Below are 134,306 nucleotides of genomic sequence, written 5' to 3'. Positions count from 1 at the left end.
TTCCGTTGTATATCTACACCACCTTTTCCTTACCATTCGTGTATCAGTGGACGCTCGGGCTGCTTGCACCGACTGCCTGTTGTAGATGATGCCGCTATACACACAAGCGTGTATGCTTGTGAATTAGTGTTTCCGTATTTTTGGGCAAATACTCAGTAGTACAATTACTGGATCATAGGGTAATTCTGTTTTTCCAGAGTGGCCGCACCAGCTTGCATTCCCACCGACAGTGTAGGAGGGTTCCCCTCTCTCCGCATCCTCGCCAGCATCTGTCGTTTCCCGACTCGTTCATTTCAGCCATTCTGACGGGTGTGAGGTGGCATCTCACTGTGGTTTTGATCTGTATTTCCCTGATGCCGAGGGATGTGGAGGACTTTTTCATGTGTCTGTTGGCCGTTTGTACGTCTTCTTTGGAAAAGTGTCTGTTCATGCCTTTCACCCATTTTTAAATTGGATTATTTGTTTTTTGGGTGTTGAGTTGTATAAGTTCTTTATATATCTTGGTTACTAATCCTTTATTGGCTATGTCATTTGTAAATATTTTCTCCCATTCTGTCAGTTATCTTTTACTTTTGTTGACTGTTTCCTTTGCTGTGCAGAAACTTTTCCTTTTGTTGAAGTCCCAATAGTTCATTTTTGCTTTTGCTTCCTTTGCCTCAGGAGACATATTTGGTGAGAATGTGTAAGCTGATGTCAAAGAGGTTACTGCCTGTGTTCTCCTCTAGGATTTTGATGGTGTCTTATCACACATTTATGTCTTTCATTGAATTGGAATTCATTTTTGTGTGTGGTGTAAGAGAGTGGCCCGGTCTCATTCTTCTGCATACTGCTGTCCAGTTTCCCAGCACCATTTCTGGGAGGGGCTGTCTTTTTCCCTTTGGATATTCTTTCCTGCGTTGTTGAAGATAAATTGACCGTATAACTATGGGCTCACTTCTGGGTTCTCTCTTCTGTTCCCTTGATCTGTGTGTCTGTTTTTGTGCTGGCACCATGCTGTCTTGATCACTGCACCTTTGTAATAGACCTCGAAATCCAGAATCGTGATGCCTCCAGCTTTGCTTTTCTTTCTCAAGATTGCTTTGGCTATTCGGGGTCTTTTGTGGTTCCCTGAACATTTTAGGGTTGTTTATTCCAGCCCCATGAAAAATGTTGTTGGCATTTTGATCGGGATGGCATAGAAAGTGCAGACCGCTCAGGGCGGTGTAGACGTTCCAAGGATGCTGGTTCTTCTGCTCCGTCATGTGCTGCCATCGTCTCGAGCCACTGCACTGGAGGCACAGAGTGACATAAAAGGGGGAGAAAGAGAACCGTCCGCCCGCTGTCCTCGGGCAGCCTCAGGGCTGGACCTCTTCCGTCTCTTTCTCGACATATATACTTTGTTTTTTTCTCCAAAATCTGGGCTGAAGTATACAGACTGGGTTTTTTTCACCTAATAACACACCGTGAGCATTTTTTATATCCTTGACTGCTTTTCTGGAGTGTAGCTTTCAATAGCCTTTTGGTGTCTGTGATGTGGAAATACTATAACGTGTTTACCCAGGTGTCCCTGCAGTGCATTTAGACCAACATCATATATGTGGCAAAGCATTACCAGCATCTGATTAAAACGGTCAGTTATTCCCTAAAACATTAGTAAGGGCTATGGGAAGGGGGAGCTTGTACTGTCACTATTAAGAGAATTTGGTTATATTCTGACAAAACGCAGGAGGAAACCCAGAAAGCGCTGGGACTGTTCCATGCTCCAGGGGGTGAAGGGAAGGTCCCTCCCCCAACAGCGAACAACACAACAAAGTGCCTCTTGGCCTCTTGTGGCAGAGAGCTGGGTTGGACCAGCGTCCGTTCTCACCTCTCCCTTGGGACAGAGCCTTCCACTGAGGGCTGGACACAAGACCACCCCCCCCAAGAGGGGAAGCCCCCTTTCTCAGCTTTCCAGTGGATGCTACGGGCATGTGCCTGGCTTGTGAAGGGGTATGTGACTGTGTGTCAGTGACACCTTGTTTCTCAGTGAGGAGACTGATCCAAAGAGGGTGACGGAGGAGGGTGGGGATCCCTTCGTGTGTTGGTGCAACTGGCTACAGGCACGCAGGTCAGACATTCCTCCTGGGGGTGCGTGGGGGTGGGGGGCTCCCGGGGAGACCGGCATGTGGGTGGGGGGCTCGGTGAAGCAGGTGGCTGTCCCAGGGTGCTGGGCCCCGTCCGGTCCAGGGCCGGATGGAACTAAAGGCGGAGGAAGGACGGATGTGCCCCCTTTCCCTGCCTCATCACTGAGGGGAGATGCTTCCCCTCCCGTCCTGTCCTCAGACCGAGACCCACACCCTGGGCTCCCCCGGTTCTCTGGCCTCGGGACTCAGGCTGCGTCACACCACGGGCTCCCCTGCGCCACGGCTCGGGGACGGCAGACCATGGGACTCTCAGGCCCCGTGGTCACAGAGCCAGGTCCTCATCACACGATCTCATAGAGAATCTCCTTGTCCACGTGCTTCGTGGGGTCCGTGTCTCTGGAGATCCTGGACCGCCACAAGGAACTTGGGAAGGTCCAGCTGGAAGGAGAGCCACCTGGTTGTCCCGGAAGGCCGTCCTGAGTCTTCTCAGCAGAGACACGGGGCCTGCCGCACCATGCCGTCAGCCACGCTCATGGGTGCGCACCGAGTGAAGCTGGAGCTCATCGTCACCACTGGAACCACACTTTGGAGGAGACCAATTATCCTAACCGACGTGTAAGTGTCTCCAAAACGGTCAGGGCCGCAGCCGCGCTGGAATCCACAAGGAGACAAAGCGGGCGGGGCACGCAGGTGGACGGGCTCTCCTCGCGCTGCCCGCAGGACAATCAGATATCAGCCTTCCCCCCACAAAACGCCAGCAGGAGACCCAGACGGACCTCCCCGTGGAGCTCAGCAAAGCCACCTCCAGGCTTGGGGGCTCTCTTAGTGTAGAACCTCTGAAGGACATTCCTGGCTGAGGGCTGGACGTGTCAGAGGTGTCCACGGCCAAACCCACCGTCAGCAGAGTGAGACGGTGAGTGGGGGAAATGTGCCTGTGGTCCCTAGCACGCTAGCCTCCCACGAATGGGTAGGAGCCGTGGAGAGGCTGGGAAAGGTGCCCCCGCCAAGGGTGGGGACCAGCCGGAGTCACGGGCGAGAGACGCTCCTGTCCCTCGCCAGGGTCCCTGCGCTGGTGCTAGTGTGGGGAGTGGGTACCAGCACCCGGGAGGGGCTACATCGGCACCCCCTCCGGGAACCGCCGGAGGCGGGTCAGAAGACCCCGCGTGGGGCAGCACTCCTCAGCGACGCTTGCCAGCGACCCCGAGGTCAACGTCAGCCCAGTAGGGAGTGGGGTACGTCTGCAGACCCAGCCAGCCCGCATCCCGGCGGGGGCCCTCCAGGGTCACAGAGCAGGGCGCAGTCAGGTCACACCGCCGGCCGGCAAACGTGGCAAGCGCGAGGCAGCCGTGGGAAACCGTATGTGTGCAGATGCCTAAAAACGGAATCCGCGGCGCCATCTTCGGCTAACGGACACGTGGGCAGGTGGAACAGGTACTTCCAGGCGATACGTGTAGAGGACGTGTGCGCGGGTTAGAGACGGATCCGACGCGTTGAGAAAGTACCTGCATGCTGGGCATTCACTCGATTCGATTCCTGCTTTTTGCTTGTCTTTAGTTCCTGTTTTCTCTGCAATGCACACGCATGAATTGGGCACTGAACACAGAGGGCAACCGTGCCAGCTCCGACGCCAGAAGCCAGCAGACCAAGCCGACCGCCGGCCGGGCGTTGGGTGCCCTCTGGCTGGGCTCCTCCCAGGCCCGGAGAAAGCAGCCACAGAAAGGGCCCCCACCCCGGCTCCTGCTCCCACAACAAGCAAGAGCGCTTTCTCGCCAGGGTAACACCCAGGATCTAAGGGAACCATGCAAATCTACGAGGCCATTAAAAGGTCCCGGTGCGAAAAGATCAGAAAAGCAGCAGAAGATTCACAAAAGGTGTCGGATGGGGGCGCTGGGGGCTCCGCGGGTTACCGTCTACCTTCGGGTCAGGTCGCGATCCCGGCCGGAGTCCTGGGATCAAGCCCCATGTCAGGTTCCTTGCTCAGCGGGGAGCCTGCTAATATTCCCCCCTCAGTGTCTCTGTGTCAAATAAATAAACAAAATTAAAAAAAAAAAAAGATGTCAGGTAGAGACACCACATTGCTCACCGGCACCAGAATCAAAAATTGCAAGTTAAAAAAGATGCATGTTTCTCCGGCTCTTGTATCCACGTGAGCGTGGACTAAATGTGGACCTCTGGTCACCAGGACACCGTGGCGTCTCACTTTGCTCACGGCAGGTGTCCACCCCACTCCTTAGTGCAGGCAGCCTCTCGGGGGCCGGAGCAAGCAGCCCTCTGCGGGGTGGCTCGGCTGCGGGTGTTGGGCGTCTTCAGGTAGTACGGGGAAGGTCAGCAGGGGGAGGTGGCGCGTGTGACATTTCAGAGAGCAGAATTCAGGGAGAGGAACGTCTGACAGCCGAGGACGTGTCAGCATTGGGGGTGCATAGGGTCCCCAGCAGAATGGACACTCTTGAAGTTGTCCCGCGATGGGGAGATGCTCTGTGCACGTCACGTGGGAAACAGCGGCACGCACGGCCGAGCACACAGCGTGTCCCGGGTTTGGGCACAGGGCACGGAAGAAGGACGCACGCAGGCCTCCTCCTCTGCCCTGGCTGCCCTCGGCCCTGAGAACAAGACCACCTTTGTGTTTAAACCTTAACCCTTTCCTGTGTTTCCCGCAGTGGAAACAGTGTCACCGTTTGCCACTACAGCAGGTAAATGGAGAAGAAAACCGCGAGGCCCTAAAACAGCCGTCTGCAGGGGTGCTCCCGGATAACTCACTGGAGGCCGGAGAGCAGCGGCCGCTGGACCTCGGAACCACCCGCCCAGCTCAGGGCTGCTCAGCGGGTGTGGGGCTGACTTCTGGTTTTCCTTGGGGCTTTCCTTATTTTCCTAATGTTTTACAATTAGCAAAAATGATCTTGGTGATCTGAAGGCAACAGTATTTCTTTCTTTCTTTTTTCTGTGCGTCAGAGAGAGCTCAAGCAGGGGGAGCGGGCAGGCAGAGGGAGAAGCAGGCTTCCCACCGAGCAGGGAGCCGGACGCAGGGCTCGATCCCAGGACCTATCTGACCCAAAGGCAGACACTTAACTGACTGAGCCCCCCAGGAGCCAGCAATGGTGTTTCTTCAGTCGAAGAAGTGAGGGAGGGCGGGATGGCGGTGGGTCCAGGAGGCGGGTCCAGGAGGTGGGTCCAGGAGGAGGTTTGGCACCAGGGCAGAGGTAGGACAGAACAGCACGGTTCTGAGCCAAACAAGGCCTGAGGGACATGCACTTTTCACAGCTTTGTGGGACCCAGGACGCAGGAGGCCTGGGGGGTGCCTATGGGTGGCGTTGCCCTGCTTGGCCTGGGTGGAGGCTGTGGGGTCCAGAGGAAGAGCCTCGGGGAAGAAGCCTGCCCGTGACCCGGTGACACGCGGGGCCGTGGCAGGAGGATGGGGGGACAAGCCAGATCGGAGTGGGAAACAGTCCCCAGGAGAAAGAGGAAATTCAGAAAGGGGGAGATGCGGTGCAGAAGGTCACACACACACATACACGCACACACGTGCACACACGCGCACACGTGCACGTGCACCCGGACACACATGCACACACGCGCACGCACATGCGCACACACACGCACACACACACACACCACGCCAGCGTCTGGATGTGGGACTGTGTGTGGGACGCGGCTGTCTCTCGTAGCACCCGTCTGCAGAGCAGCCCAGAGTGACACGGATGCAGAACTTCTCTTGGAAACTTCCAGACACTACAAACAGGTGGGAGTCACCCTGACAGGTCTGGTCAGTGGAGGACAGCAGGGAACTGATCGGCGGGTGCCCGCCCAGGGTGGAGGGACGGGCGTGAGCTTTGTGGGACCCGCCAGCCCAGAAGACAGCAGGCGTGGCATTACCCTTGTCTGGGGAGCAGATCCTGTCCACCCAGCAGGTAAGTAGTGGGCGTCTTACCCTTTGGGCCAGGAAATCATGTGTTCGTACGTAATTTTAAATCTTGCAGTGGGCTGGGAGTCTGCGAATCCAAGCGTTCTATCGACTAATGTTGCACCGTTGCCCGGCTAATCCAGATGACCCTGGTTCAGGGGCTGTGTCTCCACCCTGACGGCCCCCTCCCCAGGTCCTTCCCTTCTGGGGACGTGTGTTTGGGTCACTGGATTCAGCTGAGGCTTGGAGACATCAGGACACCCTGAGAAACCCGGTTCTTGATCTGAGCTGCAGAGGTGGTGACCGTGCTGGGTCTGGACGTGGGAACGCATGCCCTGGGCCTCATCTCCCGTGGAGGAGGACGGATGGAGCCCCGCCAAGCCTCACGGTGAGGGAGGGGTGTTCTGAGCTGTCTGCAAACAAAACCAGTGTCCGCAGGATACTGGCTGCTCCCCCAAGGGCTCCTACAAAATGAGGACGGAGGGACCGTCACCCCATTATGCAGACAGGAGGGGGGTTTGGAGAACTGGTCCGTGGCGTGTATTGGGTGGAAAGGCGAGGTGATGGGAGCCTTCCGATTGGTCTCTGGGCTGGCGGGGTGGCCCCTAGTGGTCTGGGACCTGGCCCTGGGTTCACCCAGCGCAGAGGGACAGTGTCCTGGACTGCAGGAGTGCCATGACATGGGACAGAAAGGGTCTGTCTAGGGGTTGGTTGGTTTGTTTTTCAAAGGAGAGCCCAGGCCAGCAGTTTGCTGTCGCGACGAATGAGCTGACCCTGGGTCTGCACGGCCACAAGGCCCAGAAACATCATAAAATGCAAAAAAATTAAAGAAACGGCATGACGGATACAGAAAGCCGCGAGGAGGGGGCCGTCTGTGGAGCCTGGCCCTGGAACCCGACTGGCCAGGCTGGTTCCCAGGCCCGGAGGTCAGGAAACCCTCTCTGCTTCCTCTCCTGGGCCGATCAGCTTAGCTTCAAGCCAGTGGCTTTCCAGTCTGACGGCCACGCTGCTTTCTGGGGTCCCCTCTAAGGAACAGTCACATCCTGAGCCCCCCGCCGGGGCCCAGCCTGGCTGTTCATGTGTCCCTGGGATCAGAGAGAGCAGGAGAAAACCCAGGGCCCTTTTCACGGTTGACTGGAGGGCACCACTTGCCCTTCCCTGGCCTGACTTCTGCTCCCTAGTCTGCTCGCATGGGTGCCTTCGTGGGTGCTCGGGGGCGGGCGTCATGCCCTCTGTCTCCCCATGCTTGGCCCCTTGAGCTTATCAGTCCAGCCCATCCTAGGGGCTCAGTGACCATCTTCTGTGTGCCAGCTGCTGGGGGTCCCCCGGGGGGCCTGACAGGTGCCCCAGGGAGGCAGCTGCCCTGTGTTCTCGCTCCCGGATCCATTCTTCGTACCCACACCCACCTTCGGGTGGCTCACTCGCTCTGTGGTCCGTCGGAGCAGAGCCTTCTTGGCCCAGGGGCGCCTGGGTGGCTCAGTCAATAAGCCTCTGCCTTCGGCTCAGGTCATGGTCCCAGGGTCCTGGGATCGAGTCCCCCATCGGACTCTCTGCTCGGCGGGGAGCCTCCTTCTGCCTCTGCCTGCCGCTCCCCTGCTTGTGCTCCCTCTCTGTCTCTCCCTCCCTCTCTCTCTCAAATAAATAAATAAAATCTTAAAAAAACAAAATTTCTTGGCCCTGACGGCACCCCCTTCTCCCCATCACCCAAACCAGCCACACTCTTCAAACCTCTTGCCCTCGTGGGTGCTTCCATCCCCAACCCCTGCCCCCGTGTTCCCTGAAACCCCCCACTCGCATGCGGGGGCCAGGAGGGCCCCGGGGGCCTCTGTACCCTCTCCTCCGGGAGCTTCCCCGTGAGCCCTGCCGGCTCACCGAGTGAGGACAGGATTCAGCGGATCCTGGCTGGATTCCGGCTTTGTCTGCTGTAGGCCACGTGGATTAGGGCTGTCCCCCCTCAGACTCTCAGGGGCTCCACGAAATGCAGGGAACAGGGTCTGCAGCCGCACAGCGTGGCCGCGAGGGCGGAGCGTGGCCGTGTGCGGCGAGGGTGTGCTCCCAAGGAGCGTGACAGATGGGGAGTTCAGAAACCAACCACCGCATCCTGTTCCCCAAACTAAACACCGGGCTTCCGAATAACCCTTGGGTCCACCAAGAAATCGAGAGAGAAATTAGAAAGAATTGAAGATTGAACAAAATGAAAACTGAACACGTGGAAATTTGTGGGATTCGGCTAAAGTAGCGGTTAGCGGCGGATGTCTAGCACTACAAGGCCCGCGTCACAGAGGAAGGAAGCTGTGTCAATGGGCTCGTCTGCCCCCTACAAAACCAGGCAGAGAAAGAACTTAAGCGGAGGGGACGATACAAGAAACGTCAAGAGTAGAAATCGGTGAAATAGAAAACAAAAGCAGTAAAGAGAACCAGGGAACACTGTGGTTCTTGGAGAGGGTCGGCAACACCGGGAAACCTCCCGAGAGCAGAGACAGAAGGCAGAAACGGCCAGTTCCAGAGCCATGGACGCAAGTGTGGCAGGAGGAAGGTCGTGGTGTTGATTGTGGTCGTGGGTGTCAGTGCTCGCCACTCACCAAGTGGCCTCTGGGCCAAAGAAGAAACCAGGAGGGAAACTCATCAAATCACACACATCATTACGTGTGGGTACTCCGTCCCTGCTACAGCTCCATAAAGCTGTAAACAAAACCCAAAAGCATTTTCGGGAGAAATTGAGAAAGACCTAAATAAAAGTCAAGGGGGGAGAAAGGCAAGCAGAGGTACGGGGTCTCACAGAAGGTGGAGGTCCAGCACTGCCCTGCACGGTCCGGGGTCCCCGGGGTCCCCGGTGACTCCTTGGACTTGGGGTCCGGCCCCGAGGAGGCAATGCCTGCAAACAAGAAAACACAGCCCCCTCCCCGAGCCCGAAACAGAGCTGGAACCCTATCAGTGCCTGACTGTATCAAGGAGCGGGTCCTACCCTCTCTGAGTGACAGAATAAAAATGATTTATCTCTGAATTGCAAAGACGTCTCCCTGAGCCTCAAGGTTTTCCAGCAGGGGGTTCCTCATTTATCCCAAAATGATCAGGTGTGCCAGGAAACAGGGTCCCACAAACCAAGAATAAACAGTCAACGTGAACCCATGGGTCACCAGAGAGGAGAATCCCTGCAACGAACCTTAAAATGCTAATACACGCAAGAAAACAAATGGAAAAAAGGGAGAATTTCTTCAGGGAACAGACGTCTGAAGAGAAAGTACCAGACGCACATTGGAGAAGTGACATCAGCAACTAAATAGATTTTTTTAAGGTTTTTTTTTTTTTAAGATTTTATTTATTTATTTGACACACAGAGAGAGATCACAAGTAGGCAGAGAGAGGGGGGGAAGCAGGCTCCCCACTGAGCAGAGAGCCCGATGCAGGGCTCGATCCCAGGACCCTGAGATCATGACCTGAGCCGAAGGCAGAGGCTTTAACCCACTGAGCCACCCAGGTCTCCCCTGAGTAGATGGTTTTAACCACAGGTTCCGGAGAGCAGAAAAGAGGATTTGTGAAGCAGAGCCTGGGTGAGTAGAAAATACCCAGGGGCAGGGCGGGGGTGACGGGGACTACAGATACAGAGCTGCGTGCCAGAGGCATGGTGCTCGCTGCTAATGGGGCCGAGGTGTCGCCCCGACGCAGAGCGGAGGGCTCACAGAAGACGGCGCAGAAGCGATATTTGAATGATATTGGCCAAGAATTTTTTAAAAAGATGAAAGACAAAAACCGTAGATTAAAGACATTCTATGAATTTTAATTGGCATAAGTACAAAGGAAATACACCTAGGAACATGGTAATAAAACTCCTGAAAGTCAAAATTTAAAAGCACCCAGGAAAACTGGTATCTTATCCTCTGGGTGCAACAGAAAGACGTAACACAGAATTTTCCCACGGAAACGACGGGAGCAGGAAGGCAACGGAAGGGTGTCTTGAAAGAGCGGAACGGCAAGGACCACCAGCCTCCAGTTCTGCTGCCGGCCCTGCTCCCCCGGCCGTGGCCCAGCCGCTCCCCTGTGCCTCCCCTGACCCCACACCGCGGGTTCACCCCCTGGGCCCTCTTCCTGTCCCCCCCCCAGGGCTGTGCATGTGGGCCTGTGAGGTCTGCAGCCAGGTCCCAGAGGGTGGGCTCCCCTCCAGATGCCCCCCGCACAGGGCTCCCCGCAGGGGCCTCCCGGGGTGGGGGGAGGGGTCCTCTGTCTGGAGGCCCTCGGCCTCTCTGCAGGCGCAGGACAGGCGGCCGGAGAGAAGAGCCTCCGGGTGCTTCCCGGGCGCCGCGGCTGCCTCTCGGGCTCGGCCCGATGCTCCGTCCCCTCGGCCTGTCTGTCCTTGCGCGGGCATCTCCCTCCCGCCCCCCGCCCGAGTGTGTCCCGTCCACACTGGCAGCAGCCGGGGCCTGGCGGCGGCCCTCCCCTCCCGGGAGCCTGCAGCGCCCGGCGTGGCCGAGTCAGAGAGTGACCGCAGCCGCCCCGCTTGGCTCTCCCGGATCCCTGACCCCGAGAAACGGCGGGAGATGACGGATGTTTGTCGTGTTAGGTCGTCAAGCTTTGGGGTCATTGGTCAGGCAGCCACTCATAAATAACATCAGGGCGTGGAGGGTGTGCGACCTCTGCAGCCCCAGACGCACCCCGGGGTCTTCGTGGGGTTTGCCCACGTGCGGGGGCCCACGAACACGAGGTTCACCCCTGCAACAGCCTCACGTCCTCAGCAGGAGACGCCGTGCAGAATCCGCTCTGCGGTGTGCACCCTCGAGGCCCCGGCGGCCGCGGTGAACAGGTGTCCCTGAGCAAACCCCGCGGCGTCGAGGAGGAAGAGGAGGGCGGCAGCGGGCTCCGCGGCCGGCGCGTGTGCGACTCCAACCCGACAGCAGTGCTTACGAGGGGCACAAAATCCGCTTGGGTGGAGGGGCCGGGGCCGGGGTGCGCTCACGTCTGCGCAGGCAGGGAGGGGACGGGTGTGAGCCCAGCAGCGCCGCGACTGTCCCCGCGCCCCAGTGGGCCGAGCCGGCAGGACTGGCGTGGGCTGCGGGGCGCCCCGCAGCTTTTCCGACTGTTTTCCCATCTTCTGCCTGTTTGGGATCACGAGTGAAACGTTTTCGTGAAGACAAGCCCGTGGCTTCGGGTTTTCTTTTCTTTTTTTTTTATAAAGATTTTATGCCTTTATTTGACAGACATAGGTCACAAGTAGGCACAGAGGCAGGCAGAGAGAGAGAGGAGGAAGCAGGCTCCCCGCTGAGCAGAGAGCCCGATGCGGGGCTCGATCCCAGGACCCCGGGATCATGACCTGAGCCGAAGGCAGAGGCTTAACCCACGGAGCCACCCAGGCGCCCCGGCTTCGGGTTTTCAGGGAAGTTCTTCGGGCTCTGGCCTCTCAGGCGTCTTCGCCTGTGGCCGGGGCTCACCCGCGCCCCGCATGGGCCGCGTGGGCCGCAGCAGGGCGGTGGGCCTGGCGCTGCCCGGTGCGGGGGGCCGGAGCGCCGCGCAGGGCCCGCACCTGCTCCCGCCCGATGCCATCCGGCCGGCGCGGCTGCGCCCCTCGTGCTGGACGCTACGTGGAGTCCGTTCGCGGGACAGGCGGAGGCCGGGGCTCAACGGACCCCCCCACGCTGGGGGCCGCAGAGGCCGCGGCCCTGTCCGGCGGGGCTCGAGGCCGCTCCGCTTCTGCGCGCGCCGGGCCGCCTGCCCCCGCGGGGTCGTGCCGCGGGGGGCTCCGTGCGCGATCGGCCGCGGCTCAGCGCCCGCGGCGGGACGGGGCGCCCCCGCCTCCGGCGCTTGGCCGTTCAGTGTCCCCCGGTCCTGCCCGCGCTCGCGACGGCCCGGTGCGGGGGCTGCGGGAATCCGCGTCCCAGGCCACGTGCAACCCGCGGGCGCTGCGCTGCGGACCGGACCGCGGCTTCCCGCTGCGAGCGGCCGCGTCCCCCGAGACCTCCGCGTCCGAGCAGCGCGGCCCCGCGCGTGTCCGCGGCCGCCCGGGGGCGCCGCCCCTGCAGCGCCGGAGCGCGGGTCGCCAGTCGGGCCCAGGGGAACCCAGTGGCGCCCCTAAGTGCCGGCCGCGGCGGGCCCCTGCGGGGACGCCACAGGGGCCGGGGCGCAGGCGGCCGCGCACCGTCAGGGAAGCCGGGCGAGCCTCCAGGACGGCCGGCGGGCTCCGGGGAAGGGAGCGCGCTCCGCCCGCCGCCCCGGCCCCGCCCACGGCCGCCCGGGCCCGCCCCTTCCTGGCCCCGCCCACCGCTCCGGGTCCGTCCCCGGCGGCCCGCCCCCTTCCTGGCCGCGCCCACCGCTCCGGGTCCGTCCTCGGCGGCCCGCCCCCTTCCTGGCCCCGCCCACCGCCCGGCCCCGCCCACCGCTCCGGGTCCGTCCCCGGCGGCCCGCCCCCTCCCTGGCCCCGCCCACCGCTCCGGGTCCGTCCCCGGCGGCCCGCCCCCTTCCTGGCCCCGCCCACCGCTCCGGGTCCGTCCCCGGCGGGCCCGCCCCCTTCCTGGCCCCGCCCACCGCTCCGGGTCTGTCCCCGGCGGCCCGCCCCCTTCCTGGCCCCGCCCACCGCTCCGGGTCCGTCCCCGGCGGGCCCGCCCCCTTCCTGGCCCCGCCCACCGCTCCGGGTCCGTCCCCGGCGGGCCCGCCCCCTTCCTGGCCCCGCCCACCGCTCCGGGTCCGTCCCCGGCGGCGCGCCCCACCAAGCCCCGCCCACCGCCCGGCCCCGCCCACCGCTGGCGCCTGCGCGGGGCCCGTGAGGCCTGCGGGTCGGTGGGTCTGAGGTCCGGCGGCGGCGCCGGCGTCCGGAGGTGCGGGTGCGAGTCCTCGCGGCCGCGCCGCAGCCCCGGTGCCCGTCCCCGACGCGCGGGCACGACCGTTGCGGGCGGCGCGGCCGCGGCCTGCGCGGCGAATCTGCCGCGGCGAATCGGCGGGCTCGGCGGCGGCGGCGGCGGCCTCGCGAGAGTCGGGCGGGCGGACGCGCGGGCGGGCGGGGGCCGGGGCCGGGGCCGGGGCCGGGGCGGACGGGCCCGCGCGGGCGCCGCCGTCATGACGGGCCGCGTGTGCCGCGGCTGCGGCGGCACCGACATCGAGCTGGACGCGGCGCGCGGCGACGCCGTCTGCACCGGCTGCGGGTCGGTGCTCGAGGACAACATCATCGTGTCGGAGGTGCAGTTCGTGGAGACCAGCGGCGGCGGCTCGTCGGCCGTGGGCCAGTTCGTGTCGCTGGACGGTGGGTCCGCGCGGGCGGGGGCGCGGGGGCGCGGGGGGCGGGGGGCGCGGGGGGGCGCGGGGGGGCGGGGGACACGCGCAAACGGGGCGCGCGGGGGACACCGGGGCCGCCGCGGACCCTGGCGCGCAGGTCACCAGGGGGGCGGCCCTCCCGAAGCCAGGTGGTCCCCCAGAGCCGGGCGGGAGGCCGTCCGCCACCCCAGAGCCGGGCGGGGGCTGACAACGGAACTCCCAGGAGGGACGCCGGTGACGCGGCCGTCCTGTCCCTCCAGACCTCCGCTAGCTCGGGCGCCGCGGGCGGGTGGTGGGACGGCCCGTGCCGGTCGGGAGCCCGTCCAGGGAGCACAAAGAAAAGTTCGGTAGCCCCGAGTCCCGGGAGCTGCGCGAGCCGCCCGTTGGGTCCGCGCTGCCCGGCGCCAGATGTGCTCTGGGTCCCCACCTCTGGGGCGGGCGTCTTCCCCTCGGCCGCTGCGGGTGACTTGGCCCTGGAGGGTGCTGGTGTCCGTGGTGGGTCCTGTCCTGGCTGCGGCGGGACCCTCCGCAGGACGGAGGACGGGCTGTGGAAGGCGCTGGGAGGGGACGGAGCTGCCGCAGGCCCGCGGGGCGCCCTGGGTGCACGCGGTGTCCTTTCTCCAGCCCGCGCCTCTGGGCTGCGCCGTGCACCCGGCCAGCGGGCCCTGGGAAGTCGGCTCTCAGTCGTGCAGGGCGAGTGTGCGGCCGCGGGGTCGGTGTCCGTTGCTGGCCTCTTCCTGGCCGCGTGGCGGACCTTAAGCTGTTAGTCGAGGGGAGCTCGGGCTAGATTTCCCGGGGCTTCTGTTGGGACAGTCCCGTTGCCAATCAGTGAGGCCCGTGTCTCTTTCTCGCCACCCAGCGACCTGCGAGCCTCGCGCCCAGGCTCGGGGGAGGCGCGCACTGCCGCCCCACTGAGTGTTCACGTAGCCCTGGGTTTTCGGCCGGTGAAGGTGAGGAAGTCCCGTTCTGCGCCGGGGTCCCGAGAGTCGTTACCGCGAGCGGCGGTGGAGTGGCTGCTGCGGCCTGTCCCGGGATCGCCGGCCCGTCTCCGCTGTCTTCAGTCGCGGGTGTCCCCCAGCTTCCTGTGCCGCACCTGCCTTTCCTCCCGGGTAAACCCACCAGGTCCGAGAGCGTTGCTGTCGCGCGGGCGGCGGAGTCGCTGTGCCGGCGGTTTGTCGGGGTGCTCCTGTGGATACCGAGGTGATGCCTCTCAGGGGACCAGTGGGACGCGCTCCGGCCCCTCGTGTTGTTTTGGACGAGACCGTAGCATCGGTGTTCTTGCTTCCTTGAGCGTCGGTGCCGTTCTCCAGTGGAGACGTCTGGGCCCAGAGGTTTTCTTTCCCGACGGTTCGCAGCCCCAAGTCCCGGATCTTGGACAGCGTGGGCTGTAGTTTATTCGCGGTCACCCTCTCCCCGGGGGCGGCTTGGCGGTCTGACGGTTTGGTCCATTTGCTCTAAGCCGCGGAGCTGTGGGTGCCCGTCCCTCATCCTTTGAGGTCTGCGGGGTCTCTTGTGGTGCCCCTTTTTCTGGTCCCACGCTTCCTTTCCCGTCTTCTCTTTTCTTCCCTTTGTCCGTCTTGCGGGAAGTTTACCGCTTCAGTTGAGCTGAGCAAAGAGCGGTTTGGGGTCTGCTCGGCTTCTCCCTCCCGCTCTCTGCCCATCATCTCTGACGCTGGGCGCGTGTCTTCACGCTCTTCCGGGATGACTTCCTGGGATGCCGGGGTGAGGGCTGCGCGGCACTGTGTTGTGGGTTTGTCACACGTTGTCAGACTGTCCCTCAAGTCCCTGGAAAGAGTGAGGACAGCAGGAAGGACAGACGGTTGTAGGAGCCGACACCTAGGGTGCCCTGTGCACCTGTCGACTGGCTGCTCTCCCTGCAGCTGGGGACACAGGCTGCAGGGGAGGGGGGGGCACCCCGAGAGAGTCCTGGACGTGAGCAGTGTGCTCCCGCCGGCGTGCAGTGAAGCCGGTCTCACAGCCAGGTGCCCTGGGAAGGCGCGGTCTCACAGGTGTGAAGACGCTTCCCCAGCCCAGCCCGGCTCTGTCCCAGGGCTTGTTCTCCGGGGGGCCCGCAGGGAGGGGCTGCAGATGCTGTGTGGGCTCTTAGCCCCCAGGCTGGCGGAGAGGCCGCTCCTGGGGCCGCGGCTCAGTGCCCCGCCACCCCCCGGCCCCCCGCGCCCGCTCAGGGCCGTGATCTCACAACCCGCTGCCGTGGGTTCCCCAGCTGCCAGACAGACGCGCGCGCCAGCGGGCTCCTCTGGGGTCCGCCTCCGCCCCAGCCTCACCTGGAAGCCGAGCTTGCTTCTCAGCGCTCAAGGCCTAAGGTCCCTCCTGTGGGCCCTCATCGGGGGCCCATGGTCACTGTCTTTCCGAGCATTCTTCCCCGTTCCTTGAGAACTGGGCATGGACAGTTAGCATAGGGGTGTACCTGGGACTCTGTAGATGAGACGCCAGGGCCATGGGGCCAGAAGGCCTGCCTCTGTGGGCTCCCGACGGGGCTCTTTCCGGCAAGCAGCCATTGTGGGCCAGGCCTGGCCTCTGGGGCCCGGGAGCTCTGGTCCCCGAGTCCCTGGAAGATACTCTTGGACCAGCCCAGTGTGAGGCCAGGGTCCAGTGCTGGTGGCGTGAGTGCTACTGGGGACCTGGTGGGCACGGGTGTGAGGAAGGCTGCCAGCCGAGAGGAGGGGTGCGTGTGTGAGGACGGCGCGCCGCTCGGCGTGGCCAGAGTGCCAAGTCAGTGGGCAGAGTCGGCCTGGCTGGGGGCCTTAGTGGGGTCCTGAGGCACGGTCCTGCCGCTCCCCTGGGGAGGGGCTCGGCCTGTGTGTGGCTTCCCAGCTGGGTAGGTGTGAGTGTGCTGTGCCGTGTGTCCACCCTGAGGGAGCCAGCAGCCCCTCCCCCTGGCTGTCCCCTCTGCCACTGGTGGTGCCGGCCCCGCTGTGGACCTCCCCCCGGAGTTGTCTGCACCGCTCCCCGGAGACGCGGCCTGGAGGCGGAGGGAGCTCCGGCACCGGGCCGCCTGTGGTTCCTGCTCCCCTGGGGTCCTTTGCTGTCCCCCCCGGGGAGCTCTTGCCATGGTTTCCATAGTCACAGCTTTTCACGGCTGCAGACCTCGGCTTGTCAATCACGGTGTCTATAAGCGCTGGCGTTGTCACAGACAGGAGTGGTGAAGTACTTTGCACACGTTTGTGTTGATGAACCCCCCCCCCCAGCCGTGAAACAGTGAGGAAGGTTTGCAGTCCCCAGCCCTGGACGGGGAGGGCTCCCAGGAGCGGGGCCGCCCTCGCTCGCTGGGAAAGGTCCCTCTGCCCTGGGGAACGGTGGGACCCGTGCCCGCCTGCCTGGCCGTGCCCTGCTGCCTGTGACTTAGGCCTCTGAGCACAGGGTGGTGTCCTGGCCAAAGTGCCTTTTCTCAGGAGCCGTCGGCTGAACTCGGCTCAAGGCCCAGGCTGGACAGGGCTGCTCTCTCTATGATGTCGCTGGCGGCGTTTCTCATCCGCCGCGCTGCATGCTGTATGGCTTCCAGAATCAGGGTATTAATCCCTTTGGAACAGGGTCTTTGGGCGCTGCGTCGGGTGGAAAGGGGTCTCCGCTTAGCTCCCATGTCACCCTGTGTCCATGTCCAGGCGGCGTCCCGGGACGCAGCACTGCCGTGGCCTGGTCTGGGGTCTTCTGGGAGCCCCCGAGGGGCTCGTGTCCCGGACTGCTGAGCCCACCTCCAGGGCCTCTGGGGAAGGGCTCACGCAGCAGCGACAGAGACCCTCCCTGTAAGTCGGGTTCTTAAAGGCTGTGCTCACCCGTGTTGTTGGAGTGTGTGGGCGAACAGGGGTGGTTCTGGGGTGCTGAGGCCCCGCAGCCCGGCCTTCTCTCCTCGGTGTTGAGGTACTGCTGTTGCTGGCTTTGGTCCCCGTGCTCACAGTGGCCAGGCTTGCGGTGGCCCCTTGGCTCCTGGGTCTGCAGGTGGCGGCGGCACGGGGCGTGGCACGGGGCCTTCTGCCGCCGTCCTCGAGGGGGCGGTCTTGGCCCGGTTGTCCCGTCCTCCAGCCACCCCACCGGTGGGCTTTTGTTGCAGGCACCGTTGGCGAAGATTTCTGGTGTGTTTAGAAGTGGCGGGACTAGACCGAAGGGGTCTGACGGCCGGGCGTACCCCGCCTTGGCCCTGCTGACCGTAGGCAGTCGTGCCGCTTTCCGTTTCAGAGCCCCTTGGCCTCCGGCCTTACCGGGAGACCCGCCAGACACACACTTTTTGTACCACGCGCGCGCGCGTTCCAGATTTGGTCTCCTGTAACCCAGCCCCGGTGGGTGTGGTCTGCTGGGTGCCAGACTCTGCCTCGGGGTGGCCAGCAGGCTTGCCGGGGGCACTGAGTCTGGAGGGGACCGGACCCCAGTGTGTCCTGAGAGCACCTGATGCCCTGAGGCTACGCTGGGGACCTCCGGGAGCACGGGGCAGGGGTGTGTGTGTGCGCGCGCGCCCGTGTGCCCGTGCACCGGCCCCGTGTGCCAACGGGTCAGGAGACCGTGGCGGGACGGAGCCGTGCGGGACACGGTGGCCGGTCCTCCGGGAGAGGCGGGGAAGGACAGCACGGGAACAGCAAGTAGGAGTCTGGGAAGAGCGGGAGGGGGTGGCCTCTGGCGGTTCTGCGGGATCCCGAGGAGGAGGGAGATGGTACGTAATACTCAACCAGAGTGAAGTCCCGCTCTCCTTTGTTTTTAATTTTAAAGATTTGGTTTATTTGAGAGGGAGAGCACGGGGGAGAGGGAAAAGCGGGGATCCCGAGTAGCGTCAGGTAGCATCTCGGTGGGGTCTGCCTGGCCGCCTTCTGCGTCTGAGTGGGGAGTGGGGCGGGGCCGGGGGGCGGGCGAGACAGCCTGGTTCGGGCTCCTGCAGGCGGGGCTTTGCAGGGTTCACGGCATTTCAGTGTCCTTTTCTCCGCTTTTTCTAAAGGCTGTATTTATCTGAGAGAGGAAAGAGGGAGAGAGAGAGTGTGTGAGCACCAGCAGGTGGGGAGGCAGAGGCAGAGGGGGAGCCCAAGGTGGGGCTCGATCCCAGGACCCCGAGACCGTGACCTGAGCCGAAGGCAGAGGCTTAACCCACTGAGCCCCCCAGGTGCCCCTGCTATCCTTCTTCTAACACAGTCGTCCGATTGTTTATTAAAAGTGCGTTTTAATTGCAACAACATGGTGATTTTTCTCTTTTCGTAATTTAAAAGTTGGGGAGGTGCTGGAGACACACAGGCCAAGATGTGGCTGCCGCGGCCAGGTGCTTTGAGTGCGTGGGCCTTCCTCAGTGGTTCCCGTGTGAAAAGATTGCAAATGTAGAGATCCCCAGGTTGGAAGAAGCCACCATCACCGAAACTGGAGGGTAGGAGATGCAGAGCCCTGACCTCAGCCCCGCAGCCCAGGGTCGGGCTCTAGGGGGCTGGCAGGTGGTTTGCCGGTGGTTTGGGAAGCCCCTTGGTGCCTGTCCGGGTGGTTGCATATCCTCTGGGACCTGCAGCTCTCCAGCCCCCAAAAGGCCAGCCTGACCCTCTCCAGGCCCTTGAGGACTCACTGCTGGTCCCTGTCCCTCCCCGTCCTGTGTGACCAGCTTCTTGAGGACAGGACGTCTGCGGCGGTGCTCTGCTGGGGCAGCAGTAGAAACCAGAGCTCTGGGTGGCAGCAAACCCATCCCCAGGTGGTGAGTGACCCCTGTCCTGGGCACCACGCTCTGCCGGACGGGGCCACTGGGAGGGTCCTGAGGCTTTGGTAACTACGGTAACCACGCAGGAGGTGGCTGAGGACGCTGCCCGGCCAGGGTCTCGCCCCCCCAAGGCCCCTCTGCCCTGCCGTGGGGGTGGGAGTGCCGGGCCCCGGGCCGCAGGCTCCTGGCTCTGCTCCAGCCCAGCCCGGCCCAGCCCGTGGCCCGACAAAGCCCACCTGTTGCTCGTTTCCGTGTTCTCTTGTCTTGTCTCTTCTCCTTGCCGACTGGACTCAGAAGTGTCTTGCTGAGAGCGTTAAGGAATCTGTGGGTGCTGCTTTGGGGTTTGGTTGGGGTCCCAGGTGTGCTGGGCATCATGCTTGTTTGGCACTGTCCATGCTGCTGGCTGCCCGTGGGTGACCCGGAGGTCTCTGCTGGCCACAGACATGGGTCATGTGCTTTCCCTGGGGGCCTGTGTTCGGACACAATCTGGGTTCCCAGTCCTCCCAGGTCGGAGTTTCCTTTCATTGTCACATGTGTCCTGGTCCGTCCTGCAGGCCCGACATCCTGCAGCTGAGGCTGTGAGGTGTCCCCTAAGTGCAGAAGCTTCTCATCCTTCCGTGTGCACTTGCTCACACGCGCACTGGCCTGTCGGATGGGCAGCATCCCCGCTCTGCTGCCTCTCCTTGGCCACCCGATGGTGGGGCGTTGAAGTCTGGCAGGCCATCCAGACGGCCACCTGGCTGTTCTCAGAGTGTAATGGCGGAAGTCCCAGCCCCAGGGCCATGCAGAGCGGAGTGCATGGCCCGTCCTGGGGCATCTCGGCATCCAAGGCAGAGTGCCTGGAGGCCTGGCTATGGCCACTCACTGGGACCAGGGCCCCCTAGGCTGCCGTTCTGTGTGGGCCGCGCACGGGTGGGTGGAGGAGCGCCTCCTGTGGGCCGGCTGGCTCATAGGCTCTGGACCACAGAGGCCCACAGTCCTATGCCTGGGGGGACGGGTGCAATGACCGGCGGCCTCGGGCAGGTGTAACTCCTGTGCGAGGGCTGATGCGGGGCACGCGGAGGGCCCTGGGGCGGGGGTGCTGTAGTCTGCGGGTGAGCCGTGCTCTCTCCAGCTGCCGTGGGGCAGCGTGTGCTCTGGAACACGTTAGAGAATGCGGGTGGACGTGGCCCTGTGCCATGGCTCAAGGTCAGGGCCACACGCGTACTGGCATGCCTGAGGGTGGGGAGGTTTGCCAGTTGCTGAGAGTGGCAGGGGAGGCCCCGGTTCTCCGGCCGTGAACGCTGATCCCACAGTGTCCTTGCTTCAGAAGCGCCCCGCGCCGTGAGGGTCGGCTGGCGTGGTTCTTTCTGCCGGGTTCTGACTCATCTGTCTGGTCTGTTTTTCTAGGTGCTGGCAAAACCCCAACGCTGGGCGGCGGCTTCCACGTGAACCTGGGAAAGGAGTCCAGAGCGCAGACCCTGCAGAACGGTATTCCCGTGGCGGGCGTTCGGGAGGAGGGCGGGTTTTGGGGGGAAGGGCAGAGTGGGCGGCCTGCCGTGGCCCTGGCTAGTGCTCTCTGAAGCGCGTCGAGCAGGAGCGTCTTACTCCCGGCTTCTGGGGACGCGTCCAGTCTCGCGCCAGTCAGTAGGACGTTAGCTGTGGTCAGCTCGGGCAGAGACGCGTTCTGCCAGGCCCTCTTGGATGTTTGCGTGAGGACTCTCAGGAACGTGAGGGTACAGCAGAGTGCCTCCTGCTGCCGCGTCCCTGTGTTCTGTGGTCTTCGCGGGCCGACCTCGGAGACCCCGCAGCTTCTGCACAGACCCCGCGGTAAAGCATCGTGGCGCAGAGTCACACGGACTGCGGGGTTCCCGGCGCGTGCGGAAGTTTGCGCCCTGCTGTGGTCTGTTCCACGTGCGGTAGCATCGCGTCTGGGAAGTCAGTGTGCGTGCCTCAGTTAAAAACTCCTCCTTGCTAACCACGCTCACCGCCGTCTGGGCTCCCAGCCCGTCCAGTCTTCTCTGGAGGAGGGTCCGGCCCCCACGGCGCCGGCTGCTGACTGGCGGCGGGGGCTGGAGGCGGGGGTGCCCGCGGCAATTTCCTAAAACAAGACCGGAAGGACGATTTGGCACCGACGGGCTCTTCCTCTCATGAACGATTTCTCTGTGGCAGGCGATGTTGCTGGACAGCATCTGACCCACGGGACAACTTCTTCCAAAACGCGAGTCGGGCCTCCCCAACCCTGCCGCTGCGTTGTGACTCAGTGTGCGGGACAGGCTAGGTCCCCTATTGTCACCTCAGCCACCCTCATGGCCTCTCCCCGGGGAGCGGTCTCCGTGTCAGGAACGCACCTTCTCTGCTCGCCCACAAGAAGCCGCGCCGCCGCCTGTCAAGATCAATTGAGAGACTGTGGCCGTTCAGTCCCGTCCTCCGGCCCCGCTTCTGGCTCTGGTCCTCTCGCTGTTTCCACCACATCTGCAGGGACTCGGACCCTCACCGTCACCCACGAGAGCTGGAATCCACTTCCTCCGAACCCCTGTGGATAGTCTGACTCTTCCCACACGTCATGGATGTTCTTTTTTTTTTTTTTTTTTAAAAGATTTTTATTTATTTATTTGACAGATAGAGATCACAACTAGGCAGAGAGGCAGGCAGAGAGAGAGGAGGAAACAAGGCTCCCTGCTGAGAAGAGCCTGATGCGGGGCTTGATCCCAGGACCCTGGGATCATGACCTGAGCCGAAGGCAGAGGCTTTAACCCACTGAGCCACCCAGGCGCCCCATTATGGATGTTCTTGATGGCATCTGGAACGGAGAATCCTTTTCAGGACGTTTCCATAGACTTGGCCCCGATCCGTCAGAGGAATCACTATTACGGCTGCTACAGCCTTAGGACCGGCATTTCTTGATAATAAGACTTAAAAATCAAAATGGTTTCTTGATCTGTAGGCTGGCTGTCGTGGCAGCAGGCGTGAACACAACATTAATCTCATCGTCCATCTCCGTCCAGGCTCTTGGGCACCCAGGGGCCCTGCCAGTGAACACTAATGTTTGTTGGACTTTTTAAAAAAGATTTTATTTATTTATTTGAGAGAAAAAGCATACGCAGGAGGAGCAGCAGAGGGAGAGGGAGAAGCAGATCCCGCTGAGCCGGGAGCCCGATGTGGGGCTCGATCCCAGAACTGTGGGATCATGACGTGAGCCGAAGGCAGAGGCTTAACGGACGGAGCCACCCAGGCGCCCCCGAGCAGTAGTTTTGGCTGGAGATCTCTTGTTTTCTGAGCAGCAGGTCTCAACAGCGGGCTGGAAATATTCAGTAAACCGTGTCGTCGGGGCTTTGTGGTTCCGCTCACGGAGCGCGGGCAGAGTAGAGGCAGGAGGACTGTAGGGGCCCAGAGGTTCAGGAGGGTCAGTGAGCGCGGCCTCCACTCCAACTCACCAGCTGCGTCGCCGCTACCAGGAGGCCCAGCCCGGCCTGCGAAGCCTCGACGACGGGCACTGGGCTCGCCTCTCCAGCTGCGGAAGTCCTAGATGGGCCCTGGACAGCCCGCTCTTCCGGAGAACGCGCTCGGCCTCCCCATCGGCGCCGCGGGCTCCCCTCGCACGGGTTCCTTACGGAGCGGCCGCTCGCCTTAAGCCTCCCGCGCCCGCGTGGGCCGCCTGCAGTCTCTCCCTGTGCAGGCTCGTCCCCTCTCTGCCTCCAGGGGACCGAAGAGTCTGGGCCTGGCTCCGGACCAGGCTTTGGCGGGAGGGACTGTCGTGGCCGGTTTGATCCCTCCGGACCACTCAGCCTTTCTCCGGCCGGCGCGAAGGCCGTCTCGCTTTCTTACCATCCCTGTGTTCGCCGGAGCGGCACTTTTAATTTCCTTCGAGAACTTTTCCTTTGCATCCACGGCCGGGCTCACTGTCTGGTGTCAGAGGCCAAGCTGTCGGCCCCTCTCGCCGTCCACGTGCCTTCCTCGCCACACTCGCTTCCAGCTTTGATGTAAAGCGAGAGACGGCGGCGCTTCCTTTCCCCGGACACCACTTAGCGACCAGCGCAGGCTTATCTGACTGGCCGAATTCCAACATTGTTGTGTCTCAGGGACCAGGGAGGCCCGAGGAGAGGGGGAGGAGGGGAACGGCTGGTGGGGGGAGCCGTCAGGACACACACGACATTGATGAAGTTCATGGTCTTCCGTGGGCGTGGTTCGCCGCGGCCAGAAGCCATTACAACAGCAACATCGAAGATCCCGGGCCACAGATGACCGTAATGGCTCAAACAATAAGAAAAGGTTTGACATGTTGGGAGAATTACCAGAGTGTGACCCAGAGACATGTGAGCAAGTGTGGTTGGAAAAATGGTGCCCACAGAGGTGCTGGCAGCAGGGGTGCCAGGAGCCTTCCGTGGGTGAGGAGCGCAGTGTCTCTGCAGGACGAGACGTCCGCCTGCTGGGAAGGCGGCTGGGCAAGCTTCATGCTCAGGGACCTCCGCCCCTGTGGGTGCATGTGGGACCCGCTCCGGCCACGGCCCGATTGTGTGGTCAGCACCTTGGACGTGTGCTCCTTCCTTCGCGGCCGTGGTTTGCTCTTAGCGGTGAGGCCGTGTGCAGGATTTCCATCCTTTGAAACGGTGGATGCTTTACAGCCCGGCACGTGGTCACGTCTGGTCCCCAGGACCCGTGAAAGGAGGGTTTTTCTGCACACGTGTGTGCGTGTCCCTCAGGCCAGGCTCCTCGCGATGCTTGCTGAGTTCGGTTTGGCTCGTTCTGTCCCCTGAGGGCACATGAAGACCCCCACAGTGACGGTGGGTCCCCCTGTAGCGTTGTTGGGCTTCTGTCTGACCAGGCGAGCACAGACGGGACTTGTTCCTGGCGGGCAGCCCGACCCTCTGGTGCACAAGGAGCGCTTGCCCTCGACCCCGTGGTGCTGTCCCAGCTCCGCCCACTTCCTTCCCGCTGGTGCGGCCACACCAGGCGCTTCCTCCTCGGCGGACCTGAAGGTCTCCTGTGTGTGCAGGACGTTCCCCGGTGCAGAGCGTCTGCTCCTACAAGCCGGTGCGCCGTGTCCACCGGTCTCGCGCGTGCATCCGAGCCCGCACCGTCCTAAGAGTGGCCTCGGTGCCCCCACACGTGGTGGGAAGACCGCAGAAGCAGTCCGTCCCGTGAGGAGTACTGACCCCTTGGCTCAGTAGTGAAGCTGACTGTGCAGAGTGCTCCGTGGGCATCAGCCGAGCTCCGTGGGGAAGCGCTCTGCTGCCCTGGGAGCCTGCAGCCCTGAGACCCTCGCTGTGGGCCTCTGCAGACCCTTCCACGGGGCTCCTGCTGGGGGATGGCGGCTTGGTGCCTGCAGGACGGCCTGACTGCCCCTCCACCAGCCCGGGTGGGTGTCCCCTCCTGCCACGGTCAGCATCGCATCTTTGCCCCCTGAGTTGGGGCTGCGGGGCTCAGGGAGGCCAGCGGGTCCAGCCCCTGTCCTATTGCTTCCGACCGAGCTGTCCACACAGCGCTGGGGGCCAGCGCAGTCCTTGCCTGGCGGGGAGCCTGCGTGGTGTTGCCCTCCTGTCCCCGGAGATTTCCTTCTCTCTTGGCGCTGGTGGGTTGACAGCGTTTCATCTCCGTCCTGTCACCTGTGGAGCTCTCGGGGCACGTCGCCGCAGGTCCTGCACACACTGTCGAAGGCATACTTGGCGCGTCTCTGATGTGTTGGGGCTCCTCCCGCCTCCTGTGGGCGTTGTGCCTTTCATGCCTGCTGCCGCGTCCGTCCTGCTGGGTGCTGGTGCCCCCTCCTGCCCCGTGGGCACGCGGTGTGCTGACCCGCCGCGGAGAGGCACTCGTGGGAGCCCCGGCCGGGTGCCGCACGCCCTGCCAGCGTGGAAGGTGACTGCCAGGCTGTGTCGTTCTCTCTCTCCATTTTTCCTAACCGGGCCCTTTGCGGTTTCCGTCTGTCTTTGGAGTCGTGACTCGTTGGGTCCTCTTATTGGGAGACACGTCTGTCCTTTCCGTGTGTCTGTCTGCTCTGTAAGTACACGGAGAGTGTGGAGCACCGGATGCACTGGCCATCAGTGCGCTGCCTGCTGAGCGTCCGTGCTGACGTGGGCCTCACCGGTCAGGGAGGTTGTATTCCTGGAGGCCAGGCCGCTGCTCTGCCCTGGGGCCTGTGCTGTGTGGGGGCACCACGCGGCCCGCCCGGTAGGGGCTTCCCTTCCGGCTGCCAGCCACGGCCGCACATGTCGTCCTTCGGTGGCGGCTGTTGGTGGGCGTGTGCCCGCGAGGGGCGTCTGGGGCAGCCGGGGCGTGTGCTCACATGAGCACGGCCGAGCCGTTCGCCCGCCGCCCGCGGCCCTGTGAGCGCAGGGCCGCACGGTCCTTGGCGTCCACTGTGTGTGTGCTTGGGCGGTCGGGAGAGCCCTTTCCTGGGAGGCGCCCGCCCGCTGTGCCTTTGCGTGCGTGTTTTGAGAAGTTGAGCTGCCATTCTGTCCCTGCTTGGTTGATGTTTTCACACGTCCCGGGTCCGAGTCCTTGCTTGAACCCACGCACCGTGGGTCCTTTCCCTAGCTGATGGCTTGGCTTTTCACGCTCCTGTCTCTTAAGGCATAGAAGTGTCCGAATTTCTGTGAAGTCCGAATACGTTGGTTTTTTACGGTTGGGGGGTTTTGTGACTTAAGAAGTCCTGTCTCCTCCAAGATCTGAGGACCTCCCGTGTTTGCGCCCGGAGACGTTGTTTTCTGATGCGCAGTTAGGGCTGGGACCTACCGCGGGTCAGTCTCGTGCAGGTGGCGTGAGGTTGGGGTGAGGTTTCCGTTTCTCGGTGCGGAAGTCCAGGTGTCCCGCCCATCAGCAAGGCCGTCCTTCCCGCAGGATGCTGAACTGGCCCATTTGTCCCCAGTGACCATATGTGGGACAGTCAACCCCAGCCTGTGCTGGGACACCAGAGCCTGTGGTGTCTCTGTAATGGTGCTCTGTGGGTCTGCGTGTGCTGAGGCTGGCGCGCTCACCTAGGCCTCCCACGTGAGGCTCTCCGCTTTGTCCCCCTTCAGCCCGGTCTCAGCTTCTCTGGCTCCCGTGTGTGGCCCAGTGTGGCAGTCGGCTGTGGCTGTCCACAGGGAGACTTGCCCAGAGTTTGGTTGGGATCAGCTGCTGCAGAGTGGCTCCGTTTCCTGACAAATGTGGTCACCCGTAGCTGCCGCCCCGTTGGCAGTCCCGTGGTCTGTGACCACCATTACTCCTGCCCCTTTCCCCGTCTTCACGCTGTCACTCTTGTCCCGGGCTCCGCGTGTGCTCCTGCCGTGTGCGTGTGGCTGCCCTCCCCGGCGCCGTGGGGCAGGGTGGTGACCGCGTGTGTTCTTGGCCGGCTCCTGACCTTGACGTAACAGTGGCCACTGGCGTGTTGTCCGCAAGCATGATGTTAGCATTTCGTCACACGTCCCTGTGGGTCTGTTGAAGTACTGGTATGGGTTTTCTTTTTATCTGGTTGCTGTGGTGAATTGCCCTGATTCTGTGGTTGTTAGGCTCCCCTCGTGCTTCTGGGACAAGCCCCCTGGGGCCACGGGCGCCCTGTCTGCTGTCTGTAAGGGCCCCAGCGTCCTTCTGGACGTGGGGGGACACGAAGCCATCTGGGCCTTCGTCTGGGCCTTCAGTTTTCTTTTTTAAGCCCAAAGGTGGAAGGTGCAGCTTCTCGGGCGGGACGCCTTTTCATCGGGTTTTGGTGGGACCGCTTCGGTTCTCTCATCCCGCTTGTCGGATTTGGTAAGACGTCCTTTTCAGACTCAGACTGGTGTCGGGGTCGCTGGTCGGACCCTGTCCCTGGGCTCCGGGGCCTCCTGACTCGGGAGGACGGCCTTCTCCACTCCCGACCGTGCTGGTCTGTGCCCCCCCGCCCGTCCCCCTCGGGCGGTCTCGCTGGGATCGATCAGGCTGGCGGCTGTGTTCGCCTTGGCGGACCGCCCGCTCGTGGCCCTCTGTCCTGTTTGCGTCCCGCCTCACTGGAGGCCGCTCTCCCTCGTTCCTCCCCCGCGGCGTTTCCGGCCTTGCCGCGGTGCTGTGTGCGAGGGCGGCGTGGATGGCTGCGGGCCCTGCTCAGCCGGGACCCTCAAGCTCAGAGACGGCGCTTTCTCCTTTTCGTTCCGGGGTCTTCCTCACGCTTGGTTTTAAACGACCTCTGGTCTCCCAGCGCAGTTGCCGAGCCGGCCCCTGGAGCGCGCCCTCGACCAGCGTCCCTAGTGCGGGTGTCTCCCAGGCCCGGCTGCCGGGTGGCTGCTTGTCCCGGGGGCTGCGAGCCGCCTCGCCGTCCTCAGCCTCCTCCCGTCCTCGACCGTTTCTCCCTGGGCACATTCGAGCGGTCCTGGCCGTGGATTTGCGGCGATCCCTCGTCTTTGCCCCACGTCAGGGTGTACGGGGCTCCCGTGCCTTGGCACTGGTGACCCAGCCTGGTGTGCTGCCACGTCCCTCCCTTCCCCGCGCCGTGCTCCTTAGAGACCAGTCCCTGAGACGGGCGGGCTGGGGCTGCACCACGACCGGCAGGGCCGTGGGGAGATGGGTCACGCTCCTCCCCAGCGTGTGGCGCTGCTCCCCGCGGCCTCACCGGCCACCTTCCCTCCGCCCCACAGTGCTCGCGCCCGTGTCCCCGCCCTCGGTTCCGTGTGCGAGTCGAGTCCTTGCTCCGTAGGACTGGGGTCCCTCCCTGTGTCCCCCCACTGTCCTTATGCTGTGTCCCTGTTCTTTCTGACAACCTCCTGCAGGAGTCGGCGCCCCGTCTGGAGGGAGAGGCCTCTGAGGCAGCTGCGAGCCTCCCTGTGGACCCCGCCGGCAGCTGCTCCTCCTCCGCCCCGAGCCCAGTGGCAAGGTCTTTATCTGTGTCTGCTAGGCCCTTCGCTCGGTTTTGAGTTTTGTTTTGTTTTGAAGTAGGCCCCACACCCAGCGTGGGGCTTGAACTCCTGATGCTGAGATCGAGACCTGAGCCGAGGTCAAGAGTTGGACACTCCGCTGACTCCGCTGACGGAGCTACCAAGAAGCCCCTAATTTTGAGTTTTATCTTATTTTTTATTTTTTTAGAACAATCTTTTTTTAAAGATTTTATTTATTTATTTGACAGACAGAGATCACAAGTAGGCAGAGAGGCAGGCAGAGAGGTGGGGGGGAAGCAGGCTCCCTGCTGAGCAGAGAGCCCAATGTGGGGCTCGATCCCAGGACCCTGAGATCATGACCTGAGCCAAAGGGAGAGGCTTTAACCCACTGAGCCACCCAGGTGCCCCAGATTTTATTTATTTATTTGACAGACAGAGATCACAAGTAGGCAGAGAGGCAGGCAGAGAGAGAGGAGGAGGCAGGCTCCCCGCTGAGCCGAGAGCCCGATGCGGGACTCGATCCCAGGACCCCGGGATCATGACCTGAGCCGAAGGCAGAGGCTTTAACCCATTGAGCCATCCAGGCGCCCCTAGAACAATTTTTAAAAAACGTTTTTATTTACTTATTTGAGAGAGAGTAAGAGGAAGAGAGACCACAGAGGCAGAGGGAGAAGCAGACAGAGAAGTGGGGACACTGAGCAGGGAGCCCGACGTGGGGCTTGATCCCAGGACCCCGGGACTGTGACCTGAGCCGAACGCAGAGGGTTAACCCACTGAGCCACCCAGGTGCCCCTGATTTTAAGGTTTTAAAAAAGTTTGCTCGTGTTTTTGGTAGTCAGGGGCTGTATCTTCTTAATTATAGCCTTTTGGTACATTTTTTTTAAAGAATTTTATTTATTTATTTGGCAGAGAGAGAGACAACGAGAGAGGGAACCCAAGCAGGGGGAGAGAGAGAGGGAGAAGCAGGCTTCCCACTGAGCAGGGAGCCCAACGTGGGGCTCGATCCCAGGACCCTGGGACTGTGACCTGAGCCGAAGACAGATGCTCAACGCCTGAGCCCCCCAGACGGCCCGCTCTTGATACGTTTCTGTGGAGCGGCATCTTTTCTGATATTCTGGAGGGCGACGTGGGCTTTGAAAGCGTTTTCTGTTACCGTCAGCTGTGAGGCCTGGAGTTTGTCTGCCTTTTGTCGCCTTTTCCCATGAAGTCACTGATTCTCGGTGTCCCCTCTCACGGCTGCAAACAGGCTTCTGTCACAGGTGCCCCTGGAGCCGGTCAGGGGAGTCGCTGTGATGCGTGGCCTTGCCGGGGCACCATGGTGTCTGCTGCACTGGCCTGACTGTGGGGCCCAGCTGGTGTCATAAAGGTCCTCCTGGTCTGGGGTGTCGTGGGGGGTGACCTGTGGACGGAGGGCCCGAGACCCGAGCGGTTCGGCCCGAGACCGGTCTTCTGCGTGTCCCTGGGGCCCTTTCCCGGCCTTGCCCCGCGCTGATTTTGCCGCCCTCGCCGTTGCCGTGGGCCTGGACGATGCTGTGCAGCCACCGGCTCGAGTGCAAACACGGGCCTAGTTTTCACGGAGGGCCAGTGTTGAAGGCAGCTGCGTGCTCGCGCGCTTGCTTTTAGCACTCCCGTGGGGGACGAGGCCTGAGGACAATGGGCTGCGGCCAGCTCGTCAGCCGTCGGTTTTGCAGGAGTTTCTACTCGTTCACATCGTGGCACGCCCGGAGGTGCGCGGCCGCATCCCGGGACCCTTCAGTTTGCCTGCTGGGCTTGCTGACCCCACACACAGCCACCTCTCACCTGGAGGGGGGGCTGGGGCGGCGGGGGGACTGCTGACGGGAACGGGGTCTCTTTCGGGGTGATGTCATAGTCTGAATTGTGGCGAATATGCGAAAACCGCTTTTTTAAAGATTCTATTGTAGAGGTAGAGGGTGCGGGCGCGTGCACGCACAAGCCGGGGGAGCAGCAGGGGGGCGGGGAAGCAGACTCTGCCGAGCAGAGAGCCTGACGCAGGCCTCCACCCCAGGACCCCGGGATCATGACCCGAGCTGAAGGCAGACGCTCAGCCGGCTGAGCCCCCCAGGTGCCCCCTAAGAATACTGAGTTGTGTACCTAAAGTGGGCAGATTTTAACAGTGTGTGGACTATACACAATAAAGATGTTATAAGATAACTTACTGCAGTCATTCCGAGCCCCCAGGCCACCAGGGAGCCCCCCTTTGTTCCAAGAACTCCCAGGCCAGTGGGGAGCCTGTGCTAGGCCCCTTTCTGTCCAGTCAGAGCCGTGGCTCTAGGGACGGTGACCCCCCGCCCGTGTCGGTTCAGCGGACTGGAGGGCTCCAGGCTGGACAGGGGTGCTCTGCCGGGAGGGGTGCTGACCATGCGGTCCCCTGGCTGCCGGTCCCTTGGGGCGCTGGCTCCCCAGGTGCCCACCTGTGGCTGGCGGGCATTGTTCGCTGTGTGTGGGGGGCGGGCAGGCCGGGCCGTGGGAGCTGAGAAAGCCCACAGCCCCCGCCTTCCCCAGCCTGCGGTCCTTGGCAGAGAGCACTAGCCTTCGGTGGGTGACACGAGTCCCTGGCTGCTTTCCCTGGCCCAGCTCAGGGGGGCCTTTGCCCGGAGAGCATAAATCTGGGGAGCAAGAGGGTGCCGGATGGGGTGGGGAGTCTGTATGCCGGGGTCCAGTGTGGTAGCTGGGAGTGGGGTGTGGACGGGTGCTTACAGTGCAGCTCTTGGTGTGCCCTGACATGGGTGTCTGGCTTCCCGGTTCTGTGCTGTTTGGCACGTGGCCTGCGGTGACCCTCCTGTCCACGCACACAGGACGCCTGTGTCCCCTCCTCTCCCAGCTTCTGGGATGCGCTTACCCAGGACCGGGCGTGTGCACATCATGTCCCGGAGTCCACTCATGTCCTAGCAGCCCCTTCCCACCCCGCATCTGCCAGGTGCTGCCCCCGCCCTTGGGGCCCCTGCGGGCTGGAGCTGCAGCTCTTGGGGTGGGGGCCGCCGGCCAGGACGCACGCAGGGCCCTGCTGGGAGGGCTGGGGGCCGCGACCCAGGCTCCCGGGTGCCGGAGCAGGAGGCAGGCACTCGGCCGTGGGGCCGTGGCCATCTGGCCGTGTCGTCTGTCCCTGCCAGGAGGCCACGTCTGTGTGGAGCACGTGGCGATACTCAGCGGTGAGGAGCGGCTCCCGGCTGGCCGAGCGCGGCCCTCTGCCGGCCCCGGAGCCGGGGTGAGGAGAGGAGTGGAGGGCGCGGGCCCCGGCGCCCGCCCACGCTTGGGCCCCATGAGAAGTGGACCTGACGCCGCAGCAGGGGGCGGGCTGGCCTGCGTCTCTGGTGCCGGGAGCCGGTGCTAACGCCTCCGTTGTGTCCTAGGGAGACGCCAGATCCACCACCTGGGGAGCCAGCTGCAGCTCAACCAGCACTGCCTGGACACAGCTTTCAACTTCTTCAAGATGGCCGTGAGCAAGCACTTGACCCGCGGCCGCAAGATGACGCACGTGATCGCGGCCTGCCTCTACCTGGTGTGCCGCACGGAGGGCACCCCGCGTATCCTTTGCCTCGGGCTCCTCGTGCGGGACGGCTCTGTGCGGGTCCCCCCGACGCCGGGCTCAGTCGCCGCCGTGACCCGCTGTCTGTGTTCCCTTCTGGCCCTGGGGACGGGCTGTTGCGACGGATGCCGTGGCCTTTCACCCGCTGGGAGCTGGGCAGCCGGGCACCCGGCCCCCGTGGCCATTGGGGAGGGCGGGGCGCACTCTGCCTGAGGCTGGCCGCTGTCCTGCCGTCCTCCTGCCCCCGCCCCCGTCCGCCAGCCCTTCTTGGAGAGGACGGGGGTCTGTTCCACCGTTGTGGTCGGGCTGCCAGCCCTCTTGCACGGGCCTGGCAGGCCGTCCCGTGCGCCCCCCTGGGAGAGCCTTTGGGGCTTTCTCGCCCTTCGCCCAGGCTCCTGTCCCTCTGCACCTGCTCTGTTTTCTGCCGTCCCCTGGGTTCCGTCCACCTCTCTGACACGGGACCCCTGCTCCGGGCCCCACGTCCTTGTTCTGCGTAGCGCGGCCTGCGGTGGTTTCCTGCCGGTGGTGTCCCTTCCGCCCGCGCTCTCGGGGCTGGGCCGGCGACCCCAGGCCGCGCTGGTTTCCGGGATGTGGCCCGCGGTGCCCACAGTCCTCTGTCGAGCAGCTGGGCGCCCTGACCCTCGGGCCTGCGTCTGTGGTGACCGTGCCGTTCCCCGGAGGCCCTCTCCAAGCTGTGGACCCAGAGTCCCCACCACGGCCTCTCGAGCTGCTCGTGTTTCCTCCCTTGGCGTCACTCTGGCTCACACCGCGGCCCGCCAGCTGCCTTCTCATGTGTACTTTTCCTCGCTCCCACTTCCCTTTCACTGCGGGGGAGTCTGTCTCCCGCCTCGTCTTCATTTCTGCTCCCACACTTGTACCCGGAGGAGCTCTGTGTCCTCTGAACACTGCCTCTTGCTGATGTCCTGTTCTGGGGACACGATGCCCATGCTGCTCTTGGGGCCACAGCCACCCTCTGGGTGCCTCTCGTGGCGTCTGTGTCCCCCTCACAGGCTGTCCTCACTGGCCGTGGCTCCTGTAGGTACGTGTGGGCCCCTGGAAGGGTCCTGGTAGCAGGGTGCGTGGCTAGACGTGTTGGCTGCCCTTCCGGTTGGGCAGTCCTCCATACGAAAATCTTTCATTAAAATGTAAGATTTTGGAAACCTAGGATTCGAGCACAGAGTACCTGACGCAGGTGAATGCTGGAAGTAGGTGTGGCTTCGGGTTCCTGTCACCGCAGTCCGCCAGACGCTGCCGCTCCCAGATGCACCTGCCTTGCCTCTGTTGTGCTCTGTTCCCCCCAAAACCCGTGTGTGGTGCTGATGTCCCTGAGCAGCTGCACGGAGCTCGAGGGTGGGCTGGCGCTGCCCGAGTTCCCAGGAGTGCCGGGGAGCTGGACACGGTGTGCAGGCCAGGCTCTGGAATCTGGCCAGAGAGTGGGGGCTCAGAGCAGATGCTCCCGTGGGAGAAGTAGGTGTAGACAAGCCGCCCAGCTCGCTGGCCACGGGAGGAGCAATGCTGTGCCTTGTGCGCTGCAGCGGGAGGGAGAGGGCATGGCCCCTGTGGGGGACCCTTTATTACTACGGCAGAGTTCCCCCTCGGCCTCCTAAGAAGTGTCCTCAGACACACTGGGCCACGGCACCCACAGCAGCACTGTCACTGTCACCCGAAGGGGCGGCTGGACAGGGGCCAGGCCCAGAAGGGTCTCGCTGTCTAGCCCGCTGTCCCTGGATGGAAGCATCGGGGGGGGGAGCCACACAGCCCTGTTTTTGCCAGGCAGGCCCGAGTGCCCCCACGGGAGGGTCCTCGCTGCCACAGCTGCCACCACTCACTGCCACCCTGTCGAGCTGCCGGTAGGCCTGAGCCTGGAAGATGTGTGTGCAGGGAGGCCACCGTCACCTGCGACTGGTCACCACCCCCAGGGGCCTGAGTGGGAGGGACAGATGCGCCTGGCACACCAGTGCCTGCAGCCTTCCTGCTCCAGGCTGGCACACGTCAGGGGTGGCCGGTGTCACCGGGCCCCAGGAAGTTGCAGGTTCAAAGACCACGCACTGATGTGTTGGCCAACTGGGGGCTTCTCGCCCCTGGGGGCTGCTGGCCAGCATGTCCGTCCTGCCTGACTGGTGTGTGTGGCTGTGTCTGGGGTCGAGGTCTGGGCCAGGTGTCTGTGCGGCGAGTAGCCTCCCTGCCAGCTGCGGCCATCATGGTGGGCCCTTCCTGTGGGCTGAACTCTAACTGAGGGCCACCTTCGCGCCTGGTCTTTACGGCTCATGTGTGCACTTGTTTTTCTGCCCTGGTCGTGGAAACGCTCTTGTGGGGTCCCTTCCAGAAGCTTTTAGTTTACAGCCCCTCGGGATTTGGGGTTTCCGAGGGGTGGGCTTTGCTGCTCTCCCGGGTGCCCCCCCTCGGGTGTCTGCGCCGTCCTCACCCCCTGTTCTTCTCTGGAAGCTTTCGAACTGGATTGTCGATTCCTCTGAGAACCTTGCGGGATGTTGGGATTGGGTTTATGGACCCATTTGTGGGGGGTTGAAAGTGACATTGCTGTGAGCAACGCCGAGTCTTCCCCCCGGTGCCCCCTGCTTGCGGCGACGCTGTGTTACTGCCGATGCGGGGCCTCTGATCAGCCTACTGCTGATGCCGCGCTGGGTTAGCTCGGTTCCCCAGCGTGTGCTCCGCGCAAACGCAGACGGCCTCTCGGTGATGCGCACAAGCGCGGTCCGGTGTCCTACATTGATGTCACGTCCGATACGACGAGAGTCAGTTGTCAGTCCTGCCGTCTGAATGTTGGGATCTCTTGTTTCCTGGGCGATTGCGCGTGCGGCCCGCTGTGGTGCATCCCTTCCCGCCTGTGTGCACGCCCACGCGGCTGCGTGGAGTGTGCCAGAGACGGCGCTGTCCACGCCCGGTGTGCAAGGCCACGGGCTCCAGCAGGTGCCCTTCATCGGCCAGAGCACGTGTCCTCTGTCCTGCTGGCGAGGGCTCTTGTCAGGACGGGCGTGGGCCTCGGCGTCTGGATCGGTTCGGCCGTCACGCGGGCTGAAGTGCTTCGCTGCCGCTGAGGCGAACTGCGCTGACCTTCAGACGCGGAAGCAGCCTTGGCGGGGACGTGTCCCCTCTGCCGGCGCTGCCAGCGTGTGCGCTGGTGTCTCGTGGGGGCTTGTGCGGTCGGCCCGTGCTCCTGTCACATCCTGGTCGAGGCGACACGGCACCTGTGGGCTCGGAGACCGTCGGCGCTGTTTCTTCCTCAGACGGCTGGGCCTCCAGCGTTGTCCTTGCGCGAGTGTCGTGACTGCGGACTCTCCTTCGGCCACGTGGACGGCAGCACGCGGGCCTTGGGGCTGTTGTGTCCGCTCTGCAAGCTTCATCTTGTTCACGCGGCTGCAGACCCTGTGTGTTGACAGAGTCCTCGTCCCTGTGTCCCTCGTCCCTGCTGGCACCCTGCTGGCACGGTGGACACCGCCGGCTTTAGGAGTTCTTTCTGGGCGATGGCTTTATGGAGATGAAGTGCACATTCCGCACAGCGGACCCGGTAGAGCCCACGGCACCGTGCGGCCCTTGCCGTGTCGCCTGGGAAACAGCCGCAGCCCGTGGTCAATCCGGCTCCATGGGTCCGTCTGTCTCCGCGGGTCTGCCCGTCTCCACAATCTGTCCGTCTCCGTGGGTCCGTCCGTCTCTGCGGTCCGTCCGTCTCCGCGGGTCCGTCTGTCTCCGTGGGTCTGTCTGTCTCCACGGATCTGTCCGTCTCCGCGGTCCGTCCGTCTCCATAGGTCATCCGTCTCTATGGTCTGTCCGTCTCTGTGGGTCTGTCCATCTCCGCGCTCCGGTTGTGTCCACAGGTCCGTCCGACTCCACGGTCCGTCCGACTGCACGGTCTGTCCCTGGGCAGGGAGCTGCAGGCTTGCCTTTTGGCTGTTTGTGTGAGGCTCGTGTGTGGACGCAGCCTGCATGTTCGAGGGTACGTCCCTGGGTATGGGGTAGCTGGTCAGAGGCAGGTGTGTGGTCAGTGTGGCAGGAAGCTGTGGCCTCTGTTCCGTGGTGACCCAGCCAGCAGGTGCATGGGTTGGGGTGGCCCCCGCCCCTGGCAGCCTTGGGAGCTGTGGGGGGGCATCTTGTCTGCGTTTCCAGGGTAGCTCATGAAGGCGAGTTGTTCTCACGTGCTTGTGAGCTCCGTGCTTCTCCAAGTGTCTGGTCGAGACTTTCAGCTGTTACTTGGCCTTTATTTTACAATTGTCTGAACAGACTTTGTGTTTTAGAGCAGTTTCAGGTTAGAGGCAAGACTGGCGCGGCCTCCCTCACGTCCCCCGACCCCACGCACACCGCGTCCCGGCCCACACCCACGTCGGCGTGCTGTGCCTGTCCTGTCCCACCCATGCCCGTGACATCATGCGGAGGCCTCACTGCCCCGAGGGTCCCCTGTACTCCCCTCTCCATCCCTGGGCCCCACTCCACCCCGACCCGACCCCCGGTGGCCCCGACACATCCACCGTCCCTGGAGCTCTGCCTCCGGGCTTGCTGCGTCTTGCGCATCCGTCCCGACACCTCGGGATCCCGCTCGCTCCTGTGGGACGGCTCCTGTGACTCCCCGGCTGGCTCTTCTCTCTGCACGTGGTCCCAACACCGCCCCCAACAGCTGGTCTGTACCGGCGCGCTGTCATCTGGTGCTGACCCTACTTCCCGAGGGCACGCCTTCAGAGACAGCGAGAAGCAAGCCTGCCTCTCAGTCCGGGCCCTGGGAGGTGGTGGTGGGGTGTCCGGGACCTCGTGGGGCTGTGGCCTCGGGGGCCTCTTTCTTCCTCTGTGCGTGGGCCCGGGGTCTCCCTCCCGACGCGTGGTCTGGCTCTGATCTCTGTTACCGTCTCAAAGCCGCAGCAGACCCATGAGTGATGGGACATTTCAGCGCACTTGACCGGGTGCCTTCCTCGGCGGCTGGTGTCCTGTGTTGTGTGTGTGTCCACCTGGGTTCCAGGTCACGGAGGACATGAGCTGGTTAGTCTTTAATCATCTGCTGAAGAGTGAGGACAGGTCCCGTGCCAGAGTCCCCACAGCTGTTCCCTCAAAAACAGCAGCACCATGGAGGTGCCGCCGGCCACCAAAGGTGACGAGCTACATGTCTGTCCCCCAGGAGCCACACGTCGTGGCCCCGTGCAGCGCCTGGCAGGCTCTCAGTAGCTACCTGAGGGATGGACTGAGTGTCCTGGGCTCCTGGGCTGTGTCCACGGTGGGGAGGGACGTTCTGCGAAGGGCAACTTCACTGGCCCCGGGGCCTGGTTCCCGTGCTCTGGTCGCCTGCCGCCGGCCCCTCACCCGTCCAGGGAGACCCAGCGCCGAGCTTGGATTCCCAACGAGGTGCTGTGGCGGGGGCTGGGTCTGCGCCTCGGGGAGCGGTTGGGTCCTGGAGCCGGGGGTTCGGGCGCAGACGTTCCTTGACTCCCGCCACAGACATGCTCCTCGACCTCAGCGACCTGCTGCAGGTATCCAGGTTTCCTTCCTGAGCCTCTTTCCCACGGGGGGCTGGGGCTGTGCCCCGCAGCCTGGAGACCGGTCCTCAGAACAGAGGACACGCCGGGGTGGGGGGCAGTAAACACGGGGTCACCGTGCTGTCCTGGGGGCGGGTGGCCTCGGCCTCAGAAGCAGTGGAAAGACCCAGGAGAACGTGGTCTGAGGGAAGGAAGATGCTTTAAAAGAGAAAGCACTCGAACGCGTGTGTCTTCGGCAGTACGAAAGCCCACGTTGTAGTCTGTTTAGGGACCCCGTGTGGGTACCAGGAAAGCATTTTCCGTTGCTTCCCTTGTTTCCAAACTACTGAAGATGGTAGAAGGACCTAGCACGGGGGCCACCTGTGCGGACGGGACACTCACGGGGGTGGGGTCATTGGGGTTCTGCCTGCATCCTGTCCCTGGGGACAGCGCTGGGGCAAGCGGGGGGATCACTCCACAGAGGGCTCAGAGCAGGGGGCACGGAAAACAGACGTGACCACCGTGTGAGGGTGTGTGTGGGACCCACAGAGATCCCATGCCTTTGAGGAAGGCTTGGTCAGGTGGGGGTGCCCCACACGCCGCAGGGCCCTCGTGCTGACAGAGCTTGCTTTCTGCGTAACCAGAGGCTGCCCGTGTGTGTGTATAAACAGCATCTCTTGGGAGTCCCACTGAAGCAGTCTGCGACCTGTCGGAACGGGGGAGCCCAGCACTCCTCACGCCATGTCCTTTCCTGGGCTTCCCAGCAAGGACGGAGGGAGGCTGGTGCGGGGCTCTCAAGGGCTGACGCAGGCTCAGAGCTCAGTTCCCACTGAGCACCCCCTGGGAAGAACTAGGGGGGTCCTGACACCCCACGACCTTGTGGCTGGCACAGGGGCACTCGGCTGTCTTCGTGCAGAGCCATCTGCCCGGTGGACAGGAGTGGGAAGACTGGCCAGCCACAGCCAGCCGTGACCAGCCGCCTCCACGGAGACGAGCCATAAACCCAGGGAGGGGTCCTCAGCGTCCGTGTCACTGTTTCTAATGCCTGCCGATGACCGTCAGCGTCTCCGGCAGCGACCCCGTGCGTTGTCCAAGCACGGCCTTGCAAACATTTGACTTTGCAGAGAGCCCTTCTCTGTCGCATCCAGGTCTCCGTCTGCCTGGGCCAGGGTCAGGGAGGTGGGAGATGTGAAGGGGGCGGTGGGTCAGGGCGGTTCTGCTGCAGTGGGGAGGGGCAGGGGAGTGCCACCCTGGTCCCAACGGGCATGACGCTAGGGGGGTACAGGAGCTCGGGGTGCCGCTAGGAGACGCTTCCGCACGCGCACACACCGACGCGCTCACTGCACGTACACCCTGGTGGGCAGGCCGGGCGGACTCCTTTCGGAAGGCTCTGGGAGCCACCAGCCCTGTGAAGGAGTCTTGGAGAAGGAGGCCTGGGTGTGCAGCGCCCCGCCCCCGCCCCCCCCCCCGTCTCCTCCAGAGGGACCTGGGACGGCCACAGGCACCTGTCTGTGCTGCCTGGGAGCCCCCGACGGTGCTCTTGACTCTTCTTCCTGGTCTCTTCTGGTGGCTTCCTGGGCACGAGGCTAAGGGGCCCTCATTCAGGAACTCACAGGCCAGGCTTGATGGGGCAGAGGAACTCTGGGGAGACCAGCAGCAGGGGGCCAGGGCCAGGACACTGAGGCCTGCAAGTCCCAGGGGCAGGGGCCAAGCCTCTCTCCAGCTTGGGCCGAAGGGGCTAAGCCCAGGCCTTTCCCAACTGTGCACCTCATCCACACGGAACACCTTCTCCCATGCCTGCCCTCAAACACAGCTCAGAAGCCCTGTACCCACAGGCCCCCGCCAGGCCTTCATGTGGCCTGGGACCGTATGAAACCCCAGGTTGGCCATGCTGGTGGTCTGCACCCCAGAATCCTAGACCCCATGTCCACCTGCCAGAGACCTGTCTGGGCGGTGGAGTCCACAGCGGCTTTGGACTTGATGGGAGCAGCTGGGGGCAGGGGCAGCCCCTGAGACCTGCAGAGACCCACAGCCAGGACAGAGCGGGTCCACAGGGACACAGACAAGGATCCCAGTGAGGGGCTGAGGCCACGGCCCGCAGGGAGCATGCAGGGGTGCATAGTGATGTGAGTTACACACTCCGGGCGCGTGCACTGCTCTCAGCGGTTTCTCTTAGCAAACGCAGTCATGGCTGAGACAGTGGTAGGGTCTGAAAACGTTGTCTGGGATCGGGAAGCAGGGTGAGCGTGGGGACGGGGGCGGCAGGAGCACCAGGAGCTCTGACGCGGGACTGAACGGTGAAACGCGTGTTGTGGGAAACCGAGCGAGCCTTTCAGAAGCCCCGATGCCGTCCTCAGTCGTGGCCTCTTCCTCACAGGTGAACGTGTACGTGTTGGGGAAGACCTTCCTGCTCCTGGCCAGAGAGCTGTGCATCAACGCGCCGGCAATAGGTACGGCGGGGCTGGCGGGGGGCCGCGGCCGGGCCGGAGCTCGGAGTGGGAGGGCGTCCTGTGCAGGGACAGGGGCTTCAGCAGGCAGTCGGGGAGGTCTGAGAGGGAGCCGAGAGCCCGACAGTTTGGGGGTTACCTCTGGCTTGAATGCAGCGTGCCCGTGGTCAGTCCCTGGCAGGTATAGAGGAGACCACAGAGGGAAACCGGCCCCATCTGTCCATTGTCTGGGGAACACAGCCAGTGGCACATGCCCCGGGGCGGGCAGGACCTCGGTGGACGAAGCCGGGGCTTCCCTAGCCTGTTCTGCCTCCCCCGGGGCTTTCCCGAGAGGAGTGTCTTCAGTCGCCAGCGGGGGCCTGTGTCCCCGTCATCCTCTGCACGTGTATTTCAAGGAACAGAGTGCAGCTGGGTGGGGGGTGGGCGGGGGGGTGCAGGATGGTCCCCTGGGGCTGGGAAGCCAGGGTCTGGCGGCGTGGGTCAGGAGAGGGGCGCGGCTGCAGAGCTAGGCCAGGCCAGACCCCCTTCCAAGAGGCCACGTCCCTGTGCCGAGTGACACAGTTCCTCCCTCTGGGGGTCAAGCTGAGGTTTGTCAGAAACAGCAACTGTCCACAGCACGTGTGCAGCCTGGGAGGACAGAGGCCAAGGGCCCAGAGAGCCTGTCTTACCCCGAAGCCTGCCTGCACGGGGCCGTCTGGGGCCTGCAGCCCTAGGCCCGCAGAGAGCCCCACCCCGCCCCACCCGCCTCAGAGCTAGGAGTCCTGTAGCAGGGCTTTGCCTGAGAGGCGGGAGGCCTCGGGAAGTGCGATGCAAGCAGCCGCCCGGCCGCTCCTGGGGCACTGCCGGCCCCGCGGTAGAAGCTGACAGACGCGCAGGGACGGGCGCGCTCCCGGGAGGCAGTTTGTTTCGAACCAGGAAGCATGGCTTAGCCGTGGAGGCTTCTTCGTGTGCCGGAAGGGACACGCCGTTCACAGCGCGTGTCTCCGCTTCCCGGTCCCTCACTCGCTTCTTTCTTGGTGATTCTTGTTTCGTGGAAACCTTGTTATGAAAATGCAATTAGATGTGAACTGTTTTAGGTGACTTTTCCCAACTTGGGTTTGAAGGGAAGGTTTCAGGTTAAGCGTGGTACCGCTGCGAACTCCCAGGGGCAGGAGGGATGGCAGAGCCCACAAAGCAGGCGGTGTGGGCCCTGGGGGAGGGGCCTGTTCGAAGCCTGCCTTGTGCCCCCGGGTCCACCCAGCCGCCAGAACTCAGAATCCCCGGCCCTCGGCGTGCGGGAGAGCCTCTGGCTCCCGCTCTGGGCTGCCGCTGACTACGGACAAGAGAGATAGAAAGAAGCGAAGCCTTTAATGATGTCAGTAAGGCAGCCGGGAGGGGGGGACAACGGGGTCGCACCGTCCCCTGCATGTCCCTTCCTGGCGGGGCCGGCCGCAGAGAGAGGTGCCCGACCTGGCACGGCCGCGCCGCCCCTCAGCCCCTCAGGCGTAGAAGATGAGCTCGGGGATCTGCCCACCCTGCACCCCGGTCCCGTTGGTGCTGTCCGAGGAGCACTGGAACTGGAAGGTGACCTTGCCGCACTGCACTTCCGTCATGCCTTCCTGCCCGAAGTAGCTGAGCTCGCTGCCGTCCAGGACGGCGCTGGCCGTATAGAAGGTGTCCTGTTCCACCTGCACGGGGTGCTCGAACCACACCGGGAAGGTGCTGCTGGAGCCGTCCGACACGAACCTGGTCCGCTTCTGTGCCAGCACCAGCCCCAGCCGCTTGAGTTCGATCTTGACGCTGTACTCAGCCTTCCCGGCGCTGGAGCCGTAGAGGCCCAGCCCCGCGACGAACACCCTCCTGTCCGCGGCGAACTGGATGCTGTCGCAGCGCCCGCGGTAGCGCCACTGGTTGCTGCGGTAGGCGGACGACTGGAAGCGGTGGCAGCGCTGCGGGGCCAGGCCCTTCCTCTTGGTCAGGGGGAAGCTGAGCGGGGGCTTGTTGGCCGCCGTGTACCACAGGAAGATGCTGCGGGTCTCCTCCAGGGTCAGGACGTCCGACTGGGCGGCGCCGTTGGCAAACTCCTCCAGGCTCATGGTGGGGATCCGGACCAGGTAGAGGGCGGGCCCCAAAACGTGCCTCTTGTTGCGCGCGGTGACCGGCAAGCCCTGTCTCTTGCACTCTGCCTCGGCCCAGTTGAGCACGGCCTCGAAGACCACCGCCTCCTTGGCGTTGAGGGCCTCCCGCGTCACGATGATTTCCAGCGTCTGCCAGTCGATCTCACAGAAGCCTTCAGACCGCAGAGCCATCTCGGCCTGCGCGTCGATGACCTCCCAGCAGCGCTGGGTCAGCTCCGGCTCCTCAAACAGCCGGCTCTGCGACAGCAGGACGCAGGCGTTTTTGGCTTCCAGGCTCGTCTCCAGGAAGTTGACACAGGCTTTCGCTAGAGCGGGGACGATGTACTTCTTGGCAGCGTAGAGAGTGGCCAGCACCGTGTCGGCTTCCAGGTCAATCTCGTCGCTGTACATGTACCTGGGCGGGGGGCGGGGGCTGCGTCAGGGGCTGCTCCGGGCGCTGGGCCGCTGGGGCCTGGCCCCGGGCAGCGGGAGCACCCCACGGCCGCCCCTCCCTGCGCCCCGTGCGGCGCGCTTACTTGAGCAAGATGAGGAAGGCCGCGGGCTCCACGTCGGGGATGTGGATTTCCGACTTGACTTCGGCCAAGTCGCCGTAGAACATGGCATAGAAGACCGAGCTGCCCACGGCCAGGACGTACTGGGGAGGAGACGGGAGCTGCCCTGAGCCGCGCCCCGCCCCGCCCCCCGCGGAGGCCTGGAGGCCGCGAGCCCCCGCCTCCCCCCCGCTGCGGAGGGCGCCCCGGGAAGGGCAGGCCGCCGCGCCGCCGGGTCGGGCGAGCCCTCACCTTATGGGCGGGCACCCTGCGGGCCGCTCCCGGGGGCCCCACGACGAAGTGCACGTCGGCCATGAGCTCGTTGTTGAACATGAGCGCGTTCCTGCAAAGGGCAGACGCGCGGGGCGCGGGGGTCAGGCCGGGGCCGGGGCGGGGGCGCGGGGGTCGGGGCGGGCCGGGGCGGGCGGGGGTCGGGCCGGGGCACCGGGGGCGGGGGGCGGGGGCGCGGGGGTCGGGCCGGGGCGGGGCGGGGCGGCTCACCGCTCGCGCAGGGTCGGGTGCACCGACTGCCAGCTGGGGCTCTCCAAGTTGTTGTTGTCGGGCGCGGGCGGCGCGGGCGCGGGCGGCGGCGGGGCGGGCGGCGGGGCGCAGGGCGGGCCCTTCCTGCCCGCGGCGGCGGCGGCGGCGGCGGCGTTGCTGTTGGCGATGTCCGTGGCGGTGGCGGCCGCGGCGCCGGCGGCCGGGTACAGCTCCGCGGCCATCTTCGCGGGCAGCGCGGCCTCCGCGCGCGCCGGCGGGGGACCGAGCGCCCGAGCGCCGCGCCGGGGCCGGGGGGGCGGCTCCGCGAGCACCAGGAGCGCCGTGAGGCACTGCGCCACCCGGCCGTGCAGGCAGGCCAGGGGCAGCAGCATGGGGCCGCCCCGCTCGCCCGCCCGCCCGCCGGCGCGCAGCCCGCAGCCCGCAGCCCGCAGCCCGCAGCCCGCAGCCCGCAGCCCGGCCGCAGGGGGCGCCGTCCCGGCCGCCCTCGCCCTGCCGCCCGGCGCCTGCGCGTCACGCCGCGTCCCTCACGCCTCCCCGCCGCGCGGGCGACGTGCGCGCTCGCGGCCCGCGCCGCCCCGCCCCTTCCCTCGCGCGGACGACGTGCGCGCCCCCGCCCCGCCCGGGCTGTCGCCGCCTGCGCCGGCTGCGCGCGGACGCGCGTGCGTCTCGGTGCGGGGCGCTCGGGAGCCCTCTCGGGAGGCGGCGGTGCACGCGTGCCGCCCGTGTGCGCGCGCTGCCGTGGCCTCCGGGACTGCCCTCGTCCCCCAGGGGCCCTGTCGCCCGGCCGGTCGCTCTCGGGGGGCCGCTGGGCGCCCCTGCCGGACCGTCCCTGCGCCCCCGTGGGCTCGCCGCGCTCCGCCTACAGTGCGGTCTCGCGGGTTCACCTTCCCCGCAGGCGGGGGCAGAGGGAGAAGGAGCCCGGCGGGGGCGGGGGGGGGTGACCTGAGCCCAAGTCAGACCCTTAGCGGAGGGAGCGCCCTCCCCGGCACCCCGGTCCTTGCTGGTCCGCTGAACCTTCGAGTCTGCGGCTTCCAGGACAGGTTGTCCTCGAAGGTCGCTGTTGGAGGCGCCGGCCGAGCTCGTCTCTCTGGCCGGTCTGCGCTCGGGGCGCTTGAGGCAGCGCGTCCTGGGAGGGCTCCGTGTCCGCGGTGTCTCCAGGCTCTCCTGGCCGCCGCCCGGCTGCGCGGCTCGCCGATGCCAGCCCCCATGGGGCTTCCAGGGGCCGGAGCTCAGTCCCGAGGCCCCTCGTGGACGCGGGGAGGCTGGGAGAACTGATCGGCCCCCCTGAAGGAGGATGCTTGATGCTGGTGGACAGCAGGGTCCTGCGGTCACCATCTGCCGCACACGCCTACTTTCTGGCTGGCCTGTGGCCCCCTCAGGGAGCTCCCTCCGCAGGCCTCAGCAAGCACTTCCCGACGATCCCGTCCAGAGCAAGTCTGGCCCCTGATGTTCTATGGGCCCCGCAGGATCTGCTCAGCTGAGCGGGGGAGAGTGTGTGCGTGCGTGTGTGCACGGGTCCCTCCTGAGTGCTTCCCCACGAGGAAAAGTACGGTCACTTGAAGAGCTGCCCACGCACCTGCAGACGGCAGGGAGAAGCCGTGGCTTGAGTTTTGCATCGTGAACTCAGCCGGCGAGTCGGGGGCAAGCAGGCTCTATCCCAGTCGCCATCCGTCAGGTGCCAGACACAGCAGCGAGGTGTTGTGTGTGCCCACGAGCACGCGGGTGCCCGTGCAGACTTAGCGCCTGACCCCTGCGGCCGCTGTGGGAGGGACGGGAGCCGCCAGCCCCCACCAAGGGTCGGGGAAGCCGTGCAGTTGGAGCAGCAGGAGGGTCGCCCCAAGGACGGGTATCCGGCTGTGTGGTGTTTGTGCGCCGCCCAGAGCTGGAACACGCACGTTCCGCGGGGCCTGGGGGGAGGGGGATGCACTCTGGGCCGCACTGAGGCGCCCGTGTCTGCGGCAGATCCGTGCCTGTACATCCCGCGCTTTGCTCACCTGCTGGAGTTTGGGGAGAAGAATCACGAGGTGTCCATGACAGCCCTGAGGCTCCTGCAGCGGATGAAGAGGGACTGGATGCATACCGGCCGGCGCCCCTCGGGCCTCTGCGGGGCAGGTAGGACGGACGGGGTCAGGAGGCCCGCGGTCAGGAGGGCCGGGCCCCCTTGGGTCTCTGTTGGAGGGGTAGGATGGCCTGGGGTCAGGAGGCCCAGGGTCAGGAGAACCAGGTCCTCTTGGGTCTCCCTGGAGCGGGTAGGACGGCCTGGGGTCAGCAGGACAGGTCCCCTCGGATCTCCGTGGGGCGGGTAGGATAGCCCAGGGTCAGGAGGCCCGGGGTCAGGAGGGCCAGGCCACCTTGGGTTTCTGCCGGCAGGTAGGACGGCCCAGGGCAGGAAGCCCAGGCACCCTCGGGTCTCTGCGGGGCGGGTGGGATGGCCTGGGGTCAGGAGGCCCAGGGTCAGGAGGGCCAGGCTCTGCTGGTTGTGAGGGTCACTGTCTCCAGAGCTGTCCTGTGCCTCGAGGGCTCCCATGAGGCCAGCCCTGTCCTTAGTGCCAAGTCATTGCTGTTGACGGTACCCCGGCCTTTCGGGCTGGCTCCTCGGCCCCCTGAAGGGTAGCTGTCCGCTCTCCCTCCGCGTTCTCTAGCTCTGTCCCTGGCGCCTTGGGGTCTGACGTAGCTCTTGCGCCTGGAGTGCTCCCCAGCAGGCCTTTTCGCCTGTCTGGTGGCCTTTACTCCAGGACACGCCCCGCCCCTGGCTCCGGTCCTTCCTGGGATGCCGAGAGCCTGCGTTCCGCTGCTCCGGGGCGCGCTGCCCACTCTGGGCCTCTCCCCGTCTGCCTGGCTGTGGCCGCCTCACAGGGCCGCTCCCTCTTCTCCTCAACCGGGGCCGTGTCCCCAAAATCCTTAGCTCTGTTGCCAACCGGTGTGCCTGTTGAGAGTCACTTCAGAGTTCGCTCACCAGCTTTGAGGGGTCACACGAGGTTCTCAGAAGATGCGTTTTCATTCTCTCTGTGTCTGAGACGGAAGTCGCGACGCCACACTTTCTGACCCCCCGCTGTGGCGCAGTTGCACACAAAGCAGCGTGCGGCTCTCGGGTGTGGGACCGTCATGGGCAACGGTCACCCACTGCGAGCCCCCACAGGCCTCCCGGGCAGGACTCGCCACCCTGACCCGTCCCTTGTCCTGCCGCGTTCCTTTCCAGCACTCCTGGTTGCGGCCAGGATGCACGATTTCCGGAGAACCGTGAAGGAGGTCATCAGCGTGGTCAAGGTGTGTGAGTCCACGCTGCGCAAGAGGTAGGTGGTTCTCGGTCGTGGCCTGGGGTTCAGACACCTGCTCTGTGTGCTGACCACACCGACCTGTGCGGTCCTGCCGTCCGCTGGTCTGGCCGGGACCCAGGACAGCCCGGGTCCTCGAGAGGCTGCCCGCCTCCCTCCGGGGTCTGGGTCCGTCTCCCTGGCCCCCCACCAGCTACACCTGCAGTGGCCCTTCTGCCCATACCCCAAGGTAGGTTGGGGTGCGCTGAGAGACCTCCCAGGAAGCCCCCACTTTGGGCTGCGGTGTTTATGGGGTGGCCAGGCTCAGCTACAGCGTCAGTCGCGGGTGGGCTGGACGGGGTTCTCGGACGCCCGATCACCGGCACCTGTTGTCGTGGCTGTTTTCACTGAGAATCTGCCACACGCGATGGTGTTTCTGGTCTGAGATCATAGCCTGCGGCACTTTCTGAAGCAGATAAAGAAGTATTTTGCACATTTGATGTTTAGTTCTCTTTGAAAGTTTTTTGTTGAAAAAAAGTTGTTTATTCTCAGACGTCTCGCAGGTCGTATGAGACGTGGGTAAGCTCTAGGTGGTGACTACCTAGGGCTGCCGGCTCGGCCTCCTCGCGTCTGGGTCTTCTGTGAGTCTCCCCGTGGGAGCGACCCACGCGTGTGGCCTTTCCTTCCTGGGGCCCCGCTGTCGGCCGCGGCGAGGAGGGCTCGTAGCCGAGGGCGCCGGGCGGCTCTCCCCAGGGGCCTTCTTGTCCCAGGCTGACGGAGTTTGAAGACACGCCAACGAGCCAGCTCACCGTGGACGAGTTCATGAAGATCGACCTGGAGGGGGAGTGCGACCCCCCCTCGTATACCGCCGGGCAGCGGAAGCTACGCATGAAGCAGGTGAGTGAGCCCCGCGCTGCCGGGCCGTGCCTTGGCCGTGCGGCGCGCCGGCATCTCGCGGCGTTACTACGTCCCGCGTCCTGTTCTTTGAAATGGGCCAGGTTGGGTCCGTGTCCCCACGGCATGCAGGGAGAGGTGGGCGGACGGGTGGGGTTAGGGGCTGAGCCCTGGGGGCGTGGGACGTGGGGTGCCAGGTCCCTCGATGGCCCCCACATCTTCCCCACAGCCGTCAGGGTCAGCCCCGGCTCTGCCCTGGGTGCTCTCGCTACAGTCCAGTCCCTTCGGCGCGGGAGTCGGCATGTGTCGGGGGGGGGGCCGGGGACTCGAGTGCCGTGAAGCTGCTTCCCCACATGGCCTCCTCGTCTCCACTGTCGTTTCAGCTCGAGCAAGTCCTGTCCAAGAAACTGGACGACGTCGAAGGTAACCCGCCGGCCTCCCCGCGACAGGTGCCTCCAGCCCCTAGAGCAGTGGGTTTGAGCTCAGTGTGCGCCGTCGCCCCCTCCAGGTGAGATCTCCAGCTATCAGGACGCCATCGAGAGCGAGCTGGAGAACAGCCGGCCGAAGGCCAAGGGGGCCCTCGCCAACCTGACCAGAGACGGTGAGTGCAGCTGCGTCCCCCACGGCCGTGAGGGGCCGGCCCTGCACACGTCACCCACGCCAGGCACTCCCTGGTGCTGGCCAGCCTCCGGCCCTGTCTGCCGCCACCCTGTCCCGGCCCGCAGGGCCCCCCTTTACAGGGTCCCAGCCCCAGACGCCACCTGACCCTGACATGCTGTACTGAGTGTCCAGCTGCTCCCAGGACCTCTGTGCCCCCAGGTTCCAGCCTCAGAGGGAAGCTGGTCCTCAGCACCCAGATCTTAATTCCGGGCTGTTCTGCCACCGCCGCCAGAAGCCCCTCCTGCCACCGGCGGCTGCACACCTGTGCCGTCCCAGCTGCTTTGTGGCTTCCTCCTCCCCGTCGTGCCTCCCACATAGCCGGGGGCATCGCAGAGCTGCCGTGTCCGGGCACGGGTCTCCGCGCACACAGGGTCTTTCGCTCCTGGACGCTCCCACGTTGCCTTCCTGCCCAGTTGTCGGGGCCCCGTCGTACGTCTCTCTGGTTCAGCAGGAGCCTGGTGCTTACCACCCCTGCCTCGGACTGTCTGGAGGGCGGGTGCCGCTGCTCCCTGGCCCCTGCCCCAGCCCAGCGCCCTGTGGACCCACTCCCAAGAGTGGACATCTCCCGCCCCGTGGGTGTTCCCGAACTGCTTTCTGGACCCGGCCGCCTGCCTGGTGCTGCTGCCCCGAGCAGTGTCCTTCCCCAATCTAACGCTGCCGCCAGGTTTGGAAGCTCCAGGTGTCCAGGTCAGCTCCTGTGCGCTCGTGGGTCGGGAATTCTGTTTCCGCCCTTGCTGCTGTGCGCTCCGTCACGGGTTTTCCACCTGAGTGACCGTGTCTTCTGCAGAGACCGCTGCTTTGTACTCGCCACCGATGTCCGGCCTGTTGACATCTCCCGACGCCCAGGCCGTGGCCTGGCCCTTTAGCCCCTGCTGAGTGGCAGTGGTGGCCACGGGCATGTGGTCCAGGTGCCGCCCAGGACACAGTGCTGGCTTGGGACTGGGTGCCCCCTTGTCCTGAGAGGGCCGTGCCCATGCACGGTTTTTCCTGGGTGTTGTCTGGGCCATCGGTGAGCATTTCGGCATTTGTGGGGCCCGTGGAGAGCACGTAGAGTTTCCTGGGCTCAGTGCGACCTGCCCCCCCAGGGACGCCCCGGCCGGGTCCCCCCATAGTCTGTGCGTTTGCTCGTGTCCTTGTGGGGGTGTTATCTCTCTCCCTGGCTCTTTCTGGTCTGTAAGTAGTTACTGGTTCCCTGTGAATGCCCCGTCTGCACTGCTCGGTCATCATGTCGCCCCGTCGGCTGAGTGGGTAACTCCGCGCTCTGCTCCCTCAGCCCCGCCCGCTCTCTGGCCCCCGGAGCCGCTGCCCGAGGGGTTTGCTCCGGTGTTCGGGGCGTGCGCAGGGAGCCCGTGGGCCTCGTCAGAGCTCCGCGCTGCCCAGGCTTCGGCTTGCGTTTTCCTTTGAGGCTGAGGCTCCCGACGGGCATGTGGTCTGCAGCTGGGGCAGCGCCATCTGTCTTACGGCCTTGCTTTAAGTGTCCACGCCTGTCCCCACACGTGGGGTGTCACTGGTGCTGTGCCCCTTGTGGTCTTCTGTGGTTGGGGACACCCACGAGCCCCTGCATCCCCCAGGGCATTGCCAGCTCTTCTGGTCCTCACTCTGCCCGGTGACCCCTTGAGGACGGAGGTGGCCAGTGTCTGCTTGCCCGTGTGGTGACTGCCGTGCTCTGACATGGGGGTGTGTGTGCAGCGTGTGACTCTGTGGTGCCCCAGCCGGAAACTTTTCTCTTCTAGCAGTCGGAGCCCGTTCGCGGTGCGCCTATGACTCAGGGGCGCTGTTCTCTGCACGTGGGGAGGCCTGGCTTTGCACCCGTGGTTTTCTTTCTGCCGTTTCCTGCACAGCACCTGTGTGCACTGCCCCAGCTGTGAGGAAGCCGGCCGGCGGTCTGCCACCAGCAGGCCACCCCACCTCCCGCTCCAGGCTCAGCTTCTCACACCTGTTCCGACGGGAACGTCGGGGGTGCTCTCCCTCTTCCCTGCTCCCCACGTCTGCTGACCTGGGCCTTTCCTATGTCATGGGGTGGCAGACGTTTCATTCTCTGTCTGGACTGAGCCCGAAGCTAGGTGGGGTCGTCCAGCGGTGATGGGACCCAGGAGGCCTGCGTGCCGCCCTCCTGCCCAGCTCCCAGGCTCCCTGCCCAGCCACCAGCTACCACGCAGTGCTGAAGGGACTGGCCAGGGCAGGCGACATTACAGGAGAGGCCTGGGGAAGGAAGGGAGCCCTGTAGCGGCGTGGGGGAGGCTGGTGCTTACATGGGGTGCAGTCGGGTTGTGGAGGTCCCGAGCAGGGGCCGAGGGATGACATGGTCTAACTCAGGCTGAAGGGGCCGGGGGCTGGGAGCAAGGAGGCCGGTGGGGAGGCCGGACTCTGCAGGTGCTACCGAGGCCCAGCCTGTGGGACGGGAGTGCGGACGGGTAGGGTGTACGGCCGTTGAGGCCTGGCCCTAGAGTGGGGGCACGGCAGGGTCCCGGGAAGGATCACAGCCCCACACAACTTTCCTGTGTACGAAGAACCAGACGGCTTTTTGCCCGCAGAGAAAGTTCACAAAGACGTGACGTGCCCGCGTGAGTCTCCGTGCTCACCGGGAGCTCTCACGTTGGAAAGCAGGGGGAGGCGTTCTGGGGCGAACGTCCTGAACGTTAATCGTTGTGTTGGGCGACGTTCACAAATTTGGTTCGACAAAGCACAACGCGAAGATGCAGCCCCCTGGTGAGTCTCCGCCCCCGGAGTCAGTCGTGCTTTCTGGAGTTCTGTGTCCACGAGACGGCGCGGCACGTCCTGACTGCCCTCCGGCTGCTCCGTTCTGGCGGACAGCCCGGGTCGGTGTGCGCAGCCCCTGTCCGTGGCGCAGGAGAGGTGGCCGGTCGGGCACGTTCGGGGTGATTCTAGGTTTGGGTCGTTGCACACGTGCACACTGCTTCTACCCTCACCGAGCTGCGGGCTTGCTGGGTCGGCTGCAGGGCACGGGCCCGGGTCTTGGAGAAGCTGCCCCGCCTTCTTCCCGCAGCCGCGCCGCGTGCCCACCGGGGGTGGGAGCTGCTTCCCAGCCAGGCAGGGGGTGATGGCGCCCTGGGGCCTTGCGCGCAGCCTTGGTGGGTCGTGTGTTCTCCTCGCCCGGAGCGCTGAGTGTTCCTGGTGTGCTGCGGACACGCGCTCACGGGACGGCAGAGCTCCCTAGTCTGCCGCGGTCCTGCCGGGGGCGTGTAGGGGGGGCTGTCAGTGTCCCACCCGGAAGTTTTGCCCGATGGGAAGCTGCAAACGTTTTCTGTCGTCGGTTCCTGAAGCGTTGGTGCTCTTAGCCGTCGCGTCTATTTTGAGCGACTTTGTGCAGCGTGAGGTGTGTAGGCCGAGGGCTCCCCAGGGGCACCCGGATGTGGGGCCGCCTCCCGGCGACGTGCGGCTCAGCCTCTTGATGCGGTGGAGCGAGTGCCTCCTGCAGCGGGACGGTCGTGTCTGCGGGCGCAGCGGTGGGGCGGTGCGGCTCCCGCCGGGTTCACGGGGTGTGTGACGCTGCGTCCGCAGGCTCCGTGGAGGACTCCACCTCCAGCTTGTTTGGCGAGGAGGACCCCGAGGACGAGGAGCTGGAGGCCGTCGCCAGCCACCTAAACGAGGACTTCTACCAGGAGCTGCTCAGCGCCGGCGTCTCCTCCAGCTCTGGGGAGGCAGAAGGCCCCGAGGGGGGCAGCCGACCCCCGGCCCTGGAGGCCCTGCTCGGCCCCCTGCCCACGGCGGCCAGCCTGGGCATCTCGGACTCCATCCGAGAGTGCATCTCCTCCCAGAGCCAGGAGCCCAGTGAGTGCCGGGGAGGCCCGGGGAGGGGTGGATGGGGCGACGGTGGGGTGGGGGCTGTGGCCGCGGGCTCTGGGTCCAGGTCACCCCGCCCCATCTGGGCGGGGAGAGGTGCCGCTGGATGTGGCCTCACGGAGGGCGGGCCGGGAGGTTGCTGCCAGTTCCCCCGTGCCAGGCGGAGTGGGCCGTCGTTGACCCCAGGGTGTGAGGACACCCTGCATACCAGCAGGGCTTGCCGCTGCCCCCAGACTCCTCCTGCGCCAGCCCCCTGCCTCAGGGCTGGGCCGGAGCCGTGTGCTTGGTTGGGTGGTGGCTGCAGGGTCCTTGCTGCCTGTCCCTCTGCGTCTGTCTGAGCTGCAGGCAAGCGCTGCCTGTGGGCACAGTCCCGTGCGTGGGCAGCCTCCCCCGCGGGGCTCCGGCGCCGCAGCGGGGGCCTGAGCAGGAGGAAGGCCGGTTTGCTTCTGCCGCGTTCTGCTGCTCACAGCAGGTTGTGGCCCTGTGCCGGGATCGGCTCCCCCAGGTACTCCCGGCTGCAGACAGGCCCTGCCTTGCCCCTGGGCACCCAAGGCTTGGCCCCTGTGTGCCGGGGCCCCCCCAAGGGTGCTCTGTACAGACGTGTATCACACACCTGCCCTGACAGTGGGATGGACCGTTGTACAGGACCTGTGCAAAGGCCCTGGGGCCGGGAGAGACCATTCTGCAGGAGCTGAGGGAGTCAGGCAGGGCATGGAGGGTAGGAGCAGTGTGGGAATACTGGGGGGGGCCCCTGCCTAGGGCCTGAGTGCAGAGCTGCAGCATGGGGGGTGCTGGGCTGCTCGGTGTGGGCGGGCCGCCTGGTGGTCAGAGGCTGTGTCAACTGCTGGGCTTTGCGGCTTGTGCTTTTGACGCGGGGATGGGGGGTTGGCCAGCAGGGTTTGGGGATGTCCCGAGTACATCACTGAGGACTGGCTGAGGGCCCGTCTCTTGGACCGGTGAGCAGAGAGGCAGACGAGCCACGCTCCCGCGCCGAAGGTGCCTGTGTCGTAGGGAGCCTCCAGGTCTGCTGGGGCTAGTGTAGTAGTGTCCTTTCTGCACACAGCCCTGGGCTGTGAGCCACGCACTGGCACACAGAGGGGTCTGGGCTTGCCAGCGACAAGGGGGCTGCCGTCAGCCCTTGGCCAGAGCTGAGGTCCCAGAGGAGGCGGCTCCTATCCTGGAAGGGGTCCTGAGACCGCCCCGGGGACGTCTGCACCTGCTCAGCAGAACCTGATGCAAACGCTGTGGCGCTGTGCTTCCCTGTAGCGGGTGCACGTGGGGACGGCGAACTGGACCTCAGCGGCATCGACGACTTGGAGATTGACAGGGTGAGCTCCACTGAACTCTGCACGGTCAGGGCCCCACGCCGCCGTCCCACAGGCCCTCCTGTGAGTGGGGCATCCCCCTCGCGGCCACATGGCCCCTGGAACCCATGTCCGCCCACTCTGGCCGGCCCCACTCTTGTGCCCGCGGGCCTGTGTGTGGACCCGGCCCCCGCTCTCAGCCTCGGCAGGGGTTGGGGAGGACAGGCGTCGCTGACTGGCTCCCAGTAAGGAGCCTGTGGCCCGCGGGTCAGAGGCCCGCCCTTGACCGGCTCGTCCGCGGGTAAGCGTGTTGGCAGCCGAGACCTGAGTGTGGCGCTCTGCTCTGCCCAGTACATCCTGAACGAGGCGGAAGCCCGTGTGAAGGCGGAGCTGTGGATGCGGGAGAACGCCGAGTACCTGCGGGAGCAGAGGGGTAAGCGCCTGCCCACCCGCCCGGGGGCCGGGGCCGTGGGGCCCCTGCTCATCCTGCCGTGGGGGCTTTTCAGAGAAGGAGGCGAGAATCGCGAAGGAGAAGGAGCTGGGGATCTACAAGGAGCACAAGGTGAGGCTCGTTCGGCTCGGGGAGACCCGCCTTGTCCCTCCCCAAGTCACAGAAGGACTCCCAGGGCGGCGGCTCCGGCCACCCGGTCCTGCACGGTCTGGCCTCCCCTCGGACAGATGCACCCTCAGCTTTGGGGAGGTCCTTAGGCTGAGTCGGGGCATCGGGACCCCCACTGAAGGCCCTGCTTCAGCTCTGGGATCCCCCCTCTGGGCCCTGGGAAAGCCTGCTTGTCGCGTGTGTCCTGCGGGTGGTCACAGAGACGTGGCTTGCTGCTTCTGTGTGGCCGGTCAGGGACTCTGGCCACAAGCGAGTGGTTGAGCCCCCGAGCAAGAAAGGCAGGAGCTAGGCATGCGCCCAGCGTGGCTCACTGGTCTGCTTGAGAACCTTTCCAGGGGGTGGCCCTGCAGCTTGGGGTCTGGGCTCGAGGCCCCTAGTAGCGTGGTCGGCAGGCTGGTGGGCCGGGAGGAGCCGGCAGGAGGCACAGCTGAGGCTCCTGTAGGTGGCACACACCCAGAACGAGGTCTCTCCATGCTGGGTGGTCTGTCCAGAGCACGCACCTTCCTCTGCCTTGGGCAGGTGGCGACAGTGTCCAGCACAGCCTGTGGGCTGTGGGCAGCTCACAGTGCTTGCTGCGGGGGGCCCCTCCCAAGAGGCCTCACACCCTGAGCCCTGCCATCAGCTCCGCAGCTGAGGGATGGGGCTGGCCTCCCTCTTCTGAGAGGAGGAGGTCGGAGCCGTCCTTGGGGGGCCTGGGCCAGCACCCTGTACACCTGGGCTCCTGGGGGCGGGGCTCCCTTCAGATGCTGGCTGCCCTGCCCCTCCCCCTCGGGGCCCAGCTGGCAGGGCCCCCACCTCGCCCGAGGCACCTAGCAGGTCCCCAGGGGGCGGTAACTTCCCCATTTCCGTTGAGCCCAAGAAGTCTTGTAAGCGACGGGAGCCCATCCAGGCCAGCACAGCTGGGGAGGCCATCGAAAAGATGTTGGAGCAGAAGAAGATCTCCAGCAAGATCAACTACAGCGTGCTCCAGGACCTCAACAGCAAGGGCGGGGGCAGCCTGCGGGGGGGCGACGCGCAGCCCCAGGAGCGGGCTGGCGCCCGGAAGCTGTCTCGGAGGAAGACGCCCGCTGGCAGGAGCGGGGCTGACCCCGTGAGCAGCGTGGGGAAGAGGTACTGTGCTGGGCGCGGGCAGGAGGCCTGGGGGGGTGCATTCCCCACCTGGATGCTGGGAGCAGACGTCTGGGTCCCACGCTGCACCTGCGGCCCTGGCCGGCCCGTGTCTGTGTGGGGGGCGGGCGGCTGAGGAGGGCGTCCTACCCTGCAGGCTGGGTTGTCTCTGGGAGGGGCGAGCCAGCCTCTTTTCCTGGGAGGGTGTGGAGTGGGGAGAGTAGAGCCTCCCCGTTGGCCTCTCCTCCCGCTGTAGGGAGGACCCGGGCCGAGGACGGCCCAGGGGAGGCATCTCCCGCTGCGGCCACTCCCTGCCGTCCCCACACGCCGCTGCTGAAGCAGACCTCCCAGAACCCAGCAGCCTGGAGAGCCCCGGGGCAGTATGGTTCTAGGTCACTTTTTTTTTTTTTTTTCTAAAGATTTTATTTATTTATTTCATAGAGATCACAAGTAGGCAGAGAGGCAGGCAGAGAGAGAGGAGGAAGCAGGCTCCCCGCTGAGCAGAGAGCCCGATGCGGGGCTGGATCCCAGGACCCTGGGATCATGATCCGAGCGGAAGGCAGAGGCTTTAACCCACTGAGCCACCCAGACGCTCTTAGGTCACTTTTTAAAAAATCGTATCTTAGGGAGGCAGGGAGAGAGAGAGCACAGAAGTATGAGTGGGGGGAGAACAGAGGGGAAGGAGACAGGAGGGGCCTCAGGCCTAGCAGAGCACAGGGCTAATCCCTCAGCCCTGGGATCCCGACCTGAGCCAAAACCAAGAGTCGGACGCTCTACACATGGAGCCCCTGGTGCCCCCGATTTTAGGTCCTTACTCGTCAAATGACGAACGAGTATCACATCTGCCCCGGGCTGTCTGCCATCGACCCGGCATAGCATTTGAGCTAGAATTTGGCTTTGTTACCAACATTAAAAAGGAAGTTTTCACAGAAAAACCCTGATTTCCAGCTTCCGGCAACCGCCCCCGTCCCACCCCCACTCCCAGCGCTGTGCCGTGGCCCCTCGGGGGGGTGGTACTCAAGCTTATTATCACTTGGCCCATGGGGGTGGCGACGTGGGGCCCATTGTCCTGTCAGGAGGGGACAGGTGCGGTCACTCAACACACTTCTGTGTGGCACGTACATGGGGCGTGTGTGCACATAGGATACGCCCTAGCAGAGGGGGCACGGGGTGGGCGTGAGCCCCAGCAGAGGGGGCAGAACGCCGACTGGGCCGGGCCAGATGAGGAGCGTGAGGCCGGGGGGCTTCGCTGGGAGGAATGACATCAGGGTGAGTGCTGGGGAGGGGGTCCGGGTTCTGGGTGTGGGGTCTGGGGGAGCAGAGTTGGAGAGGGGCTGCCTCATCCTCAGTGGCACTCAGTGGCCAGTGCACTGCCAGAGACTCCGCCCCTCAGCAGGCCCCCTGGTGTCCCCCGACCCGTGGCTACAGCCTGGACTGAGGCCGCGCTGTGCTCTCTTTCAGGTTGAGGCCGATGGTATCCACCGCGCCGGCCAAGAGGGCAGCCGTGGGGGAGGTACGTTGTGCGGCCACGGCCCGGGACAGGGGCCTGGGGACTGTGTCTGTGAGCCACTGAGCATCAGCCCATGGCAGGGAGGGAGCGTGGGCTCTCCTGGCCCGTGCACAGCATTCCTGAGGCCCACGGGCGGCAGGGGTAGGGCCCTGGGAGTGGGCGGCAGGGAGTGGGCCTGAGCCCCAGCCACATGCTGTGGGGCTGGAACGCATCCTCTGGGCAAGGCCCGTCGCCTTGAAACGGAAGCCTCGTGGGTGCTCGTTCGCGTGGATGGGCTGGACGGAGGGGCCGCCTGGGAGCTGTGGGGGCTCCGAAGGCTGGGAAGCATCCAGGAGGCGGGATGGGCCAGCGGGCCCTGGGAGCCCAGGCTGGCGCTGTGATGCCCGTGCCCGGGGCAGGCGGCGTCCCAGAGCCTGAGCCCTGGTTGCAGACCCTGCTCCTGAGTTCGCCCACCCTGGGAGCCGAGCCCGTCAGGCCCGCAGCGGTGGTGGAGAGCGGGCCTGTGTCCTACCCCCCTGAGGAGGACCCCGACGAGGAGGACCCCGACGAGGAGGACGGGGAGCCCTGCGTCAGCGCCCTGCAGATGATGGGCAGCAACGGTGAGGGGACCCTGCAGGCTGGTTGGGGGCCGGCAGGCCCTGGGTGGGGGTGGGGGTGGGGGTTACTTCCTAGAAAAAGGCACGAATCCTCTGCTCCTGACTAGCCCTAAATTCAGATCTCTCAGCTTTGAACGAGACCTTCTCTCACTCTGGACAGAGGTTGGGACCAAGACGCAGATCGGTGCGTCCATGTGGGGAGCCCGAGTGCTGTGAAGGCCATGGGCTCCAGGCTGCAGGGGGGCTGCCTGGCCAGTGGGAGCCAGGCCCCAGGGCCTTGGGGAGGTGAAGACAGCACGGGAAGAGGGGGCCTGAGTCCCTCCAGGAGGGGCCGCCCAGGTGGGCCCCGCCCCAGGGTGTCCACGGCTGTCCTCTGTGCCCCACAGATTATGGCTGTGACGGCGAGGAAGACGATGGCTACTGAGCCGCAGCCCCGCAGCCCTCACCGCAGCTGCTCCGCACCTCCGTGGCACTTGCTGCCGGGACCCCGTCTGGAGCGCCGTGAGGGGCGTTTACCCGGCAAGGGGACTGGGCCGGTGTCTGCGCGTCTGGTCCGACGTGGGTCTTATGGCCCAGGAACCTTGGCAGGCGGCACCCTCCTGCCCCACAGGAGGACACTGAGGCATTTGGAGGCCCACTCTGGGAAGTGAGTGCGGGTCGGGGGGCTGTCCCTGCGGAGCTAGGTGCCTCGGCCCCCACCCGTCCCCGGGCTGAGAAGTGCTTCACCCAGCCCTACCGCCGCCGTGTCTCCAGCCGGACCTGGCCTCTCCTGCGCCGGGTGTGGCTCAGCCGCCGGTGACCTGAGTCAGCAGTGCTCTCCGCAGATGAGGGACCGTCGGGTGCCCAGCGGCCCTGGGGGTGTGCGGCCTGTGCGGCTGGCCTGACCCTGCCCCAAGCCGGAGTCAGGAGAGCGGAGTCTTGTTCGAGCTGGGGCCTGGCTCAGGGTCTGTAGAGGGATGGCAGACCGAGGGTCCTGGCCGCACCACTGCCCTCCCTCCAGCTAGGGGCCCAGCCCCGCCACTTGAAGGCCCAGGGACCACTCTGAGGGCTTCAGTGTGGACAACCCTGCTCTGGACATGGACAGGGAGGGAGGGCAGGAGCTCTTGTCCCTTGAGGCCCCGGCCTCGGCCCCCCTGACGGCAGCCAAGCCAGGCCATATCACCTCCCCAGGGCTCAGCCGTCTGTCCAGGCCGGAGTGTGGCCGAGTCTGCAGGCAGGGAATCTTGAGGTCCTTGGCTGCACCCGTCCTGGCCCTAGAGAGCTGGCGAGAGCTGTGCGTTGGTGGGACAGGAAGACCTGCCCGAGCGGACGCCCGCTGAGGCTGTGGCCTGTGCTTCCCTGCCGGGCTCCGTGGCCGGCCCTGGAGGAGGGAGGCCACAGCAGGGCGCCCAGCCCATGGGGGTGGGAGAGGCATATAGCAGGCCCCTGGCCCCGTTGTCAGAAGCACGGTGAGGACGTGGCTCGGGCCTCATCCGCACCCCCCTCACATCCACCCCCGTGAGAAGTGCCTGAGCCTGTGCGTGGCGTGGGCTGTCCCGGCCGGGGCCCCTCGTGGGAGGGAGGGCTGGGCCGCAGCGGCTCTTCAGGGAGTCCCGGGCACTGGCCGTCTGGCTCTGGGGTGTTCGCTGTGCCATGCAGGGACCGAGGGTGGTGGGCCCACAGGACCCCCGTGTGGAGGGGTAGCTGTGGCTTTGGAGGTGACCAGGTCGCCTTCTGGGACCCAGGGCCGCCGGTGCAGCACGGTGTACGTGGCAGGCTTCGAGACGGGGCTCAGTGCAGGGGAGCGCCTCCGCTGGGAGGCGGGGCCAGAGCAGGTTTCCGGGCAGAGGCTAGTGGGCAGAGGCTAGTGGGAGAGGCGGACCTGCAAAGCAGGGGAGGGAGGGGATCCCACGGGGCGTTGGCAGAGGGGAAGGGGATTTGAGAGAAGAGGCAGGCGCTCAGGGTGGCCGGCGGGGCCAAGGCCCGGAGGCGAGGGAACTTAATGGGGAGGAGGCCCGGGGAGGCTGGATGGGCAGGTGGGGCTCTTGGCACGTGAGGTCTGGGGGCAGATGGCAGCGAGCAGGAGTCTGGCTGAAGCAGGAAGGGTCTGGCTCCTGCATGGAGACGGCCAGGGAAGAAGGGCTGGTGGGAGGGACTGTCCCCGAGACGGTGCGGTGTGGAGGGTCATGTGGGTGGGAGGGCATGTGGGGTGTTCATGCTTGGGTGGCGGTCAAGGTGCTGGTCAGGGGTGAGGCCCAGGCTAGCAGCCGGTAGGGCCCCTCTGGGCTGTGGCCCGTACCCTGTGTGCCGGCCACCACGGCCACATGTGTGGGCTTGAGGGGGACCCGCAGGCCTGTCTGCGCCTGTCCCACATCTGCGGTTACGGGCTGCAGCGGCTGGGACAGGGCCTCAAGCCCCCACTTCACCCACTGACCTGTGTCCTTGCGGGGTGGGCGGCAGGAATGGGCACCCTAGAGGCTTGGAGAGCCTGGGCGCCCGGGCCAGGGAGAGGGCCAGGGCCTTTGGGAGCCCTCGGTCCAGGGTCCAAGGGTCAGCATCCCCGAGATGCTCCGAGGGCCAGGGGCCTGACTCAGGCCGGGTGCAGCCCCGAGGAGGAGCATCCGGCAGCGGCCGGAGCATGCATCACCCCCGCTGCGCGCCATTGCCTGCAGGTGAGGCCGCTTCCAGCCTGGGCCTGGGCCTTCCCTGCGGGCGGGGTGCGTGTGGACTGCCTGCCTGGCTTGGACGGCACCACGGGAGGCCGAAGGACACGGGCGCTGCATGGAGGGGACCTCCCTGGGCCGCATCGTGACAGCCACCCCCCTCCTGGGTGCTGGGGCCTGGCCGGCGACCACAGGCTCATCCTGGCAAGGGCACACGGCTTTCCACTACCTCACGGCAGAGCCAGGGGAGGTGGTGAGGAGGGTCTCAGAGCCCTGGACACTTGTCTGCGCTGACCATCTGAGGAGCCCATGTCCACCCACTAGCACGCACGGGCCCATCCCTGAGCCTGTGGAGCTGGAACCCGAGGCCAGCACACGAGCAAGGCTGGGGTCCCTGCGTGGGGGCCCCAGGCAGCGAGCAGGCACGTCCGGCCCCGTTGGCCAGCGGGTCCCCTCCCCAGTGTCGTGTAGGGAGGACTTGAGTGACGGTTGAACAGGATGGACGAACCAGCGCCAGCCTGGGCGGAGGGCAGCGCGCAAGGACACACCTGTCCCCGCGCAGCCGTGTGTGTTCCCACGTGTGCCACCCTCGTGCTTGTGTGTGCAGCTCCCTGCATGCACATGCATGTGTTCACACACATCTGTCTGCAGCCACCGGACCCCTCCTTACCGGTGCCAGGCCCCGGCAAGCAGGTGGGCTGCAGTGGGGGCTGTGGCCAGATGGGGCCTGCTCCCCAGAGAGGAGGGTCACCCAAGACCCAGGCTCGTGTCTGTGTGTAGCACCTGCTGGTCGCGCATCCTGCCCCGGGCGGTGGGGCCTATACCCTCCCATCCCCCGAGCCGTGGGGTTGGAACCACAGTTACCCTCTGACAGGGCTGCAGCGGGCGGGTGGGCCATGGCTCCTCCGAGGATGGGGCCAGGTCTGCAACTGCACCCGGCCCACCAGGGCACTGGCTAGTGCCTCCTCGGCCGTTCCGGGGTGTCCCAGGTAGGCAGTGGGGCCCGGAGGGCAGGGAGAGGTGAGCAGGAGGGAGATTGGGAGGAGTGCTCTCTGTGTCCGCCTCTCCAGAGCTGTCCCTGGTGAGTGACATCTGTCCAGTGGCTCCTAGAGGCCACTCTCCCACACCTGCCCGGCCTGCCGGCCACTGTCACCAGTAACCATGGGCACACCAGCCTGCTCATCCCCCAGCCTTGTGTGTACTGAGCCCACACAACCTGCCCCCCCAACAGGTGCCCTCTTCTGGCCCCATGGTGGCTTCCGGCTGGGTCAGGGCCCCGAGCAAGAGGCGGGACTGACGGCCGTCCATGGGTACCAGTGTCGCCCGAGAGCAGTGGGCTCTGGGGAGGAGGGGCAGGGGTTGGGCGTCCCCCAGGGACTGAGGTCCCAGGGCAGTGTCCGCTCTGTCTGGGGCTGCCTCCGATGCGTCCAGCTCAGGGAACCCAGCGGGAGCCCCATGGGGTCTGCTGGGGTGAGCACCTCCCCTTGGCAGTCCTGGAACTGGGCAGCAACACCTCTGTCTGCCGCCTGCTCCTCCCAGGGTCACAGTGTCCCCCTCCGTCCACCTCTGGGTGGCTGCAGCCCTGACAGACTGCGTGGTGGGGAGGCGCTGGCAGGTCCGAGGCGGGCGGTGTGGGGTTGCCGTTGCGGGTGCGGGTGCCTAGTCCTTTGTTGATGCAGCTGGGGCCTGGGAAGAGTGTCGGGCACCCAAGGCTGCGGACAGTCCTGCCGGGCTCTCAGGGACTTGAACTGCAGACCACACATGTAACCGCTAGGGGGACGGGGTGCCCAGCCATCTGTCCTGGCCCTGGGCACTTTCCTCAGCTTCCCTGCCCCCTGGCGGCCACTGGGCACCGTCGGGCGCCACCCTTGGGAACGCTGTATTCCCTGAATAATAAAGACTAGGAGCCTCAAAGTGGGTGTGCAGTCCTTGTCCACAACGTGTCAAGGCCACCAACACGTTGTGGGAGGGCCTGCCTGGCTGGGCTCCCACCACACACAGGCATCAAAGGCTCACCATCTCTCATACACTGGCCCTGTCCCCTTCCTGGGTCTGAGGACCCCCTTGCCCAGCAAGGCAGCAAAGACTGGCCCGGAGAAAAGGTGATCCGAGCCCCTAGCCCTGGGGCTTCACCGGGAGCCTAGGAATCTGCTGGGCCTCTTGGACCCTCCTCGCAGCCCCAGGCCTGCTGCCTCCCGGACCCTGACCGCCCCTGCATGTGCAACTGTGCCTAGTGCACAGTGTGCACCGTGTGCACTCAGCCTGCAGCCCACTGGACGCTGCACCCCAGCTGCCTGTGGCCCTAGACAGCCCCGGGTTGTGGACCCCTTCTTTCTGCCCCCATCCTGCAGTGGGGTGCCCCAGGACCAGCCAGGCTGGGGGGGTTGGGACACTGTGCTTGTCCTCCGTCCTGCAGGAGGACCGCTGGCCCTTCCTGCGGCCCCCCGCCCAGCTCCAGCACCAAGGGCCTGCCAACGCCCAGGCCCGATGCTGTCTTCAGCAGGACACACGCACACCCCACCTCCACCCGCAGCCTGGCCCCAGGGGGACGCCAGAGGGGCTGGTCCGCTCCTGGGGGGAGGGACTCTTGAGTTGCGGCTTCCAAGCTTTGCGTGTGGCTGGCCGATCAGTGCCTCTCTGCCTACGTGTCGAGAGGGTTGGCTGCTCCCTGGGGAGCCTTGGGCCCCAGCCAGGCTGGCAAGGGGTAGGGGCCAAGGGACAGGCTCCAGAGCTGCAGGCCCTTCAAAGGGTCGTGGGCGGTGGCAGCGGCGTGGGGCTCTATGGCTTTCCTGCCCGCAGAGGAACCGGGCTCAGAAAGCCATTGTCCCCATACAATGGACCCGGCTGGGACCTGTGAGGGCAGGGGCTTCAGATTGGTGGAACCTGACCTTGACCCTGATCTACCACAGATAGTCCTCAGTCCTCAGCGCTCTCTCATGGCCACTGCGGCCAGCCCTGGCCAGGAAAGTGGACAGCTGCTCCCATCCGAGGGCTAGGGCACCAGGGAAGGGGTGATGGGTGGTGAGCACCCGTGGAGCAACCCGGCGGGGGCGGGGGGGTGCTGTGCAGGAGGCACCCATCGGCCCTGGTCAGCTCATGGGTGGGCAGGGAGGGACAAGTCCCCTTCCACCGCAGGGAATAAACTGCTGAGGCCATGGGGACTCAGCCACTGCCCAGGAGGCCGAAGCTGGACGGAGAGCATGCCTGCTCTGCTGGGTCGTGTGGGGGTTGCCCTTTCCTGGGCTGGGGGGGGCGGGATTCACACCAGCCTGAGTCATTGGCTGCCCCCTGCCCCCAGCTTCAGAGGTCACAGTGAGTAAGGACATTGTCTGCCAGGTAGCAGCCTGGTGGGGCCTGGGAAAACAGCTGCCTGGCCCGTCACGGGGGGCTGGCCTGCTGGCCCCGGCACTGCCTTCAGCAGGGACCCGGAGCTGAGCAGGCTGCTGGCGTACTGTGGCTTGGCCAGGAGGCCGTGGGGCATGAGGCTGGTGTCCCAGTGGGGCCTGATGGCAGGTGGTCGCGGGTCCTGGCAGACGGCGCTGCGCCCAGAGCTGGGGCCGGGATCAGCACTTGTGCACGTGGGCACCACGCTCAGGTGCGCACAGAGACAGGTGTGTGTCGTGTCAGTGAGGGGAAACTGTCTCTGAGCCCCCCCCCGCCCCCCCAGCCTGCACTGATCTCCCCGAGCCCTGGCCACCTCTGGGCTCCCTTCCCCCACAGAAGCTTCTCACCGGGAGAGTGTTTGCTCCAGCCACACCCAGCCCTGGAGAACACAGACCTCCCGCCATCGGGTCACAGATGAGTTCGTTCAGCCACTGTTGGCCAAAGCCTCGCAGCCAAGCTTTTATTGGCGTTGGCCGTGGGGACCTGGCAGGGAGGGACCGGCCTCTGTGCCGTCGGGAAATCCAGGGGCGGGGGGGGGCTGCTGCTGAGAACAGGTGTGCGGCCAACTGGAGCACTGGATGGATGGGGAGCCCGGGCGGGGTCTGAGCAGGTGGGCCTGGGGGGGGGGTGGGGGGAGCAGGTTTGGGGATCCAGAGAGTGTGTAGAGGGGCTGGCAGGGGAGTCTGAGAAAAGGGGTGGACACCTGGAGCCAGCTCCTCCGCCGTGGGCTGTGGCGTTCAAGGTCTCCTCAGTGCAGCCCCGGCCTGGCCCTGGGCAGGGCTGCTCTTCAACTGACCCCAGCCTGGGGATGGAGGGTTGGGGGGAGGCGCACGGTGGTCGCACGGCCACGACGCAGGGCTGGGAGGAACACGCAGGCACACAAGGCTCTCAGCCCCGCCGAGCTCCCCACCAAGCCCACCCTGCCCTGTGGGCTCCACACGCTCTGCGTGGGTCCGGGCCACGGGGTCCCAGCCAGCAGGCGGCACTGCAGGACAGTCGGGAAGCCCGGCCTTGCGGGTCTCGTGTGTGCGTGTGTGTCTGTGTCGGTCAGGGCCCTGCGGAGCCCCGCTCCTGGGAGGAAGGAGCCCACCCCGATGGCTGGCCCCTTTGCCATTTACCTTTGCGCCAGGCGGTCCCCTGATGTGGGCAGTGCGATCAGACCAAGACAACCACCCAGGCCCTCTCCACTCTCCCCTCAACTTCGCTTCCTGTGTCACCTGCGGTGTCCCCAGGCACCCTGGGTGAGGGGGTTCTTCAGGGGACAGCAGGCTCTGGGTCCCCACTGAGGGTCCAGTGTTTGTGGAAGAGGTGAGATGGGCGTAGGGACGTAGATGCTTCCTGGAGGAGGAGGGGTCCACACTGGGACCTGAAGGAAGAAAAGCTGGTGGCCACCTCCACAGTTGGTCACAGAAGAGGCAGGAGGGCTACCAACCTGGGGTCCTTGGTGACAGAGGACAAGGGAGGGGGGAGATTTGGTAAAAGCTTCTGAGGGTGGGAGGGGCCAGGGTCCCAGAGGATGGGGTGTCACGCTTCTTGCCGAATCGGTGGGAGGAGACTGTGCAGCCAGCAGGTGGGAGCAAGTGTGTGGCCGAAGAGGTGGGCGGAGGAGAGGATATACTGACCCAGGTGGGCCCAACAGCCCTGGCCGCTCACCCTACTGGCTTTGGGCAACTTGGGTTTGTGGGGAGGGCAGACAACCCTGGGGGTTGGGGTTGGGGGAGGGGAACCAACAAAGCATTTCCCAAGGACAGAGCCGGACCCTAAAACATGGGGAAGACGGTGGGTGGAGAGTGGTGGGAGGGCAAGCCTGGGGCTCCTGGGAACAGCCAGGTGCGGGCTTGGGTGAGAGTAGGGGGGCCCAGGCGGGGGAGGGGTGTGTGTATGGGCGGGTGGGGTGTCCCCAGGCCAGGCTCCCGGTGAGTCACTGCTGACCCGTCGTCCCGGCGCCGTGGGGGCCCAGGCTGGGCTGGCCGCAGGAAGCTGATAAAGGGCCAGAGTCAAAAGCCTCCAGGCCTCCCACTTCCTGCAGCCCCAGGCAGGGCGCGGTGCTGGGGGAGCCGGGGGACTGGCAGGCATCTCCCGATGCAGCCCCAAGTGTCCACGGCGTGGCCTGGATGGCGCACAAAACCACAGAAATTGTGACCTATGACGCCCAGCTGTGCCTGCGCAGGATGTAGTCAGGGTCGTCGTGGTGGGTGCAGGGAGGAGGGAGAGCTACAGGTCCGGGGCGTCAGAGCAGGGGCAGCGTGGAAGGGAGGCCCGCTCCGGGGGTGCGGAAGGGCACAGCCGGCGGGCCGCGGCGGGTGCATGTTTGCCTGACGGTCAGGCTGCATCCACCGGAGGTCAGGTGTGTGACCGCCTGCCCGGGCTGCCGAGGGGTCCCTGTTAACCCAGGTCACCTGGGAGTGGGGTGCTGGGGGAGGTAGGAGGGGCCGGAGGCTGCAGGGGTGGTAGGGCGCCTCAGAGCAGCACTCCCAGTGACCGCAGCTGCCCCGCAGCCCAGCACTTCTGCCACGCGCAGGGGCGACAGCCCTGTCGCCGGGGCGTCACCGGGAGCGAGAGGACCTCCCCTGACACCACCCCAGCGGGTGCTCCACCGCCGGGGCCTCAGGCCGGCGCCCCACCCCCACCGTCTCGCCGCCAGCCCAACCTCTGGGGCCTCGGCAGAGTCACCAGGCGCGCACCCTCCCTGCCAGGGGTGACCCCCGAGGCCACCTTCTCCAAAGCCCCCGCCACCACCGCGGAGACGCGTCCCCCGCAAGCCAGGCGACGGGCGCGCAGAGGCGCCCACGTGCCCGAGCATCAGGGCTTCGGCTGCGTCCGGCTCGCGCGGAAACAGCCAACGTCACGCGCCCCGCACCGCGCGGCTCCCCTCGCGCGCGGGGGCCGCCCGGCGACGGCGGGTCCGCGGCTCCGGGGCCCGGGGGCGGGGCCGGCGCGGGGCGGGGCGCTCCGCCGCGAGCTCGCGGACTGGCCCCCGCGCGGCCGGCAGGGGCGGGGCCGGCCTCCCATTGGCCCGCAGCCGGAGGGGCGGGGCCGCGGGCGGGGCCGGGCCGGGCGCCCCCGCGCCGGGCGCCGCGGAGCAGGGCCTTATCAGCGCGGGCAGCTGGCGGCCCGTCCGTGCGCGAGCGCCCCGGCCCAATTCAATGGCCATTGTCCGCCGGCGCCTTTGTTCGGGAGGCGGCCACTTCCTGCGGGCCGGGCTGGCCGGGCTGGGCCGCGCGGGCAGGAAACGCTCCGAGCCGAGGCCCAGACGCCGAGGCCGCCCCAGCCCGGGGTCAGAGGCGACGGCCACCTGCCCGGGGGCGCCCTGGGCTTGGGGCCGGGGCCCGGCGGGGCTCAGCCCAGCGCTCGGCGCGGAGTCGCGGGGGCCGGTCCGCGGGGAGGGCGCGCGGGGCCGGGGAGGCGGGGTGCGGGCCGGGCCCGCGAGGTCAGGCCCTGGAGGGCGGGGGCGGGGCAGAGGAAGCGGAGGGATATCCTCAGGCGCAGGGGTGCCCCTCCCAGGTCGCTCCCCTCCCAGGTCGCCGGCGGGGGGACAGGCCCCCGCAGGTTAGGAGGAGCGTCGAGCAGGACGCAGAAGTCGGGACGGAAACCCAGCTCCTCGCTGCTCTCTAGGGGAGAAGGGGTCGGTGCCCCGGAGACTCCGGGCTGACAGGACTGGGGGCGGGGGCGGGCGGTTGTGACGGAAAACACGGCCCCAGGTGCGCCCCAGGCGGGCGGCCTCCCTTGTGCCTTCCCCGGCTCCGCTGCACAGTCCGGCTCACCCGGGACAGGCTGTCTTAGGGTCCCCCACCAGGCCTCCCTGCCCTGCCTCGCCCGGCTGCCCACTCCCCAGGGCCTCCGGGGCAGCCGGCCGGCCAGACCTTGATCACATGCTGACCCACAGCTCGGAGTGTGGTCTACGGAGTGGGTGGGAGATGGGAGCTGGCCCAGAACCAGAGCTCACGGTTCCTGTCCAAGCCAGAACCAAGCTGGTCAAGGCACGGATGGCCACAGCCGCTCCACTGTCCCACCCACCTGGCAGGGACCGTCCTCGGCCAGCCCCCATCCTGCCCCTCTCCCCAGTGCCCTGGAATCCATTGCACTTCCTTCCTCTGAAGCCCCCATGCGGCCTGCCCTGGAAAGCTGTCCCCACACAGTCCATCAGAAAACTGCCCGGGGCATTCCAACGGGACACTTGATGAGGTTCTGGCAACAGAGGGCTTGGAAGGCTACAAGCGCAGCACCACAAGGGCAGTGGGGCACCGCGGAAATGAGCTGCCGCCCGGGGCCCGAGGAGCCGGGGGAGGGCTGCTGCCCAGCCGCCAGGGGCTGGAGGTGCCCCTCTGTGACCCTTCCCCTCCGAACGCATGGCTGTGATACAGGGGGGTGTGCAGACCTAGCGAGATGGCACCCGGCACCCAGCACAGCGCTGGGACACAATAGGCGCTTTACAGAGGGCGTTTACCAAGGGACCAGTCCCCCACCAGGGAGGGAGGGGAGCCGTGCCACCCTGGTGCCTTGGCCTTAGCAGCTGGAGGTCACAGGTCTGGGAGAGGCTTGAACTTGAAGCCATCCGAAAGGCCAGTGCCAAGCAGTTCTAGGGAGACTGTGAGTGACAAAGGGGATTGGGCCAGAGGGGCAGGGAGAGCCCCAGACCCCACACAGGGTGCCTGCCCCCAGAGCCCAGAGGGGCGGTGGGAGGGCCCACCTCCGCACCCCCGCCGTGTGCTCCACGGCTCCACACGGGCGGGAGCAGCCCGCACCATGCTGTGCTAGGCCACCCCCCCCCCCCCGGTCTGCGCAGCAGGGTTTCCAACGGGAGCCTGGCTCGCGGGGCCACGTGGGCCAGTCCCATACAGGTGCCAGGGATGCTCAAGGAGAAGGATTGCATGTCACCCCAAACAAGGCGGTCAGTCCTACTGTCTCTACCGTGGGGAGCCCGAAGGGGAGGAGCAGGGCACCGAAGAAAGGGGTGTCGGGGCAGGACCGCAGCACTGCAGGGGAGCCGCGGTCGGGCCACCAGGGGGTTGGGTGTGGGCCTGGCAAAAGCCTCAGAAGGCAGGAGGGTGGTTTTCCAGGGCCGCGCCCAGAAAGACCGAGACGCGTGCGTGCACAGGAGGGATGGTGGGCTGGGGTAGTGGCAGGGCTCCTTGAGGTCACATGGGGCCTTTGGCCCTGGGGACTACAGAAAGGGTAAAACAGAGTCGGGGCACCTGGGTAGCGTAGCTGGTTGAGCGTCTGACTCCGGATTCTGGCTCAGGTGATGATCTCGGGGTCACGGGGTGCAGCCCCGTGTCCGGCCCGGCCCTCCGCAGGGCGTCTGCCTGAGATCCTCTCTCTCCCTCTGCCTCTGCCCCTCCCCACCCCCTGTGCACTTTCTCTCCAAAAATAAACACGTCCTTTAACAGTAGCGTGTGGTCAGGAGATGGCCCGACAGGCTGAGCCCCTTCAGAGCACATCAGCGCTGGGAGGTCGCAGGGAAGGACTCTCGGAAGAGCTTGCGGCCTCTGTCCAGGGTAGAGGAGAATGGAGGTCAGCATCCTTACCGTGTTGCAGTTCAGCGTGAGCCTGGCCCAGAGCCCGTCCCGGCCGCCGGGTCCACACCCCTCCTCCCACAGGGGTACAAGGGTCGCATCTCCTGCCCCAAGGTCCTGCCCTCACACCTCTTCTCCGTAAGGGAAAGGCCCCAGGGGGGCCCTCAGGATCCTCCTGCTACCACGAGGGGCTGTCCCCACCCCGCAGGCCGGTCCGTCCTCCCCTAGGGTCCGGGTCTGACTGCCTGGGCCGCTCTGGACGGCACACTGCCCAGGCCTCTGTGTGTCGTCAGCTTCAGCCCCTGCATGGCGGGCCTTGCTGGCCGTCACTGCCCACCCTCCTCGTATCCAGGGCTGTCCCCCCGGCCACCTCACCCCCTCACCCAGAATGCAGAAGGAGGCCCAGGCAGCCCCGTCCCCATGCCTCCCTCGACCCTGCCCTGCTCAGCCCAGTGCTCGTGGCCCGCCCTCACTACAGCCCGCAGGCTTCCCGACCCTCGCTTCTCCGGAGCAGGGATCCGCTGTCCCCCGAGAAGCTCTCCTCATGCCCCCGGTGTCCTCTGGCCGGGTCTCCCTCCTCCGGGAAGCCCCTCATGGCATCCCCCAGCCCCGTGGATGCCTAACTCGCTCCAGCCCCTCTCCGCGGCCAAGCTGGGGGGGTGTGCTGAGGCCCGCAGGACAGACGGCTGGCGGGCCCTGCCTGCCTTGGGGGGCTCGGGGGGTGCAGGGCTGTGGCAGCACCCAGCCCGGCGGACTTGGCCAGAGGCTCCTCTTTGTGGGAGGTCTCTGCGTGAGTCACCCCTCGGGCACAAATGCAGGAAGTCGCCATTCTGTTAGACTCTATTTTCTCCGTGGAGGGAAAGTCTGTCGCACGAAGGGCATTGTTCCCCGGGTCGCGTCTTCCGGGTGGGCTCGGGCTGCCCTGCGGCTCACGCGTTTTGGGGGCTCCAGGCCCAACTGTTTCCCTTTGAGACCCAGGGGTGCCTGGAGGCTGGGAATGTGGGGCGTAGCTGTCAGCCCTGGGGAGACGCGGGCGTACCCATGAGGCAGCGTGTGACCCAGGAGTCCGGGTCCGCACAGTGTTGGGGCCCAAGTGAGGTCGGGGCCGGGGTTCCGCACACACCCCGCTTGTAGGCCTTGGGGTCCTGCCTGGGCTCCAGGCCAAGCCTGCTTCCCTCGCCCCAAGAAGGCCACCCCCAAACCCTGCCTGCCCCCCGCAGCCTTTGAGACCTGGCTGGGGCCTGCTGTCCCACTGTCCCCAGGCCAGCGTGGCTCTGGCCCGCATGAGCCCCATGGTCCTGGGGAGACCCTGCCATGGCTGGGGTCCAGGGTCGGGCCAGGCCCCTGGGGGCAGTGGTGCAGCAGGCCGCCCTCCCATGACTTCAACACTGCCACTCTGCCCCGCTGCTGCCCTCGGGCTGCCATCAAGCCCCACGAGGGGCACCTGGGGTGCCGGGCGGTACAGGAGTGGGTGTGGGGCTCACGCTGCAGCTCATCTCAGGGCCAGGTGAGGGGCTCATGCTGAGAAGCACCGGGCAGGGCCTGCAGGAGCCCCGGCGGAGAGGTGGGAGCCGTGGGAGGTGGGCAGGGTCTCAGGCTGGAGGGAGCCCTGCAGCCAGGAGGGCAGGCCCGGGGTGTGTGTCGGGGCCTCAGGGAGGGTGGGGGCACAGCCTCCGTGTGAGGAGGAAGACGCCCCAGCCCCTGGCCCTGAGCACGAGGGTCCCCGCTGGGCGAACTCCGTGGTGGGGCCAGGGTGGCCAGGCCAAGGGGGAGCCCGGCTTGGGAGAGGAAAGGAGCACCGTGGCGCCGAGGTTCTGGGCAGTGGGCACTGAGAGACCAGAGACGGGGGCACGGGAAGCCAGAGGCGGGAGCTCAAGGCTCAGACAGAACCCAGCGGAGGCATGGATCCCCGAATGACGCCGAAACATGGGGCTGGGGACCGTCCCCAGAGGACAAGGAATCAGGAAAGGTCATGCGAGGCTTCTCCTGGAACAGGGAGGGGTGTGGAGCTGGCGGCCCTGTCAGGGTAGCCGGGGAGGAGGGACAGCAGGACGGAGTTTCCCCGGAAGGACAGACGAGAGAGGGAGACAAATTACAGACGCAGGACTCGGGTGGAGAGGGTCTTCGGGGGGCACAGGCGGCAGCGGGGATGGTGTCCGGTGATGTGTCCCCGCGCACCCCCTCTCTCTTGCCATCGTGGGTCGCGCAGACCCCACTCCTCCCTTCCTGCCTCCGGCCCGACCCTTCCTTCTCACCCCCCCGCCCCTCCTCCACCCTCTTGCTCTGCCGCAAACCCTGGGCGCAGCTTCACACTTCCGTCTGTGTCGCTTCAGACTGTTGCCCAGAAAGCGCAAACGCCACCGGCCCCCGGGCGCCCGGTCGGGGCTCCAGGCTCTGGGACGGCCGGCCCGACGAGGGCCCGCACACGGCCCACGCGCCGTAACCGCTTGGCGTGCGTCTCGAACCTCCGCGGCCTCAGTTCTCCGTCCTGCTGGAAGAAACCCGACTGTCGTGCCCACCCGCCACGGCCACCCGCGTCTGCCACAGGGCAGCTGTCCACGGCGGGCTGGGTCCGCGTGGCGGCGTCGCTCAGCAGCGTGTTCTCCCGCTGGGAGGTGCACGGTCTCCGGGTCTTGTCTTACTGTATTTTTTCACGGCAGCAAAACATACCTAACATCCGGCTGCCCGTTTTAACCATTTTAAAGTAATAGCGTCACGAAGGACAGAGGAATGCCAGTACTTGGGAGATGACGAGCAGATCAGAAACCTCGGACACGGACGCAACAAAAAACAGCTTCAGGACACGAAAGCCACAGATGACCCGTGACCCGCTCCAGCTCGTCTCTGCACACAGACGGCTGCGGCATCCACCAGCAAAGACGTGAGCAGCTTGGATAATGCGGTCGGGAGAGGCACACTGTTTTCTAGTACACGGGGCGTTCTCCAAATCAACATGTTTTGGGTCCCCAAAGGGGCCTCAGGACGCCTTCAGAAGTGGAAGTGGCCACGGGGAAGGCAGGCAGGCGGCGAAGCCATGCCCCCCGACCCCGCGCTGCCCCCCGACCCCGCGCTGCCCCCCGACCCCGCACTGCAGAAAGCGGCTCTGATGGAGCTCCAGGCGCAGCCCAGCCGCCCCGGGGCGCGAAGGGAGAGGAAGAGGCCTTCAGACGCGCCAGGGGCCTCACGCCGCCCGCCAGCACCGTCTCAGGCTCCCGGAGGACCTGCTCCGTTACAACGAGAGCGAGAACCGAGCCAGGGAGCCGGGGGAAGGGAGCTCCCGGGGGAGTGGGGGCAGAGGTGTGCAGGACAGCTGTGCCCCGTGAGGCCTGGCCCGCCGGGTCAGACAGCGGAGGACGTGGGTTCCCAGGAGCACCAGCTCTGACACGCACCTGACCTATATGGGAGGCTGAGGGGACCCCAACGGGGCTGGAAGCAGAAGCACAGGGCAGCCCATCCTCCGGGTCCTGCCTGATGCCCTGATGGTTGGGGCCTGGTGTCCCTAGATCCCCCGTGTCTGCGCCCACTGGCGGCGCCAGCGGCTTCTGACCTCCCCGGGAGGCTGAGGCCAGACCCGGGCCCTGAGGCCCCACAGCCTCTCTTCTCCCGGGACCGTCAGCCGAGCACTTTGTCAAAACAGAAGAGGGTGCAGCTTGGGGACACACACCAGCCGCTAAAGGTGGGAACGGTCCTGTGTCCAGAGAGGCGAGCCGGGGGCAGTCCCCCAGCGGCAACCAGGCTGCCTAAAACGTGCTTTCTTAACCGGCCCCTGTTTTCTTCAAACTGGTCTTTTCTGCTCTTCTGCGGGCACAGCACACGGCACACGGGACCGTCTGGAAAGCGGCGGTCGCCTTCCCGTGGCGCTCCTGCGGCCGGGTGCGGAGTTGGGGGGCGCCCACGGTGGCAGGGGCGACGACACACGATGCGGGGGGCCTGCCCGCAGAGAGGCGCGCGGCTCCTCCGGAGGAGACCCGGAGGCCAGCAGATGGGAGTGTGGGCCTCCGCGGCCTGAGGTCCTCCCGGGGAGCCGGAGCGGCAGACCCAGCCCGCTCCCATCCAAATCTCTGTGGGTGCTTTCACCACAGTCGCTCTAACTTGTGTAAGGAGCAGTGAGGTTAATGGTTAAGAGGTCACTTTTGGAAGGATGAGGAAAAAACAGCAAAGAGAGGGATCCGTACATCCAGATACGAGGACGTGTGTCCAAGAGCAGTGGGGACAGCGGGGGCTGTCGGAACAGGAGTCGCAGAGGCAGGAGAGGAAGCCGGGGCGGCCCGGCCCTCGGCAGCTCCAGGGTTAACCTGAGCGGAGAGCCACAAGCAGGCTCCGATAGTGCAGCTCGGGCCAGCGGCCAGGGGTGTCCCCGATACCAAAATCTGGGCCCCCAGAGGCTGGCCGGACAGCTGTACTGTGCCCCCTACGAAGGACACACCTGCCCTGATGCACATGGGGCCCCCACGGCCCTGCGTTAAAGGGAACAGGACGGGGCATGTGGACCACCTTGGAGACACCAGAAGGGGAAGGGGGAGATACCAGACACAGGGACACAGGGACTGAAAGGGTCACTGGCTGAGGGTACAGAAACCCAGCCAAGATGGGACATGGTGGTATTTCAGGACCCAGGCACAGCCAGAGGAACACAGGCCCCCACAAAGGGTCAGGGCCTGGCCCAGCTGTTACCATGACACCAGAAGGAACGGGCAGCCCCGTGGTCAAGCCAGGAAGGGCCGCCTGGTCAGACAGGGGCCGGGGAGGGTCCAAAGCAGTCAGCTTTCACGAGACAGCTCTCGAAGGAGGAAGGCCAGCAAAATGGGGACAAGCCATGGGATGACAAAGACAAAGGGAATGGGTCAGTGATGCTGGGACGGAAGAGGAGGGCCCCCAGGTCCTGGAGAAGAGGCACCGGTGCAGGGCGGTCACTGCCCAAGACCCATCAGACGACACCCAGGCACGATGACCTGTGTTGTCCAGAGAAGGAGACAGACACACACCTGCGGGGATGGGAGTCTCTCTAGGGGACCGGTCACCCAGTGCAGGCTGCGAGGCCACGACCAGCGGGCGGCGAGCGGCAGACCCAGCAGAGCCCGCCGTGGGCTCCACTCGGAGCCCCCAGGCCGAGCAGACCCGCGTCCCAGCGGGACGGCACGGGGAGCGGATTCTCTCTGCCCGAGGTCCCGTGTGCACCCCAACTGATCGGACGGGGCCCACCCACACCGCGCCGGCATCTGCTCGACTCGGTTCACAGACTCCAGCCCCCGTCTCATCCGGAAACACTGGAGTCACGTTCCACCAAACCCCTGGGCGCCCGCGGCCCAGCCACGTGGACGGGGAAAGCGAGCCGTCACGGAAGGAGGAAAAAGACACGATGACGAAACCAGAGGGTTAGGTGTGGAAAGAAATGCAGGTGGGTGTGCTTCTCAGTGTGCCACGAAGGCACCCCACACCCAGCACAGACGGAGCAGGGGCCCTGAGCCGCACCCCCTGGGAGAGGCTGAGGGAGCGTGCGTGTGCACGCGGGAGGCCGACCACCGCGGAGCTCTCCAGGCCGCGGAGCAGAGGGGCTGGACCCCCTCCAGGCCACCTCGGCTCCTCCTCACCATCCGTGTCTGGGCTCGCTCGGGGAGGGCAGCGCGCGCCCGGGCCTACACCTTCCAGGGAACGGTCCCCCGTCCTCCCAGTGGGGCCTTCTGGGCAAGGGTTTCCTCCCAGTTGCAAAACCGCGCCCCTTCCCTGCTGCCCCTGGGTCTGTAGGCAATGCCCGGGCCACGGGAGCCACCCTGTGACCGTGAGGGTGAGCGGGGCTGACCTGCTGTGCGTGGGGAGGGCTCAGGGGAGGGCTCTGGGGCCTCCTCCTCCCAGGCTGCTTGGGCCACATGCTCAGCCACATGCTGTGTGAGCTCCGGCGGGGTCGCTCCCGGCTGCCCCGGCCAAGGCCTTGCAAGGCCAGAGGAAGATGCCTTCAAGGGACATAACCATAACCAAGGGACAGCCCTGTGAGCACAGCCACGGGGGTGGGGGCAGAAACGTCAGGTGCAGGCGTGGGTTCTGCAGCTGCTTTGTATGTCCAGCCCTGATGTCACCACTGCTGTGGCCGCTGCCTCTGGCCCTCCCTGCGGGCACCACCCTCCATCCCTGGAGTCTCTCAGAGCAGGACCCCCGACCCGTGCCCTCACCTCTTTGGACCCGTGGCTGCCCACTGCCCCCCCCCCCGGGAGGAGGCTGAGCCCTGGGGGAAGCGGGGGCCCCATCTCTCCGCCCAGGCTGCTGGGCACTGCTCGAGCGTGCCCTCCAGCCCGGACCATGGGGAAGCCCTGCCAGCCGGGCCACCAGGGCTCCCAGCCCCCTGCCCCGCGGGGATGGGCGCGCAGCCGCCCTCCCTCCAGTCCTGGCCTCAGCAGGTGAGCCCCAGCTCCGACCCAGAGAAGGGAGGCGGCAGTCGGCAGAAGCCACCCAGGGGTCCCGCCAGCGCCCGCCTACCGTGGAGAAGTAGGTCTCTGCCACGCTTTGGAGGCACCGAGCGGTCCTGGGGCCCTCCCGACACAGGCTCCTGCCTGGCTGTGGTGCCCCCAGGGCTCCGCCCTGACCCCCAGGCCTGCCGCTGTGGAACCTCACAGACGCAGACGTGAGATGGGGAGACAAGCCTGGATTCCTGGGGGGGCCCGAGGCCCCCACAAGCGTCCTCGGAGGAGGAGGAGGAGAATGACAGGCAACGATGGGAGCGGCGTCAGGGAGCGAGCCCTGGCGTGGGGGTGCCCGCGGGAGCTGGAAAAGGCCGGGACGGCTTCCGCCCCGAAGCCTTCAGAAGGGACGCCGCGCGGCTGCCAGCTGGGCCCTGGCCCGGGGAGGCTGGTGTCAGACTCCGGAGCGGCAGGATGCTGAGTCTGAGCCGTCCCAGGCCGTCACACCCGTGGTTGTAGGTGCGGGGGGCGGACATGGGGGCTCACAGCAGCCCAGCCCACTGGCTCCGGCCCTCCCTTTTCCTCCAGGGCTCTGGGACGGTGGGTCCTTGGCTAGACCACCCTACAGCCTGAGCGTGGGATCCTCGTCCCTCTTACTGGGACCCAGTTCCAGGCCGCCTGCCGTGCGGTGGCCATACTCACAGCTCACCCGAGAGACTCGCCCACACCCCGGGGATCCTGACCCCAGGTCCACGGTGAGGCTGCGCCGGCCACATCCTGGACAGAGGGGAATGGGGGGAGATGGGCTGGTTGGCCATGGTTAGCGCGAAACATTCCCGTCTTCGAATCATCTGAATTTTGTTCCTTTCTGGGGCTGAGTAATACTCTGTCTTATGGTCAGCTGCATGGTGGACCCGCTCGCCTGCTGGTGGCAGCGCGGCTGCCCTCCCAGCTGCTGTCCGTAGGGCGGCCAGGGCGGGGGTTGGCCGAGCCCACCCCCAGGAGTGTACTGATGGGTCTCCCGGGGACTTGATGGCTCCCCTTTGCAGAACAGCCAGACTGTTCCCCGAGGGGCAGCACCTCACGGCTGGAGAGACCTCAGTTCTGCCGTCTCCACGACCAACCACCTCTGCTGGCCTCAGGAAAACTTCCCTTCCCTCCACGGCAACACCCATGCTGGGAGCAGAGGCTGCCTCTTCTTCCCAGATGCTCCTGGCTCCCTGCCGCTCCTCCTCTGCCCGGGCCAGGGCTGCCGGGCAGGGCTGGCCCTGGTGCGCGTCTCTCCAGTGCGCACGACATGGGGTAGCCAGGAAGGCTGGGAAGCACAAACCCCTAGGTTTATGGGAGGTGATGGTGACTCTCTGACAACAGCCCCCAGGAACCGTGCTTTCCCGCGGCTCCAGAACCCTGTGAACCTTCCTGCTGGCACGGGATGCCGTGAAGGAGCGCTGCCTGATGTGGGAGCTGGGCTGCAGCAAGCCTGGTCCGGTGACCCTGTGCTGGGGGAGCTGCTGTCGCAGGGGGACCCCATGGCTCTGAGACCGCCATGCCGCACAGAAAGGACCCACGTGGGGAGGCGGCCGGCCCGCCCCCGCTGCTCCGGCCGCCCAGCTGAGCTGCCAGACGCATTGCCCTGCATCTGGCGGCTCAGCGGAGCCATCTGCATGTGCAAGCCCGCTGAGCCTCCTGAAGGTGCCCGTGCCGGCTGTCCCCTGACCACACATGCAGAGAAAGCCCATGGCAGAGCTGCCGGGCTGAGCCAGAGTCATCCGTGCACCGAGACAGTGAGGGACAGATCGGTGCTTCCAGCCACGACATTCTGAGGCCCTGTGTCTCACTACTCAGCAACAGATAAGAAGACAAGGGCATCAGCTTCAAGGCCATGTGGCCAGTGCCCCTGGCTATTAGCTGTGGGGCCACAGTCAGAGAGCAGGAGCGGGGCTCAGCCCCCTGCCTCACCATTCTTAGCGGCCCCTGGGGAGGCAGCGGCTGCCTTTGGAAGGGGTCCCCAGATCCACCCCCAAGAGAGGAGTCCAGCTGCCGGGGCCTTTTCACAGCTTGGGAGGAGCATGGCGGGCAGGCCTTCCTGAGGGTGGCGATAGCCCTGGGCCCCGGAGGGGAAGGAGGCTCCGCTCCTCCCAGCAGCGCAGGTGAGCGGAGGGCCTGGGTCTGCCTCGGCCCTGGTCCCGCCCCCTTCCCGGGCCTCGCCTTTCTTCCGAGCTGCTGTCCTCCTGGCCACCAGGCTCCCCAGAAGGGTCTACACGGTCTCCCACCGCCGCCCGCTCAGTGGTCCTGCATGCAGCCGCCCGCCGACCCCGTCCTTCCTCCTCTCGCAGGCTCCACCGGGCAGCCGCGAGCGCAGGGCCCAGCTCTCCTCCCCTGGGGCCTGACCTCGCCCCCGCATCACCCAGTCTCAGGGCCGCGGTCATCGCGTGTGGGGTGGGACAGCCGCTCGGCTCCTCCCGCCAGGGCTGCCCCACCAAGTCCCAAGTCCCCCGAGCACGGGCGATCGCGTGTCCGGTGGGTCCCCTCCAGCCACGCTCGCGGCCGCCAGCCCGCACACCCCGCCGGACGCCGCCCGGCAGCCGGCTCCACGCGCTAGCCCCGCACCCGCCTCCCACGGCCGGGCGCGCCCCACCTGCGCGCCGACCCGGCAGGTGCTGCCCGCCCCGCCCCGCGCGCTCCCGCCCCGCCCCGCCCCGCCCCGCCCCGCGCGCTCCCGCCCCGCCCCGCGCCCTCCCGCCCCGCCCCGCGCGCACTGAGCATGCCCAGGGCCGGGTCACGCGCCCGGCAGCCCGAGGCCTGCACGGACTCTGCCCGTGGCCGGGCTGCCCCGCGCGCTGGCATGCAGCGCATCGAGGGGGCGGCCGTGGGCCACTGCGCAGCCTCGCCCTACCTGCGGCCGTTCACGCTGCGCTACCGCCAGGTGAGCCGCCCGCCCGCGCGCCTTCCGCGCTCCCCGCCGCCCGGCCCCGCGGAGCCCCGCCCCCGGCCCCGCGGAGCCCCGCCCCCGCCCGCGGAGCCCCGCCCCCGGCCCCGCGGAGCCCCGCCCCCGGCCCCGCGGAGCCCCGCCCCCGCCCGCGGAGCCCCGCCCCCGGCCCCGCGGAGCCCCGCCCCCGCCCGCGGCCCGGCCCCGCCCCGCCCCCTGTGGAGCGCCCCAGCTCAGCGGGCGGGTGTGGTTCGAGTCCGTCGGGACACCTCTGGGGACGACCCATCCCTCCGAGGAGGCTGTGCGCGGCCCCAGCACTTTTTGCAGCGGGACGCACGGGGCGCCCCGGGGTCAGGGAAAGCTTCCTGGAGGCGGTGGTCTTCATTCTTGGCAGCGGAGGTAGGGTTGTGGCGTGAGGAGGCAGCCGCGGGATCCGGCAGAGCACTGGGGAGCCTCCCTAGGGGGGCTTCCTTCCGGGGGCCCCTGCGCTGCCCAGCACGCAGGCAGGCTGCGCCCCCCCCCCAAAACCTCTCCTCCCGCCCATCCCCGGCCACCAGCGAGAGCAGGACCACGTGACTCCCTGGGCACCCTGCATAGAGCAAGCTCACGAGGAATGTCTGTTGGGCCGGTGAGAACCAGCTCCGTGGTTTGGGCCCCTCACCTTCTGCTCAGCGTCCTGGCTGCGCCCAGCGCATTGCCGGGTGTCGGAGTATCCCCCGGCCTTCCGGATGAGACTGCCCTCCCGCCTCGCTGACAGCACTTGCGGTCCAGGTGTCCGATGCTCCGCTTCCCGGCCGCCCCTGGGCTGGCGGCGCCCTGTCCACTCCACGGCCCTTCCTCTCACAGCTCTCACTTGCTCCGTCCTTGTAGCCCTGTTGGCTCCAGGGGGACAGGGAATTCATGTCCCTGGGATGGGCCCAGGTTGGCAGTGCTGGCCTGGGACAGAAGCAAGGGGTCAGCTGAGGGACGATTGAGATCGCTGCCCTTCTCCTTGGCATTGACTTTGGGTGGCGATGTCTGATGATGGCTGTGCAGCCCCCAGGGGGCTGGGGCTGGGCTGGGGGCAGTGGGTGGGCACAGGGGGTCGGGGCACACAGCTGCCACGTGGCACGTGGCTGCCATCCTCTCTCCCCGAGCTCAAGTGCGGTAGCCTGTCAGTGCGGCTTCACCAGTGGGTGGTGGTAGCCGAAGAGAGCCGGGGCAGACAGGAGGCAGTGGTGGGCCCCGGGCTTGGGGAGCCCAGGCAGTATTCCTTCAGGGCCTGTAGGACACAGGGCTGGGCCGTGCATGATGCTTAGGGACACCTGCAGCCATCCTTGGCCGGGGGAGGCATGGTAGCCAGACAGACCGGAGGCAGGTCACTGCCGCCCCCCTCCCCAAGAAGGTTAACCAGGCCTAGGACCCAACTAGCTGGTCTGGGGCTCCTGGGGGTAGGTCTGGCTGGGCCTCACTGGGCCTCTCTGGCCCGTCCCTTAGCATCCTGCCTTGGCCAGACCGAAGGGTCTGACAGACATTTTGAACTTGAGCTGGGAGAGTCCCCGAGACTTGCAGGAGGTGACACTTATCCTGAAGGAGGCAGGAGGCACAGCAGGCACTTGGCAGGCTCAGGGGCGGGGGGGGGGGGCAGGCCTTCTCTGGAGCGCGTCCTGGGTGGGTGGCCGGCCCTGCCGTGGCCAGACTGCAGGCAGGCCCAGGCTTGCCTCCTGGGGTTGGTGCCTCCCAACGGCCTCCCAGGCAGCCCGACCTTCCCCTTGGAAACAAAGGCCCCCGCCAGTCCTCCAGGGCCTTCTGCTTCCCGCAGAGCTCAGACTCATTTGCCCAGCGCCCCTTGGACCAGCACGTGGGCCTCTGGCCGTGAAGCCCCTCTGCTTGGAATGCCCTTCCCTCGGGGGCCTGTGTGGCTGGTACAGTGTTGCCTCTTCCAGGAAATCCTCTCTCTTCTGCGGCCCCGGGTGCACGTTCTGTGTGTCTGGCGCTCAGGTCCATGTCCACTTCAAGGCCTGCACAGAGCCCCAAGGGCGGGGCCTGCAGTTCTCCGGGGTCTTAGGGCTGACCCAGTGGCTGAGAGCAGATGGCCTAAGGGTGCTGGCGATGGGCGGCCACAGGGCAGGTCCCCAGGGCCCTGGGTCCAGCCCCGCTGGCAGAGACCCCTTGGGGAGGAGGCAGGACCAGGTGGAATGACCACTGATCATGTCCACTCCAGCCCCAAGGATGGGAGCCCACCCCGTCTAGTGGTGTCCAGCTGGCAGGATTCTAGGCTTCTCACACACCGTGCCTGTTGGAACCCCACAGATGCCCCTCCCGGCTCCCCCGGTGGGCCTGGCCCAGCCCCTGCCCCGCACCGCCTCCTCTATTCCCTGGTTGCTGTCGGGAGCCCTGGGAGCCCATCGGGGGGTGGTGCCCGGGCTTGGGGAGTGGGATGATGGAGACGAGCGACAGGACAACAGGCCGACAGGATGCACGAGAGACAGCCCCAGACAGAAGCTGGGCGGGGGCGGGGTCATCCCCTGTCCAGTCACCATCACTGCATCACCATGTCCGGCAGGGCGATCCCCCCCGCCTGGCTGGGGCACTCCCACTCCAGCCGCTCCTGGTGCTGGTGTACTCAGGAGGCTGGCCTGACCTCTCCTGCCTTCTTGTCTGTCTCCACTGGCCTGAGGAAGCTTCAGCATTGAAAACCTCATCTCTGCTCCCCTCCCCACCCCCACCCCCCGTCCTGCCCCTCCCCGTGCCCCACACGGTGCTGCCCGCACTTGGTGACAGCGTACATCTCTTGCAGCTCCTTGAGTCCAGCCTGCCCCAGGTGGCAGCTCACACTGGGCCTTGGATGCCTTTCTACCCTGTGCTGTGGTTTTCTGCCCCACCCCTGGAGGGGATCAGGCTGTCTGTGACCTCCCTCCCCAACCTGCTGCAGCTCCCCGCTCCTGATGGGCTCAAGCCTTGGTGGGCTGCCCGGGTAGGGACTGGTGCAGTGGGTCTGCGCTTCGCAGGGCACTTGCACACACGCTAGAAGCCCTCTGGCCACCCTTGACCACCACCCTGCATCTTTCAGAATGGCACTCAGAAGTCATGGGACTTCATGAAGACACATGACAGGTGAGAGCCCAGCCTGGCCCGGCTGCCGGGGAAACCCTAGGCTGACGCCCACTGGGACACTGGGGCTCAGGGGCCGGGAGTGCCCCCGCCCCTGCCTTGCCGCATCCCTCTGGGTGCACCCGTGTTCCTGATGCACTCATGCTCTCTGGATGTCCCCTTCTGGCTCCTGGCTCAGGCTGCCTGGACCGTCGTGGCAGCCGGGCCCTCTTGGACCTGGAAGAGGCCGTCTGGGTGCCCTCGTCCTCCCCTGAGCGGCAGGCTGTGGGCTGGATGGCAGGGAGGCACGAGGAGTGTGGCCGGTAGGCAGCCAGCCAGCGGGGGCCACATGTCCCGTCAGTCAGCCGGCCTCAGCTGCCGCCACCCCAACCTGCCCAGCTGCCCAGCATGTCCTTCTGCACCCCGAGCCCCTCTTCTGCCTGTCGGAATACAGTAGGCCTGTGTCCTGGCCTGACTGTGGGGCCTGGGCATGCTCTGGCCCTGCCTGGGCCTCAGTGTTCCCATCTGAGTAAGGGACCAATTTCCCCAGACTGCTGGGGAGAGGAGGTGGGCTGGGCATGCTGGGAACGGGGCTGGGAGCCAGGGGCCCGGGGAGGCGAGGTGAGGGTGTTGCTTCTGTGTTGAGTATCGTCCCTCCCCCCCAACAGTGTGGCCATTCTCATGTTCAACTCTTCCCAGCAGAGCCTGGTGTTGGTGAAGCAGTTCCGGCCAGGTGAGGCATGCGGGAGTGGGCTCTGGGGGGAGGGGAGAGGCCGCTGGGGCCCTAGGGTCAGAATGTAGGTGGGGGGAGGGGCAAACTGAAGCCCAGTGGGGGTCTAGCATCCACTACACAGCTGTGACCGTGGCCCGGCCTTCCCCACCCAGCCGTGTACGCGAGCGAGGTCGAACGCCACTTCCCGGGGTCCCTGGCGGCCGTGGACCGGGACGGAGCCCGGGAGCTGCAGGTGACGCTGCCTGGCTCGGCGGGGGTCACGCATGAGCTGTGTGCGGGCCTCGTGGACCAGCCGGGGCTGTCTCTGGAGGAAGTGGCCTGCGCGGAGGCTTGGGAGGAGTGTGGCTACCGCCTGTCTCCCTCCGACCTGCGCCGGGTCGCCACCTACAAGTGAGTGGGCTGGGGCATCTGGTCGGCACCGCCGGGGGCTGAGATGAGCCGGGAGGCAGCGAGTGCCCCAGCCCCGGGGGCAGGCAGGGTTCTTCCTCCTTGTGTTTCAACATGGAGTCGGGGAAGGTTGGACAGAGAAGGCCCTCAGGTTGGGATCCAGGCCGGAACCCAGGGCTCATGGGGGCAGCTCTGGGGCACGTGAGCCCCCACCCTTCGGCCCCTAGCCACATGGGGCCAGCCCCGGGTGGCAGCTGCTGCCGACAGACGCCTCTACTTCCTGTGGTGGGATTAGGCACCGGGCGCCGGTGGGGGGTGGTGGGAGGCGGAGTCACAGATCTGCTGTCAGCGGCTCGGGAATGAGGCTGGGGGGCAGGGGCTCTGGCATGGCGGGGGCGGGGAAGGGATGTGGCCTGGAGCTGAGACTGCAGGCCCCTCCCCACCAAAGCCCAGGTGTCCCCCACCGTGTTTCAGGACGAGACGTTAGGGTGAAGCCTGTCCATGTGCTGCCCCTTGAAAGCCCTCACGGGTCCCTGAGCCTGGTAAAACGTGGAAGCAGGAGGCCAGCCCCCCGCACGGCCCTGAGCACGCCCCCCCCCCCCCCGCCGCAGCCTTTGCAGGGGCAGGGGCCTGCTCCCCCGGGGAGGGGCCGGTGGGCAGCTCTGCTTCACAGCCTGGCGCGGGGGTCGCTCAGTGCTGGGTCCAGGCCCTGTGCCTCAGCTGCCCAAGGGCTTTGTCAGGGTGGCTCCCTGGGCTGGGGGCTGGGGGGCTGGGGCCGGCCTCCAGGCCAAGGAAGGGACGGAGCCAGGGCTCGGAGCCCCCACGTGTACCCCTGGCTGCCGAGTGGTTGAGCATCGTGGTCTGAGGGGCAGGCCTGCTGTCCGCGGGTGTCCTCGCTGCTGGTGGCCAGGAGCACGGGAGGGTGCTCCCGGGGCTGGCGGGGGGGGGGCTGGCAGGAGGCAGCCTGGAGGGTGGGGGACCCGTGGAGGAGCAGCGTCCCCCCGCAGCGGTTCCTCAAGCAGGGTCTCGGGGCTCTAGCCTGATCCCAAGGGTGCTGGGGAGCCCAGGAGGACGCTGGGCAGCAAGCAACCTGGGAAGACTTGCACTGTGCAGACAAGGTGTGGCTCTGGGGGGTCGGGCTGAAGGGGCTGGAGTAGAGGTCGGGGCAGGTGTCCCTGGGGGCAGGACAGACAGCAGATGCTTCCTCTCAGAGCGATGGAGAGCCCGGGGCGCCCCTGCCCGTCACAGGTGACAAGGCCCAGGCATTCCTCTGCCATCGCCCAGTGGAGGGTGGGGCTGGGCATGTTCTTCTCGCCCTGGGTCGGCGTCTGTACCATCTCCTGCACGAGCGGCGGCAGCTGGGCCTGGAAGCCCCCCAGACTGGCGCTTCTGTCCAAGGTGCAGGCCGCGGCCCCCGCCGGAAACCGGCCATCAGGAGGGACTGTGTCAGTGGGGGGAGGCCCGACTGGCGGGGGTGCCCCCTCCTGGGCAGTGGGGCACGGAAGCCCCCCTGTGTGCTGGGCCGCCACCGAGAGCAGCCCCCACCCTGCATGTCTCTGGGTGGCCCCAGACACACTCGGGTCCCCGTCTCCCGACGTGCACTCACGCTTGACTCCTCTGCGGTCCTGGGCTGCAGAATGGCCTGTCCCCTCCCGGCTGCCCACGGTGCCTGCCACGGCGCTGCACCTGGGTGCCTGTCCCCCTCCCGGTGGCTGGCAGCCCCCTCTGGCCACCAGCCACCTAGGGAGGGGCTCCCTCTCACCCCTCCACACCCCTGCCGCCTCAGGAGGAGCCCTCCCCGGCCTGGAACTGGCATCCTGGCGGGGCTGGCGTTGGGGGCTCTCTGAGCCTGGGCCACACGGTTGCCACGTGGGTCCTTGCTTCCAGCCAGCCCGGGGCCCTGGGTGCCAACTGGGGTCTGTGCTGGGAAGGGAGGCCCTGCACGAGGGAGCTGCAGACCCACACCGCAGAGATGTCTGGCTCCTGTTGACCCTCATTTAAAACCTCACAGCTGCCGTGGGTCCGCTGTTCTGCTTCCTGGGAATGGGGCCTGGTGCTCAGGTGCTGGCCACACTGTGGTCACGGTGTCGGCCGGGGCCGTGGGCTCATCTGGGGCTCAGGGTCCCCTTCTCAGCTCATGTGATTGTGGCAGAATCCAGCCCCTCGTCGCTGTGGGGCTGAGTGAGGGCCCCCTTTCCCTGCTGGTTGTTGGCCGGGGACCGTGGTCTGCTCCCTGAGGCCACCTGCAGGCCTGGACCACGGGGCCCCCTCACGTGGCAGCTTGCTTGGTCTACAAGGCCCGCAGGACAGTGTCTCTGACGACTAAGCCTTCACTGACGAGCTCACCTAATTAGGTCAGGCCCACCAGGGTAATCTCTCAAGCTGGAAGTCAGCTGATTAAAGCCCTCAGTTACACGGGCAGAGTCTTTCCACCTTCGCCACAGGACAGAGCCACAGAAGTGAGAGCCACCATGAGGCCAGGGTTCTGCCATCCTTGGGGGTGCGGGGGGGGCATATCCTGGAGCTCTGCCTATCAGATGGGTCTCCTGGGCAGGAGTGGCTAGAAGGATGGCCGGAAGGGCCAGGGCGGCCCGTGAGGCCTGTGTGGCTGGTTCCGTAGAGGCCGTCTCAACCCACAGGTCCGGTGTGGGACTCACTGGCTCCAGCCAGACTATGTTCTACGCAGAGGTGACAGATGCCCAGCGGGACGGCCCAGGCGGGGGTCTGGCGGAGGAGGGTGAGCTCATTGAGGTCGTGCACCTGCCCCTGGACGGTGCCCGCTCCTTCGCGGATGACCCAGATGTCCCCAAGACCCTCGGCGTCATCTTCGGCATCTCGTGGTTCTTCAGCCATGTGGCCCCTGGCCTGCGTCCCCAGTGAGACTCCAGGGGCCCGAGACCAAGGCTAGTTCTGGCCACTTGGCCTGCAGACGAAAATAAAGGCTTGTGTGGCTCTAGCCTGTGTCTGCTGGCTCTGAGCTGTGACCGGGGTGGGCTGGGGGTGGGGGGCGGAGGGACAGTGAGGCTTTCCCAGATGGGTCCTGGGGGAGGGTGTGCTCTCCACGAGAGCCTCTCATTCCACGGAGAAGCCTCTGGCCGCAGGCGGGGCAGGGACGGCTGTGGGCGGCTGGTGGCGGGCAGGGAGCTAAGGTCAGGCCTTAGGCGGGGTCCCGGGGAGAGACAGGGAGGATGGTGCCTGGCCAGGCTACCTGCTGGGGCAGGAGAGGTGGGGCTGGGGTCTCAGCCGGGCCAAGGGCTCAGGCAGGACTGTGTGCTGGGCCACGGGGCAGCCGTACGGCTGTGGGGGTGGTGGCTGGGCCGGCCCTCAGGAGGAGGGACGGAAGTGCAGGCTGTGCGTTCTTGAGGTGCACGCTCCCGGCTCCGGGGCTGGGCTGGGTTCCTTCTCCGGGAGCCCAGAGCCAGAGCCACTCTGGATCTGGGTCTCGTGCCCCCAGCAGCCCTGGCATGCCCTGGACTGTTGGGAGTTTGTGCCGGGATATCGCTCTGCTTGCCAACCAGTGTGGGCCTGTGAGTCCGAAGGACCCCCGCCATGCACGCCAGCCTGTCTTGCGGGTCAGGCACTACGGGAGCTGCTTCTGTGACCCTTAAACACTTGGGGTCACAGGAGTGCTTGGCGCCCACTCAGCTCCACACCCAGTAAGGCCTCCATAGGCAGTGGGTGGGTTGGAACCCGTTGCGGAGGGGGTGCGGTGACCTTGGGCATTTGCAGGATGCGGGCCCGGCCTGACGGCTGGGGAAGCTCCCGGAGGGAGGGCCTGACCCGTCCCCTGGCCCTCCAACCTGTCCCCTGGCCCTCCAAGCCCTCCGCTAGACCCGTGGGCGATGCTGTGGGTGATGAGTCGTGGCGGCTTGGAGAGGGCAAGGTGTCCGGGCCCGTTGCTGTCATAGGTGGGGACGGGAGTGACCAGGAGCTTTGCTGCAAACCCCACTTAGTGCCCTGAGCTGCCGTGTCCCCTGGGACCGGGCCTCAGTCCGGCATCGAGGCAAATGCTGGGCAGGGCCATGCCTTTGGCTCTCACTGAGACCCCATCGTCAAGTGCAGGCACCTCACTTGGGCTGAGGTCTACTCGCCTCCCTGGAATCCCCCTGCTCTGCCCTCAGGCTGACCCCATGCAGGCAGGTGTCTGCTCCTGAGCACGCTGGGGGTTGGGGGGGGCGTCCCTCCCTTCCTGCTGGCCTGGGGAGGGCTTGGGGCTCAGGCAGGTTGGGACTAGCACAGTGCAGACCGCCCCGGGCCTGGCGGTGGAGGCTGCCCACAGAGGCGGTGCCCAAGGGGTGCACTCAAGCAGCACCACCTGTATGCAAATGCTGGCTGGGACCCAGGTGGGGCCTCCTGGGAGCCCGGCCACGTGAGGGACGTGCCACCGAGGAGGGGCCCTCGGGCCTGCGGCCTGTGCCCAAGGGGCTGCCAGGGCTGGGCTGTGGCGGGGTCCCGAGCAGCCCTGCCCCACCCTGTCCAGAGCCATCCGGAGACCAAGTCATAGGGCCGGGACTCCGCCCAGCCTAGAACCACGCCACCCCGCCTCCCCTGCTTGCGGCCTGCCTGGTGCCCGCCTCTAGAGCTCTGTCCTTCCTGGCCGACCTGCAGGCATTGCCCACGGCCTCAGAGCGGCCTCTGGCAGGTATGGGTGGCGCCGGTGGCTCTGTGTGCCGTGGGGAGCAAGCTGGAGGCGCCGAGCCGGCAGGGTGGGGGGTGCGGGACAGAGCGCCCGGCCCGGGGTGCGGTCCAGCCCCGTCATTCTGCTCTGCAGTCCGATGGGGCAGGTCCGCAGGCACTGCTGCTGGGCCTAATGGAGCTGGCATTGATTTCCCGGCACTGGGGGCTGGGGGGGGGGGGTTGTAACCGGAAACTCCCCTCCCTGGCCGCTATATTTAGCACCACAGATCGCAGGCGGGCGGAAGCACAGCTCATTCCAGAGCCAAGCCAGCTCTGTCCAAACTCCAGGCAGCCAGCACCCCAGCCTGGTCCTGAAGGGCCCCGCCAGCTTGGGGGCCTCCACCCCATCGCGGCCTTGTCAAGCGCCCAGCTCGGAACATCCTGGGAGCCCCTCTTGCTGGGGAACTCAGAGAGGGAGCCCCCAGGCTAGGGGGCGGGTGGACCTGGGTGGGAGACCCGTGTTGGGATCCGCGGGCCCCAGAGCAGGGACGGGGTTCTTCCTGTAAGAGGCAGAGCAGCCTGGCCCAGCACGGGCAGAAGGAGGAGCCCGAGCCCCCATCAGATCCCCAGCCCTCCAGCCCGAGAGCTGCAGAATTCCCTATGGGGGGGCCCCAAAGGGGAGGACCCAGCTGCTCTGGGCCAGGGAGACCCAGATCCTGCTCCCAGAAGGCCCGCAGGGAAGCAGATGGGGCCAGGCCACTGTCTCCCTAGCTTTGCAGGGCAGGTGGGGGCGCTCTGTACCCCCAAGCGGGGCTGGCCAGCAGGAAGGGCCCGGGGGCAGGCTGCCTCCTTGGACAGGCTGAGCTTGAATCCTGAGATGGAGTGAGCATCCCTCACTGCTGCCTCCAGGCCGAGACCGCTCCGAGCAGGCGGAGAGCCGCTGCTGAAACACGACAGCTTCTGCAACCCGCCGCGCAGCCGGTCTCTGGGCTGTCCTTCCCGCCCACAGCTGGCCACGGGCAGGAAGCTTCGGGGGTGGTTGAGGGAGGGGCCCACGGGGAATTGTTCTCTGGACCCCACCTCTCACTTCTCTAGGAACTGCCCCTGCTCAGTCCCAGGTCCCTCCGCTGCCGGGCCCTGGCTGGGTCACTGGCCCCTCTCCCTTGCACTGTGGTGACCTGTGGCTTCCCTGCCCTGACCTCACCTTCTGCTGCCCCTCTCCCTGCAGCCAGGGAGCTCTGGGAAAATGTAGGTCACTGCTGTGCAGCCCAACCCAGCTCAGTGGCTCTCTGTGCTTCCCTTGGTTTTAGCATGAAGACCCATGGAGAGGCCCAGTGCGGCCCCGCACTCATTCCCACTTAGCCTCGCCTAGGCCTACCCCTCCCCTGCTCGGCCTCTGCCACTGTGTTTCTACAGGCCTTCACGGGAGTCAGGCCTCCTCACCCCGGGGCCTTTGCATGGGCCGTTCCCAGCTCCTCACCCCGCTGACCCTCCCCTGCCTTTGGGTCTTAGCCGGCCCCCTGTGCGGTTTGCCCTGCCTTCCTCACCCTTACAGTTTGTCGTTCTAGCTCTGTTCACCCTTGGACTGGGGGCCCCTCAGGGGTTCACCATTAGGCTGAATGCGGGGCAGAGGCACCCAGGGCTTCCCTGGATAGTGGGGCAGTGGGCATGGACAGGGATGGAGCCCCGATCCCCTGAAGCTCTGTATGTGTGTGTGTGTTGGGGGTCTCCTCACTTGGGGCCTGGAGTACATGGGTGCCTGCTTCTGGGCGGGGGCAGCGAGAAGGAGGCATCCCCACAGTGACCCCCGCAGCCGTGGCCGCATCTGGAAGGCTCTGAACACAGCTTGTCCTCCCTTATTTGGCGGGGTTGGCTGGCGTCCTGCCCCCTCACCCCAGCAGACAGGGGCTCAGGCAGGGAGGGACGGGCAGCGGGAACAGAGCCGGGCCCATCCCTTCGTGGCCCTCAGGGGCCCCCCGGTGCCTGGATCCTGGGGGCACGGCTTTCCAGGAGCGGCCTACAGCCCGTGTGGGGGTGGCGCGCTCAGGGCATCCGGGCCCCTTGGCGCCTTGGCCGCACAGCCTGGTGAGAAAGAGGGCTGCGCTTGCGCTCCTACCCCCTTCTTCGGAGCCGCTTCTCCCAGGAAGCCTTCCCTGCCTCCCCCTGCCCCCCGCTGCTGCCAGCCAAGGCAGCTCCTAGCTCCAGGCAGGGACTGCCCTCCCAGCACCCAGTCCCCAGCCAAGGGGCCCACGACAGACTCGCCCAGTTATTGTGGGGGTGGGGTCGGACCCCTGCGGACCTCGGATCCCTAAGTGCCCATGCGACCCGCCTGCCCCAAAGGGACCCTGCTCGCTGGGGGGGGGGGCGGGGAGCTGATGTTTGCAGACGAGGAGCCCTTGGAGTTGACCCCGGGTGGGGGTGGGGGGCGGCGCGAGGTCACCCCGGCAGAGGGCAGCACGGTGATGGGGGGGGCGTGGGGACCCGGTGACCGGGACAGCGGGAGGAGCCTCTTTGGGGAGCTCCCACCTCGTCCCTTGAGCGTGCACCGCCGCCTTTTATTCCCCGCTCGCTCCCCCGCGTCCCCGCCCAAGCCCCGTCTCCGGCCCGGGCGTTCCGCGAGAGCGTGGCCTGCTCAGCCCCGCGCCCGGCCCGACCCGGGCACCCAGCTCGCGCCGCGGAGCATCTGTTGCCGGGCGGCCCGACTCGCGGGCCCTGCGGCGGGCGGGCAGGGGTGTGGGCGCCGAGCAGCGCCCCCTGCGGCCGGCGCGGAGGCGGGGGGGCGGCGCGGGGGGGGCTTCCCCCGGGAGGGGTCCAGGCCGCGCCCACCCCGCGTCGGGGCACGGCCCTGATCTGTGCCGGAGGCGGCTTCTCCCCCGGGACGGCGGGGAGCGGCGGCGGCGGCGGCGGCGCACTGATGGGAGGGGACCTCGGCGGTGACCTCAGGGGCGCCCCACCCCCGGCCGCCGACACCCGGCGGGGCGCGCGCGAGGGGAGGCCGCTCGGCCGCGCCGGCCCCCGCACGCTGGCCGGGGCGGGGGCGTGGCGGAACCCCCGCCGCCCGGGGCCCCGGCGGAGCGCGCGCCGGGTCCGGGCGCGGGCAGGAGCGCCCTCCGCCGCCTTTAAAGCCCGGCGCCCCCGGCCCGCGGCCCCACCCCGCGGCGCGGCCCCGCCCCCTCATGCATATGCAGGTACGCGGGTGACGAATGGGCGAGCGAGCTGTCAGTCTCGTCCCGAACTTGTTGGCTGCGGGCGCCGGGAGCGCGGGCGCGCAGAGCCGAGGCCGGGACCCGCCGCCGCCGCCGCCGCCGCCGCCGCCGCCGGTGCCGCCGCCGCCGCCGCGAGGGAGCGAGCCGGGCCGGAGAGCGGCCGCCTGCGCGCCCGAGCCGCCGCCGCCCCGCGCGCCCGCCGCCCAGGCCCGCGTCCAGGCCGGCGCCCGCATCGCCGCCCGACCCCGCCCGCCGCCGCCGCCGCCGCCTCTGCCGCCGCCGCCGCCGCCGCTGCCGCCGCTGCCGGCGCTCGGAGGGCGGGCGGGCGGGCGCTGGGGGAGCCGGCGCGGGCCGGGGCGGCGATGCGGGCGCGGGGCCGGGGGCGCCCGCCCCGGAGGCTGCTGCTGCTGCTGGCGCTCTGCGTGCAGGTGAGCGGGGGGCGCGGACGGGGCGCACCGGGCCGCCCCTCGGGGCCGGGCAGCGCCGCCGCGGGCGCCGCCGCTCGCGGCCCTCGAGGCTGCGCGCCGCGGCGGGGGCTCGGGCGGGTCCCCCCGCGCCCGCGCCCGCGCCCGCGCCCGCGCCCGGCCGCCCGACCCCGGCCCGCGCCTCCACGCGCTCTCGCTCTGCCTTATTTTTAGGCGGCGCGGCCCATGGGCTATTTCGAGCTGCAGCTGAGCGCGCTGCGGAACGCGAACGGGGAGCTGCTGAGCGGCGCCTGCTGTGACGGCGACGGCCGGACGGCGCGCGCGGGGGGCTGCGGCCACGACGAGTGCGACACGTACGTGCGCGTGTGCCTCAAGGAGTACCAGGCCAAGGTGACGCCCACGGGGCCCTGCAGCTACGGCCACGGCGCCACGCCCGTGCTGGGCGGCAACTCCTTCTACCTGCCGCCGGCGGGCGCCGCGGGGGACCGGGCGCGGGCGCGGGCCCGGGCCGGAGGCGACCAGGACCCCGGCCTCGTCGTCATCCCCTTCCAGTTCGCCTGGCCGGTACGTGCCCCCTCCCCTCCCCCGGCGCCCGCCGCCCCTCGGCACCTGCGGCGCGGCCCTGCGTGCCGACTGCGCGCACCCGGGCGGGGCGGGGCCGGCAGGGGGCGCCGCGCGGCGGGGCCGGCCCGGGGCGCGTGCTCCGCGGGGCTCGGTCCGCGCCTGGCCACGTGGGCGCGCGGGGGTCGCGGCAGGGGCGGGGCGGGGCGGCGGGGGGTGGCCGCGGCCCGCGTGCGCGGCGGCCTGCGGCGTGTGCCTGCGTCTCCTTGCGCGTGTCTGTCTTGGGGCGGGCGGGGGGGAGGCGAGGCGCGGCGCGGCGCCCCGGGCCCGGGCAGGCCGCGGAGGCATGTGCGCCGCGCGTGCTGGGGCTGGTCTGGGGCAGGCCCTGGCGGAGCCGCCCCGGGCCCGTGGCCAGCCTCCGCCCGCCCTGCCGTTTCCTGGATGCCCGAGGGTGGAGGTGGGGGGCAGCCCGGTCTGGCGCCCGGGGACCTGGGCCCCGAGGACCCAACGTGGGAGCGTTGGCGCAGCCCTTGCTGCTGGCCCGGGACCCTCCCTCCTCCTCCCCCCGCCGCACCCCGGGGAGGAGGTGGCCCTGGTGTGATCTTCTGTGGCATCATCCGTTCGTGGGCTTTTGGTTTTGTTTGTCCTTCTTTTGAGGTGGGGGCGGGGGGGTAGAGCACACCGGGCAGGCAGGAACCCTGGGCTTGGGCCTGCTGGGAGGGATGGGGCCCAGCCCTCTGGACTGCCCTGGGGCAGGCAGGGGATGTGCCCAAGCAGCTGGGTGGGCCTACCTCAACCCATGCCCGAGCTCGGCAGCTTTCTGAAGCGGAGCCTGCCCCTCCCCCCACTCGAGGTCCCTGCGGCGGTCCTGGGTGGGGCAGAAATGACAGACGACCCGGAGAGGTACCCCCGGATGCAGGAACTGGCCAGGGACAGCTACGGTGGGCTTGGGAGAAGATCTGTGAGCAGGGGGGGCTGGACTAGGGTGCTGCGGGGGTTGGCCGCCCGGCCTTCTGAGCGAGGACTTCTGGCTGGAGGGGCTGGTGAAGGGCACCAGGAATGTGTCCGCCTGGTACCCTGGGCCCAGGAGAGGCGGGGAGTTGAGCTGGCCAAGCTGGCCGGGGTGGGGCCGGGAGGACCCACCCCATGGAGGGCTGGGCCCCCTGCCCTGCCCTGGGCTCTGGGTCTTGTGCTGATGCTCTTTCCTAAGCTCAGACCAGGTGGTCTTGCGCGCTGCCCCACCCTTGCTCCTCTCGGCGCTCCGAGCTCTGGGAGGATGGCCAGGGCCCCCTCGAGACAGGGCAGCGCCCCTGCCTGTCTGACTGGCCTCTGGGGTCTCCCTTGACCTCCGGGCCTTGGGTGGGAAAGACGTCCCTGACGGAGGAGGCAGAGGCAGGCCTGGGAGGGCCCCAGGCCGTTACGATAAGCTCAGCCCCCTCGTCCTCACAGCGGGGCAGGCAGGTCTGAGCAGAGCCCGCAGCCTGTCATCCGCACTTGGGCCCGAGCCAGCGCACTCCAGAGCACTACCTGAGGATGAGTTTTCTGCTCGAGCTGGCACCGGCCGGGGTGGGGGCAGGGAGGCCTGGGAGGAATGCGGCGGGGCCAACGCATGCCCCTCACGGCTCTTGGCCCCATGGGCTGGCCTGGTTTGGAACGGGACAGGGCAGGCCCTCGCCTTCCCGGGAGCCCTGGAGTCGTCCTGCTCTTCTGGGCAGCCGCCCTTGGGACCTCTTCTTGTCCTGCCGTGAGCTGCTTCCCCAGGAGGGGGCTCGGGCTCCGGCGGCCAGGGCGGCGGGGCGGCTGCCTGTTTTGGGGGACAGCTTCTCTCTCTCTGCCGCCCGCCGGCAGTGCATCCCGGCTGCTGGGTGCCCGGCTGGCCTGTGATGCCAGCGTCCTGGTATTTCCGCTCCCCGCGGCCACGCGGCCTTGGTTTGCTGCAAGTCCAGCTCCGTCCCGTGAGCTGGGGCGCGTTGGAAACCGCGTTTGGCCTTCCTTGGGGAGGGTGGGGGTGGGGGGGCTCCGGCCAGGGAGCAGCTTGCACTCTGGGGCTCCTGGGAGTAGGTGGTGTGAGGAGGGCCTCGATAGTGGCCGGAGGGGGAAGGGGGGCACCGCGGGAGGGTGTGGGAAGTGGCCCCTCTTCCGCCCTGCCTGGGCCCCTGGCGGCAGGAGGCCGGGGAGCTAGTCTGGGCTCTGCTCCCCCGCACGCCCCTCGAGTTGCCGTTGGCCGGTCCTGAACCCTCCCGCGCCGTGAGCGGGTTGCACGGGCTGCGCTGTCTTCGGTGTTTCGTTTCGGGCTGGGGTCAGGCTCCGTGTCGGGAGAGGAGTGGGCCCCGGGTTTGGGGTGCGGAGAGGTCAGGGTAGAGCTCCTGCTCATCTCCTCCCCTGCCTCACAGATGCCCCGTGCCTCCCCCTGGCCCCCCAGGATTCAGTGACCCCCTCATTGGCCCAGGTGCCTAGCTGATAGTTGACGGGATGGAGACCCCGTCTGGTCGTGTGTGTGCACGTGCGTGTGTTCATGTGTGTGCATGCGTGTGCACGCCTCTGTGTGCGTGTGTCCGCGTGCGTGCTTTCTCTGGGTGTGGTAGGTAGCCGGTGGAGGTCTGGAGGGGCCTTGTGGGTGCTGAACTCAGAGGGGCTGGCTGACGGAGGGGTCCTGTAGCAGCCGGGGCCCCGTCCTGAGGGGGGGCCAGCGGGAGGTGCACCCTTTCCTCCCTGGGCCAGGCCGTGGTACCCGGGACCCCACCCCTAGGTGTCCATTGTCATGTGCACTGTGGGCCCTAGGGGAGGGCTGTGCGTGTGTGGACAGACCCCGACAGGGCCGCCAGCTGAGATCTCGGGCCACAGCAGGTTCTGGGGCCCCGCTTTTCTGTCTGTGAAATGGGGCCGTGAGAGGATCTCATGAAGGGAGCCGCGCCGCAGGGTGCAGGCTCGGGCTTGGGGGAGCCCGCAGGCTGACTGCCCGGCCTGCGGCATCTCCTCGCCCCCGGCGCCCCGTGGGAGGCCAGCGTCCCTGAGGGGCCGCAGCCTGCTCCGGGCTGTGTGTGGGGTCGTGGGCCAGTTAGGGAGGATGTGGTGGGTGCTGAGCATGGGGCCTGACTCTGTTGTGGCTGGAGGCCACGGGCGCTTGTCAGCTGCGGGTGTCCCCCCAAGATGGGCCGGGCTGGCGTCTGTGGCCGGGGGCGCCTGAGCTGCCCTTGGTGGTGTGAGACACCGTCCTGCCTGTGCTCCCCGCCCCTCCTGAGGAGCACAGGGCTGGGTGGGCCCCGGCCCCCACCCCAGCCCCGACCCCGGAGCACGCCGGGGCCCCCCACGTGTGTCCTTCCCGCACCGCGGGAGGGGCCGGGAGTCCTGGCTGGCCGAGGCTCAGCCGGCCTCACCCCGCTCTGCACCTTGTCGCCTGCTTGGAGTCAGGAGTCTTGTTTGTGGCTGTGGTGTGGGGACAGCGGGGCAGAACTGGGAGGGCGGCCCCAGCCAGGGGAGCGCTTGTCTGCGGACCGGAGGCCTTGTCCTTGGGCTTAGGGGTGGTCTGGGGATGCAGGCTGCAGTCGGCCGGCACTGCTGCAGGGTCTGTGGCGGGGGCATCGCGGGACGGACTGTGGTTTTCCGGGTCTCCGTCAGCTGTTCTGTGGTAACCCAGATGGGGTTGCCGGGGGGGCGGTCTGGCCCAATGAAGGGGCTCTCAGGGAGCCAGGCCGGGTGACAAGCATCTCTAATCTCCAGGTTGAGCTGGGGTCCCCATCCCCAGATCCCCGGGCGAGCACACTCCGGGTAAGGAAGGTATGTGTAGTATCAGCAGATCGTGGGCTTCGCTCGAGGGGTCCTACGAGGCCCAGTGACGAGGCGTGGGGAGACAAGACGTGGGGAGACCCTGGGCTGAGGGTGGACCACCCGGCAAGGCCCTGGCTGCTCTCTGGTGTGCAGTGTGGGTGTCTGGGTTCCTGTGTGGGGTGGACTTGTGATCCCTTCCTCCTCCTGAGCCTTGGGGAGAGGTGGCCCCCTCCCTCTCCCTGGGGACAATGGCGGCAGAGGCCCCGGCTTCTCCAAGGCTCAGGTTTCAGGAAATGTATCTGTGCTTAGAGCTCCTGGCGCCCGGCACGGCACCGCACTCTGCCCCGCGGGGGGCTGGGCTGCGGACGTGGGGTGCCATGGGACGAAACCAGGTTGGAGCCCGTGGACTCGGGCGGTGGCCCCGGGGGCTGTGCTGGGCCTCCTTGGCCCTGGGGCGTGCAGCGTAGGTTCCAGATCCGCCCGGGACCATTCGTGTGTCTTTGGGCTGCTGCGCCGTGTTCCTGTGTAGGATCAGACGAAGTGTGCGGACCTGGCCTGGGGGGTCTGGGCTGGGGAGAAGGTGGTCAGGTGGTCGGGCTGCGGGGTCCGCCCTTGAGGTGCGGGTGGGTCAGGACAGTCCTTCCGGAAGAGGCGTGGCCGGGCGTCCAGGGACTCGGGCCAGTTCGCCAGGTGGGCCGCTCAGCATCGGGCAGGCGGGCGGCCCAGCGGAGGCGGGGGACTGGGGCTCCTCCGTGCGCGTGCTGGGGAGGTCCTCAGCCGTCCCCGCCCGGCTCTCCTTGCCTCTGCCCCAGCCCTGGAGCCTCAGGGCACCCAGGAGGCCTCCAGCCCAGGCCCATTGCCTCTCCAGCCCTCTGGGAACTTGGGGTTGACAAAAGCCTGTCCTGGCCAGCGGTCGCAAGTCGGGAGGCACGGGGACGAGAGCTCGCTGTTCGGTTGGGGACACTGAGTCTTGGGGGCTGGCCTGTAGGAGGGGAGGAGGCCCGGCGCGGGGGGAGGTGCACCTGCCGGCTCAGGTTCTCTCTGGGTGGCTCCCTGCGCTGCGAGTGCGGGGAGCCCAGCTGGCGGGCGCTGGGCCCTTTCGGGTGGGCGGGTGGGGGCACGGGTAACTGGACCCCGGGGCGCGGATAGAGGCGGTGGTAACCCTACCTGAGTGGCTGGCGAGGCGCTCCCTGCTCGCCCTGCTTGAGCCCAGGTGCTTGTCTTGCTGGCGCCCTCCACGCCCGCCCTCGCGGCCCACTCTGCACAGGGGCCAGTCTCAGGCCTCCCGGACCCGCCAGCAGCCCCTGCTCAGCTCTGCCTTGGCGACCACGCGCCGTCCGAGCCCGCTCCTTCTGTCCTCGTGCCACGCTCCTCCAGCCCCGCGGGCCTGCGGTGCTGTTTCGAGTGCTTTCCCCATCTCAAGGCCTCCCTCTCCAAGGCCCGGCCCCACCCCTGTTTAGAGCAGCCCCGCCCCCCCCAGGTCCCCGCTGACCCATCTGCTAGTGGCAGAGCCACGCCTGGTGCTTGCTCCACGAGTGAGTGGACGGAGTGGGGCCTGGGAAGGAGCTGGGCGGGCCTTCCAGCTGTCAGCAGGACTAGGAATGGCCAGGGGAAGGCTGGCCTGAGAGTAGCATTCTTGGCAGACGGAGGGAGCCGTGTGTGCAAAGGCCCTGGGACAGGGTGGGCAGGCTGAGATGCGGGCACAGCAGGGGCTGGGGGGCTGCAAGGAGGGTGGGAGCCATGGGGAGCCCCGAGGGGGTTCTGAACCTTGGGGAAAACACAGAGCCCTGGGGGATGTCGGGGCTCCTGTGGGCAGGGGTGTGGAGGCCCCACTGGCTATAGGGAGCTGGCCAGGTGGTGGCCGTGGGGAGTGCATTTATGGGAGACTCAAGAAGGGGGACTGAGAGCCTGGAGACAGCCCGACATGGCAGGGAGTGTTCTAGAAGGGTTCCTGTCTGTGCTCGGGGGTGGGCATGAGGTCCTGTGGGTCTTCCTGGGGCGTCTGAGGGGCTGTGCTCAGGGCAGGGTCAGGAGGGTGCATAAGGCACACAGCCCTGTGGGTGGGCCAGTGTGTCCTGGCGCTGTCTCGCCGCAGCAACAGTCGCAGGCTTGCGGAGGGGTCAAGGAGAGGGTCCCTAAGGTAGGGCCGTGCTTGAGGCCCTGGAGGTGGTGGGAGTGGGGCCGGGGTCCAGGGAGGCCGCGGCCTGTCTGTGGCAGCTGTGTGCCAAGGGCGGGACCCAAAGGCTGGGGTGCGCGCGCTCGGGGGATAGCCCTCGGTGCTTGGCTGTGAAGGGTGTTCTCCCCGGCACGGCCATTCTGCAGGTCCAGGAGACGGGGGTGCCGAGGGCGGGGGTGAGGCTGGCCTCGCCGGTGCGGTCCCCCCTTTTGGGGGGAGGCCAGCCAGCCTGGGACCACAGAGGTGGCCCTGTGCCGTGGGCCCCCAAACCAGGGCATCAGGGCCGGAGGGAGGGGTGGCCAGCATGCTCACGGCTGGGCTGAAGTGCGGAGCGGCTCGCGTCGGGGAGCCCCGGGAGGTCCTGGCCAGGCGAGCTGGGCCTCCCCTCCTGCTGGAGCTTGTGGCCCGGGGTGACAAGGGTGGGGCCGCTTGCTGGCTCTGGTTACTCTGTGGGGCGGGTGGGTTCTGAGGTTGCTGGGTGACACTAGCCCGCCACATCATCCTGGGAGGAGGGAGTGTGGGGGGCAGCCATGGGCAGTCCCTGGGCCTCGGTTTCCCCATCTGTGCAGCCAGGGCCCCTCCCTGCTCCTTCTGTCCTTAGGAGGAGGCGGGCTTGTGGCCTGTGTGTGTTGCACTGGGCACCTGCTCTAGCCTGGGGGCTTTGCGGGGGCTGTGCCTTCCGTCCTCCATCCCCAGGGCCTGGTGGGGGGAAGCTGGGGTGGTGACAGGCCGTTGGTCCTCTTGGGCCTCTGCTAGCAGTAGGACCTCATGTGTGACAGGCCCCAGTGAGGGGCCTGGGGGCGTTCCCCCCAGATGTGGGGGGTGACCCAGGGGACCCTGGTGTGGGGCCACTCACTTGGGCTGTGCCAGGCCTCAGCCCACCGCTCTGCCCGGGTCCCTCTCCCTTTTCTCATGCCGATCAAGCCGGTCCAGCCGGCTGGGTGTGGGCCGCTGGGATCGCAGGAGCTCAAGTCCCCAGAGCCTTCATGACCTGGAGGCACAGCCTTCCTCCTCTGGGTCATTTTGGGGTTTCTTGGGCTAGAGCACGAGGCTGCTGCTCCAGGCAGAGGGGTGAGGTGGTGGTGGGTGCAGAGGACGGACCCCCACTAAGCCAGGGACAGGCTTGGGGGCACAGGGGAGGGGCGGTGGCCAAGGCTGGGATGCGGTAGGGTGGGGGGCAGGGGGGCGGCTGGTTCCTCACTGCCCGTTCCGTGTGTGCAGCGCTCCTTCACCCTCATTGTGGAGGCCTGGGACTGGGACAACGACACCACCCCAGATGGTGAGTTTGCTGGGAGCTGGGTGGCTGGGGCGGGTGGCTGCCTGTGGGGTGCCCCCCAGGGCACAGGGAGGCTGAGCCCCATTAGCCAGAGAGATGCCTGTGGCCAGATTCCTGGTCCTTTGCCTGCTGGAAACAAGGGCCCCGGTCCAGGAAGGCTGCCCCACCCCCAAGGATCTAGTGCGCTGTTTCCCTTTGCCCTGGCTGCTAGGAAGCTCTGCCGTGTGTGACCTGCGGAGCTGTGCATGTGTCCTCCCCCTGTCTTGGTTTCAGTCGTGCCGTTCTCCTGATGAGCATGTTCTCCTGAGGCCGCGTCAGGCACGTGGTGGCCTGAGCGCCCCCGAGAGGCTCGCTCTGCCTCCGTGGCCCCTTCTCTGCCTGCCTGTCCTGGATGGGGCTTGAGGGCCCCTCCCTGAGGCTCACGTGCTAGCTGGCCAGCCCGCGCACGGAGTCTTTGGGCCCTGCGGTGACAAGGCAGGGGCTGTGTCCGTGGACAAAGCAGGAGGGGCAGGGCAGCGAGCCGTGTGTGCGAGCAGCATGGGCTCATGCGGTGAGGGAGCGGTGAGGTTAGTGAGGCCAGGTCAGGGGGTGGAGGCCGTGTGGGCCCCCGTGAGGACGCTGGCTTTTCCCTGGATGCTGGAGGGCTCGGGCTGCTGCACGCAGGATGCGCTGGAGGCCGGGGATGGAGGCTGGTGCGGACGCGGCTGTGAATCCCGCAGGTGGTGGGGTGCTGGGCCCAGGGGCAGCCTCGGGGGGAATGGGCCTCTGGCCACGGCGGAGTCCACGTGGAGGCACAGGGCTTGCTGCTGGGCTAGACCTTGGTTGGGGGGTGCTGGCAGCACAGAGGGGCCCCTGTGGGGGTGGCTGCTCCGTGGTCGAGGGCGGTGTCACCAGGGTGCCGAGGCAGGCTGAGCCCCGGGCCCCGCCGATGAGGATGCTGGGGTCTGGAGGGGCCGAGCTGGGGGCAGTGCTCAGAGGGGACCAGGCGGGTACAGGGACAGGCTGGCGGGGCACTTTGGGCAGACGGGCTCTGGGGGAGGGGAGAGGGTATGAGGCCGTGTCTGGAGAGGCCGGAGTGGGCGATGTCCCCAGCTTAGAGCTGCGGAGGCTGATACGCCCGGCGTCCCCGGGCCGTGGAGCGGGGAACGGCGCAGACGGGTACGGGGCTGGGGGCAGGGTTTCGCGAGCCACTGTGCCCAGGGTGGTCAACCTGCCCGCTCGGCCCCCCGGGCCCGGTGGGGTCCTCTGCCGCGAGGCCGCGCTGCTCGAGCTCCGGGCCCACGCGCGTCTCAGGACGAGAGAAGGCTCGTCCCGGGCCGGGGAGCCGCGCTCGCTGCTGGGGGCGACCCTGCGGACAGAGGGAGAGGGAGGGCAGCCTCACGGAGCTGCGGCCCCGGCCCCCCGCCCCATCCCCCGGCGGCCCGGCCAGTGTCCCCGCTGCCCCCCCGGCTCCCCGGGCAGGCGGCCTCGGCCCGGCTGACTCTGCCGCCCCCCCAAGAGGAGCTGCTGATCGAGCGGGTGTCGCACGCGGGCATGATCAACCCCGAGGACCGCTGGAAGAGCCTGCACTTCAGCGGCCACGTGGCCCACCTGGAGCTGCGCATCCGCGTGCGCTGCGACGAGAACTACTACGGCACCACGTGCAACAAGTTCTGCCGGCCGCGCAACGACTTCTTCGGCCACTACACCTGCGACCAGTACGGCAACAAGGCCTGCATGGACGGCTGGATGGGCAAGGAGTGCAGAGAGGGTGAGCGGCCGGGCCGGGGCGCGAGGGGGCGCGAGGGGGCGCGAGGGGGGCTGGCGCACCGGCCCCCGGGGCTCCGCGGCCTCACGCGCGTCTCTGTTCCAGCCGTGTGCAAGCAAGGCTGCGACCTGCTCCACGGGGGCTGCGCCGTGCCCGGCGAGTGCAGGTGAGTGGCCCTCCTGCCCTCGGGGGGCCCCCCAGCCGGCTCCCCCGCACACCCCCGCACGCACCCTGGGCCCCATGGCTGAGTGGGACGGCTGTGCAGGGCGCTTCTGCGGGACAGCGGGCCGGGGAGGTGGCCGGGGCGATCCCACCTAACTCTGGGGCCAGGAGCTGGCCAAGGACTGGTGCCCAGAGCGCAGGAGGCACCAAGGGCATGGGTGGGCATGGAGAGAGGCTGAGTGTGGGAGTGGGACATGGGAAAGAAGAGGGGCGCTGGGGGGGCTGGGGTGGGGCGAGGCTGGATAGAAGGACCAGGGCAGCTGCTGTGTGGGAAGAGCCAAGTGGGAGGCCGCTGCAGGGCTGGGAGGTGGCGGGCGAGGACCAGCAGGAGACAGGGGGTGGGTGGGCCCCACAGGCATCCTGGAGTGGATTTTTTTAAGGTTTTATTTATTTATTTGACAGACAGAAATCACAAGTAGGCAGAGAGGCAGGCGGAGAAGGGGGGAGGCAGGCTCCCTGCCCAGCAGAGAGCCCGACGTGGGGCTCGATCCCAGGACCCTGGGATCATGACCCGAGCTGAAGGCAGAGGCTTAACCCACTGAGCCACCCAGGTGCCCCCTGGAGTGGGCTTGAAGAAGGGCTGGGAAGGAGAGCTGGGGCAGGAAGGACCCCACGTCTGCTGCTGGACCCCTGAAGAGCAGAGCTCTGGCCTCGGGCAGAGCAGGCAGGGCAGAGGAAGGGAGGTGATATGGGGGAGGGGGTCACTGACGTCTCTTCGGTTCTGGGAGAAACAAAGAAGAGGATTGGTGTGACCCAAAGCACATGGCCGGGTCGGGGGTCGTAGGGTCACCAGGAGAGGACATGGGACAGGACGGGGGTTGTGGGGTCACTGGGAGATGACACGGGATGGGCCGGGGGTCGTAGGGTCACGGGGAGAGGACACAGGATGGGCCAGGGGTCGCACGGTCATGGGGGGAGGATAGGGACCAGCTGGGGGTCATAAGGACACCAGGAGAGGACACAGGATAGGTTGGGGGTCGTGGGGTCATGGGGAGAGGACAGGGACTGGCTGGGGGTCATAGGGACACTGGGAGAGGACACAGGATGAGCCGGGAGTCATGGTGTCACCGGGAGAGGACACGGGACGGGCAGGGGGTCGTGGGGATCCAGGAATGAGGAAGCTGGACTGGGTGCTGGTCAGGGCCCCCGGACAGGGAGAGCTCTGGATGGCTCCTGTAGGCAGGGAACCACTGCAGACCTAGAGCAGGGCCTGGGTGGGGGGCGCTGGGGGCACGGGAGCTGCAGGTGAGCTTGTTGCCCGTGTCGGGGACAGGGGAGCAGGGCAGCTGGAGGTGCTGGGCGGCGTGGAAGCCAGGGTGGGCTCCAGGGATGCACAAGGATGGCCTGGGGGCCGGGGCTCCGGGTGGAGGCTCTCCCCGAGTCCTTCGGAGCGGCTGCAACCTGTCGCCGGGCTGGGGGGGTGCAAAAGAAGCGCTGCCCCAGCAGCGGGCTCGTGGGCCCCGGAACCTCACCCTGGGGGGCGGGTTGCTGTCCTGAGTGTCTCCCGGCAAGGACAGTGAGCCCAAGTAACTTGTCCGGGGGCAGCCCGTGCTGGTTTGGGAGCTGGCCAGCTCAGGAGACAGGAAGGGAGGGGTGGGGACCCCTCTGCGTGTCCTGTGGTGGCTCTGGCCCGGGAGGTGGCACGAGGAGCCGCCCGGCCAGCCCCGGGGCAGGGAGGCAGAGGCAGGCTTCCCCTGCGAGGGCAGAGGTTGGAAGAGGGGAGGGGATCCCCGACTCGTCCTTCGTACGCATCTCAGACACGTTGAGTGGGCCTCTGGGTGGTGCAGGCAGCACAGCCGGGGTAAGGGGGCCCCTGGTGGGTGGGAGCCTGGCCCAGGGCTGCTTCTCGTCTTGGGGGGCACGCACACCCAGGCGTCAATCCTGGTTGGCACAGGAGGGTACCAGACTGGCTGGCTGCCTGGGACAGAGCCGTACCTTGCAGCCTCGCTCTCTGATTTGTGTCACGGGCATGAGCCTGGGGACTCTGGGCAGCTGGGGCCACGGGGTCAGGACCCCGGGCAGTGAGCACTGCGGGGCTGGGTCCCCGGCGGCGCACTGTGGCCGGCTGCCCCAGTGCCCGCACCACCCTCATGCCGGGCCTAAGCAGCCAGGGCGGGAGGGAGGCGGGAGGGAGGCGGGAGGGAGGCGGGAGGGAGGCGGCTCGCCTGGCTCCCCTTCCCCTGCTGCTGGGGCCCCAGGAGCCATAGGTGTGCCCCGCCCACTCGGTGGGGGAGGCCCAGCTGCCGCCGGTGGCTCAGGGCTCAGGTTTCAGGACCGGACACCCCCACCGGATGCCGCTGCGGAGATAGGCCTGCCTTCCTGCCGCCTCCTCCCTGGGCTTCTGGAGCGGCCAGAGAAGCTGGGGGGGGCGGCTGGTGCGGGCTGCCCCACCCAGGGCTGAGAGCACATCCTCAGGGCCCGCCGGGGCCTGGGTGCTGCGCTTGGCCTCATGGCGTCCTGGTGGGTGACCCAGCCGTGGGCTCCTCACACCACCTGGAGGGCGGGTTCCCTGGGGGATGTGCAGCTCCTGTGCTCGCGGGCCCTCCAGGCACGTCTGGGCGGGAGACTGGAGCCCCGTGTTCCAGTCTGGGCTTCCCTGTGGCCTGCTGCCCAGCCTGGCAGCAGCCCTTGGCCGTGGGGCTCGGGGCAGCCCAGGAAGGGGCTGTTGGCTCCCTGCTCACAGAAGGACGCTCGCGCGGCAGGTGGCGGCACGGAAGGGACTTTGCGAGAGGGGAGTTGTTTTCCTCAGCACCTTCTGGTTCTAGGAAGGGGGTCCCCAGGGGCCCTGTCCCTGTCCCCGGAGGGCAGCCTCCTGGTCCCCGGGGATTCTGCTGCAGGACGAGGGACAGCAGTGCCCCCGAGTCAGGCTGAGCTCTGGGCCCTTGGAAAGCCTGCCCCACTGGGAGTGGGACCTGCATGAGTGGCCTGGGTGCCCTTTGTGCCCCAGCCGACTGTCTCGCCTCTTGAAGGACTTCCCAGAGAGAGGCTTGGCCCATCTCTGGAGGCAGGGCCAGGCCTTGGGGTCGTGGCTTTGGAGCCAAGAAGCCTCTCTAGGCCATTTGCCAGGGACGGGTGGCTCTTCCTGGGTCAGGAGCGGCCCCATGTGGGGCACTTGCTATGGGCCTCCGTGTCCCCATCTGTGAGGTGGCGCCCTGATAGGGCTCCGTGGGGAGAGAGTTCCTATCCTTGAGTTCCAGGTGAGGTCGCACACGGTGCCGGAGGTCTCAGAGCGGGGGCTGAGCCCGGAGCCCTCTCCAGGCGTGACCCAGCCAGTGGCACCTGGCGAGCTGGAGCTGGCACGCCCGTTCCTGGGGTCCCGGCAGGGCCTGCCTTTCTCGGCGCTCGCTCTTGGGGCCCTGCTCCAGGGTGAGGCCCAAAATAGCTCAGGGAGGAGTGGCTGGGCAGCTGCGACCGGCCATCCGAGGCCAGCGGCCGGGAAGTGCCCGTGAGGGTGCCGTCACCCCCGCCTGGCCCGGGGCCGGCTCCGCTTCAAAGGCTGGGGCCGCCAGCCCTGGGGGTGGCCCGTGAGACTCTGCGCCCGCGTCCGGAGCCAGCCTGGAGCCTCCCCGGCCGCCGCGGGCCTCACACTCCCGGCCTCCTGCAGGTGCAGCTACGGCTGGCAGGGGCGGTTCTGTGACGAGTGTGTCCCGTACCCCGGCTGTGTGCACGGCAGCTGCGTGGACCCCTGGCAGTGCAACTGTGAGACCAACTGGGGCGGCCTGCTCTGTAACAAAGGTAGCGGCGGCCGGCCGAGCCGGAGCACGGCGCCCCGTGGGGAAGGCGGGCGGTGGGGGGCGGGCGGGCCTCTGAAGACCCTGCCTCGCCCCCAGACCTCAACTACTGTGGCAGCCACCACCCTTGTGTCAACGGGGGTACGTGCATCAACGCCGAGCCTGACCAGTACCACTGCGCCTGCCCCGACGGCTACTCGGGCAAGAACTGCGAGCGGGGTACGTCGGCCGCCGGCCGCTGGCTTTGGGCTGGTGGCTGGCCGGCCTGGCGGGGGGCCCCGTGCCTCTGGCCTCTTGGTGTGGGAGGCCCTCCCTGACCCCCACCCTGGGGCCTCGGGGAAGGTGGGGAGCCGGGGCTGCCACACACCCAACCCCCACCCCCGCCTCTGGTTCCCACGCAGCTGAGCACGCCTGCGTCTCCAACCCATGTGCTAACGGGGGCTCTTGTCACGAGGCGCCCTCCGGGTTCGAGTGCCGCTGCCCGTCAGGCTGGAGCGGGCCCACCTGTGCGCTCGGTGAGTGCTCCCTCGCACGAGATGGGGGGCTCCGGACTGGCCTCTGGGAGCCGGGATGGGGCAGGGTGGTTGACGCCTGGTAGCCAGGGGAGGAGGGACAGGCCCGCAGCCGCCTTCCCCGCGGCCCAGCCCCCACGCCTCTCCCTCTGTCCCTGCACAGACATCGACGAGTGCGCCTCCAACCCCTGCGCGGCGGGAGGCACCTGCGTGGACCAGGTGGACGGCTTCGAGTGCGTCTGCCCCGAGCAGTGGGTGGGGGCCACCTGCCAGCTGGGTAAGGGTCCCGCGGGGCTGGCGCGTGCATGGCCTGTGTGCTGCGGGCATGTGGCGGCTGCTGCTGGTGCTGCTGGGGCTGCGGGCGCCAGGTGTGCGAGCAGGGGGCGCTGAGCCCCATCGCTCCCCCTTGTCTCCTCCGCAGACGCCAATGAATGTGAAGGGAAGCCGTGCCTTAATGCTTTTTCTTGCAAAAACCTGATTGGTGGCTATTACTGTGATTGCATTCCGGGCTGGAAGGGCGTCAACTGCCATATCAGTCAGTATGGGGGGGGCCCGGCGGCAGGGGGTGGGGCTGGGCGGCGCAAGGACCCCTTTGTGACCCCGCCCCTTGTCCCCAGACATCAACGACTGTCGGGGGCAGTGTCAGCATGGTGGCACCTGCAAGGTAAGACGCAGTCCCCCTGCTCTGCCCGCGTGGGGGAGGGCCACGGGGCGGGGGCTGCCCCTGGGGTGGGAGGGGTGGCCTCTGGACGCTCACCCCCCTTCTCCCCGCCCCCTTCCCCATCCCCTGCCTTTCCTCCCCCTGCGCCAGGACCTGACCACCGGCTACCAGTGTGTGTGCCCGCGGGGCTTCGCCGGCCGGCACTGCGAGGTGCGGCTGAACGCATGTGCCAGCGACCCCTGTCATGGAGGCCTCTGCGAGGACCTGGTGGACGGCTTCCGCTGCCACTGCCCCAAGGGCACCTCCGGGCCACTGTGCGAGGTGAGGCTCAGGCTGCTGCCCCAGGAGCTGCAGGGCACACTGTCATCCCCAGGCCACCCCAGTGAGTGGGACAGCCTGCAGTTGGGGTTGGCCATACAGAGCATCCTGGGCTCCCTTCTGGATGGAGACCTGGCCTCAGAGCCCCGGGTGGGCGGGGGCAGGGGAAGGGTCACAAGGTCCCTCTTGTCATGACAAGTGCCTCCTGATGGGGTGGGCTGGCTGCCCAGGGGGCCGGAACGGCTTTGATGCACTAGAGTGCGTCCAAGAGGGGCCCTGGGGTGGGACAGGGTGCCTGAGGGGGTGTGTGTCCCTCCTCCTTGGCGCCTCACAGCCCCACCTTTCTCTGACCTGCCCCGGCCTCGGGGGGTACAGGACACCAGGGGCAGGGCTCCTGACCAACAGGCTTCCTGGGGCCCTTGGTAGAAGTTCCTCCCCTAGCCGCGGAGCCGGTTGGTGACACTTTTGGGAAAGCCCCTCAGGCTGGGCCCAGGGCGGCTGTGCTGGTTGGGGAGGGGGTAAGGAGCCGGCCTTCCCGCCAGCAGGAGGGCGAAGGCCGGATGCCGCCTGGTGAGCCAGAGGAAGCAGGGCCAGCGCGGCAGAGGGGGGTGGGAGGGGCCTGGTGACCTGCAGGTGTTTCCGTCCAGCTGATGGGCCTGGACAGCCTCGGATGGGCGGTCCCGCAGGCTCTGGCGGCAGAGGCCTGGGTGTGCAGGCGGCGCGGGGGCCCTGGGCCTCCGGGGGTCCTCGCAGGGGCCGCAGGCGAGGCGGGGGGCTGGGCCCTCACGGACGCCCCCGCCCCACAGGTAGACGCGGACTTGTGCGAGCCCAGCCCCTGCCAGAACGGGGCCCGCTGCTACAGCCTGGAGGGCGACTACTACTGCGCGTGCCCCGACGACATGGGCGGCAAGAACTGCTCGGTGCCCAGGGAGCCGTGCCCGGGCGGGGCCTGCAGAGGTGGGCGGGGCCCGCGGCGGTGGGCGGGGACAGCAGAGGCGGGCGGGGCCCGCGGCGGTGGGCGGGGCCCGCGGGCGGGGCGGGGCCTGCGGGGCGGGGCGGGCCGCAGCCGGGGGCCGGGGCCGTGGGCGGGGGCGCGCCCGCAGTCGGAGCCTGCGGTTGGGGTGGGGTCGGGGCAGGTGCGGGGCGACCCGGGCGCCCTGACCGCGCCCCGTGTGCGCAGTGATTGACGGCTGCGGGCCGGAGGCGGGGCCCGGGGCGGCCGGCCTGGCCCCCGGCGTGTGCGGCCCGCACGGGCGCTGCGTGAGCCTGCCCGGGGGCAACTTCTCCTGCGCGTGCGACAGCGGCTTCACGGGCGCCTACTGCCATGAGAGTGAGTGGCCGCGGGCCGGGCCGGGTCGGGGCCGGGGCGCGGGCCCGGGACCCCCTGCTCACCCCGCCTCCCCGCAGACATCGACGACTGCCTGGGGCAGCCGTGCCGCAACGGGGGCACGTGCATCGACGAGGTGGACGCCTTCCGCTGCTTCTGCCCCAGCGGCTGGGAGGGCGAGCTCTGCGACACCAGTGAGTGGGCCTGCGCCGCCCCGTGGGTCCCGTGCCCCGTGGGTCCCGTGCCCCGTGGGTCCCGGCTCTGGGTAGTTGGCGCCGAAAGGGACCTGGCAGGGGGTGTGGGGTGGCCCTGCAGGTGTCTCCGGCCCCGCCCTACTTGCTCTCCCCTGCCCCCCCAAAGCCCCTACCTCGAGCGCCGGCGACCCCCGCTGACCGGCGTCCTCGCCCCCAGATCCCAACGACTGCCTTCCCGATCCCTGCCACAGCCGCGGCCGCTGCTACGACCTGGTCAACGACTTCTACTGCGCGTGCGACGACGGCTGGAAGGGCAAGACCTGCCACTCGCGTGAGTGTCCCTGGGCCCTGGCGCACCGGGCGCCGCCGCCGCGGGCACGGGTACTGAGCAGCCATGTGCCCACAGGCGAGTTCCAGTGCGACGCGTACACCTGCAGCAACGGCGGCACGTGCTACGACAGCGGGGACACCTTCCGCTGCGCCTGTCCCCCGGGCTGGAAGGGCAGCACTTGCAACGTCGGTGGGTGAACGGGCGGGGGAGGCGGGTCGGGCGCCACACTCCCCCCACCCCGCGCCCCACGACCGCCCGGCCGGCCTCCCGCCCCTGGTCCCGTCTGCCGTGGCACCTCGGGATCTGCAACAGAGGCCCCACGCAGGCCCGCGGGCAGACGACAAGGCCCTCTCCTCCCCTCTCCCCTTCACAGCCCAGAATAGCAGCTGCCTGCCCAACCCCTGCGTGAACGGGGGCACGTGCGTGGGCAGCGGGGACTCGTTCTCCTGCATCTGCCGGGACGGCTGGGAGGGCCGCACCTGCACGCACAGTGAGCTTGTGGGTGGGGGACTGCAGAGGGAGGCCCTGGGGGGTGGGAGACAGCCCAGGGGGCGGGAGCCCGGGCCTCACGACCCGGCCCCCTAGACCTGCTCCCCGCACCTGTCTGCCAAAGCAACACGTCCTCCTGGAGCTAGCTGCCCCGGGCCCCACCACCCTCAGCCTCCCCGCCCGGCGTCAGTGGGCTGGCACAGACGGTGCGCCCAGGCCCGGCCCTGGGTGTGTGGGGCCGGTGGAGGTGTTGCCGACCTTCCTCTCTCTTCTCGCGCACAGATACGAACGACTGCAACCCCCTGCCTTGGTGAGTGGCAGCCCCGGAGGCCGGCTGACCCCGGGGAGCTCGGCCTTCGGGGGGGCCTCCCTGAGACCTGCTCTCTGCCCCGCAGCTACAACGGCGGCGTCTGCGTCGACGGCATCAACTGGTTTCGCTGCGAGTGTGCCCCTGGCTTCGCGGGTCCTGACTGCCGCATCAGTGAGGGGCCCCGGGGGCCTGGGCGGGGAGGGGGGTGCCGTGGGTCCCGACTGCCGCATCAGTGAGGGGGCCCGGGGGGTCCTGGGGTGGGAGGGGGGTGCCGCGGGGCCCAGCCCACCCGTGTGTCCGGGCCTTGCCAGCAGTTCCCTCTGCTCAGCTGGGGTGGCCCTGTGACAGCAGCGGTCCCCAGGGTCTCCTGGCACGCCCCGTGCCAGAGGCGTGTGGAGGAGGACGGGGACAGGTGCTCATCAACGCCCTTGACCAGTGGCAGAGCCCCCGAGGGACATACTGGTCAAGACCGGGGCCAGCAGGGTCTCCACCGCTTTGCACGGGCCTCCTGTCCTGGCCCGAGCGTCCTCCTGGGCCCCGCGTGTGGGCACCGGCCCCCCCCACGGCCTCCTGAGCCAGCCACTTCTTCCGCAGACATCGACGAGTGCCAGTCCTCGCCTTGCGCCTACGGGGCCACGTGCGTGGACGAGATCGACGGCTATCACTGCAGCTGCCCGCCAGGCAGGGCCGGCCCCCGGTGCCAGGATGGTAGGCGGGGGCACCGGCCCCAGGGGGACCGTGCTGCCAGGGGCGTGGGGAGGACCTGGCCTCTGGGCCGGCCTGCAGACGCCCCCGCTCCCTCTCCCCACAGTGATTGGATTTGGGAGGCCCTGCTGGTCGCAGGGGGTGCCCTTCGCGCACGGGAGCTCCTGGGTGGAGGATTGTAACGGCTGCCGCTGTGTGGATGGCCGCCGGGACTGCAGCAAGGTACGGGGAGCGCCCCCCTGGCCTGGGAGCCCCGGGGGCTGCCGCTGGGGGGCTGCCGGGAGCCGCGTCCACCCCTCTGCTGGGCCTGCTGGGAGGAGTGCCCCGGAGCCGGCCCTTCCTCTCGTGCAGCTGGGGCGACGGCTCCTGCTGAGGCTCCCAAAGCTGCCCGCGGGGCTCTGCCTGCTCTGCTCCTTCTTGGGGCGACCCCGCTCCAGGGCTGGCCCGTGCTTATTCTGAGTGCATCCTGGGAGGCCGTGGTGGGGCAGGGCGCTCTGGGCCTTGCTGACCGCGGCCGTGTCTTTCTCTCCTGCACGGCACCCGTGTGTGTCCGTGGGTCTTCGTCTGCGTGCGCCCGCGTCTGTCCCGTGTGCGTGCCTGACCCAGGTGTGGTGTGGGCGCAGGCCTTGCCTGCTGGCTGGCCGGCCCGACACCTTGAGCGCCCAGTGCCCACCGGGACAGCGGTGCCGAGAGAAGGCCCCAGGCCAGTGCCTGCAGCCGCCGTGTGCAGCCTGGGGGGAGTGTGGCACTGAGGAGCCCCTGCTGCCCAGCACCCTGTGCCTGCCGCACTCCAGCCACCTGGACAACAACTGTGCCCGCCTCACGCTGCACTTCAACCGCGACCAAGTGCCCCAGGTGAGTGGTCTGGGAGGGCGGGCACACCGACCGGCTGCAGCTCCGCCAGCCTTTCTCAGAGGGCCCGAGGGGCCGTGCAGGGAGTCGGGCCCTGTGGGGTCCGGAGGAGGGAGGGGGAGCCCCGTGTGCACTCGGGGTCTGGGGAGGAGGGCTGAGGACCAGCGAGGACCCCTCCCACCTTGGGCCTGCACGTAGCTCCCCACTCTGGCAGGGAAGGAGGACGGGGCCGTGGGGCACCGCCAGGCCTCGCCCACCCTGACTCGGGCTGGCGGTCTGCTTGCTGGGCGGGCTAGGAAGTCAGCTCCCTCCTGGACCCCCGATCCCTGGCCTCCTCCTCATGGGCCCTAAGTTGTGACCTGCCACGTGCCTGTGGGACCAGCAGCAGGATGGGCCGCCTCGGGTCCGTGCCCCCAGGACCCCACTCACGTGCTGCTTGTCCCCGCCCAGGGCACCACCGTGGGCGCTATCTGCTCTGGGATCCGCGCCCTGCCAGCCACAAGGGCAGTGGCCCGGGACCGCCTGCTCGTGCTGCTCTGTGACCGGCCGTCCTCGGGGGCCAGCACGGTGGAGGTGGCTGTGGTGAGTCCTGGGCGAACGGCTCGTCACTTCTGCCCGCGTCCCTTTTCCAGAGTCCTGTTCTGTCTCTGTTCTTGGGAGGTGCTGGGGACAAAGGCCCAGGCCAGGCTTGTCCCTAGGTGGTCCGAGGCGAAGGGTGACCCATGGGCCCAGGACTTTGTTCCCGTGTGCCTGTACCTTGGGGGTCCGGGACACTCTGTGCCCTCACTGGGGGCTGGTGGGGCCGGGCTGGGTCAGGTCACCTGTCCCGTCTGTCATGATGAAGGACAGGTCCGGGGCAGCAGGCGGAGAGCAGGGAAAGCTGATCCGCAGGTGACGGGTGTGGGGGAAGGCACCGGGAGGGGAGGTCCTCGGAGGCCGGGCTCAGCGGCACGAACCGGTGCCAGGAGCCGCCCAGGGCCGGCTCGCAGGCCGGGGATTTCGGAGGCGATGTCGGTCGAGTGGTGACTGAGACACGGGACTTGGCTCCCGTCCTGTCCACGGTCTGAGGCCGTGGAGGCCAGCGCTCTGGACGGGGGTCTCTGGAGCTGTGGGAGGCCCCCCAGGGTCTGTGGTTGAGGCTCCGTGGCAGCACGGAGAAGGACCACGGTCCGGGGTCCAGAGTGGACGGGAGGAGGGCGTGGCGGGGGGAGACGGGAGAAGAGGCTCCTCAGGGCGCCGGCCGCTTGCCGCCGTTGGCTTGTTGGGCCACGGAGGCAGAGGCGGGCACCGGGGCCGGGGTGTGTGGACAGAACCCTGGAGCCCTCGGGCGCGGCCAGTGGGGCTGGTCGCCTGCCTGGGAAGGACAGCTATGCGTGTCCCGGGTGCAGGTGGTCCGGAGGAAGGGTGGGCGAGGCCGTGTGGTTGGGGCCGTGCCTGCTGCAGGCCTGTCCTCTGGCCGGTCCCCCCACAAGAAGCCCCGGGGCCCCCAGCCACCTGCACCGCTCTTGGCAGCCGCCAGCGTTGGCATTCCCCGGCCTGGGCACGGGGCGGGCAGGCTGTGCTGGCGCCTGTGGCGAGCGGGGCCTCTCTGTGGTGTCTTCCCCCGTAGTCCTTCAGCCCCGCGAGGGACCTGCCCGACAGCAGCCTGGTCCAGAGTGCCGCGCACGCCATCGTGGCAGCCATCACCCAGCGCGGCAACAGCTCGCTGTTCTTGGCGGTCACCGAGGTCAAAGTGGAGACGGTCGTCGTGGGCGGCTCTTCCGTGGGTGAGCGAGGGGGCCTGGGTCTAGTGGGACTCATTCCCGCACACGTGGCTCAGGCTCAGAGGGACGGGGCCAGGCTGAGTGCAGGTGCCAGGGGCTGCCAGTTCCTGGGCCCTGCCCCTCCCGGGGGCTGCCCCCTGCACCTGCTGTCCCAGCCCCTCCCCTGGGTCCCTCCCCCTCAGGCAGGAGCCAAAGGACGGGCATCCCAGGCCTGGGCGTGTGCCCGGTCCCCGCACCCGGCCGACCTGTCCGTGGCCCCCCAGGCCTGCTGGTGCCGGTGCTGTGCGGTGTGTTCAGCGTGCTGTGCCTGGCGTGTGTGGTCATCTGCGTGTGGTGGACCCGCAAACGCAGGAAAGAGCGGGAGAGGAGCCGGCTGCCGCGGGAAGAGAGCGCCAACAACCAGTGGGCCCCCCTCAACCCCATCCGCAACCCCATCGAGCGGCTGGGCGGTGGCGGCCTGTGTGGGGGCCACAAAGACGTGCTTTATCCGTGCAAGAACGTCACGCCCCCGCCGCGCAGGGCGGGTGAAGCGCTGCCCGGGCCCGCGGGCCGCGGGGACGGCGGGGAGGAGGACGAGGAGCCCGGGCGCGGCGAGGGCGACTGCCTGGAGGCCGAGAAGTTCCTCTCGCACAAATTCACCAAAGACCCCAGCTGCTCTCCCGCGAGGCCGGCCTGCTGGGCCTCAGGCCCCAAAGTGGACAACCGAGCGGTCAGGGCCGTCAGTGACTCGCACCGCGCCGGCAAGGAGTAGGGCGGCCCGCGGCGGGTCCGGGGCGCAGGACCACCCGCAGCCGTAGGAGGCCGAGGCCGTGTGCATAGTTTCTTTATTTTGTGTAAAAAAACACCAAAAACCAAAAACAAATGTTTATTTTCTACGTTTCTTTAACCTTGTATAAATTATTCGATGACTGTCGGGCGGAGAACAATGGAGTATTCTCGGATACTTGCTATTTTTGTAACGTTTCTGTGTGTCGCACGCGCTGTGTGGCAGGAGAGAGCAGAGGGAGTCTGTGTCCCCACCGGGTCGTCTGTCACCCGCGGTGGTGCACTGTTTACAGAATCTTCCTTCTTAGTCCTCATTTGGTGTTCTCGGTGACTCCAGGCCAAAGAGCCAGTGGGACCCTTGGCTGTTGGCGTGGCCCGTGGTGTTGTTGGGACCCGTGGCTGTCAGTGTGGCCCGTGGCACGGGTGGGACCCGTGGCTGATGGAGTGGCCTGTGGTCGTTGGCGTGGCCCGTGGCATTGGTGGGATCGGTGGCTGTCAGTGTGGTCCGTGGCGTTTGGTGGGACAACCCAAGGCTACTGGTGTGGCCCGTGGTGTTGGTGGGACCGGTGGTTGACAGTGTGGCCTGTGGTCGTCGATGTGGCCCGAGGCTGTCGGTGGGACCTGCGGTGTGTGGCACGGCCAGTGGCTGTCGGCGGCACCTGCGGTGGTCAGCGGGGCCTGAGGTCCTCGCAGGGGCCCACGGGCAGACGCCGGCCGGCTCGCTGGCCGGCCCCTGCCGCCCGCCGTCCTGGCCCGCTCCCGCCTGGGGCGCCCGCCGTAGAGATCTTTCAACTGTGTTTCCGGAAGTGCCCTTCCCGACTGCTCTGTTCTCCCCGGGACGGGGGCAGAATCGAAGCTCGCGACAAGTGCCTTCACACAGACCCTCCCCTCGCAACTGTCAGCGTCCGTGGGCTCCAGGCCGCTGCCCACCTGCCGGCCCCGACCCCCTCCTCGCGAAAGTGCGTTTTTGTAAATATGTACATATTAAATGAATCACTCTGTATATTTGATTTAATAACTTAAACGTTTGGCCTTCCTTGTTCTCTTTGGTGCTGGTCCTCGTCTGGAGGTGGGCAGGGTGGAGAGCCGGGTCGCGCGTCGGGCCACGTGGCCGTGGCGGCCACAGGTGGGGAGATGGTCCCCCCGGGTGCCTGAGGACGTGAACGCATCGCTGTCCTGTGTGGTTGTCACGGGCTTGGGGGAAGCTTTCCGGGAAGCCGGGGGGAGGAGGTGCTCTGCGGTCCCAATAAAACTGCTAAAAAGGAAAAAGCTTTATAAAACCATATGAAGTTGCTTATGCATTAAAAGCTCTTGAAGTTTTAGGAAATTCCCAAGTCAAGCCTTGAGAGAATGAAAACACGAGGCTGGCGGCCGCCGTCGGTGTGGGTCGGTGTGGCTGGCCGGCGGCGTGGCAGCGGGCCGCGGGAGACTGACCCGGATGCCGCCGCGCACCGAGCTCGCGCTGTTTGCTGTCCCTCGAGGGAGCGGGCGGGCACTAAACCGAGGGGCAGAGCCAAGACCGGTGTTGGTCAGCAGCGGAAGGACACGACTGCGGACGGCCCGGGAGTGGGCTGTGAGGGGCCGTGTGTTTCCTGCGGCGCGGGGACGGGTCCCACAGCCGTCCGGTCACCGGTTCCCCGGGGGCCACGTGAGGAGCGGTCTCCGGAAGGCCCGCCCAGTTGGCCCGTCCGCCCCTATGCCGCGTGCGAGGCCAGGTCTGCAGGAGACCCTGCCCTCCGGAGGGGACAGGGTCGTGGCAAGCCTCATCCCACTTACCTCCAGGGGCCCGTCCTGCGTGGATCAGGTGGGATGAGCCGGTGGGACGTCTGCCTCTGAGAAGGCTTGGCTTTGGCCCGACCCCTCCAGACACGGAACTCAGGCCCCTCGGTGCCTGGTCGAAGTCAGCGTGAGTGGCTTTTGTCCTAGATCTCTAAATGTGTCAGAAGTCACAGTTCAAGGTCAGGGAGCGGGCCCCACGGCGCAAACCACACCCGGGTGCCCGGCACTGCCAGCAGAGCCGTTGGAAGTAGCCCGCCTGGCGCGTCAGGTGCAGCCAGGGGTCGGCCCAGGCAGGGGTCACAGGTGCTCCCAGGGTTGAAAAAGGAACAAAGCTTGGCCTGGGCCTGCGGGCGGAGTGTTGAAGGGAAGCAGCCAGCATCGCCGTGTGTGCCGGCAGGGCCAGGAGTGGGCCACCCTCCACCGAGGCGCTGGGTCCCAACACCACCCCGTGGCCTCAGATGGCTCCTGGCGGGAGCTGGGGCGCATCCACAGCCAGCCGCCCCGTGAGCGGTGCCTTCCCCAGCCCCGATGGGCCGTGCTTCGCTGCGGGCAGAGCCTGCCGCCGGCCCCCCCCAGCCGGCACTGTGCCAGCGATCTCCACGCGCTAGAGACGGTTGGGCTGTGGCCGCTGGACCTGTCCCTGCCCTGCCTGCTGTCCGCGCAGGACCATGGGCACCTGTGCCAAGACTGGAGCCTGGGCCGGGACCTAGCCCCCCGCCTCAGCTCCTAGCTGGCTGCTGCCGGCCCGGCCCCTGACGCACAGAGCCCTCCGCACCAGCCTCTGAGGGGCCGGCGGCCAGGGAAGCAGGCACCGGTGCGGAAGTTTGGAAACCCCACAGGACGCACGCGGACTGACGGCGCCGGCTGTCCCCGGGCCACCTGGCCTCACAAGCAGGCCTGGGCCCCTCCCCCGACGGGTCAGCGGGCGCTGGGGCGGACTGGACCTCCCCGTCTCCCACGGGTGCGCACGCCAGCTGGGCCACCCTTCAGCCTGGTGGTGGGACCCCGGCCGCGGCGCCTCTGGGATCGGGGTGGGTGCCCACTTCCCGTCTCCTTCTACCCTTTGGCTGTTCTTGGCGGTGGCCAGCTCCGGGGCATCCCTGCCCCCGGTCCCCGGGCTCCACTGCTCTAGAGGCCACGGCCGGGAGGGCCAAGCCTCCCTGCTGGTATTTGAGCTTAGGGGCCAGACTCCTTGGAACCCAGGGAAACAGATACTCTCTCAGCATTAAAAAAAAAGAAAAAAAAAAACCAAAACACCGAGGAGATCTGGAACAGAGCACGCGGACTTCCAGAAATGACGCCGTCCCCGACGAAGATGCAGACGGCCGCCCTGAGCCCTGCAGCGGACAGAGCTCGTGAACCAGAACACAGGCCCAGGACCCGGGATGTGGTCCGGAGAGACCGACGGTGGGAAGAGGGTCAGCTGCGGGGCCAGGAGGCAGAAGGCCGGGCGGGCTGTTCTGAGCCTGCTTAGAGCCCAGTCGGAGGAGATGGGGACGCGGGAGACCCCCCAGAACCTTGAGGGTCGGGCTTGACCTGGGACCTCGGGGGCTCACGGGACGCTGCGGGCCCAGGGGAGGCGGCTGTCACAGGAGTGAGTGGTCACGCAGACACATCTGTGTCCATGGGCGTGCACCAGCCCTCCTGAGCGCCCCCCCACCCCAGGTCCTCTACTTCCTTCCCCACTAGGCCTGGCTGGGTGACCTGGTGCCCAGCAGGGCTCCGCACCTCTCTCCAGGCCTGGTCTTGGTGTGGCCGGAAACGTGGCCAAGAATGTGGCCCGCACCCGCCCTGCGGACCCCAGAGCCACGTCTACACCCAGGGCGCCACGTAACCCTGGCAGCCCCACTCTCTGCTTAGAGCCACCGAACTGAGGCCAAGACCCTAAGGCTCCCTGTCTTGTCCCGGCCAGTACCTTGTGCTCTCCTGGGGGCGGGTGCTCAGCCCCCAGAGGGGTAGCCGCTGTGTTAGGAGGTGTGCAGAGAGGAAACGCGCTCCCAGATCCCCCAGCCGCTGGCAACAGCAGTTACGCGGCCTGAGGTAGGCGCCCAGCGCTGGGACTCCTCCGGCTCAGCAGGGAGCAGCCGCGGGCACTGTCAGCCGTCCTGCCGCTGAGGCCCAGCCGCTTGGAAGGAGGCAGAGTGCAGGACCAGTGGGGCCCTCCTGGCCACCAGGTCGCCTGCACCACTGCCTTCCCATGAGCCTGTAAGTTCTGCTCCTCCCGGCGGCTGGTCTCTCCCTCCCGGCTGCCGGGTCTGGGACAGCCAGGCAGAGACGCATGAGGCTTTGCCCGAGAGCTCGACTGGGGAAGGCTGCCACCGTCTCTGGGGGGGCCGGTCACGGAGGAGAGGTCTGGGCCTTCCCAGACCTGGTGGACAGTGGACTTTGGGGCACAAGGCTCAGAGGCATGGGCACGGGGGACATGACCACCCCCCCGAGCTGACAACCCGGCCAGGCCCTTTGGACTTGGTCCCAGCCAGGGGCAGGGGAAGCTGCACGGGCCCAGCAGAGTCTTGTATCCCCTCGTTTGTGCCTAGGTTCCAGACGCTGTGCAGTGCAGAGGAAATGGTGATGGGACTCAGGCGGCATCTGGAGGGCGATGGGCTTCAGGTGTGCACTGGGGGGCGGGGTCGGTGTGAGGGCCCAGGTGGTGCCTGGCCAGGCTGTGCTGGGAGAGACGTGCAGGCTGGGGCGGCCCCAGGTGGCAGGCTCTCTCTCGGAGAGCAGGGGACCCAGAGAGCCCCACTGCTCCCACCGGCTGAAGGGTGGCCTGTCCACCGCGGTCGTGGATGCCGGTCCATGGCGTGGGCAGAGCCGGCGTCTGTGCACACCTCCCCTGCTGATGCTGCTTCCTCTGGGCTGGGGCCCGACAGTCCTCTCCCTCCTCCTCCCGTCCCCACGTGGTCTGAGCAGGGAGCAGGGCCTGGACCGAGGGGCATGTCTCACCCCAGCAGGCTGACCCAGGGCCCTGGCAGGAGACCTACTCTGGGCGGTGAGCAGCTTTGAGACCAGAACCAGCACCTCCCGGGCCTGCCGCCCTGGTGCCGCCGGTGGCGTCCTTGGCACTTGGCCCCGGGGACCGCACCAGCTGGCTCTGCCTGGAGACAGCTCTGACAGCCTAGTCTCCGAAGAAACCAGCCCTGGGGAGTCGGCGGTGGGGAGCTGGGGTTCCGCACGCATCCCTGGGGCGGCTGGGCCCATTAACCCCTGTGGGCCGGGCTACAGGTGGGTGGTGGTGGCCTCGTGGTGGCCCGACTCAGGCTGTCCCAAGACCCTGCCTGGCTGGCCCCTCCCCTGTCCACAGAGGCCATTCAGAGGGGCTTGAGGCCAGCAAGGGGGCCAGCGTGGCCGCCGGGCCTCTGGACCAGGTCAGGAGACTGGGTTGGGTCAGGAGCGGAGAGTGGGAGTGTGTCCCCGCAGGTGCGACAGCCTTGCCTCCCAGCCCTGGCCTCCCTGTGCCCTTCTAGGTGCCCTCCAGTGCTGGGCAGGGGGAGTGGGGAGGCTGCTGTGCCCTCCACGCCTGCGGTCTCTGGACGCCGGGGCCCGGGAGCCAGGAGGCCGACAACAGCCGCCTGGCTCTGTGGCCAGCAAGTGGCCGGGCGGGACCCCCAGCCCCTGCCCCCCGAGACAGAGGCACAGGAGAGCACGGCCCCAGAGCTGGTTCTCAGGGACAGAGCATCAGAGGCGGCCAAGGGTGGCACAAAGTGACTTTCTGGGGTGAAAACATGATATCCCAGCAGTCCGGCCGAGGACGGCAGGAGCGGGTGGTCAGCGCCACAATCACAAGGGAGGAGAAACAGATTTCGCGGTGGAGCTGGAGAGCGCGGAGGGGCCCCAGGAGCTCCCGGAGCGCGAGGAGTGGATGGGGCAGCGGTGACCCGAACACAGAGCCCGAGTCCACGGGAGCCGCTCGGCCGCAGATGCTCTCAGGCGCTCGGGGGAGGGGAGCTCTACGGGATCAGGCGCCGAGCAAGGCTGATAAAGGGATAAAGGAAAAGGGGCTTTGAGGCGTCATGGGCTCGCCGGCAGCTCCTTACGAGGCGGGGGCTGTGGCTGGTGAAGGAGCACAGGGAGCGGCGTGGGCCGGGCGGAGGCCTTGTGGGCCGGGTCTGCTCCCCGCGTCCCCCCACTGAGGCTGGCGCGACGCACCCGGTGAGCGGGACCGGCCACCAGCCGAGGCCCGGGGCGGGCAGCCACCCCGTGGACGCACGGGACCCTCAGACTGGTCGTTAGCGCCAGCACTGGCTACCTGCTGCGGGGTGACACGTGACCCCACACGCAGGGGTTTGAATTGTGAGCCTTGTTCATCTCCCGCCGTTTCTCGGGGTCAGGGATCCGGGAGAGCCAAGCGGGGCGGCTGCGGTCACTCTCTGACTCGGCCACGCCGGGCGCTGCAGGCTCCCGGGAGGGGAGGGCCGCCGCCAGGCCCCGGCTGCTGCCAGTGTGGACGGGACACACTCGGGCGGGGGGCGGGAGGGAGATGCCCGCGCAAGGACAGACAGGCCGAGGGGACGGAGCATCGGGCCGAGCCCGAGAGGCAGCCGCGGCGCCCGGGAAGCAGCCGGAGGCTCTTCTCTCCGGCCGCCTGTCCTGCGCCTGCAGAGAGGCCGAGGGCCTCCAGACAGAGGACCCCTCCCCCCACCCCGGGAGGCCCCTGCGGGGAGCCCTGTGCGGGGGGCATCTGGAGGGGAGCCCACCCTCTGGGACCTAGCTGCAGACCTCACAGGCCCACATGCACAGCCTTGGGGGGGGGACAGGAAGAGGGCCCAGGGGGTGAACCCACGGTGTGGGGTCAGGGGAGGCACGGGGGAGCGGCTGGGCCACGGGCCGGGGGAGCTGGGAGGGCAGCAGTAGCCCGCCCTGCTGACACCCACAGGGTGATGATGGGGCGGGGGGGGGGCAGGCAGGCATCATGGACGGACACTCAGCCTGAAGGGGAGGACTTTGGGGGAGGACCCTGCGTCCCGGTGACCGGGGGCCAGCGGAGAGAATGGAGAGCCTGAGTCAGCGATCCCTCGGGTAGGAGCTCCAAGGAACTCAAATGTGTCCCCCAAGAGCCATCATGGCGGCAGTGGCCGGCAGGCACCGTCAGGAGAGCCCCACAGGGCACCAAGCAAGGGCCTTGCTTTCCCCAGAGGCCCTGGCGGAGGGGACAGGCTGAGGAAGAGTGGGCAGGGGACCGGCCACCCCCTCTTCCTCCTGCGGCCGTCTGTCTGGCTGCGCTGGAGGGAGGGACAGGCTTGGGGCGGGAGTGAGGGCTGAGAGGGCCGCTGGACGGTCACCAGCAGGAAGGGAGCCGGAAGGGTCGCCGCAGGGAGCGGCGCTGCGGCCTGGAGGCAGGGCCGGGGGAAGGGCCGTTCAGGGTCCTGAGCAGGATGGGGGCCCCAGGCTCATCGCCCGGAGGGGGTGCACCCGGGCCCCTGTGTGGGGCCTGCCCAGGACAGCAGGGAAGCCCTGCTCACAGGGCGCGTGGCGGCAAGCAGAGCTCCCGAGGAGCAGGGGGACGGAGGGAGCACACGGTGCGGGCACCAAACCCACGAGTCGGGCCAGGAAGAGGGGAGGCTTTGAAGGCCGTCACTCAGGAAAGCGCGACGACGGCGCGAGGGCTGACCGCCAGCAGGAAAGGGGACGGAAAGTCCCCACTGCCGGCCTGGAACACAGAGGAGGAGAACGCAGTGCCTCCAGCGGGGGCAGAGTGACGAACACGGGGTCCCCCAGAGCCCCCGGCAGGGAGCAACAGCCTGCCCTCACCTCCGTTGTCACCCGGTGGGACCCGTGCTGGGATCGCGCCTTCGGGACCAGGAGGAGGATACATTGTGGCCACGGAGACTGTGGCTCTTTGTCACGGGCCACCGTGGGGAGCTCCCGGCGCAGGGAGAGCGTCATGTCTGACACCTGCTGATTTAGGTGACCGTGCCGCAGCCCCTTGAATCCCTCAGAACCAGACCCACGGCAGGCGCAGGCGAGGCTGGCGCTGGGTGGGGAGGACGCCAGGACGTGGGGGCAGGCGAGGCTCCGGGGAGAGCCCCTCGTGTCCGCTGGCGTTTCTAGGACATGAGGCCATCGGGACAGGCACGTGGGAGCACTCCGCCGACGGTCCCGAGGCCAGGGCGTGTGTGGCCTGTGGGGACACAGCCGACCCCACCCCCGCCATCTGCGGGCCACGCCAGCGCCGCTGGGGTCAGCAGGCCCGCCGAGACGCCCCCGCTGGACGGCCGGGTGGAGAGACTCAGAAAAGAGGTCGTTACCTCATCTGCTCCTTTGTCCGCCGTGGCGCTGCGTACGTCACTGAGCGCCTGAACCGCTTCTGAGCGGGCGGGTCGATGACGCGAGCACACTCCCCCCGTCCTGCCGCCCTCCCGACTCGCTCTTTAAAACAGTTCAGTTGTGGTTAAAAACCCACATAATGTAAAATTCCCATCTTAATTACTTTTAAGCGCACAGGTCGGGAGTGTTAAGTACGTTCCCCGCGCTGGGAAGCGGATCTCCAGAGCCTCCTCCTGGGAGTCCGCAGCCCTGTCCCGCGAAACCACCGCCCATCGCCCCCGCAGCCCCGGCCCCCGGCCGCCGCTGTCGACATTCTGTTTCTGTCGATGTGGCTGTTAAGTGGGATCCCGCAGCCTGTGTCTTCCCGTGACCGGCTCATGTCCTTGGGGTGACGTCGTCAGGGTCCATCCACGTGGTCGCAGGGGTCAGACCTCCCGTGGGCTGCGCCATCCCACGCGCACACACCACACGGTGTTCGCCCACCAGACGCATGTTGGCTCTTGGCTCTCGGGAGCAACGCTGCTGTGAACGTGGGAGGATAGGCAGAGCGTCAAGACACACAGACAACCTTTTAGATCAATACCCAGGGACACGTCGTTATTCTATTTCCAGTACTTTTGAGGAGACCCCGTCCTGGCTTACCACAGCGGCTGAACCATTTTACATTCCGTCGTCAAAGCATAAGTTTCCGATTTCTGCACGACCTCATCAACGCTGATTGTTCTCTCTCCCCCTCGGTCTTCTTGGGACAGCGGCCGCCCTCTCGAGGGCAAGTGGTTCCTTCTCTACTGACGAGTAACGCTGAGACGATCCAGGTTATTCGAGAGGAATCGTGGCTGCCCGAGTCCCACGGGCACGCACACCCGCGTGCGTTAGCTGGGACCTCACGGTCTCGGAGACAAGACGGAGGAGGGCACACAGGTTCCGGGGGATGACGCGGTGAAGGTGGGGGGGCCCGGGGAGGGGGGACGACGTTGGACTGGCCAGGACGGGGAGAAAGACTGGCTTCAAGTGCGCACAGACTTTGACTTTCGCACAGTCGAGGAGCTCGAGAGAAGCAGACACGAAACCACAGAATCGGGAACGGTCGGGAGAAAATACGAGAGGGTTGGAGGTGACTCAAAGACGGAAAACTAACAATGTAAGAGGAGCGGTGTCCCCTGAGAGAAGCTGAAGGTGACCTCCACGGCAGGCACTCCGGGCTCCTGAGCGGGAAGGCCTCGTGCTTCGGAAGGGACGAGACTCCCCGAGTGGACCCGCAGGTTCAACACAATCTGCCCAAATCCCAGATGTGCTTTCCCCTCGGACACTGGCCAGCGGATCCCAAAATGTATGTGGACTTTCACGGGACCCCCAAGCGGCCAGAACAAGCCTGAGAAAGAAGAATGATGTGGGGAGACAGACTTAATCATTTCAAGACTCACCACAAGGTGATCGTTATCAGGACTGTGTGGTGTCGGCGGGAGGACAGACCGCGGGGCTGGGCACCCGCGACACATGCTGACATTTACCGTCCGCCGGGGTCCGAGGCGGGTGCGGGGGAAGGGAGGGTCCCGGGGCAGTGGACGTCCGCACGTCCAAGAGTGAGGTTGGATCCCTACCTCACACCGTGGACAGAGACTCACTCAGAACCGATGGAAGACATCAGCGGAAGACGGAGACGACGAGGAGGCCGAACGCCTCAGAGCACAGCCTTGAAACACGGGCCGAGGTCTGAGCAGACGTCGCCCAGGGAGGACGTCCCGGTGGTCGGGAGCACACGGGCAGGCGCCAGCAGCCCTCACCGCTGGGCCGTGAGCGTCGGAACCACACTGGGGTGGACTCACGCTCATCAGGACAAACAATAAGGGGCGGCGGGGATGTGGCGAGACGGGGCCGTGCGCGCCATTGGTGGGGACGGGACCCGGGGCAGCCGCTCTGGGAACAGTCTGGCTGTCTCTCAAAGGGCTGAACACGGCGTTACCCGTGACCTGGAGGTCCCATCCCTGGTGTCCCCTCAGGAGAAACAGAAACATGTACGAAACAGAACGCTTGAATGAACATGTCGATGGCGGCTCGACTCGTCGTCGTTGTCCGCGCCTGGAGCAGCGCAGACGTCCGTCGGCCGGAGAACGGGCCGACAGACGCGCTCTCCCAGCGCCCGGGGCCGCTCCTCCCGCCGCAGAAAGGAACGGGGTTCGCACGGGCGTGACGGGCACGAACCCTGAGAGGCGCCCGGTGACAGAAAGTACCCACAAAGGGCAGCGTGTCACGGGGCTTCTTCACGGGCAACGTCCAGAAGGGCAAGTCCACGGAGCCAGGAGACGGAGCAGCGGCCACCAGGGACGGGGACCGACCGCTCACGGGTGTAGGATTTCTTTCCGGGGAATGAAACCGTCCGAGACCGGTGGCGGCGGCAGTCACAGAGCTCTGAGGACCTGCCCGCCGCCCTCAGCTCCGTTCTACGCGGCTGGACCGCAGGGCATGTGGGGTCCCAGGGCGGCTCATCCTTTCAACAACTCTAATTCCAGGACCGTTCCCACACAGTGTGACTCTGGTTTCAGGAGGGGGGTATCGCGGTGGGACAAGTCACTCGCCCCGCCGGGTCGTGCATGGCGGTGACCCTCCCGCCCAGAAGACCACATTCAGTCCTTTCCTTTCTCAGAGTCCTGGTGTCTTTTCTCTTTTCATTTCTGGTGATGAACTCGTGTAAGATCTTAAATAATCCAGCCCCCGAAAGGGTGTTTGAACACATTTTCCCGTCTCTTTTGTGCTCACTTTAGGAGAGAAGGTGAATGAGCCTCTGCCAATGACCGTGGGTGCTGTGGGCAGCGGGATGCCGGGGCCGCGGGCGTGTCCCGGGTCGCCCGGCGAGGCCCGGCACCGCCACAGCTATGGGCCTTCACGAGGCCTGGAGGGGGCTGGGGGCTCCGCAGGCCTTGCCGGACGGGGAGGTGGGTCTCCTCCCTCGATGTGCCCCAGACGGAGACGTGGCCCAGAACGCAGCCGTGTTGAGGACGGGCGGAGCGTAGGCTCCGGGTCCGGGGACACCAACACGGCAAGCGCTTTGGTCCCGCACGCTTCCGCTGTCGGCACCGTGGGTGGGGAACCGTCGGACCAGAAGGGACGAGGATGCGCTCGTGTGTGGATGACGTGCAGGGACCGCCAGGCACGCCTCGCTCGGACACACAGCCTCACGGGGCTGCGCTCGCCCCCGGGCCCAGAGATCTCCCCGGCGCCTCCGTCCCCGCAGGCGGCTTCCCTCACGCAGCTTTGATCGCCTTGAGACGCACCTGCGTCGCACGGGTCAGTCTCTCGTCCTTCTCATCCCCGACCCGTGTCCCAGCGCGTGGACGGCGGCCGAGGGGAGCGGGTTCACGGCCCGCGGCGGCCGTGTGCTTTGGCGCCCGTGTGGACGCTCCAGCCACAGCCGTGGGCGACCGTCGCGACGATGTGTCTGTCTCTCCCTCCCTCGGGGTCTCCCTGCGAGTGTGCCTGTCGGGTCGCGGTCACGCGGGCGTTCTGCCTCTGGCTCCACAGAAACCGCCACACTTCCCCGATGGCCTGAGGGCCCGGGCGTCCCCACGTCCTCACCAACACTTGCGAGGTCCGCGGGGCCGAACCGCGCTCCGCATCTCGTCGTGGGCCTTCCGCCCGCCACACGCTTTCTCGGGGGAAATGTCCGTTCAAATCGTTGCCCATTTTTTATTTTTTTTTTTAATTGTTGAGATTTGAGATACAAGCCCTTTATTGGACACACAACGAGCTGTTGTTTCTTCCAGTCTGTGGATGGTCTTTCTCCTTGAGACCCATTTATTTATTTAAGTTTAAACTTTTATTTTTGTTTTTATTTTCATTTTTTTTTAAAGATTTTATTTATTTATTTGACAGACAGATCACAAGTAGGCAGAAAGGCAGACAGAGAGAGAGAAGGGAGGATGCAGGCTCCCTGCTGAGCAGAGAGCCCGATGCGGGGCTCGATCCCAGGACCCTGGGATCATGACCCGAGCCGAAGGCAGAGGCTTTAACCCACTGAGCCACCCAGGCGCCCCTTATTTTCATTTTTTAAAAATATTTTATTTATTTATTTGGCAGACAGAGATCACAAGTAGGCAGAGAGGCAGGCAGAGAGAGAGGAGGAAGCAGGCTCCCCGCTGAGCAGGGAGCCCGACGCGGGGCTCGATCCCAGGACCCTGAGACCATGACCTGAGCCGAAGGCAGAGGCTTTAACCCGCTGAGCCACCCAGATGCCCCTAAGTTTAAATTTTTAAAATTCAAGTTCAATTCTTTAACACAGAGAGGATCGTTAGTTCCAGAAGTGGAGGTCAGTGGTTCACCCGTGCCCTGCCCCCGCCCCTGCCCCCGCCCCTGCCCCCACGGCCCGCGCTCAGCCTGTTTGCTGGCGTCTCCCTCTCTGGCTTCATCTCATCTTCTTTGTCCTTCCCGTCCTCTATGCTCATCTGTTTTGTTTCTTAAATTCCACACGGTGGCGGGGGGGGGGAGGTCACCGGACACGGGTCTTTCTCTGACGGACGCGTTTCTCTTAGGACGACCCCCTCCAGCTCCGACCACGTCGCGGCGAATGGCGAGGCCCGTTCCTGCCGAGAGCCGATGCTCCGGCTCGGCGGACTTCAGAGATAATCATCCTGCTGATGCTGTCACCGAGGACTCTTCATCTAACCCCAGGGCAGAAAGGTCTCCTGTTTGGGGCCAGACCTTACCTCCGCCACGCTCCGATCTGGGTCGCTGTCCTACGTGCGAGGACACACGTTCGTTGCCTGAGGCTCACTCCCCTGCGTGCTAAGACGAGCGTCTCTCCGCTGCCTCCCCTTTACGCCCTTGTTAGAAGTCAGGGGACGTCTTGTCCACCTTTACGCCGAAACTACAGTTTTCAGATTACTGTGGCTTTATATCGAGGAGTCCTCAAGTCAGCGTTGTCCCGCTCTGCCCTCCTTTTCCGAAGCCGTTTTGGCCGTTCTGTGGCCTTTGTGTTTCTAGATGAGTTTTAACACCACTTTGTCAATTTCTGCCAAGAAAACCCACCAAAACCCTCTCAGGCCTGCTGGGTTTGCGTTTTGGTTTTTGACTTTTTATTTTGAAATAATTATAAAATCCCAAGAAGTTACAAAAGGCAGGAGAGAGATCTCGTGTCCCCCTCGGCCATCCCGAGAACAGCCCAAGCCCTTCCAGGCTTTACACAACCGGCCCACGTCCCCCTCTGCTCCCCTGATCCTCTCCGAGAAGCCGCAGCCGCCACCGCCCGCAGCCCGCGCAGGGCCTTTGCGCTTGCCAACTCCCTTCCCCCTTCAGGCTTTTGTGCAGCCCCAGCACTCCTGCCCCTGCCGCTGCTTAGCCCCGCCACGGCACCCGGCCCCACGAGGCACCCACAGCTGCATCGTCTGTGGTGTCTCGGCCTCTGAGCCCCCGCTCCAGAACAGCGGGCGCCGCGGCTGCTTCTCCAAGCTCTGCCCATAGTGGGACACGGCCGGTGTGTCGGGACGTCTTGGATGACTGCAGATATCAGGCCCTCTTTCACGAAAGCGTGTCGTGTGGTCCGCTCTGCTGGGCCGGAGGGCCGAGCCCAGTCTGGTGACCAGGGCTCGCCAGATGCCTTCAATTCTGTGCTTGTTCAATTTCAGTACCAAGTGGGTTTTCAGGTTTTTTAAAAAAGATTTTATTTATTTATTTGTCAGCGAGCGAGAGAGAGGGAACACAAGCAGGGGGAGTGAGAGAGGGAGAAGCAGGCTCCCCGCTGAGCAGGGAGCACGACCTGGGACTCGACCCCAGGACCCCAGGAACGTGACCCGAGCCGAAGGCAGACGCTTCACTGACGGAGCCACCCAGGCATCCAACCGGGTGTTTTTGTAAAACAAGCTCGTGGGAGCTCTCGAGCTGAGTCCCGTGCGTCTGCAGAGAGAAGTCCAACCCCTAGGGTCGCCTGTCCTCCCGCGCAGAAGCTGATGTGGGGGCATCTGGGGCGGCCGCTTCTCTCCCGGGCTGCGTCGGTGTTTCTGCCCGGAGGGCCGGGGGTAGGTGGGACGGTGGCTCCGGGACCACCCCCAGAGCACAGGGACCAGACGTCTGAGGGCGCGCTCTCAGCCCCTTCCCCGGAAGTGGGCTCCGGCCTGGCCGGGAGGCTGGGGACACGGGTGGGACTGGAGGGCCGGGGCAGAGGGGCCAGCTCCAGCTGCGGCAGCCGCCGTGGCGGGCGCACTGGCCCTGCAGGGTCCTGGTGGCTCTGTGCTCCATACACATTGCCTGCGGGAGACACCCAGAGACCACAGAGGGCTGACTCAGTGTGAAGCCCCCCGGGGCTGGGTCAGCCGTGGAGGCTGACGGTGGCCAGTTAGGAGTTCAGGCACCAAGGGGTAGGGGCATGTCTGTGGCCCACGGTGACGTTTCCCAAGGAGGGTGGGTGGCACAGAGGCTTGAATCTGTTGATTCTTTTTAAAAAATTTTATTTGTTCACTTGACAGACAGAGATCGCAAGTAGGCAGAGAGGCAGGCAGAGGCGGGGGGGAGCAAGTCCCCGCCGAGCAGAGAGCCCGATGCGGGGCTCGATCCCAGGAGCCCGGGACCACGACCCGAGCCGAAGGCAGAGGCCCCAACCCACTGAGCCACCCAGGCGCCCCAGATCTGTTGATTCTTCCGCAACGTGTGAATATTTCCGCAGGTTCAGGGTTGACTGTGGTTCCTTTTGCTGAATGTAAGTTTTCAACCTACGTGGTCAGCCCCGTCCATCCCCTCGGGTACGCGTGGCAGGGAGCGTTTCCGCGTGTGCCTGTGGCTCTTCCGTGGTCAGAGGTTGTCGGGTCTGTTGGCTTTTCTCTCCGTGGCCCTGGGGGCTGCTCACTTCGTGCCCTTTCTTCCTTCCAGAGTTGGGAGCAAACGCGACCCGCGAGTCCAGCGGCTGGACAAGACACTGTGTGCTTTGTCGTGTCTGGCTGCGTGGAGGGTGTGGTTGGACGTGTGGACCCCATGGGCACCCAGGAATGTGTCCTTCGCTGGAGGGGACACCTCCAGGACCAGCTTTCCCGGGGAGGCATCTGCGGGACTCGTGGGCCCGGTGGGGGCTGGCGGCTCTAACGGCTTCATCCACGGGCCTGATGGCCGACGGGTCTTGGGCTCGGGTGTCCGGCTCTTTCTCTGGGCTCCTGGGTGGGCTAAGGCTGGTGCCCGTGGTGCCCGCTTCCCAGGAGCGTGAGGGCAGATGCCACACACCACCTCGACGGCCCGTCAGCCACAGCCAGTCTGCAGGCTGGTCTCGACGCCAGGAGTGGGCCCTCCTGCACGGCGGGGCTGTGAGGGCTGTGGTCGCGGGGTCACCGCCGCCGCCAAGCTCCACGGTCCCTGCACCCTTCATCCCCTCCCTCTGCCTGCGGAGGCTGAGGGTCTCGTCGCAGCCCCTCCCTCCGGCCTCCCACGGCGACGACGCCTGCCCTGAGTGCAGACGACACCCCTTTGGGGTCCTCTGGGGCGGTCCACAGGACTGCGCCGTGGGAATCCAGGCACGCGGGGTGGTGGGACATCGGGGGTCCAGGCACGTAGTGGACCGGCGACGGGCACGAAGGGCGTGCGTGGGCGATGCGAGCCAGGGGACGGGCTCAGGGCTGCACCGCAGGGTGACGACGGCCACGTGACGCCTTCAGGGTGTTTGAATTCCGAGCTCAAGGCACGGTGAGAGAGCAAGCGTGAGCATGAGCACCCCAGGGACCTGACCTCTCCAGGCTGTCGCTTCGATGTGCTCCCAAACGCGAGGCCCCTTCACCGGGAGGGCTGCTGACCTCCCCGCGTCTCTCTGGGAAGGCTGGGGCACTCACGGGACGGAGCCGAACTCCAGAGCCCGGAGGCGGACACAGGGGAGGGAGACTCGGATCGCCACAACCGCGGAATCGGCGCGCCCCTCCCTGCCCTCGGATGGGTCTGGTTCTGCCTCCTCTGAAGACTTCTCAGACCTCACCTGATGCGGTTCCTTTGCAAGCAGGTGACGGTTTTCATCCCGCCCGCTCTGCTTCCAAACCTACAATCAACATCAGATCCCTGCCTGTCGGGGCGGGGGGGGGACGGGACTACACAGCAAACTTGGGAAAAGAAGGCTGACACATCAAAAGATTTGCAAGATTTGTCACTTCTGTTGTCAGGTGACTAGGGCGTGTGAGGTGGCTTCGCGGGTCCCACGCCAGCGAGGCGAGAACAGGCTGACGGGCAGGACGGACTGTTGCGAGCCGTGTGCGTTACAAGAGGTTCGGAACTCAGGAGCGGGAGGTGCGCTCGCTTTCTCCCGGGGTGGTGGGCGCAACCTGAGCCCAGCCAGCCCCCACCCGCCGAGGCCGTGCGGCTGGAGGGCCAGGCGGGGTGTGGGCCTGAGCCCAGCTAAGGGAGGAAGACGTCACTGGTCTCCCGATGGGGGTCCCACGAAGACCCTGAGCTCCCAGCCGTCGGCGAGGCCCTGAGGGGCACAGGGGACGAAGGCGCTGGCGACCTGGGGCGGAGCGGGGGGCTGACCTCTGGGGAGGGTGCTGACTGCGATGCCGACGACGGGCAAACTTTTAAAGAGTCACAAGTAAAGACAAAACAGATTTGAACACGAGAAGATGGTTGGAACCAAGAAATTACCCTAAGAGCTAACTCTTTGGGGACAAAAATCGCAACGAAGTAGAGAAAGAATTAGAAGTCCTCATCGAGAAAAGAAGAAAGTTAAAATGCACAGAAAGGGGAAAGAGAAGAACCAACACAGAGACAGAGCTTGGTTTGTGTGTTAAGAAACCCATTCTGATGCGCACTAAGCCAATGCATAAAGGTTGGAACAGATGATTTTCTAAGAAAATACTATAATTAATCATCATAATTGTAACAGAGACCCACGGAGATGTCAGTGCGCCGGGCGCCTGGCTGGTTCAGTCCGTTCAGTGTTTGACTAGATCTTGGCTCCGGTCCTGATCTCAGGGTCCTGAGTTCAAGCCCCTTTCTGGGCTCCACACCAGGTGTAGAGCCTAAAAAAGTTTTTTTGTTTTTTTTTTTAAATCTAAGTGCACCAAGTAACACAGACCATTTTTCAAACAAAGCCATCGGTCCTACGGTGTCCTGAGAGTGCCTTACCTTTCGAGGAAAGGACGGCGGTACTACTGTGCAAAGTATCACAGACGGTGGAAACCTAAGGGAAATTTCCCAGTTTAAAATATCTCCTACACAATAGTGGTGTCCACACTCCAAATACACCGCATGAGAATGTGAAATCACAGACCAGCCTCATGAACACCAACACCGAAATGTTGGTGATCGGGACCAAAGAGCACACAAAGGACTCGTGCTCTGGGTCCACGCGGGGCTGGCGCGCGGTGTCGCGTGGACCAGGCCGAAGACAGCGGCCAGGAGACGCCTGCCCGTGTCTGGAGAGGCCTCTGGTGAGATTTAACCCGTATTTTCTTCACTGAAGTGAAGTCACATACAGCCAAGGGGCCGCTCTCGCAAGGCTTTCAAACGATTTCTGACGTATGTATTTATTTGTTGTGGACTGTCTGATTTTTAAGTCGTCTGACGAGCCCAGCGCTGGGGCTCGAGCTCACGGCTGCACATCGAGAGTCACACGCTCCACCCGCTGGGGCCACTGGGCTCCCCGGGAAACCATTTTTGGAAAGACAGAGGGGGCCGAGCCGGAGGGGAGCAGAGGGAGGGGCGGGCTCCGCGCTGAGCCCCACGCAGCCCGGGAGGCCGCCCGCCGCGCTTTGGCTCCGTCTCTCCGTAGCTCAGGAGGAACTCGAGGAAGAGAAGGGGCGGCCGTGGGGCTCACCTCACACACCTCCTCTCTCCGGACGGCGCCGACTCACTCTGCCCGTGGACGGGCTCCTGCGAGCCGCCGCGTGACGAGGCGGGAGCGTCGGCACGAGCCCGGCTCGCGGCCCGGAGGCCACAACCGCCGCGCGTTCGCGATCCGACCTTCTCAGTGTGAAACCGTACGTCGCGCAGGACCCAGCCACCCCCACACGGGGCACAGGACACGGCCCGCCGGTGGAGGGTCTCAGCGGCCGGGTCTTCTGCTGTCGCCGGCGCCTAGTACTGGAGGAGGAGGCAGCTGTAGACGCCGCAGGGGCACTGGGGGGTTCGGCCCGTGCGACTCCTGACCTCGAGGTGGTAGGTGGGAGCCCCGCATTGAGTGTGGAAATGACTAAAGATAAAATTAAAAAAACAAAACAAAACAAAATCTTTTTACAATCACACAGAAGGAAGTACAGTTTTGCTTTTCACAGATGATACGATTAACAGTCTCTCAGCCTTGTGGCCGGGACGAAACCAGCACAGCTCTTAGCCTCGGTCTACACAAAAACCGGCTTGTTTGCAGGAAGGGTAACGAGAGGGAAGATCCCACCGACCACAGCCCCACCTCGGTCGCCGCGGAACGAAGTTAACAAGAAACTCCCGAGACAGGGGCGCCTGGGTGGCTCAGCGGGTTAAGCCTCTGCCTTCGGCTCAGGTCATGGTCCCAGGATCCTGGGATCGAGCCCCGCATCGGGCTCTCTGCTCAGCGGGGAGCCTGCTTCCCTTCCTCTCTCTCTGCCTGCCTCTCTGCCTGCTTGTGATCTCTCTCTGTCAAATAAATAAATAAAATCTTAAAAAAAATTACTACAACAATAGTACCACAGTAAATTTGAAGCTGTGAACTGAACAGCTCCTTAAAAAAAAAAAAAAAAGAAAAAGAAACTCCCGAGACGGCGAGCGGGGGAGCCCCAGCCCCAGAGCGCTGCGCGGGGACTCAGAGGAGTGAGAGGCGCAGCGCGTTCCGGCACCTCCCGGACACAACAGAGCCCGCGCCGGGAGCTCATCCTGCAGATGTGACTTCACGCGCGTGAATGAGACGCGTGGGGCTGGTCATCACGGCTCCGTCCGGAAGGGCGGGACCCTGGCGGCATCTCTACAGGCCCACGGGCGGGCGGGGACGGGAAGCGCGGGACGTGCTCGGTGGGGGCGTCCCCGCATGAGCGGGACGGAGCGCGGTCGCTGTCTAGGCAGTGGCACAGGACCGGCTCCCAGACGGACAGCGGCACGAAGAAGGTGCCGCGGAAGGGGACTCGGTCACGTGAGCTGGGGTGTGTGCTGGAGGTGGTGCCGCTCCAGGCAAAAGAAAACCTAATTCTGCGGCACGTCACCGAATGGGGGTTACCTTCCTCCCAAGAGGCCCCAAGGACGTGGCCTGGTCCTGGCTCCCCTGGCCTCATAGACTCAGCATCCAAGATGCCTGCCCCGTGGCGCCCAGTCGCAGCGGTGCCCCTGGCAGGGGGGGAGGAGAGACGACGGCCGTGGCCGTCGCAGCTGCCCCACGTTTTGTGCAGAAGCGGATGTCCTCTCTGCTCCTCTCAGAGGGTGCCGCTGGCGTCCCCGGGCAGAGCCGCGGCTCCAGCCGCAGGGTGGGGGCAGGCAGCAGAGCCACCAGCCGGCCGCGGGGGCTCTGCGGAGGGTAAGGGCAGAGCCAGGGGGCTGGGACTGGGCCGCCACGTCGGCCGCTCCTGGACGATCCCGACGCACGCGCGAGGCGGGGGGATGCTGGCTGGCGCCGCCCGGGAAACGGGGTGTGGGCCGCGGGGCAGGAGGGTTCTGCCCTGTCCTCGGCACTAACGCCCAGTGGGTCGTTCCCGACACGAGGGGTCAGTACTGACACAATCTCCAAGGGGCTCTTGGGTGGCTCGGTGGGTTGAGCGTCAGACTCTCGGTTCCAGCTCAGGTCGTGATCTCAGGGTCTTGAGGTCGACCCCACGGTGGGCTCTGCGCCGGGCGTGGAAGGGGCTCAGGGTTCCCCGGGCCTCTCCGCCTGCCCCTACCCCTTCTTGTGTATTTTTTTCCTTTACCCCAAAAGAAGAGACCAGCAGCTAAGCCACGGCTAGGACAATGCGGCATTTGGAAACTTTTAAAGTGCGAAACAGTGTTTGGGCCGAGGAGGAGTTCATACAGTGAACCCCAACATGCTTAGAATTTGACAATAATGGGCCCTCGGCAAGTCAGAGTTTGTGGGACGTGTGTAAAGCAGTGTTAGAGACGAGGTCATCGCTTTGTTGGAAATAAAGAAGGACGGAAAAAACAAAGGCCCCGACCAGGACGGAACAACAACAAACAGGAAACGCATGGAAGCCAGCTCTCTGAGAAGCTCGTTTTAAGACTGATTGACAGCACAAAAAATAAAGTGTAGGACGAAAGGGGGAGTAACTATAGCCTTGGTTATTCGAAATGCAGGAGACATTTTGAAAAAAGTACACACCAGTAAATCTGAAAACCCAGCGAACACATAGACTTATGGCCAATTACATATACTGAAATTCATTCAAAAGTTATAATAGTAATCAAAGCTCTCTCCCAGTGGGCTTCCCAAAGCCCCTCAGCCGGTGGGCATCGCGGGTGAGACCCACCGGACCCCTGGGAGCCGGTAACCTACATGATGCAGGAAAGGAGAGCGAGAGGGAAGGTGGTCCAGCCCACCTCGGGGTGCGGGGGGCAGGACAGAAATAGAAGAGGGAGCACGAGGTCACTGAGGTCCAAACCAGCTTCACGTGTAAGCACGAGTTTTTAAAGTATTAGCTAACCAAAACCCAACGGTGTGTGAAGGTCACACACAGTTTATCTCGGGAACATAAACATCGTTCAAATTAGAAGATCGCACACAGCCTCTCAGCAGACTAAACAAGGAAATTAAGATCTTGAACTCGTGCAGATTAAAGTATTTGACAAAGCTTAACACGTACCCACGACTTAAAAACCAACAAACCAACAAACCGAGCTTCAAAAACAAAACCAGAGGGAATTTCTTAGCGTGGCGAGTGCCGCCGCCTGCAGAGCCGCAGCTGTAAGACAGACGTGTTCCCCCGGGCAGGGGTGTTCGTGCTCACAGGTGCCACTCAGGCGTCCAATGCAATAAGGCACGAAAAAGAAACCAGTGGTTTAGGAACTAGGTGAAGGGACACCCAATTGTAGCACCTCGTATTTTCAGAGAACGCGGTCACTTACTTTGAAATGCCAGAATAATCAACAGGCTCACTACTGGCGCTCGTCTGAGTTCCACAGGGTTGCTTGATGCAAACACCCATAGTGTTTCCCCAAGTCACTGCGGAGAAACAAAACCAAACCAAACCCAGGAAAGACGTGACTTAAAAAAGATACGTATGGGGCGCCTGGCTGGCTCCGTCGGTGCAGCGAGCAACTCTCGACCTTGGGGTTGTGAGTTCAAGCCCTGAGCTGGGGGTGGAGATGACTTAAAAACAAACTCTTTAAAAGAATTAATTCAGGACCCACATTCCTTTATGGGGGGAAACCCCCAAACCCCTAAAACCTAAAATATCTCTCCAGGTATTAAGACTGGAAAAGAAGATCTCTTCGTGCCAGGTTTGTGGGTGAGGCCGGGCTGTGAGGGCAAGGCCAGGCTACCCTGGCCCGGTGTTGCTTCAGCCGTGCTTGCCGGGTCCGGTGCCCAAATTCCTGTGGGTTTGGAGGCGCGCAGGAGGCTTTGAGCAGTCGAACGACTCTCTGCTCCACCGGCATCGTGGCCCCGCTGGGTGTGCCTTTGATCCCCGCTGGCCCACGGCAGGTTTGGGTTGCCCTGGCCCCCAGCGCCAGCCCCCCCGGGCTGCTCCCAGCCCACCCAGCAGCGGGGCTGGGACCTGGCCTTCCCCAACGCCGCCCCTCCTGTGCTGGGCTCTGCGTCTCCGGGAACAAGCGCCCTGGGCGCTGCCCGCCACGGTCGCTCACAGGTCGGCGGGCTGCCCCGGTCTTCTCTGCTCAGCACCTTTGTGGCTTGCGCTCTGCAGAGAGACATCCGGATGCTGACCGGGCCTGACTGGGTTCTTCCCGACCTGTGAGGCCAGGAATGCCAGGACGTGCCAGAGCGCGCCCATCCATGCCTGGCTCAGCCGAGCGTCTGTGTGTGTGTGTGTGTGTGTGTGTTCGTTCGTGTGCAGGGTGTGAGGGGCCTGGCGCCAACCGCTGCAGGAGAGCCGGAGGCAGCTCCTCCCGACCCTAAAGACCGGGGGCAACTGGGGGGCTTGAACTTCCAGGGGGATCGGCAGCGGGCGGGCCAGCAGACGCCCCTTTCCGCCGCCTGGCCCCGGGACTTGCTGCATGACGCGTGTGGCCTGTGGCCAAGCCTCTCTGGGAGGCTGCGTCCCGGCAAAGGGCTCGGGCCAAGGGTGACATTCTGCGGACCCTCGGTGTCTGACCTGGGCTCTGACAGGGGACGTGGCTGCCGGGCCTGGGAAAGCCAGAGGGCTGCCCCGCGATTCCGACGCAGCCTGGGCCAGGGGCAGGGAGGAGGTGTGGAGCTGCAGGGGGGCACGGAGGGATACAGGGGAGGCGCAGCAGCGGGACAGGCTTTGAAGAAGAGGCCGCACTTGAGTCCCAGCGGGGGAGGGAAGGACGGACCCCGCACGGGGGTCTGTGGATAGCTGAGCGGAGCGGGGGTGCGGTGGGCGGGGCAGGGGCTCCCGGGGGCCGGAATGTAATCTGGGGGCTCTGGGGAGCTGCTGCAGGCTTTAGCTGGGGAGGGTCCTGTTGGGTGTCTCCTGGCGGCCCGCCAGGCCCAAAGGGGGAGCAGAAACGGAGCAGGACAGGTGAGGAGAGCTTGTCCCTCCGAAGACTGGGGCTTAGGAGGCTGGAGGACAGAGGAGGGAGTGGGAGGGGGTGTTGAGTGATGGGGCCTGGGCGTGGGATCCTGAGAGGGTCCTGAGGCCAGCTGGTGCCCCCATCGGGGATCCGGGCTCCGTGGGGGTTGACGAGGAAGTGGGGAGCATCAGGTCCCAGGGAAGGAGGCGGCTGGGCGGGGGGGGGGGGGGGGGGACGGGGCTGGAGGGAGCCCGTGGGCCTGCAGGGGCGCTGCGGGACGAGTGCCAAGCGGGCAGGGCTCCATTAGCAGGCAATGATCTTGGGGAGCCTTTACTCCCCTCTGGAAATCGGCCTTAATGGCTCAGAATGCAAACAGTGATGGACAGTGATTTTCACTGCAGAATTATCTGGAAACCACCTCAGTATCCAACCACAGGAGATTTATTCAGTAAATCCTGGTCCAGACTGAGGATGGCTTATTCTACAACCCCACGTGTCTTGCTTTCTCCCTGCTTGCTGGGGTGATCTCTCTAAAGCTCGCATTTGACGATGCCATCCCCCCGTTGCTCAAACACCTCCTGCGGCTCCCCGCTGCCCTCATGGCCGCGCTGGCGCCCAGGCTCCTCTCGCCAGCCT

At 66.4% G+C, this 134,306-nt stretch overlaps 4 protein-coding genes across 9 annotated transcripts; 3 read left to right on the top strand and 1 right to left on the bottom strand.

Moving 5' to 3' along the window:
• Nucleotides 1–13,019: 13,019 nt before the first annotated feature.
• On the top strand, nt 13,020–58,113 carry BRF1 (BRF1 general transcription factor IIIB subunit). 3 transcript variants are annotated; one of them, XM_080807650.1, is made up of 18 exons: nt 13,020–13,225; nt 20,303–20,383; nt 31,086–31,259; nt 36,698–36,729; nt 39,092–39,164; nt 44,272–44,421; nt 45,509–45,602; nt 46,334–46,460; nt 46,841–46,880; nt 46,966–47,058; nt 50,640–50,909; nt 52,188–52,249; nt 52,577–52,658; nt 52,732–52,787; nt 53,704–53,954; nt 55,413–55,464; nt 55,892–56,060; nt 56,444–58,113. In XM_080807650.1, exons 1-18 carry the CDS (start codon nt 13,042–13,044, stop codon nt 56,479–56,481), a joined length of 2,028 nt encoding a protein of 675 aa, XP_080663776.1. In that variant the 5' UTR covers nt 13,020–13,041; the 3' UTR covers nt 56,482–58,113. The 3 variants fall into 3 exon arrangements, with proteins under 3 accessions (XP_080663776.1, XP_080663775.1, XP_080663777.1); XM_080807649.1 differs by having other exon boundaries at nt 53,698–53,954; XM_080807651.1 differs by lacking the exons at nt 13,020–13,225; nt 31,086–31,259; nt 36,698–36,729 and having other exon boundaries at nt 20,371–20,383; nt 53,698–53,954.
• On the bottom strand, nt 40,490–42,770 carry BTBD6 (BTB domain containing 6). Its single transcript, XM_080807652.1, has 4 exons — nt 42,310–42,770; nt 42,061–42,151; nt 41,794–41,912; nt 40,490–41,672 (listed from the first exon to the last, which is right to left on the bottom strand). Exons 1-4 carry the CDS (start codon nt 42,678–42,680, stop codon nt 40,640–40,642), a joined length of 1,614 nt encoding a protein of 537 aa, XP_080663778.1. The 5' UTR covers nt 42,681–42,770; the 3' UTR covers nt 40,490–40,639.
• Nucleotides 58,114–76,750: 18,637 nt separating the features above from the next.
• On the top strand, nt 76,751–84,067 carry NUDT14 (nudix hydrolase 14). Of its 3 annotated transcripts, XM_080807525.1 has the most exons (5): nt 76,751–76,917; nt 79,973–80,016; nt 80,661–80,725; nt 80,878–81,115; nt 83,752–84,067. In XM_080807525.1, the coding sequence occupies exons 1-5, from the start codon at nt 76,756–76,758 to the stop codon at nt 83,990–83,992; spliced, it is 750 nt and encodes a 249-aa protein (XP_080663651.1). In that variant the 5' UTR covers nt 76,751–76,755; the 3' UTR covers nt 83,993–84,067. The 3 variants fall into 3 exon arrangements, with proteins under 3 accessions (XP_080663651.1, XP_080663652.1, XP_080663653.1); XM_080807526.1 differs by lacking the exon at nt 79,973–80,016 and having other exon boundaries at nt 80,695–80,725; XM_080807527.1 differs by lacking the exon at nt 79,973–80,016 and having other exon boundaries at nt 76,779–76,917; nt 80,692–80,725.
• A 5,230-nt stretch (nt 84,068–89,297) lies between these two features.
• On the top strand, nt 89,298–114,068 carry JAG2 (jagged canonical Notch ligand 2; the record flags this gene model as incomplete). Of its 2 annotated transcripts, XM_080809184.1 has the most annotated exons (26): nt 89,298–89,363; nt 89,574–89,924; nt 97,087–97,144; nt 98,640–98,891; nt 98,994–99,054; nt 102,715–102,845; nt 102,941–103,060; nt 103,243–103,356; nt 103,517–103,630; nt 103,775–103,888; nt 103,971–104,017; nt 104,165–104,335; nt 105,139–105,289; nt 105,513–105,662; nt 105,740–105,853; nt 106,071–106,184; nt 106,260–106,373; nt 106,558–106,674; nt 106,956–106,983; nt 107,069–107,154; nt 107,578–107,691; nt 107,795–107,910; nt 108,295–108,543; nt 108,991–109,122; nt 110,150–110,306; nt 110,567–114,068. In XM_080809184.1, 26 exons carry the CDS (start codon nt 89,298–89,300, stop codon nt 111,052–111,054), a joined length of 3,729 nt encoding a protein of 1,242 aa, XP_080665310.1. In that variant the 3' UTR covers nt 111,055–114,068. The 2 variants fall into 2 exon arrangements, with proteins under 2 accessions (XP_080665310.1, XP_080665311.1); XM_080809185.1 differs by lacking the exon at nt 103,775–103,888.
• Between the last annotated feature and the right edge of the window lie 20,238 nt (nt 114,069–134,306).

Source organism: Martes martes, assembly GCF_963455335.1.
Source record: "Martes martes genome assembly, chromosome: 7".
NCBI lineage: Eukaryota > Metazoa > Chordata > Mammalia > Carnivora > Mustelidae > Martes > Martes martes.
This window is presented reverse-complemented; position numbering and strand designations above follow the sequence as displayed.

Bases quoted from the DNA above. Each gene is read 5' to 3' on its own strand.
- NUDT14 (XM_080807525.1), top strand. From the start codon at position 76,756: ATGCCCAGGGCCGGGTCACGCGCCCGGCAGCCCGAGGCCTGCACGGAC. The intron at 80,726-80,877 runs GTGAGGCATGCG...TTCCCCACCCAG, and splicing joins GGTGAAGCAGTTCCGGCCAG to CCGTGTACGCGAGCGAGGTC. The intron at 81,116-83,751 runs GTGAGTGGGCTG...CTCAACCCACAG, and splicing joins CGCCGGGTCGCCACCTACAA to GTCCGGTGTGGGACTCACTG.
- BRF1 (XM_080807649.1), top strand. From the start codon at position 13,042: ATGACGGGCCGCGTGTGCCGCGGCTGCGGCGGCACCGACATCGAGCTG. The intron at 31,260-36,697 runs GTATCCTTTGCC...CTCCCGCCACAG, and splicing joins CCGCACGGAGGGCACCCCGC to ACATGCTCCTCGACCTCAGC. The intron at 47,059-50,639 runs GTGAGTGCAGCT...CTGCGTCCGCAG, and splicing joins CGCCAACCTGACCAGAGACG to GCTCCGTGGAGGACTCCACC.
- BTBD6 (XM_080807652.1), bottom strand. From the start codon at position 42,680: ATGCTGCTGCCCCTGGCCTGCCTGCACGGCCGGGTGGCGCAGTGCCTC. The intron at 42,152-42,309 runs GTGAGCCGCCCC...TGCCCTTTGCAG, and splicing joins CACCCGACCCTGCGCGAGCG to GAACGCGCTCATGTTCAACA. The intron at 41,913-42,060 runs GTGAGGGCTCGC...TCTCCTCCCCAG, and splicing joins GCAGGGTGCCCGCCCATAAG to TACGTCCTGGCCGTGGGCAG.